Source organism: Monodelphis domestica, chromosome 3, assembly GCF_027887165.1.
Source record: "Monodelphis domestica isolate mMonDom1 chromosome 3, mMonDom1.pri, whole genome shotgun sequence".
Classification (NCBI taxonomy): Eukaryota; Metazoa; Chordata; class Mammalia; order Didelphimorphia; family Didelphidae; genus Monodelphis; species Monodelphis domestica.
In genome coordinates, this window is record NC_077229.1 from 324,403,660 (window position 1) to 324,547,838 (window position 144,179).

General features: G+C 37.8%; 3 protein-coding genes and 1 non-coding gene across 6 annotated transcripts; 1 reads left to right on the plus strand and 3 right to left on the minus strand.

Moving 5' to 3' along the window:
• Positions 1–5,631: 5,631 nt before the first annotated feature.
• On the minus strand, positions 5,632–67,576 carry C3H8orf89 (chromosome 3 C8orf89 homolog). 3 transcript variants are annotated; one of them, XM_007486970.2, is made up of 7 exons: positions 67,206–67,576; positions 64,878–64,929; positions 60,886–60,933; positions 43,185–43,345; positions 35,752–35,902; positions 29,539–29,594; positions 5,632–5,982 (listed from the first exon to the last, which is right to left on the minus strand). In XM_007486970.2, the coding sequence occupies exons 1-7, from the start codon at positions 67,369–67,371 to the stop codon at positions 5,840–5,842; spliced, it is 777 nt and encodes a 258-aa protein (XP_007487032.2). In that variant the 5' UTR covers positions 67,372–67,576; the 3' UTR covers positions 5,632–5,839. The 3 variants fall into 3 exon arrangements, with proteins under 3 accessions (XP_007487032.2, XP_007487033.2, XP_016286952.1); XM_007486971.2 differs by lacking the exon at positions 60,886–60,933 and having other exon boundaries at positions 67,206–67,561; XM_016431466.2 differs by lacking the exons at positions 29,539–29,594; positions 35,752–35,902.
• Positions 67,577–71,177: 3,601 nt separating this feature from the next.
• Positions 71,178–75,242, minus strand: RPL7 (ribosomal protein L7). Its single transcript, XM_001378326.5, has 7 exons — positions 75,089–75,242; positions 73,267–73,372; positions 72,734–72,900; positions 72,383–72,520; positions 72,174–72,283; positions 71,616–71,826; positions 71,178–71,236 (listed from the first exon to the last, which is right to left on the minus strand). Exons 1-6 carry the CDS (start codon positions 75,133–75,135, stop codon positions 71,618–71,620), a joined length of 777 nt encoding a protein of 258 aa, XP_001378363.3. The 5' UTR covers positions 75,136–75,242; the 3' UTR covers positions 71,178–71,236; positions 71,616–71,617.
• Positions 75,243–76,101: 859 nt separating this feature from the next.
• RDH10 (retinol dehydrogenase 10) lies at positions 76,102–115,590 on the plus strand. The gene is made up of 6 exons (XM_001367865.3): positions 76,102–77,313; positions 79,148–79,383; positions 109,932–110,030; positions 111,803–111,948; positions 113,920–114,051; positions 114,190–115,590. Exons 1-6 carry the CDS (start codon positions 77,025–77,027, stop codon positions 114,311–114,313), a joined length of 1,026 nt encoding a protein of 341 aa, XP_001367902.1. The 5' UTR covers positions 76,102–77,024; the 3' UTR covers positions 114,314–115,590.
• LOC130458635 (U6 spliceosomal RNA) lies at positions 97,979–98,082 on the minus strand. Its single transcript, XR_008918045.1, has one exon. It is a non-coding gene; the product is annotated as a U6 spliceosomal RNA (small nuclear RNA).
• Positions 115,591–144,179: the final 28,589 nt, after the last annotated feature.

Sequence of the window (144,179 nt, forward strand, 5' to 3'; positions counted from 1 at the left end):
GTTCTGCCTTTACAGTGAGAGCTGCTAAATCATTTATGATTCTGACTGTGACTTCTCAGTACTTGAATTCTTTCTTTCTGGTCATTTGCAGTATTTTTCTCTGATCTAGAAACTTGGATTTTGGCTATGATGCTCCCGGAAGTTTTCATTTGGGGGTTTCTTTCAGGAGGTGACTGGTGGATCCTTTCTGTTTCCACTTTACTCTCTGGTTTTATGAGATCTGGGTAGTTTTTATTAACAACTTCTTGAAATAGGATTGTCCAGACTCTTCTTTAATTCTCTTTGGTCACGATACTCAGATAATCCAATGGTTCTTAATTTTTTTCTTCTTGATCTGTTTTTAGGTCAGTTACTTTTGCTATGACATCATTTACTTTTCTTCAATTTTTTTTCTAGTATTTTGACTTTTATTATTTCTTGTCTCATGAAGTCATTTTTTTGGTTTCTATTTGGTTTCTATTTGGTCCATTCTAATTTTCAGGGAATTTGTTGCTTGAGCAAAGTTTTGTACCTCTTGTGCCAAACTGTTAGTTGCTTCTTTCTTCCATAGCTCAAATTTCTTCAATTGCTTTCATTTGTGAAAATATTTTGTAACTCTTTTTAAAATCTTGCTTCATCTCTTCCAGGAATTCTATTTGAATTTGTTCCCAGGCTGTGGCTGTGTTTTGGTTTGTTTTTGAGGCTTTACTTACAGATGTTTTGATGTCATTGCCATCTTTTGGTTTTATGTCTTAAGCTTCCCCACCACTATAATAGCTTTTAATGATGGGATTGTTATTATTATTATTATTATTTTGTTTGCACATTCTTCTGGCTATTCTTCACCACCTCATCCCCCTCATTGCAAGTTCCTAACTTGGATTTAGATGTGAACAAGAGTAGACTGCTGGCTGGAAAAATCTGTTAATTCAGAGTGGCAGAATTGTAGGCTCCCCTGGAATCTGGGGTTTCTGCTCTGATTATTGCTCTGCTGGTGCTAAATGCTGGAATTTAGAACTTCCTTTTTACCTGGAGTCTGAGTCACATTGTTGCTAATGGCGGCTTGTTTACCACTGGGCATGTGACCCAGAACTAGGTAGTGGGTGCCAGTTGGGGCCAGTTGGCATCTGCCCCTATCTCGGTACCCTGCTATGGGTCTACTCGAGCTTCCGTGTGGGTCTGACTTCCTCTTGTCCTGGTGTTTCCCCCGAGTGCTGGAGTGCTCATCACATATTCTTGGCCTGACCCCGTCCTCAGGGTCCAGTCAAGCTCTGGAAGATGAGGGTGATTTTCAATAGTCATTGTTTTCTTCACATGATGATGTAGTCATGCATATGTCCTACTGTTAAAGGTTGGCATTATTTACCATAACCAGATAACCAGAGTCTTGTAGTCTGATATTTGGCATATGTGATATCAAGATCATTAGTTCTGGCTGAAAAAATAACATTTTCACTTCCAGCATCATTTTTAGCGTTGTTAGCTTCTGCTCTTTTCTTTGTGTCCAGAGTTGCCTTCTCTGTCATCAAGAGTCCACTCTCTTCATATTCTTCCATCTCTGCTGCTTCTCCTTCATCCTCCTTTTCTTCCTTGTCACATAAACCTAAGCAGTCTTGAAGTTTGTTTTTTTTTTCCTTAACCTTACCTTCCATCCATACTGTGTATTGGTTCTAAGGCAGAAGAGTGGTAAAGGCCAGACAATGGGGGTTAAGTGACTTGCCCAGGGTCTCTCAGGGAGCTCACTCATACTACTCTTTCAAGGTAATCTCTTTACTTCTGTCACTCCTGTCATACTTTAGTTACATTCTTCTAAGGACCTTCTTGTCTCTACCTGCTGACCTGGATTGGAGAAATGATTCTGTATGACTTTTCCTGGATATCCCCCATCATGATTCGGTCTGGTACATTTTCTAGATCTGCTTATAGCGGTTTTGTGGAAGAAAATTTAGCCATCTTGGTTCCCATCTAAAGTCAAAATTATTCCCCGAGTTTTTTGTTTGTTTGTTTTATGGTGCCTTTCTTTCTGGTTGCTTTGTCCACCAACAATGTTATTACTGCATACAAAATGAGCACCGGATTGGGACTATGAAGCCCTGGGGCCGAATATAGTGCCACAAAATGACAAGATTTTTGGACAGTTCATTTAATCTTTCTAGGCAGTGGCTTCCTCATCTGTAAAATAAGGACCAATTCTAGCAGTCTATGACTTTGTGACCAAACACCAGAGAGTAGTTTGTGGAAATTGTCAGGAGGTAGATAAGGAATAAGCTATCATCATTGACAATTCCAGTATTTAAACACAAATACTAAAGTCAGAGACGTTGAAATGAAAAATAAACATTCTATCTTTAAGAAGGGCTTGAGGGTTGAATAGCTCAATTGTATAGGAAGAAGCCAATAAAGACAAAGACCTTCTCTTCCTCTCCCTCCCCCTCTCTCATTCTGTCTCTCTCCATCTCTGTCTCTTTCTTTCTCTCCTCGTATTCCTGCCTTTGTCCCTCAAATTGCTTATCATCTGTATAAGACCCCAGTGGTCTATGAACTGTAATTGATGCTACTGGGTCTGATCACCACAAATGAAGGTGTAGTATCTTTACTAAAGGAGCTTGTTTTGAACCTAATACAAGACAGGTTAGATCACTCCCACCTCCTCCTAGGGTAGTATATAATTTTGGTAAAATCCAAGACTTAAAATTTTTTGAGAAAAATTTCAGGTAAAGAAGCTCTCTAACTCCTCAAATCAAGAAAGTGAACTGTCTGAAGAAAGTGCCATAAGGAAACCTGCACTGCATCAGAAGATCCAGAACGAACTTTGGGATGCAATTGATTGAACTGAAGGGGGTTGAACACAGTTATTCTGAATGTAAACTCTTCTGCCAAAGGGGACTGCCCCCTAATTGGCTTTTTGTCAATCAGCCTAGCAAACTCTTTTATTTCCCTCTTATCTCCAACTATTGTATTTTCCTCTTAGAAAGTGCAATATTGTATGCACCTTTAGTTAGAAGATCTTTAGAGGTATAAGCTGGTTATGTTAAATGATTCATTGGGGAGACTAGTCTCCCAAAGAATCACAGGGGGATTGGGGATTGAGAAGAGTGAATCAAACTCTCTTTGTCTATCAATCAGCAACTTTTAAGTTAATCAATCAAAAACTTAAGTACCCCTACTTAGTACCTTACCAGTCACTAAGTATGAGAGTTCACAAGTCACTTGCTAGAGTGGGTGACAACTCCAGAGGCCACTGCCCCTCGCTCTGGGCAGTGCTAGGCAAATTGAAAGACTGTGATTGGTTCCTGTAAAGTGGGGAAGGGACAGAAGTGACAAGGAAAAAGGATTATAAAAAGTCCTGAAATTCCTGTACAAGAGACTTCTCTTGAGGCTTCTCCTTTGGACTTCTTTAGAGTCTCTGCTCCTTGAATCTTCTCCTTTGGATTTCTTCTTTGGAGGATGGCTCTTTGGGGCTTTGGGACTTCGGACTGGAGTTTTTGGCTTCAGAACTTCTGGAGCTTCTTGAAGTTGGGGACTTTCTTGTTGGGTTCACTGCTGCCTTGTTGAGCTTAGCTCGAGAGACTTTTTCTTCATTGGGATCTTGCTTGGATCCTGCCCACCTTGCTGGTGAATGACTAGGACTCCCACATGGAGATTGGAACTCTGTCAGGGGGTGAGCTTCATTTCACAAGATCAGCATTTAGGGTGGGCTAGGCAGTCTCCTTACCCCTTTCCCTTTCACACTTCCCTCTTTTTACTAATATTCCAATTAAATAAAATTGTTTAAAACTGCTAATAGTTTTCCTGACTTAAGGGATAATAATCAGTGACAACTTTTTATAACTCTCTTATTTTGCCAAAACCATTATAGTAGCTAGGTGGCACAGTGGATACAGCACCAGGCCTGGAGTAAGTCCTGAGCTCAAAAACAGCATCAGATGCTATGTGAACCTGGGCAAGTCACTTAATCTTATTTGTCTCAGTTTCCCCATCTGTCAAATGAACTACAGAAGGAAATGGTAAATCGCTCCAGTATCTTTACTAAGAAAACCTCAAATGGGGTCATGACGTCTGACAAGACTAATAACAAACCTCAACCATGGAGGTAATTAATCTTAGATTTAACACTTTCAGGGAATCAAAGAGGCAGAAGCAGATCCCATAACACTATGGCTAAACCAGAGCAATATAACATTCCTCCTGAGAGTGCAATCCTGACTGACTAAACCAGGGGCTGAAAATTGTAAAAGACTGAAGCTCTTCATCAAAGAGTGAGCCCAGGAATTTCAGAGGATCAAGTCATCCAGGAGAGAACTGAGCTGAGAAGAGCCTGATGATGGAGTGACTTGTCCACTCCTGTCTGGCAGCAGTTGTGCCCAGTAGCCAAGTAACCTGTCTAGTCCAACTGACCAATGATTGAGCCTTCTAAGGAGAATTTTGTTCAACACTCTTTGACCGAGCCCAGTAAGCAGATTGACCCATCCAGCCAAGACATCACACTGTCTTGAGTAAATTTAATAAAGGTAGACTGAGGTATAGACTCTTAACAGTGATGGGGATCAACAAAGTTGGTGAATAGCCACCTCTGTTAGGACTGAGTGTAGGCTGACGTGGTCTTTTAAACCTAAGTGTGTCTTTTCCTGCTTGTCCAGACCAGTACATCATTTGGACCTCCCCTGACAAGGTAAAACAATCTCATGAAAGACATTTTAATGAGGAAGTGGGATAAGAGTTACCTGAACCCCTCTCCAAAACTTCCTCTTGGGAGATGGAAGTAATCCTCAGGTGATAGGCTTAGTCTGGCAGACATGGGGGTAGTTTATACCCACTTTGATTAAATCAACTTGATCTTAAAATCAAATTGAATTTGAATAAGTGGGTGGTAGGTGAGGTTGCAGAGGTAGACACAACAGGGGTGGTGATTCAATTAGTCTTGAGAGGAGGTAATTTCAAGATAAAAGTTCTGTCTTTAAGTATATTTAAAAAAAATTAAAATCCACTTTTAATTTCTCCCTCTATGAGGAACAAACCCAGATGAATGGCTCATCCAAAAGAGGGAAAGGGGAGGAAATTGTGGAGTTGAATCCAAGGAATGTAGCTTGTGGGAAATGGTTGGGCTGGAGGCTTTGAGGGTTTTTTTTTGCTCTGCCATCCAAGCAGAGGGGAAGAAGTTCTGATGAGGCATGAATACCAAAGTTGATGCAATTACTGGGGTAACAAGTAATGTTTTTTTATGACACTGGAAAAAATGCTTTTCCAAAGAACTACATCTACTTCTAACCGATTAAGTGGAAGTACACACATTGGGGGTTCATGAGGTAGTGTTGGGAGGATAGCCACTCAAGGGTTACCTCTAGAACCCCAGCAGCCCCACTTCTGGGTATCCAATGTGCCAATGTCAGTGTGAGTTGGAGGAGTGAGCCTAGAGAGAGGTGGTATGTGTAGCCAAAGGATAATTTCCCTTATAAAACCATGCACTAAATATAATGCTTACAAATACATCCATACTAATAGTCCATATTTAAAGGCATTACTGATAGAAAGCACACAAAGTATAGTGAATGTTTATGTCATGAGATAGACAAATTTTCTGCTATGAATATTTTCCCAAGAGCTATAAATTTAAATGACTCCTTGTAATGTTCACAAATATTTCACATACTGTTCAGTATATAAACATATAAAATATTTATTTTCTATTTACACTTCCATTTTTAGGTAAATCATTGAACATCATATTATGCATGACTGCAAGAAAAAATAACCCACACCAAAACACACACGCACACGTGAGTGCGCGCACGCGCACACACACACACACACACACACACGACACAAGTGAAGAAAGCAGTATCACCCCAAACAATATATGTCAGCAGTCTGGCAGCTCTCGTTTCTTCTCTTTTTTAAACCTTCTGCTTGTTTCCTGACGAATAGTATCATATTCTAATATGGCCAGTTGAGAAAGTCTCTGCAAATATTGTGGTGGTGCTCCAGTGAGAGGACTTTTAAAACCTTAAAAAGAACACACAGAAACATGAGATTTAAATTAAACACACACACACACACACACACACACACACACACACACACACACACACACACGTATTTGACAAATCTAATTAATAAGTGAAATACTTGCTTCCCAACTGAGCTTCAACTAGGTCTTCAGAGAACATTTTCCCTGAAATAGCAATGCTACTTACTACCTAGCACCTATCCAGCAAGACCACAAGGTGGTAAATGTAAGACACTTTGAAAGAAATGATTAATATATCACGGAGATTTTGTCAAATGCCCTTGTTAAAGGTGGTGGGGAGGAAGGGAATGTGAGGTGAAGGAATGTGATTAATATTAATAAGCAGCAGAACCCCAGTAATACAAAGTTAAAAGGAACAATTGTCCTTAAGATGATCAGTAACTCGCTGATAGCCACTTTGTTATTTTCCCCCACTCATTCTCTTGACTCTTTCTACTCAACTTAGCCAGTCTCCCTAAAGGATGAAGTAAAGTGGTACATGCTAGGAAGCCTGATAATTGAGACTATATTAACCCTGCTCCTTCAGTAAAGTATAAATACAAATATGATACTTTTCTATACTACCATCTGCCAAAGTTTCAATAGCTCCAAAGTGTCAAGGGTCTTTTCCTCTAATTTTCCTAATATACATATTTGGTTCGGTTTAATAATGAGACATACTGCTATTTTGTATCTAGTAGCACAGTGGATAAAACCCTGGCCCTGGAGTCAGGAAGACATTCAAATCTGGCCTCAGACACTTGCTATGTGCCCCTGGTCAAGTCACTTAGCCTCTGTCTGCCTTAGTTTCCTTAGCTCTAATACAGAGATAATAGCACCTGCTTCTCATCTTTGTTGTGAAGATATCAGTGTTATTTATCATCATCATCTGATTCATGGAGGCACTGATAGCTGTAGTAGAAATGAAAAGAAGGCAGCACAGGATAGAGAAAGTTTACCTTACCTGAAAATTTTTGATAGAAATAGGCTGAAAAGCTGGACATGATCCAACATATCCTAGGTTTTAGGAGAACAGAAAACAAAGTAAAAGGATGAAGGGCAGTTGGGTAGTGTGGTGGATAGAGCACCAGGCCTGGAGCTGGGAGGTCCTGGGTTCAACTGAGGTCAGGAGGACATAAGACACTTCCCAATTGTGTGACCCTGACCAAGTCACTTAACCATGTCTGCCTAGCTCTTGCTGCTCTTCTGAATTACGATCATTACCAGGACTGAAGGTAAGAGTTCTAAAAATAAAGTAAAAGGACAAGACAATGATTTAAATTTCTACCAAGACAATTTAGCCCAAAGGGATAGGAAGGATTGTTGCAGGCAGGAAGGGGAGTGACAAGGCCTGCCACCATCATTGGTACTGGATCAGGGCATTCCTGTTATGGATGCAAGGAAGCACTTTCCATACAATTTATAGCACTGGCATATCAAACCAGGGTCATACGGCCAGTGTGGATCAGAGGCATAACTAGAATCGAGGTCCTTCTGATTCTAAGATCAGCACTCCATACTTTATCCTCAAGCTGTTTCCCACATTTGAGGACACTAACAGAAAGCTTTTCAGAGGAAGAAAAAGAAACAAAGCATATGGCAGAGTGAAGGAGAATATACATATACAGGGAACTCAAGAATTTAACTTTTTTTTTTGGGAAGAAATGTATGGAAGATAGAAGAAATAGCAAGTAACTGAGAAGGAAAAAAAAAGAACATCACAGTCTTATGAGAAGAGTGTCTGGAGACTCAGAGCCAAGAAGCTCCCAATCAATGCTAAGGAAAATGGACTTTTGTTGGCTATAAAGGAGTAGAAGTGGATAAGAGAAGGAACAGGCCAGTGAGAAGACTGAAAAACCCAACTTCTGACTTGCTTCTCTTTTCTCTGTCAATACTACTAAATAGTCATTTTTTATCTATTATCTCATTTGAGCCTGAAAACACCACTATTCAGAAGTTATAGCTTATTATTATCTCATCTTAAATGAGAAAAATGAAACTCACAGAGTAGAAGTGACTTGTCCCTAGTTCTAGAGCTAGTATGTTAACAAAGATACAAAAGTGAATTTTTTAACAGATGGTAAGAGAGCTTGAGTGGTCCTTGATGACACAAAATATATCCTAGACCAGAAGTATCAAACATGCAGCACATGGTATTCTTGAATGCAGTCTGAATAAGATTAAAATGTAATTGGAGATTATTTAAAGTAAATAAAATAGAATAAAACACAGATAATATTCCATTTCGAAATTAAATCAATAAGAATCTTCATGAGATGAAAAGTCTAAGGTTCAAAATCTAGATTTAGACACTTTCTAGCTGTGTGTAAGTCACTTAATCTCAATTTCTAAACATAAAAGCTCTTCTGACTTGGAACCCATCAATTCTAAGACAGAAGGAAAGGGTTTAAAAAAAAGTATTCTCAGGGTTCTTTAGTTGGCCTCTGTTTCTTTTTAAACTCGACACCATTGTCCTAGCATGCCAAGAAAAGACTAGTGAATGTTATTGCTAAGTCATTCTTTTTTCTTTTAAATTTTTAACTGATGACTTTTAAAAATCATCTTCATTTTGGAATATCATCCTCTCCCCCCTGTCAACCAGACATTCTAACAGAAAAAAGAAAAAAAAAGTTCAGTAAAATTAATCAAAACTTCAAATAAGTCTTCAAATAATTTTCCACATCCAAAATCCCATACTTCTGCAATGAAGGGAGGGAGGAAGATTTTCTCATCTATTCTGATGAACTACTCTTGGAGATCTTGGAAAAAATTTTTGGAGAATGGTAGAGATGCCATAGGACAGAGAAGGATAAATGTTCTGTTCAGAAAAATCACATATTTGAGAGCATTTTTATCTTTATATGCTTAGCACCTCACAGTACAATACTTGGCATATAGTTGGCACATGTAAATGTTTATGGTATTGAATTGAATTGTAACTTCAATTTTCAAAAAAGGAAGAGGATATTGTCTAGAAAATAAGGGTTTCATTTTGATTCCTGATAAAATTCTAACACATTGTTAAGAGAAAAGTTTACAATCATTTGGAAATGGAAATGATGATCACTTAAAGTTAGAAAAATTTTATCCCCTTTTTTGAGAGCTTAACTAAGTTGGTATATGATAGACACATAAATGTAAACAAAAGATTTAACAAAGTTTCTCATGTTATATTTGTGAACAAACTGAGAATTGTAGTATAGTTACATTGATTTGGAATTGGATGAATAAGACCAAGAAAATTAGTAGGTTTGTGAATTTGGAGAGTGGTCTCTAGGACAGTGCCCAATAATCAATGATTTGGACAAAGATATCATGCTTTTCAAATTTTCAGACATGGAATAGGGGGGATAAGGAGGCTATCCAAGACAGGTTACAAAAACATTTCAACAGTATGGAAGAAAGAGCTGAATCAAGTAGGATAAAATTTCATTGGAATGAATGTCCTACACTGCTGTTTAAATATCAACTTAAATACAAGACTGAAGAATTAAAAATAGATCTGGGTGTTTTGGTAGACTAAAGCACAATACATGAGAATAGTATGACATGGCAACCAGAAGTTAATGAAATCTAAGGTTTCATTGGGAGACATGGTGCCCAGAATGAGGAAGGCCATGGTCAAAACACATGTGATGTGTTAAGTATACCACAATTTAGGAAGAATGTTGACACATTGGAGTATATACAAAAACATACCATATGGTTTTACATGTGTCTTTGTTCAAGACCTATTACCATATTATTGATATTTGCACTGGGGTGATCATTTAGGGTTTATAACCCCAATCATATCCCCATTGATACATGTGATCAAGCAGTTGTTTTTCTTCTTCATTTCTACTCCCACAGATTTTCCTCTGAATGTGGATAGTGTTCTTTCTCATAAGTCCTTCAGAAATTTCCTGGATCATTGTATTGCTGCTAGTAGAGAAGTCCATTACATTTGATTGTACCAAGATGTAACAGTCTCTGTGTACAATGTTCTCCTGATTCTGCTCCTTTCACTCTGCATCAATTCTTGGAGGTCATTCCAATTCACACGGAATTCCTCCACTTCATTGTTTCTTTGAGCAACAATAGTATTCCATCACCAACAGATACCACAATTTGTTCAGTCATTCCCCAATTGACGGGCATCCCCTCATTTTCTAATTTTTTTTGCCACCACAAAGGACAACTATGAATATTCTTATACAAGTCTTTTTTCCTTATTATCTCTTTGGGGTACAAACCCAGCAGTGGTATGGATGGATCAAAGGGTAGTTGGTCTTTTAGTGCCCTTTTGGAATAGTTCCAAATTACCTTCCAGAACGTTTGGATCAATTCACAACTCCACCAGCAATGCATTCATAAATGTCCCAATTTTGCTAAATCCCCTCCAACATTTATTACTTTCCTTTGCTGTAATATTAGTCAATCTTCTAGGTGTGAGGTGGTACCTCAGAGTTGTTTTGATTTGCATTTCTCTGATTACAAGAGATTTAGAACATTTTTTCATTTGTTTATTGATACTTTGGATTTCTTTATCTGAAAATTGTCAATTCATGTCCCTTGCCCATTTATCAACTGGGGAATGGCTTGATTTTTTGAACAATTAAGCTCCTTATAAATTTGAGTAATTAGACTTTTGTCAGAATTTTTTGTTTACAAATATTTTCCCCAATTTGTTGCTTTCCTTCTAATTTTAGTTGCATTGGTTTTGTTTGTACAAAACCTTTTTAATTTAATGTAATCGAAATTATTTATTTTACATTTTGTAATTTTTTCTAACTCTTCCTTGGTCTTAAAAATCTTTCCTTTCCCAAAGATCTGGCAGATAAGCTATTCTGTGTTCATCTAATTTACTTATAGTTTCATTCTTTATATTTGTCATTCGGGGTGTATGGGGTGCTCAGGGAGGGGTAGTATCTCTGGTATGGAGGGCTTGTCGTGCCCTCCTAGGGCAGCTCTCCAGCCTCTGACCCTCACCTGACACCCAGCTCTCACTTGTGGCTCCCAGTAGCTGCTAGCACACGGCAGCGGCCACACCCCGGGCAACAGCTTCAACAGGCTGGCTAAACCTTGTGAGGGTAGCCATTGGGTCATGGTGGACCCCTGGTGAACCAGGGTTTTGCTCACCCAGCATGTGAAGACTGCTTCGGCCGAACAGATGGAAGAAACCAATAAGAAGGTTCAATGGCTGAGATGGCGACGCAGCAAAGCACTGTGGAGTGCTTAGGGCGTGTTGGAGCACAAAGGACAACACGGCCATCCAATGCAGCTGAGGAAGTCTCCAGGTGTAATGATTTTTCGTGCCACTGGACACAGGCTTCCAACGCCGAGAGAGTGGGACTGTCTCTGTGCATTGACTTTTCCACTTAAATCTCCTTCACTCACAAGTGTCTTTGTGCACACTCATCTATACACCAAAGATGAAAACGCACAAAGACAATCGTCATCCTCTGTTTCCGAGAGACTACTACTATTTGTCATTCACTCATTCTCAGTTTATCTTGGTGTAGGGTATTAGATGCTGATCGAAGCTTAATCTCTCCCATGCTATCTTCCAATTTTCCCAGCAGTTTTTGTCAAACAGTGAATTTTTGTCCCCAAAGTTGGGATCTCTGGGCTTATCATAGACTGTCTTGCTAAGGTCACTTACCCCAAGTCTATTCCACTGATCCTCTCTTCTGTCTCTTAGCCAGTACCATATTGTTTTGATGACCACTACTTTATAGTATAGTTTGAGGTACGGTACTGCTAGGTCACCTTCTTCCACATTTTTTTTCAACATTTCCCTTGATATTCTTGATTTTTTGTTCTTCCAAATGAACTTGGCTATAGTTTTTTTCTAATTCAGTAAAAAAGATTCTTGGTAGTTTAATGGGTATGGCACTAAATAAGTAAATTAGTTTGGTTAGGATTGTCATTTTTATAATGTTAGTTCATCCTACCCATGAGTAATTAATGTTTTTCCAATTATTTAGATCTAGTTTTAATTGTGTGGATTGTGTTTTGTAGTTGTGTTCAAATAGTTCCTGTGTTTGTCTTGGCAGATAGATTCCTAAGTATTTTATATTGTCTAGGGTGATTTTAAATGGAATTGCTCTTTCCAATTCTTGTTGCTGAGATGTATTGGAAATATATAGAAATACTGATGACTTATTTTGTATCTTGCAACTTTCTAAAGTTGTTGATTATTTCCACTAGCTTTTTGATGGATTCTCTAGGATTCTTTAAGTAGACCATCAAATCATTTGCAAAGAGTGATAGCTTGGTCTCCTCATTACCTATTTTAATACCTTCAATTTCTTTTTCTTCACTAATTCCTATGGCTAGTGTTTCTAGTACAATGTTAAATAATAGAGGTGATAATGGGCATCCTTGTTTCACTCCTGATCTTATTGGGAAGGCTTCTAATTTATCCCCATGGCAGATGATACTTGCTGATGGTTTTAGATATATACTATTTATTATACTTAGGAAAGGCCCTTCTATTCCTATACTTTCTAGTGTTTTCAATAGGAATGAGTGTTGTATTTTCTCAAAGGCTTTTTCTGCATCTATTGAGATAATCATGTGATTTTTGTCAGTTTGCTTGTTGATATGGTCAATTATGTGGATGGTTTTCCTAATATTAAACAATCCTTGCATTCCTGGTATAAATCTCACCTGATCATAATGAATGACTCTCATGATCACTTGCTGTAGTCTTTTTCCAATAATCTATTTTAAATGCTTGCATCTATGTTCATTAAGGAGATTGATCTATAGTTTTCTTTCTCTGTGTCTGACCTGCCTGGTTTTGGAATCAGTATCATATTTGTGTCATAAAAGGAATTTGGTAGAACTCCTTTGCAAATTATGTCAAATAGTTTGTATAGTATTGGGATTAGTTGTTCTTTGAATATTTGATAGAATTCACTTGTGAATCCATCAGGCCCTGGGGATTTTTTCTTAGGGAGTTCTTTTTTTTTTTTTTAAACCCTTACCTTCCATCTTGGAGTCAATACTGTGTATTGGCTCCAAGGCAGAAGAGTGGTAAGGGCTAGGCAATGGGGGTCAAGTGACTTGCCCAGGGTCACACAACTGGGAAGTGTCTGAGGTCAGATTTGAACCTAGGACCTCCCGTCTCTAGGCCTAGCTCTCAACACACTGTGCTACCCAGCTGCCCCCCTTAGGGAGTTCTTTAATGGCATGTTCAATTTCTTTTTTCTGATATGGGGTTATTTAAGTATTCTATTTCTTCTTCTGTTATTCTAGGCAATTTACATTTTTGTAAATATTCATCCATATCACCTAGACTGCCATATAATTGGGCAAAATAGTTTTTAATGATTGCCTTAATTTCCTCATCATTAGAAGTAAGGTCTCCCTTTTCATCTTGGATACTGTTAATTTGGTTTTCTTCTTTTCTTTTTTTATTAGATTGATCAGTACTTTATCTATTTTATTTGTTTTTTCAAAGTACCAGCTTCTAGCCTTATTTGTTAATTCAATAGTTCTTTCACTTTCAATTTTATTAATTTCTCCTTTAGTTTTTAGGATCTCTAATTTAGTTTTTATCTAGGAATTTTTAATTTGTTCCCTTTCAAGTTTTGATTTGCATGCCCAGTTCTTTGACCTCTGCCCTCCCTAATTTGTTCATATATGAACTCAAGGATATAAATTTTCCCCTGAGTACTGCTTTGGCTGCATCCTGTAGATTTTGAAAGGATGTCTCAAAATTGTCATTTTCTTCAATGAAATTATTACTTGTTTCTTGTATCTAGATCTGATAGAGGAAGGTTCAGGTCTCCAACTAGTATAGTTTTACTATCTATTTCCTCCTTCAACTCCACTAGTTTCTCCTGTAGAAATTTAGATACTATACTATTTCATGCATACATTTTGAGTACTGATATTTCCTCATTGTCCATACTGCCTTTTATCAGGATGTAATTACCTTCTGTGATAAGAGACATGAAAAGAGAGGTTTTGCAGGACTTGTGGGCCAAGATACAAGGACCAAGGCTGGAAAACTAGCTGTCAATTGAAAGAAGGTTCCAAACGAATGTTCCCAGGAGTGGCAGTTGGGGTTTTGCTGGCCACACTGAGAAGAGAAACTTGGCTTTTGGACTTTGTCTCACTCAGTCTCTCTGACTCTGGGTAGTTGAAGCTGACAAGAAAAAGAAACTTGGCTTTTGGGTTGGTGCTCTATTTGAGAGTTGAACTGGCCAGGAGAAACTGAGAGACTTTGAACTTTGTTTTTCTTTCTGGGGTTGAGCTGAGAGACCTTGATGATTTTGTGAGAAAGAAGAAAGAAGATTTAAAAGGCTGTTGTCCTCCATCTCCCTAACTGTCTAAGAGTCACAGTTTGTGACTGGACTACTTTCTCAATCCTTCATTTAGATTAGGGAAATCCTCATCCCTCTTACCTCAGTTTCCCATCCTGTTATCCCAATAAACCCCTTGACTGAGAAAGCAACTAGAGTATCTTTATAGTTCACTCAGGAGGGAGGGAAGAAGCAAAGGGCTTCAAGAAGATTGGGAGATGAGGGTGGCAGGAGGAAGAGGGTTGGTTAAGGGAGGGAGTGAGGTAGGAAGGAGGTTAGGAAATAGATTGATCCATCAGCCATCAGTAGGGATCAATAGGCAGAACCCCAGAGCAACCCCCAAAGCATCCCCCAGAGTAGCACCCTCTGTGTACCAGTATCTCTGTGTATCAGCATCCCTTAGCATCTCTCATTCCTACCTCCATTATGAATAAGCAGCCTCAGGTTCTTGTAGCAGCCCTCTCTAGTCAAAGCTGGAGAACAGCAGTCATTGCAAGAATAAACAGGGTTTCCCTCAGTTTACCTCTCTATTTCTAGAAGTAATGAGTTTCCCTCAGTTTCCTTACTCTATTTCAAGTAAAGAAAGTTTACCATCCATTTTATTATTCTGTTTCAATCAGTAATAGTTTTCTTTCAATTTACTTCTTCTATTTCAACTTCCCTCCTGAGTGAACTATAAAGATTCTCTAGTTGCTTTCTCAGTCAAGGGATTTATTGAGATAACAGGATGGGAAACTGAGGTAAGAGGGATGAGGATTTCCCTAATCTAAATGAAGGATTGAGAAAGTAGTCCAGTCACAAACTGTGACTCTTAGACAGTTAGGGAGATGGAGGATAACAGCCTTTTAAATCTTCTTTCTTCTTTCTCACAAAATCATCAAGGTCTCTCAGCTCAACCCCAGAAAGAAAAACAAAGTTCAAAGTCTCTCAGTTTCTCCTGGCCAGTTCAACTCTCAAATAGAGCACCAACCCAAAAGCCAAGTTTCTTTTTCTTGTCAGCTTCAACTACCCAGAGTCAGAGAGACTGAGACAAAGTCCAAAAGCCAAGTTTCTCTTCTCAGTGTGGCCAGCAAAACCCCAACTGCCACTCCTGGGAACATTCGTTTGGAACCTTCTTTCAATTGACAGCTAGTTTTCCAGCCTTGGTCCTTGCATCTTGGCCCACAAGTCCTACAAAACCTCTCTCTCTTCATGTCTCTATCACACTTCCCTGTCTCTTTTGATCAGATTTATTTTTTACTTTGGCTTTGTCTGATATGACTGTGACTCCTGCCTTCTTTTTCTCAGTTGATGCCCTATAGATCTTGCTCTAGCCTTTTATCTTTATTCTGTGAGTGTCTATATATAATATATTATATATATATAATAAAGGAATATATTGTGGAAGAGAGAAATTGGGAAGCATGCAAAAAGGCAGAAGCAGTAGCTGAGTGATGACCTGCAGTCAAACGAGAGAGTTTTATTTGGAATGTTACCGGGCAACCCAACTGCTTGGTAGACCCTATGTGGCTTGTCTGAGGGAAGAAGGCTAGTTTTTCCTCTCTTGGTCTTTGGAGACTTAAGCTGAAGGAAGTCTTGTGACTTTGAAGGCAGAAGAAAGAAGGACAAAAGTCCAGATATCTCTCTGACTTTCTCTGTTGATGATAGTGACTGAACTTCCAGACCTATCACCTATTTCTCTCAATTGAACTATATTCCAACATCCTCCAATCTAAGGCTCATCCTAGTGATAGTGAAATCCCCAACCCTCTTACCTCCATTCTTTATCCTTTCCTATCTTCCCCAAATAAACCCCTTACATAAGATAAAGAATAGAAAGAGTATTTCATTTGAAACATCATAAACTCACCCCTGAGTTGATTTAGAAGAAGAGAGAAGAAGAAGAAGGAAGAAGGGAGGGGAGGAAAAGGGAGGCTGAAAGAAGGAGGAAGGAGGAAGAGGGAGGAGGGAAAGATAGAAGAAATAGGATAACTGGATGATCTGTTAGTTATCAATTACCAATCAATATAGTCCCTTATTATTATTTATTATACTATCGGCCTCATATGTGTTTCTTGTAGACAACATATAGTAGGATTTTGGTTTCTAATCCACTCTGCTATTTGCTTTTGTTTTATGGTGAGTTCATTCCATTCACATTCAGAGTTATGATAACTACCTCTGTATTCCCCAACATTTTGATAACCTCTCCTAGTTCTTCCCTTTCTTCTTTCACTATATCTTTTTAAACCAATGGTTTGCTTTTAATCAGTCCCCCTAATCCCCATCCTTATTATACTTCCCTTTCTGCCCCTCCCTTTTTGTTGCCTTATTTTTTTAGTGTTTATTAAGTTTCCTCCCCCCCTCCCCTTTTCCCTCCTTTATTGTACTCCTGCCCCAAACCCCCCCCCCTTAGTTTTTCCCTTTTCACTTTCCCTGTATGGTAAGATAGAATTCTATGCCCCAATGGATCTAGATGCTCTTCTCTCTCAGAATTGATTTCACTGAGAGTAAGGTTTACATATTTCCTAGTAGCACTCTCTTCCTCTCCTTCTTATAATAGTATTCTTCCCCTTCCCTTACTATGTGCCTCTTTGTGTGATATAGCTTATCCTATTTATCTTATTCCTTCAAGTTTCTGTTAGTGCCATCTTCTATTCCCTACTCCCTTTCTCTTTTTTATTTTGCATATCATCTTAGACCACTTATTATCCCAATCTTTACCTATGAATAATTCTTCTAATTACTATAATAGTGAATATTTTTGAGTTACAAACATCATTTTTCCAAATAGTAATATAAACAATTTAATCTTACTGAAGCCCTTAAAGAAGAAAATTTGGATAAAGAAAAACATTTTCCCCCTTTCCTCTCTCTTTTTTTATTTACCTTTTCATGTTTCTCTTGATCTTTCTGTTTCAATATCAAACTTTCCACTTAGTTCTGGTCTTTTCTTTACAAATACTTGTTAATCTTCTATTTTGTTGAATGCCCACACTTTCCAATGGAAGTATATAGTCAGTTTTGTTGGGTAGGTGATCCTTAGTTGAAGACCCAATTCTCTTGACTTCCTGAATATCATATTCCAAGCCTTGCAGGCCTTTACTGTAGAAGCTGCCAGATCTTGTGTGATCCTGATTGGTGCTCCTTGATATCTGAATTGTCTCTTTTTGGCTTCTTGTAAAATTTTCCTTAGCTTAGAAGCTCTTAAATTTGGCAATTACATTCCGGGGAGTTGTCTTTTGAGGATTTAGTGTACAGGATGTTCTATGAACTCTTTCAATGTCTATTTTGCCCTCTTGTTCAAGAACATCAGAGCAGTTTTCTTGGATAACTTTTTTGTAATATGATGTCAAGGTTTCGGTTTATTTCTGGGTTTTCGGGTAGACCAGTGATTCTCAAATTGTCTCTTTTTGGTTTTCTTGGTCAGTCATCTTCTCAGTGAGATATTTCATGTTTCCTTCTATTTTGTCAATCTTTTGATTTTGATTTATTAATTCTTGCTGTTTTGTGAGATCATTGGCTTCTAATTGCCCAATTCTGTTCTTTAAAGACAGGTTTTCCACCATAATCTTTTGATTTTTGGCTAAAAGCTTTTGATTTTCCTTTTGGTTTGGTCTATCCTACTTTTCATGGCTTCTACTGTTTAATTTTGGTCTCTAATTAATTTATCATTTCATTTGATTTCTGGGCTGCTTTCTCCAGTTGAGAGTTCCTGTCTTTTAAACTATTTTCTTTTTGAATTATTTCCCAGTTTTCTTGCCAATATTCTTCCATATTTTTGATAAGCTCCAATTTCAATTCTTGAAGAGCTTGTGGACAATTTCCATTGTTTTTGGAAGGTTTGGATGCATTTATTGGAAGGTACTTTTCTGCTATTTCCTCTGTAGTCCCTTCATACATAAGAATTCAATTTTTTTGTCCTTTTGAGGTAGTCTATAATTGTAGGCATTGAGGAGAGGTAGATTCCTGCATCTAAGCTGCAACCATGTTTACCTGGAATTCCTCTAGATGCAAAAATCTTAAATAGAATACTGGCAAAAAGATTTCAGCAAGTGATCTCAAGGATTATTCACTATGATCAGGTGGGATTTATACTAGGAATGCAAGGATGGTTTAATACTAAAACCATACTTGACCATATCAACAACCAAAGCAACAGAAATCACGTTAATAGATGCCCAAAAAGCCTTTGAGAAAATACAACACTCATTCCTATGGAAAAACACTAGAAAGTATAGGAATAGAAGGTCTTTTCCTAAGAATAATAAAGAGTATATATATCTAAAACCATCAGCAAGAATAATCTACAATGGGGATAAATTAGAAACCTTCCCAATAAGATCAGAAGTGAAACAAGGATGTGTGGAAGAGAGAAAATGGGAAAGCATGCAACAAGAGTTTGGAGCAGCTGAGACTGATGACCTGTCATTCAAACGAGAGTGTTCTATTTGGAATGTGACCGGGAAAGGCAGTTGGAAGCCAGACCAACTGAAGGCTGAATTTTTGTGGCTTGAAAGAGGGAAGAAGGAGTTGTTCTCTCTTGATTTTGGAGACTGAAGAAGGAAGGACAAAAGTCCAGATATCTCTCTCTCTGACTTGCTCTGTTGTGATAGTGACTGAACTTCCAGACCTATCAGCCATTTCTCCCAATTGAACTATATTCCACCATCCTCCAATCTAAGACTCATCCTAGTGATAGAGAAACCCCCCAAATCCTCTTTCCTTCCATTTCCTTATCCTTCCCTCTCTTCCCCAATAAACCATTTTATTTAAGATAGAGAAGAAAAAAAAATATTTGAAACATCATAAATTCACCCCGAGTTGATTTAGAAGAAGAGAGAAGAAGAAGGAAGGGGGAGGGGATAGAAAGGGAGGCTGAAGGGAGGGAGGAAAAGGGAGGAAGGGAGGAAGAAAATAGGTAACAGCCTGATCTGTTAGTTATCAATTACCAATCAATATAGTCCCTTATTACTACTTATTACAGATGCCCATTATCACCTCTATTATTTAACATTGTACTAGAAACACTAACAGTAGCAATCAAAGAAGAAAAAGAAATTGAAGGTATTAAAATTGGCAATAAGGAGACCAAGTTATCACTCTTAGCAGATGATTTGATGGTCTACTTAAAAAATCCTAAAGAATCAACTAAAAAAGTAGTAGAAATAATCAACAACTTTAGCAAAGTTGCAGGATACAAAATAAACCCACATAAATCATCAGCATTACTATATATTTCCAACACATCTCAGCAGCAAGAGTTAGAAAGAGAAATCTCATTTAAGATCACCCTAGATAAAATAAAATATTTAGGAAACTATTTGCCAAGACAAACACAGGAACTATATGAACACAACTACAAAACATTTCCACACAATTAAAACTAGATCTAAATAATTGGAAAAAGCATTAATTGCTCATGGGTAGGATGAGCTAACATTAGAAAAATGACATGCCATACCTATTAAATTACAAAGAAACTTTTTTACTGAATTAGAAAAAATCATAACAAAAGGTCAAGAATATCAAGGGAAATGATGAAAAAAATGTGAAGGATGGGGGCCTACCGGTACCAGATATTAAACTTTACTATAAAGCAGTGACCATCAAAACAATCTTGTACTAGCTAAGAAAAAGAAGGGAGGATCAGTGGAATAAACTTGGGGTAAATTACCTCAGCAAGATAGTGTATGATTGTGAACTTTAGATTACTCCACCCTACTTAGTCTAACAAAATCAGGAATGTCTACACCCATACTTAAGGATTAAGTATTTAGGATGATGGCCTATGACAGACATGTGCTAGCAAATGACAAATCAGAAACATATGACAGACCCCTGGGCTGTCCTAAGTCAAGCTAAGCTACCATTGGTACAAGTGAGACGCAGGAAAGTAATGTAAAACTGTCTATATATTTCGCTTCACTTCTCTTTGGCCTCTTTGATGGCAGAGAGGTGGCTGGTGGCAGCTTGCTGAGCGTGTCGGCATCTTGGCATGGCGTCTACTATTGTCTGGGTTTAGTGGTGAGTTTTCCTTGATACCCTACTGGAGGAAGCCTAGTAACCTAGTTCAGGTGAGGCTCTTCTCTGAGCTCTCTCTCGGGGTTTAGGCTGATTTCCCTCCTTTACCTTCCAAACACTATCCTCTTAGAGAAAGTCTCTAATCTTCAAGGATCTTGTGGCGGAGGACTTTGAACTCGCCTCGCACAGGGCAGGAGGGAGAAATCCTATACCTTTCCATCTCTTTTCTCCTTGATTTCTTCCCTATATATTGATTAAACCAACATAGATTTCCAAACTGACTTGGATATTTTATTTGCAATATCCCCTGGCGACCAGAAATCAAACTTAGATTAGGTAACAACCCTAAATTATCCTTGCATAATAATCCCAAAGATCTCAGCTTTGGGGACAAAAACCCACTATTTGACAAAAACTGCTGGGAAAATTAGAAGACAGTATGGGAGAGATTAGATTTAGATCAACATCTCACACTCTACACCAAGATAAACTGAGAATGGGTGAATGACTTGAATATAAAGAAGGAAACCATAAATAAAATAGGTGAACACAGAATAGTGTACCTGTCAAATCTATGGGAAAGGAAAGATTTTAAGACCAAGCAAGAGAAAGAGAATATTATAAAATGTAAAATGACTAATTTTATTTACCTTAAATTATAAAGTTTTTGTATAAACAAAACCAATATAACCAAAATTAGAAGAGAAGCAACAGATCAGGAAAAATTCTTTATAACAAAAACCTGACGACAAAGATCTAATTACTTAAATTTATAAGGAGCTTAATCAATTGTACAAAAAATCAAGCCATTACCAATTGATAAATGGGCAAGGGACATGGATAGGCAATTTTCAGATAAAGAAATCAAAACTATCAATAAGTACATGAAAAAATGTTCTTAATCACCTATAATCAGAGAAATGCAAATCAAAACCACTCCGAGATGCCACCTCACACCTAACAGACTGGCTAATATAACAGCAAAGGAAAATAATAAATGTTGGAGAGAATTGGGACATCATTAATGCATTGCTGGTGGAGTTCTGAATTGATCCAACCATTTTGGAAGGCAATTTGTAACTATGCCCAAAGGGTGTTAAAAGACTGCCTGCCCTTTGATCCAGCCATACCACTGCTGGGTTTGTACCCCAAAGAGATAATAAGGAAAAAGACTTGTACAAAAATAATTATAGCTGTGCTCTTTGTGGTGGCAAAAAATTGGAAAATGAGAGGATGTCCTTTAATTGGGGAATGGCTGAACAAATTGTGGTATCTGTTGGTGATGGCATACTATTGTGCTCAATGAAACAATGAAGTGGAGGAATTCCATGTGAACTGGAACGACCTCCAGGGATTGATGCAGAGTGAAAGGAGGAGAACCAGGAGAATCTTATACACAGAGAATACATTGTGCCACAATCAAACATAATGGACTTCTCTACTAACAGCAATGCAATGATCCAGGACAATTCTGAGAGACTTATGAGAAAGAACGCTATCCACATCCAGAGGAAGAACTGTGGGAGTAGAAATGCAGAAGAAAAACAACTGCTTGATAACATGGTGCGGTGGGGATATGACTGGGGATGTAGATGCTAAATGATCACCCTAGCGTAATTAATAATATGGAAATAGGTTTTGATCAATAACACATATAAAACTCAGTGGAAGTGCTTATTGGCTATGAAAGGGGAATGGAAGAAGGGGGATGGAAAGAACATGATTCATGTAATCATGGAAAAATCTTCTAAATAAATTAAACTTTTTTAAAAAGCATAAGGAAATTTTTAAAAAGAATAGCACAGAGGCATTGAAAACCAATAAGCCAAAATGAATATAGAAACTTCAGAGAATCTTCAAAGATTTTAAATTGCTCCTCCCCAAGAGGGATAAAAAATGAAAAATTGATATTGGTTAAACTAAGTGAAAGCCCAGAAATAAGAGAAATAGAAATAACAGAGAAAATGAAATTATTTCTCAAAATTGTTTTCCAGGTAGAAAGCAGAAAGCTTCAATAATTTTTGAAAAATAGTAAATAGCTTTTTAAAAGTTTAAGTGAAAGTGTAAGTAAAATAGAAGTAATGATTCTGCAGGATACCTGGAGATCAATGGGCCACTAAAATGTACAAGTGGCAAACATGGACTGAAATGATAAATTTAGAGTTGCTCCTGACTTTAAAGATAGGAACAGAGAAATAGGCATGTGTGCTATGCTCAAATGATATAAACAGAAATTAAACAGTTTCTGCTCTCAAGGAGTATATAAGATTACTAGGGGAAGATAATATTAAACAAAGGGATATGCAAAATAAATTCTATACAAAGCAAAAAATAAAAATAGGGCAGAAAGAGCCACAGCATGAGCAGTTAGTGGGGGTAGATAGGGAACCAGAAAAGTATTCAGGGATAAGGCGGCCCCTAAATAAAGTTTTGAAAGAAACGAGAGATTCTACAAGGAGAAGGAAGAGAGGAAAGATGGGATTTATTAAGTGTTTACTATATGCCAGACCAAGTGCTTTACTAATATAATCTCATTTGATGCTGTAAATCTTGAAATCTCTCAGACTTGTGAATGTTAAAAATTTCCCCATCGGGGAATTCTTAATTGGAACAAATTCCCTGCTGAGAAACATTCCCCATTTTGATGTGAGAACTCGCTAGGATCAGAAATGGGAGGACCTCTACTCCACCCGTACTTAAGACTGCTTTAGGGGAGAAAACTCCTTGCTAAACAAAGAAAGTACTTGGATCCATGCTTATGGTGGGGAAAGGAGTTCTTTGAGCTAGGCCTGTTTTTAGAATTGATACAATGGGATGCTAGGTACCTAAAAGGGTCGGGCAAGCTTTGTCTTAATGAGATTAGTTGACTCAGCTGTGTTTTCACTGGTTCAGACTTACTGAGGAGATTTGTCGACTTAGCAGGAATTCAGATGGGCAGTCCTTTGGAAAGCGTCTACAGTGATTGGTAGATGTAGGGACTTAGGGGAGGTGACATGAGAGAAAAACCCCTATATAAGAAAAAGCAGAATCTCTTGAAGAGATATCCTTTTGGAGGATCTCTGATGAGGACTGCTTGGCAAGAATCTCTTGAGAGAGGCTCTGGAGAAGGGAAGCTCTTGGAGGACAATCTCTAAGGAGGTCTCCCTGGAGCTCCTCTAAGGGGACTCTATCCCTCTGGAGGCTCTGGAGAGAGGCCTTTTGGAACAGTCTCTGGCTGGAAGGCTCTCTGGTGAAGTCAGCTGAGATGGAGCTGGCCTGGTGTCACTAGAATCCTTGTTTAGTCAGACCTTGTGGTGAGTGTTAAAAAACTGACTGATTTCTCTCTTAAGACTCAGGTCTAGGCCATATTGGCTTGAGGCCCTTCATACTTATTCCTTTCTTACTCTCCCTATCTTTCTTTGATTACTCATTGTATAGTTAATTAAAATCTCTATAAAACCCAATTGACTTGGGTATTTGAATAATTGGGAATATTTCCCTGGCGATCACCTTATATTTGATTTTAAAACCAAGACACTGTAGTGAAACATATTTCTGCGGTCAAATTTACTCACCCTCTCTTATATCTATCACAATTTATATCTTCCACCATTTTAACTCACTACAGTTTAAGACCTCAACCATTTTAAATATCACAATGCTCACATCAACCCTAGGAGGTAGGTATTATTATTATTACTCCCACTTCACAGCTGGAGAAACTGAGGCAAAGGTTAAGTGACTTACCCAGAGTCACATCACTAGTAAGTGTCTAAGGCCAGATCTTTCTGACTCCAGGCTCAGTGCTCCATCCACTGTACCTGACTCCCCCTAAAGGTGAGGAGGGAGTATATTTCAGGGATGAGAGATAACCAGTGTGAAGGAAACAAGTCTATCAGGACAAGGATTTCTAAGGCCAGTCTGACTAGACCAGAGAGTGCTGGAAAGACAGGTTGGGCAGTGAGGTTGCGATAGGCTTCAAAAGCTGGGTATATACTCCAGTACCTTCTTGCCTTTGACTTCCTAGTGCTTAACAAAGTAGCTGGCACGTGGTAGCAGAGGTGCTAAATAACTATGAGGTATTTGATCAGTGAATCATATTTAACCCAAGAGGAAGCAGAGATGACTGAGTTTACTGAGTTGGGGAATGAGGTCAGGACTTCACTTTAGGAATATCTTTGATGCTTATGCATGCTAAATCTGGGATGGATGAAATGAGGAGAGATTTGAGATAGAGAGACCAATTATAAGGCTACTGCATCAGTCCTGGAGAGAGGTGATGATGGCCTAAACTAAGATAGTGATCATGTAACAAAAATGGAAGGAATCTGTGAGATATTGTGGAGGAATGATAAGTGTGTTGACTGGAGCTATTAGGTGAGAGTGGGGAAGCAGGATTGTGTGCCTGAGTGCCTAGAAGGATAGTGGCACCCTGCATAGAAGTAGGAAAGTCTGGGAAGTTAGTGGGAATGGTTTTCTTGTGTGCATGTGCATTCTGTGTGTGTGTGGGGAGGGGGTATAAGTTCAGTTTTGGATGTTTTCAGTCTTAGATGCCTACATAAAATCTATCCTGAAATATTCCACAACCAGTAGGAATGCATGCCTTGAGTTCAGGAGAAAGACTGGGGCTAGGTATATTGATTTGGGAGCCATCTAATTTAAAAATGATAATTACAATTATTGATGCTGCTAGGGAAACAGAGAGAATAGAAGAGGGCTGTGTTCTGGGGAATACCCACAATTAGGGGATAGGATGTGTTTGAGGAGCTAACAAACGAGACTGGGAAGTGATCAGACAGGTAGGAGCCAAAAGTATACAGGAGGAAAGAGTGGTTAGCAGTGTTAAATGGTGCAGGAAAGTTTAGAAGAATGATAAAGAAAACAACTATTAGATGTCTTTCCCAGATGGCTGCCTAGGAGGTGTACTACCATATTCCCCCATAAAAACTCCAGTAAAGCCCTGAAATTCACACCATGCTGAATAATTATCAAGAGATCCAATGTGACAATACATGACTTCTTCCATCCTTGAACTACATAAAAGGTCAATCAAAAACCCAAGAGCAAAAGGGAGCAACAAAGGCAGTGCTAGTGTAAGACAGCCTCCTAGTAGAACCAGAGAGGGCCAGAGCAATGCAAGGCACTATGTCCTAAAGCAACAGTAACTGAGAAACACCTGAGAAAGGGTGAGGATCCTGGAAGTGCTGGTGGCTATGATATCTAGCATGTGCCAACAAGTGTGACTAGCAGCACTTAGACCTAGGGCTCTGAAGTCTTCATGCTGTCCTGGGAAACCAAAGAGGAGCTCAAATGTTTAGCACTCTTAAATCTCAGAGAACTGGGGATGCTTAACCCTTGAGGTAAGATGTAAGCTCAGGAAACAAGAACATGACCAAACTGGGCCATTCATTCCACCTAAAAGTGCAGTGAGGGGGTATAACCTGGCCATAACATAAGAACCTAAATTAGCAACTACAATTGAGGAAATGAGTATATCAAAGAAAACACTGACTACTATTTTTTTAAAAAATGATTGTAGAAATAGAGATTGCCCCAAAAGGAGAGCAGAATTCCATAAAAAAATTGGTAAGCAGAAACTCAAAGGAAAAATGAATTTTCTACAAGGCCTATAAATATACCTAGAAGAAATTTTGTGAAAGCTTAAAGAATGAAATAGAAGCTCCTGATGAAGGAACTGGAAGGGGAATAAATACATTAAGACAGAAAATAGTCAACCTTTTTCAAGAAATAGACTTCTTGACAATTAAAATAAACAAAAAAGAAACCAACAAAGCCATGAGACAGCAAGAAATAGTAGAGTAAAATCAAAAGATAGAATAAGCAGGAAATATAAATTATGTGATATGAAAATAATTGATACAAAAAGTCAAGAAAAGTTAATTTAAAATTCCATACTCTCTGAAAACCATGTTTTGGTATGTTTTTTAAAAATTCAGGCATTATACTTTTTTTTTGAGACTATCTCTTCCTATCTCTCTCCCAGGTTGAAAGTAATGGCTACTCATAGTCTGAATTCCACTACTGACAGGCACACAGCTTTTATCTGTTCTATTTCTGCCCTGGGCTATTTTCCCCACCTTAAGCAAAGAGGAGGCCTACCATTCCCAGGAATTCACTGTTTAGAGGTGTCAGGCTTAATGCAGATATCTATTCAGCTTAGCCTACAGCTTAGAATTTCCTATCTCAAGTGATGCACCAGGCTCAGCCTCCCCAGTAGCCAGAATTAGAGGTGATTGTCAACCTCTCTACACATAAGAGGATCACTTTCTCATCTCATACTGAAATAGATATGAGGTCTTATCAATGTAGATGGTTCCACTAAGGATGCAGATTAAACCTATTCATGTATGCCCATCCCTATGCAAGCCCTCCCAGAAATTGCCAGAAGGAATCTACTCAACATGCTGGGAGTCTTTCATACTTTTTTCTGACATCACCAGGAAATCCATGGAGCAAATAGCTCTCCATTGTTTCTTCTTCACTTTTATTGTATGACCACTTTCAGCGTCTTTTTCTATTCATTTGTTGGTCTTTGAAACATTTTACCAAAAATCTTCTCAAGCTTTCTACAGGGATGACCCTTGTAACCCAATGGAGTTATAGCTGAGATAACTCAGGCTTATGGTAAAAATATTAGAACTTTCAGAGAAAAGCTACAGAAAGTAATAGAGAATTGTTGGAAGATATTTTAATTTCTCTAGAAACTATTAAAAAAGCTAAGTAGAAACTAATACAAAACATAAAAAGTGTGACTATAAAGTGATATGACTCTTCACAACCAAACCAGAACATCTAAATAACTATTCACCTCTTTTGGAATTGCCTTCATAGTCCATGAGTGGCTGTTCACTGACTACTTTTAATGATCTTCATCCTTTGAGGGTAGGTTTGATTTCTGAAAAGAGTCAAAAGTCATTCTGACTCAAATCAGGTGAATAATGTTCAAACTGACTAAGACCATGTTTTGGTCAAAAGACAAGTTGTGAGTACAAAGCAATGAGATTAATTTTCTAAGAGTGTCTCTAAAGACAATTCAAAAAGGCATTCCAAAAATGTGTTGAATAAGGACAGCGTTATTAGAATAATTTATTGGCTTTCAGAGTAACTACTTTGAAGGGATGAATACTTATTTAGATATACCAACCATATTGAGGGCAATAAAGGCCACACTATCTTCCCTCTCCCTACCAAATCTATCTACTCATGAGCAGCATATAATCATAATCTCAGTATCTATAAATGGTAAAGCTATAATGGGAAGTTCAGAATAATTGTAAAAGTTAAGATAAAGTAGATGATGATAAAAATAAAGTATCCTTATTTGAAAATGTATTTTCAAAGAAAAGTTATATAATAAATGTCTTATTATGATAGTTCTAAATAATTATTTTTTCAGTATGTACCTATATTTTTTACTTTCTAAACTATTTTTTTAGGGGTGTTGCAGACAAAAGGGTGGTTGTCATAAACTGTGACTGTGAAAATGTATAAATGGCCAAACTGTAAGGTTTTGGCCACACTGGTAAAGATAAATTTTAGTGTCTTGATTTTATATTAAAAATAAAGTGGTTGCCATGGGAAAAATTCCCCAAATATGAAATACCCAAGTTAGCTGGGTTTTATGGAGATTTTAATTAATACAAATGAAGGAATTAAAGAAAAAGGAGAGAGAATAAGAGAAATATAGTATGAAGGGCCTAGGCCAAAATGGCCTAGGCCTGTTTGGCCTAGGCCTGAGCCTTAAGAGAGACTAGTCAGTCTTTTATCACTCACCACAAGATCTTGTTCCAAGCAAGCTCTAGTGTTCAGAGAGACCCTCCAGTTTCCCTCAGGAAGCTCAACTAAGTTCAGCCACCAAGAGACCTTACCGAGAGATCCCAGCCCTTAGTTCCTGACCTCCTTTTAAAGAGAATTTTCTCCTATGTCACCTCCCCTAAATTTTCACATCTACCAATCACAATACATGTTTTCCAGAAGACTGATGATTCTTAATTCACATCTTCTTTTGTTAATCACCTTCTCTGGGTAGACTAAAACTTCACACTTCTTTTGTTAAGCTTGCCTTTTCTTTGCTTGACCTTTTAGTGATTAATTTGACCTTCATGGGTACTTAACACCCTTTTGTATTAGATCTAAAGCTAGACCTAGCTTAAGGGCTTTTGCCTCACTATAAGTATGGGTTAAGTACCTTCATTGTTCACTAAGGAGTTTACAACTTCATCTTCCCCTAAGGTGTGCCTAAGTATGGGTGGAGTAAGGTAAAGTTCCCAATACATTCCTGATCAAGTACCTCCATTGTTTAAATGGGAATAGCCTTAACCATAACCTTAAGATAATGTTCCAAGGTAGAGTTGAGAAATTTTAAGATTCACAGGCCTATGGTCAATATTTGAATAAACATAGTTCTGGTTTGTTCATTAACAATTAACAAACACAATTAGTCTCTTTATAGTCACACTTAGTCATTAAAATATTAATAATTAGACCTTATAACTTCTTTAAATATTTTCAGCCATTTGTGATTGGGGTTGCTGAAACATGGAATCCAGATATTCTCTACATTCTGGTTATCATGTTGGTCTACTGAAAAAAAGGCAAGCCAGATTTTGAATGGAGATTTACAGCAATTTTTAAATTACCTTTCTCATTTTTGTTTGTTGCAGCTTACTTACCTATAAAAGTATTTATACTTTCATATACTTCTTGACATCTACATTGTTCCTCCTAACTTTTGTAAAATTTAAATTAATATCCAATAACTCCAAGTATTATATTTTATAAGTTTTATTAATAATCACTTGAAGTAGAAGAAAATAAAGAACAAGGTACAAAATTTAAGTATGACCACGTGTAAAAAATTTTCCTGCCTGGCACTCACTCAACCTCCCCCAACCACATTTGGGGGAAAAGAGAGGGCGGAGCTTCATAAAACTTTTATCTTCCCTACATTAGCACATAAGGTGAGAAGTAACATGGGAAGTTGGGAAAGAGAGCTCTGGGGAGCAAAATTTAATTATATGCTTTCCTGATGTCATCTAATCCAATCCCTTTCATTGTAGAAATGAGAAAATCGAAATTTAGAAAGTTTAGGTGACTAGGAAATGGTACAGTCACATCTCAAATCAGAGTTCCTGACTACTGAGAGGTACCATGTTCTTTCCAGTATACAAGCCTGTCTCAGATAAAGGAAGTAAAACCATTCTAGAGATCATAATAGAAATATTTGAGAGAGAAAATAAACATTCTGCTCACATTCTGTTTTCTCCGGATTTGATAACGTGTCTCCTGTTTGGTTACTCTTCACTGACCTAAATAATGACATGTAATAATCATTTTTATATAAAATTACTTTTGTACACTATTAAATTAAATCCATTAGAATTGAACAGTATACTTAAAATGAAATTCATTTAACCGTTTTGTAATGTTGCACTGAAATGATAGCCTGAAAGCCTAGTTTAAAAAAATACAAGTGAGACTACAACTGGCATCTGCCATCAAATATCAGCAAACTGCATGCTCCTCTGAAGAAAATATAAGCTTCTTGAGGGTAGAGATTGTTGGAGTTTTTTCCATTTTTGTTTTATATTCACCACACCTTACACACACTGCATCTTAAAAATGTTTGTTGCATTAAATTGAATCATGATTGTCATTGGCCATGAGATGAATCCTAGAGAAATGGATATTGGGCCTCTTCTAGTGGATCCTTATCATATATCATTTAATTGGATAGAATTTAATTAATAGTCAATTTAACCAGTCTGAGTCTTTGTGTTTTTGTTTGTTTGTTTGTTTTGACACTGCAATATCCCTTAAGCAATGAATCTACCCTTTTAATATGGGCACTACCATGGGAAAATGCAGCTGCTCTCATTTGGCATAAATAGTTCTGAGCCTCAGATTGGAGAGATCCAGGTACAAATCCCACCTCTAAAATTTTAACTAGTTTTCACTATAGGAATTAATCATTTTGATCCTCAGTTTCCTTATCTGTAAACTAAGAATAATGTGGCCTGCAATATTTTGTGAGGATTGAGTAAGAAAACTTCTACAAAAGATATTCTCTCAGTTTCAAAAAACTATTTTAAAAAGTATTCCTATGGGAGGTCTAGGGGTCAAAAATGAACATAAAATAGACACTTTCATGTTTTAAAAATTCTATTCTTTTTCAGAATGCTCCTAGGGTGCAAGAAAATGATGGAAGGTAAGTGGGTTTATCTTCACTCAAAACTAAAATAATATTAGGAAACACCTTTAAAGATGCTGAAAACATTCCTAAAATATAATTATTCTTTGCATTTCACAAAGTTGAATGAGAGTATATTAGCCAACATAGAATTCTAGGGTATAACTTCACAGAATAGAACAGATCCAAAATAAAGAAAATGAAAACAGTAGAAGATTTACTGTAGTTAATGAAATGGACAAAATGCTTAATAAATGTTTGCTCAATGAACAATTAATAAATGGGCAAATGGGGAGAACTTCTTTAAAATTAAAACTCCATTACCTTTAGAATAATATGACCCCCAAATAACTGTAACAGAGTTAGCAGGAAGCCTACTAAGTAAGATACTGCTATGCCTCCCAGGTATACCTAACCTTTGATTCCTTCTGGAGCTTAAAAAAAGTTAAAAACTAAGTAAGCACAAACACAATGTCAGAGACTGAAGAATAGCTTGATTTTAAATCACCTTCCTTAAAGAACTGTGATTTCTTTATTAAACTGGACCTCTCTTCTTTGTACCCTCCCTCTTTCATTGTTACTGGGATCTATACTCCCAATATTTTATCTACATCTTCATTATTCCCATCTTTTCATTGCTCTATATCCTTCTCGTTATTTTCTAAGTTTTCATAAAGTATCTTAAAATAATACGTAACCGGAAATGAAATTATTATTTAAGATAAAGAGACTTGTGTCTACTCTCCTCCTCAACTCTCACAACTGACCCTAGAGATTCATAGCATTAACTATTCCTTGCAGTGGGTGACTATTGGTATAATTTGGATATAAAATAATAGATAGATCTATAGGAATAATTTCAAGGATAGTTGAACATTTAGCTATTTAAAATACTGTACATTGTAATTTTTTTGTAAGGCTGCTTGGCAGTATCTATATTAGTGTAATATAAAGTTTTATCAATTAGTTAAAATTATAATTAAAGATAGAATATATTCTGTATTTAACTTTTAAATGGTGTTCTGAATAACACTAAATTATTCACAATATTCATTTTACTAAGATGAAATTTTGCCTATCCATTAAAAAATTAATCAAGGGGGCAGCTGGGTAGCTCAGTGGATTGAGAGCTAGGCCTAGAGATGGGAGGTCCTAGGTTCAAATCTAGCCTCAGACACTTCCCAGTTGTGTGACCCTGGGCAAGTCACTTGACCCCCATTGTCTAGCCCTTACCACTCTTCTGCCTTGAAGCCAATACACAGTATTGGCTCCAAGACAGAAGGTAAGGGTTTAAAAAAAAAAAATTAATCAAATGGTATTTTCACACATCTATCTACAACATGGAAGCATTGTGTTGCCTCTGAGGCACTAGGGAGACAGACAAAAATGAAAGTCTCTGACCTTTTAGAATGATGACCACAATGATATTATTTTTAAAAAAAGAGAGAGAGGAGAGGAATGAGGAATGAATGAGGATCTAAAAGAAATGTGGTTTTTGCTTATTTTTTTAATCGATTTGTTGTTATATCAAAATACTTAGTCTTGTTTTATGATGTTATTCCTTATTTTTATAGTTTACTTGATGATTTGTTTTCTTTTTGTTTATTAAGCTTATAATTTAAAATAAGTTTTAAAATTACTATGGATCTGGATTTGGGGAGGAATATGTAACATTCCATTGCTTGAAGCAATTAGTATTTTCACCTGTGAATCAAAGCATTTAGAAAACATCAACATAGGACATCCTCTGATTTGGATGTTGTTCAGGACATAACAATAAAAATGGAAAACATCATAAATAAATAAGTATATGTCTCTTCCATGTTGATATATAGCAGATTATTGAATAAAAGTTTATCTCCATGGTTATACCCAGGATATCATGAGGCTCAAATGAGATAATGGATTTAAGGCACTTTGCAAAATTTAAAGCACTCTCTAAACACCAGCTATAATAATTATTATTATTAGCTTGTAGTCACCAGGCCTTAGTCTAGTGATGACTTCATTCCCTGAACTTTCTGCTACATTCCTGCTGTGCTCAAACAGTGTTTACAGAGCATTAGAGGGGTGTACTGGTAAATTTCTAACATACATGCATACACTTTGAAATTTACCCAACCTTATTAACACTTTCTTAAATCTAGACAATCCACAAAACAATAAATCAAACTCTGATTTGTAATTGCCAATTTCTTAGGTACATATGTTCACACAGAAAATATAAGCACATGAGAGCTGGTTCCAGGACATCCTTGGTCATATCTGTCTGCAATTTTAAAGTTATAATTATAAGCTTTTTGTTTTTCCCTATTTCTTATACTCTTTCCCCCCCTAGTACTTTGTTCCTATGCTTAGTTTTGCATATATTAATTTGATTCTAATCTCTTCCCAAAGACTTTTCCATCTCCCTCGGCAAATTCCTGTTTGGTTGCTTTATTCAAAATTTATTTAAAATTTTAATTTCTCTTTCATTTTTCTTTATTACATTTCCCTTTTCCTCATATCCTCTTAAGTAATAATCTTTGGTGGTAATCCTTTTCAAGAAGTGTTCATTTACTTCTTTATTTTTATCTTTTGATATATTATTCTGAATTTTGTTTTCCCAGGCAAAAATATTTATATACCTTTTTCTTTATTTTATATCCCTCAAGTAAGTTATTGCTTCTGGTGATCAAATGTTGTGCTACCTCCTTTGTCCCATTCCTCTGTCAAAGAACTTACAGATCTCAGTACATTCTTACTTTCCTTTCCTTTATTTAATTTATTTGGATTGAGATTTCTGCTGGGCCACATTCTCTAGGAATATCAACTTATGAAAGAGGAAACAAGGTTTGGTGGGAATCACATATAACATAAAGAGACCCAGTCAATTCAGTTCCCCTAATCATCACTACTTAGCCCTAATAAGTCCAATATATCTTATATCTCTAGATCACAGTTTCTTAAATAGATTTCTTTGGCAAAGTAAAGAAATCTATGGGTTTTTAAATACAAAAATAAAACATAAATTTGCAAAGAAAATTAATTATGTTAAAATGTAATCATCAAAAAAAATTTATTTTAAGTTCACAGATCTCAAGAAAAGAACTGCTACTCTAGCACTATCCACTAATCCTTACAAACTTGGATGCTGGTCACCCCTCACAATGCATACACCCCATCTCCTAAGGCAGGCTATGGTCCCGGGAAGTACAATTCTGCTTTACCCATAGTAATCTCCTAAAATTCCCATTCCCCCATATATAAGTCTATTATAAGTCTCTTTCCACTCCTTAATCTATTTCCTCTTTATTCCTTCTACTTCAAGTGATTATTAATAAACTTAATAAAAATATAATTCTTGGAGTGTTGTTAATTCATTTAAATCCTACACTGCCATGAGATCATGCTACAATGATACACTTCATCGCCCCTTCCCTTACCCTCCTCTCTCACAGAGCTCAAACCTTATTGAGAGACTGAAAAAAATATCATCCCTTTGGCTGATCACATTCAGGTCAGCTGGGATTACATCTGCAGCTTTCCTTTGCCTCTTGCCTCCACCTTCTTCACTCAAATGATTTTCATTATGTTATTTCCCCAATCAAGAAAGGTACTTGTCCACTTAATATAGAAAGATGAGATTTAAACCAGGGAATATTAATTCAGTTCTTCTTCCTTCTCTGACTCTTTAAATTCCCCTTTAATTTTTAGCCCCTTAAATCCTGTTGTTCCTCAATGATCTCTCTTTTAACTTTTAATCAGTTTTTTATTGCATATATATATATATATATATGAGAATTGATTGAATAACATAGTTGTTTCTAAACAATTGTACTTTTTTGTTTTTCTTGTGTCTCTCTTCCTTGGAGTCTTTGCAAATAGAATCCTCTGCTGACCTCTGGCATTTTTGTTTTTATTTTTGGTTTTGTTTTTTTTTTCCCAGGAATGACTCAAGATACTTCTGTACTGGGGGTATCTGGGTGGCTCAGTGGTTTGAGAGCCAAGCCCAGAGAGGGGAGGTCCTGGGTTCAAATCTGGCCTCAGACACTCCCCAGCTGTGTGACCCTGGGCAAGTCACCTAACCCCAATTGCCTAGCCCTTACCACTCTTCTTCTGCCTTGGAGCCAATATTTTGTACTTTAGTCCAAGACAGAAGGTAAGGGTTTAAAAAAATACTTCTGTCCTGAAAGCCTTTCTTTTTTTTTCATTGAAGATTAGGTTCAACTCTTTACAGGGTATATTTTTAGGAATATATTCCTTTCTTCTTTGAAATATTATATTCCAACTCTTCTTATGAATGCAGAGTAATTCTGTGCTATGGGAACAGATATTTCTTCAAAGCAGAAGTCCTTTTCCTGACTACTTTCTAAATTTATTCTTTAGCATAAAAATTCTGAAATTTAACCATTGCATACTACAGAATTTCATTCTTACCCCTCCCCAATCTATACCCCTGCCAAAGATAAGAGAACAGAGACATCTCTATGGTTTTAATGAGGTTTATATCTTTTTTTTTAAGGAACTTTTCTTCTCATCCCACTTTATTCAATTACCCAAGAGAGTTTTAATGTTTGTCCACTGAATGCAGGGTTCTATACCCAGCACAGTGGAAAGTTACAAGAGAAATAGTAGAAACTATCCTTGGTTACTTCTTATAAATGAGTCATCAAGAGAAATAATTTTCAAACTCTATTGCAAAGGTTCTTAACCTGTATTCAACAAAGTGTCCAGGGATGTATTGTAGGGAGACTGTGACTTTGGCTAGGAAAAAATTATAGCTTTATTTTTTATTAACCAATAACAGAAATAATATTAAAAATATTCTGAGGGAGAATCCATAGGCTTCACCAGAATACCAAAAGGGTTTATGACTCAAAAAAAGTTAAGAACTCCTACTCTCAAGTCACTACAAGTAAGAAAATTTCCCAATAGGCACATTTAAGTATTTTTTGTTATTTGGATTTTGTGAAGTTTTTATATTAAAAACTTCCAATTCTCTCATGAAGAAGTTTTTTTTTTTTGTATATAAAGTTTTGCCAGTCTAATCATAAAACCACTGGTTTCCAAAGAAAACTATATAACTCCTTTCTGTCCTTTCATATTTAGCAAAGTAGGAAAAACAGCTAACATGTAGAAATTGTCAATTGAAGCAGAAAATTTAAATTCTTTTTAAAGATATTTCTAAAAGGTAAAAAAATAATCAAAATCACTTCCATAAAGAAATTCCTATATCATTAGTATTATATAAAGAAGCATTCTATAAAATACATTTAAATTTCTATAAAGTCTACCTGATTTTAGGTGTCTTCAGAGTAGCACATGAATTTTTTTTAAGTACATCTATGGGAGATGTTGTACTGGTTCTGTATCTTTCCACTTCTGGTAAAGACGGAATTGTAACCACTTCCTTCAAATCTTCCAGACTAAATATTGAGGAGTACTCTAATTGAAAATATTTTCAAAGATATGCATGTTATCACTTGATTATATATTCTTATATTTAAAATAATATATACTAAAATTTTAAAATCATTCTTTTAAAAGTCAACAGTATTTTGAATTCATATGGTATCTTTTGCTTGAAAGATTTTTATTTCCACATATAATTTCATTGAAGTAATTTTGATTTTACTATTTTAACGTTCTTAACCCATTTCAGCCATAGACAAATATATATAAAGCTTCAGAATCCTCAAGGATAGGTGAGAGTTAGGTATAATGACAATTCAATAGAAACTTAGGAATCTTCTATTTCTTTTCTTTTTTTTAACCCTTACTTTCTCTCTTAGACACAGCTCTAAGACAGAAGGGCAAGGGCTAGGCAAATAGGGTTAAGTGTCTTGCTTAGAGCCACACAGCTACCCAGGTCCTCCCAACTCCAAGCCTGGCTTTCTATCCACTTATGCCACCTGACTGCTCCCAAATCTTCAATTTCAATTACTCTGAAGGCTAACTCTGATCCATCAAAAAAGATATAAGGAAATTAAATGAAAGATATAATGAAACTCCAAAGGAGTCTCTTTATCTTTCCATGCTATGACTAAGAGTCTGCTTCTATGGCTGCAAAGTGTTAACATTGCTCATTCTTCATCAAATTCCATTAAAGGCACGGATAATAAGAGTAGTGAATAATTCCAAAACTGAAAGTGGGAGAAAATTAAAAAACATCCCTGAAACTCACATAACACACCAGCAATTCTATGGATATTTAAAATTTGAAATAAAATCATATGAACAGAAATATAATAGCTATAATCTGATAAAGCTATGTTCAATGAGTACTAATATTCAGTAAGTAGGGTACCGTTGAAAGCTGTCAGCTCTTTTGGTCCAATTTGGTCCGATGGTGCTGATTTTCAATGCACTAAATAGTTCTCCTCTAATTATAGGTGAGCCACCTCAACTAGAATATATTGTCTTTATCATTGGTATTTGTCTTTTCATGTATTATGTCCTTTCTCTAACTAATCTGGAAATTCTATGAGGGCAAGAATTATGTAATTGTATCTCTAAATCTAGTTTGATTATCTTTATATATGAGGTATTCAATAAAGATTTGTTGATAGTAATCATAGATTTAGAACTAGAAGGGGACCTTGAAGCCCCTCTAATCCAGGGACTCTTAAGTTAGGGTCCATGAACTTTTTTTTTAATTTTTGATAACTATAGTTCAATATTATTTGTTTCTTTTGTAATCATATGTATTTAATTTTAAGTATGTACACACTTTATTCTAAGAAGGAGTCCACTGACTTCTTCAGACTGACAAAGGGAAACACAAAAGTGTTCACCTAAAAGTGAAGAACCCCTGCTCTAGTTGAACCTCTTCCTTTTACATAAAAGGAAAATGAGGCCCAGGGATCTTAAGAGATTTGACTAAGAATTAAATAGTTAGCAAGCATTAGGGCTAGGGTTTGAGGCAGGTCCCGAGTCCATATCTTTTTCTATCACTCCTTGCTTATTAGGGATCATGATGCTAGTGATGATAAGTGCCATCTAGTGGCCTGAAGTTCATATAACTTCTGAAGGTTATTCTGAATGACAAGTCAGTCTAGGAAAATCTAACTCATACGTTCATGAAAACTGTTTCCCTCAGTTAAATATGAAATTGTATTTAGATGAAAATTAGAGGAATATTCAAAACAAGTTTTGTTCTGATGAAGTGAATTTCTTATACTCCAGCTTCTAGCAGTGAAACAGTCACCTATGGCTCCTCTCCCTCCACAGAGGTATGTATAATCCTTACAATTCCTTTGGCTACCCCATGAGTTCAGGCCCTCATTACCTCTTGGCATAGATTAGTGTAATAGCTGTGAATGTGAAATCCCCTACTCCCCTTAATTCTGTAATACTTCTTTAATCTCTTTTCTGTTTTAAGCTTTTGACCTATTCACATTAGGCACATTAGGATGACTAACAGTACATTCTTCTCCTATTTGGGGTCTGGGCTTCTTTACTCACACTAAGTGAAAATACACATTCTATATCTACAGGACTAAGTACAATTCATTCTGTGTAATGCACTGGGCCAACCTTGGGAGGAGCTGCATGCTGGGTTCAATAAAACCTGAGGGTACCACAAAACCCTCTGCAGACTCATCACTGTATGAGGAATATACATGCAGAATACTCTAGGTGTTTTATTTTTGGTGTCCTGGCTAATAAATTTCTGCCACACAGCCTATTTCTAGGACTCCTAGACTCCAGGCTCTCCTTACTTCACCCTACATAGGTCTGATCAGGTCAATACACTAGTCTAAAACCTTCTACGGTTTCTTACCTTCATCTGTATTAAGTATAGACTTCTTTATCTAGTGTCCAAATTCACTATAATCTGGCTTCAGTCTTCTTTCAGACATCTTATATTACTTCCACTTGATGTTTTCTATGATGCAACTAAATTTAACTGTCCCCTGAGAACACACTATGCTGTCTTACCTCTGCTCCTTTGTTTTTACAATTCTCTCTATGACTATCCCTCTGCACTGGTGCTTTTTTAGCTACCTCTGTCTGTGAGTCCAAGGGGAAAATCCCATATTTCCTCCTCCTACTCTAATTTATGCTCTTTGTGACATCCCTTTCCTGAGCCCCTCTGATTGGGATGATCCCAATCTCAGTCCGGACAAGAGGCGGGTCTTCTGGATGCCAGGAGTCACCATGTGGTCTTTGGAATGGCTGCACAGTTCCAGTACAGTTCTCCCAGTATGGTAGACAAGACGAGGGAGAACTTCACCCATAGCCTCAGAGAGATAAGTTTCAGTGATTCAAACATGAGATTTTTTTTTTTGTTGCTTCAAAATAAAAAAACTGATTTTGGAATGTCAAAAAGGGGTTCAGATTAATATTAGGGAGAGATATTAGTCTCCCCACTGAATCATTCCATATATGATATCCATACTTTTCAGGATTATCTCACCAGGATACATGAGAGCCCAAAGGTATTATACATTCCATGGAGAGTTTAACTATAATTGAGCATTTCTTAACATAGTAAAAATGACTAATAGATCTACTAACAAGGAGCCAGTAGAAGGTATTTTCCTTTTTTTAGCACAAAGGGTTTTAAAATCAAAATAAAATATCAGCAGGGGACTGGGGGGGGGCATCCTGAAGGGGATGGGTGGCCCAACCTCCACAGTTCAGTTCATTATATCCAAAAACTCACACAGAGTCTCATGATGTAGTGTCTGATTTCTGGGGGCATCTTCTATTGCTGTTAATTTTTTAGGCCATCTGGAACCATGATAGTCCTCATGGCATTTTCTCTGGCAGATCTGCTTTCCTGGTCCAGGTTAATGGTACCCTCTTTTCCTAAAGTTGGTTTTTTTTTTTAAACCTTAATACAAAGAATCTATAGGATAGCTTCACATTGCTTCCCTTAAGAGGATGAGATACTGCCAAGGATCTAATCCTATAAATAAGTACATACATAACATCATGGTAACAAAAAAGAATGTTCCTTAACAGTATATGTTCTTTTACAACAACAATAGGCTTGGTATGGAATGTACATATGGCTAGGTAAAATATTTAAGAATGCATTAAATAAGTCATCCAAATGAAATACAAATAATCCTTCCCAAAAGTAAGGAAAAAAGACATTTGTGTGTGTGTGTTCGTAATTAAAATTATAACAAGTCCCTGATACCTACTTTCTAGTAGAGATAGCTTATATCCTATAAGCATGTAGACTAGGTGAAACAATATTGTAATTATCTATCATCTACCATGACTAAAGAAAGTTACCATAACAAAAGAGAGAGACAGAAGTATGACAAAGGGGAATAATAAATGTGATTCCTTAGAGTTGATCCACCATATAAGCAAAGTACAATATGATAAAAGCTTTGAGAATGGAAAGCTAACTTTCAACAGTTGCAATTTTATGGAAGGCTACACAGAAAAGATGTTCAGCTATAGAATTTATATGCAGGATCAATAATGTGAAGAGAGGCTGTTCATAATTTGACCAAAATTATGAGGGATCTGATCATTGTCTAACACTCATATACCTATACATAGTTATTTCAATACTTCATTTCATCTGTGGTCTTCACCAATGTGGCTAGTTCCTTCACTGGCACAGCTTGTAACCCACCCATGCATACTCTGTTCAAATCTTATCCATGTCTTTCTATAAATCCTTCACAGAAAATGTACTCAATAGGTTGAGATTCTGCCTCTATAAACCTTAACATAATGTTCTCCCCATTCCTAACCAAACTGGTCCCTTTCCGATCATTCAAATACTTAAAGATTAATTTTTCTTTTTGCTATCTCACAAACAAGTTTTTTTTTGGTAACATGCTTCAACATAGGTCTTACTGTATTTAGGTTACATGAAACTCTGATTCTTTTGAAACTGTCATGATCCAGAACCTGTATCCTTATATATATATATATATATATATATATATATATATATATATATATATATATATATATATATATATATATATATATATAAAACTGGGAGCATATTAGAATTTTTAAAAAAATGTATTTCTGTGGCAAGGAATGGCATTGAAAGTATTACATGATTTCCCATGTTGAATCCAGTTCATTCTCCTCCTCTTCAATCAATACTGGGCCTGGTTTACTAACTATAGTGTTTGGATTAATTCAAATGACTGTATGTCATAATCTGGGTAATATACATTCATTCATTTGGTTTTACCTGTGTAGAGGCTAAGCTAATCTTTTCTGAGTGGCTGTGGATCTCAGAGGAGAGGCATTTTAGCTTTCTGGGCTTCAATGTAATCAGCAAAATGATTTTCCACAAATGCAAGATCTAGAAAGCCTCATCACCAATAAAAAATTTCTTCCTTTTGAACCTCCATCCACTGTGTAACATGCTTGGTAGGGGAACTTTAGTGTAAAGTCTCACATCTGATGTATATCATATCTGACCTTGGACAAGACACAGCCTCCCTGAACTTCGTGCCCCTCATTTGTAAAAGAAGAGGGTTGAAACAGATTATCCCTTCCAGTTCCAGCCAATGATATTTGGCAAGCATGTTTTCCTGTTTTATGCCTTTGAGAAGCAACATGGTTACAATAGATAGAAATTGGTCCTGTAGTCAGGAAGGCCCGGTCACTTATGACTTTTGGCTGTCACTTCACCATTCACTTCACCAAGAAAAGCCCAAGTTTGTTATCCTTCAACAACTTATTTAAATTAATATATAGGCTTGTGGGGTATATGATATGTTTTGACTCTTGATTTATAAGACCTTGGGGAGACCTGAGAGATGACCAACCTGAGAGCCATCCATCTCCACTGTTATCTAATAATCTCTTTCCCCTTTCCAGGCTTACCTACTTGAAGAAGTTATCTACAGCTGGTACCTCCCACTTTCTTTTTTCTCATTCTCTTAACTTTCAATCTGACTTCTGACTTCATCATTCAAGGGAAATTACTTTTTCCTAAGTTATTAAGTGAGCTCTTAACTGCCAAATGTATTTTCCCCAATCCTTGTCATTCTTGAGTAATCTTTTTCACCATAGATCACACTCTCAACACTATCTTTTCTAGGTTTCGGTGGCATTGTTCTCTTCTGGTTCTCCTTCCACAAGACCATTTTGATCATTTGTTCTCAGTCAGCTTTGTTGGATCTTTATGCAGGTCAGGCTGGATAACCATGGGGATTCTTCAAAGCTCTTTCTTGGGTCCTCTTCTAGATTTCATTAGCCACCATGGTTTCTTTATATGACTCTAATATCTATGTAGCCCTAACTTCTCTCATGATTTCAAGTCTTGAACCTCCATTGTCTATCGGACCTCTAGAACTGTCTGTTTCATAGATAGCTTAAACTCAAATTATTCAAAAATGAGCTCATTATCTTTCCCCACAAACCTCCCTTCTTCTTAATTTCCCTATTATTGTCAAGGGCTCTACTATCCTCCCAAGCTTGCAACCAAGGTCTCATCCTTAACTACTAGTTCTTTTATTCCATCACCCCATCTTATCAGTTGCCAAATCTGACTGATCCTTCTTTCAAAACATCTCTCATATACACCCCCTTCTCTCATGTAACTCCCCCTAGTGCATGAGCTCATCATATCCTGTTGTCTACCTGACTTAAGCTTTCCCCTATTCTACAGAGTCCCTCTTTCACTCAGCTATGCCACTGATCTTCCTAAAGCACAAATGTGGCCATGTTACTTCGCTGCTCAAAAAAACACTAGTAGTTCCCTATTTCCTCTAGGATCAAATATAAAATCCTTTTAAAATTATTATTATTTTTAAAGCTTTTAAAGCTCTTCACAATCTTGGCCACTTTGTACCTCTCCAGACTTCTCATACTTGACTACCCTCCACATATTCTCATCTAGAGAAAGGGGTTTTCCTGCTCCTCTTCATACACAATACTTCATTTCCTGACTCTATGCCATTTAACTGGCTGCCCTCAACACCTGAAATATTCTCACTCCTCATCTCTATCTCCAACACCATTTCCTTTAGTAATTCCTGTTCTTCCTCAGTTGCACCCTCCTATCTCAACCTCCCAGGTATTATTCAAGGATTTTTCTTCAGTCAGGTCTTCTTTTCTTCTTTATCTAAAATGTAGATTACAAATAGTACTATACACTAGAGAAAAGAAGTTTCTATTTTGGTTCTTCCACAGACTCTGTGAGCACTTACATAACCTCTATTTACCTCATTTTTTTCCTGTAAATGATAGCCTTACTAGAATACCATAGCATTAATTAGAAAATGTTTGATTCAATGGATTGAGAGCCAGGTGTAGAGACAGGAGGTCCTGGATTCAAATCTGACCTCAGGAACTTCCTAGCTATGTGACTCTGGACAAGTCACTTAACCTTCATTGCCTAGCCCAGTGATGATAAACCTTTTAGAGATAGAGTGCTGAGTCCTGCCCTTCCCTTACCCCACAGGGGAGGGAGGAAGCCTTAACATTGGGCTGCTGGGTGGAGGGGCAGGGAAAGTAAGGTAAGTCCTCAGCAAGTGTAGAGAGGGAGAAGGGAATGGCCTGAGTATTCTGCTCCCCTCCAGCTCTGCCACTTGTGAGCCACACATCTTTGGTACCTGTACCATAGGAACACCATCACTGGCTTAGCCCTTATGGCTCTACTGCCTTGGAACCAATATGTAGTGTCAATTTTAAACAGAAGGTAAGGGTTTTAAAAAAATGTCTGATATATTTTTAAAATTCACTTTGTAAATTCAAGAAGCAAAAAAAAAAAATGAAGAAGCATTACCTTTTTTCAACTTTTGTGTTTCACGAACTGCTTTTTTCCAGCTTTTTTCAAAGATAAAACAACCATCAAGTGAACTTCTGGTGACTCTTGAAGTTAAATATCTGTTTTCATGAGTGAGTGCTGGCATTTTATTTTGTTCTTTTGAAAATGAGGATAAGTTCCTAATGTGAAACACAAAATAAAGGGAAAATGCAAGAGTTTTATGATTTTTTTCTAATTTCTGCTTCAAATGGAAGAATAAAAATCAATCTAAGTTTGAAATAAAAATTTGCTTACATATGGATTTTTTTAAATTTTAAAGCAAAAGAACTTTAAGAATATACCTAAAATGTATAGTGATTTTTTTCAATCCTTTTCACCTTTGTCCTGCCCAGGAGCAATCAGGAATTGCTATCGTTTGTGGTTTGGCTGGACAAAGAGCTATAGCCCTGGGGTAGTCAATTAACATTTATTGAATGGCTAGTATGTGTCAGGCATAGTGTTAAGATAAGGTGATACAAAGATAAGCAAAAGAAAGTCTCTATTTTTAAGTTCAGTCTAATAGAGTGTGTTACCTGGCAAATGGGCCAAAGAAGGGTCAGGTTTTATGGGTATCAAAGCAATCAATAGGAAAATGTCAATAATAAGTTCATCATGTGAAAGGGAAAAAAGAGTAGGTCCATACAATGAAGAGATAAACAGTAAATTTTCAACAGAGTCTAAGCAAGACAACACAAAAGGCCTGTCTGAATACTTAAGCAAAAGTTAGAAATGAAGCAATAGGGCATAAGGTTGGAGTCTGGTGACAACATTTAGAAGGTCATGGAGCTTAGCATGTAGAAGAACGGTATGGATCCTTTGGCTAAATTTAACAGCTTTGCTGAATATATCTTTGAGCAAAAATCATATGTGGTCTTCCATATTTAAAGATTCTCCAAAGGTCTATGGCAGTTGGAACTCCCTTGATGGTATGGGTTCTTCCAGGCACAAAAGTGTGAAGGGTTAATTCAGGTGATAAAATGGGACTGGACTGTCTCTCTCTGCCTTTATTTCACTCTGACCCTATAAATATTATCCTTGTGGTCTACAACCATGCTCAGGTACCCTTCTCCCTAAATCACTACCCTGTTCTGTTCTTCATTTTACTGACAGACAACTAGAAAGAATAGTTTCAACTTTCTTCATCAACACCTATTTATTCCTTAAGGTCTTGCAATTCAGTTTCTGAGGAAATTAATGTTAGATAGTATTATTTATTACCACTATTTCTATGAATTTACTCATTCCCTGAGTCTCCAACCTTCTAGGATAGTGATGACTAACCTATGGCATGCAGAGTGCTCTCTGTGGACATGGGCCACCCTCCTCCCCACAGAGGTTGTAACTAGACTCAGGCAGAGCTGCTCCCCTCTCCCTCTCCACCATGCCTGATGACATTTTTTCCACATCATCCACCCCTCTACCCAGAAGCCAAAGAGAGAACATAGAGGGTAAGGTGGGCAGTTCACAGGCAGCACAGCTGGAGGAGGGCAGAATGCTTGGACCATTCCCCTCCCCCTCTCTACACTTGCTGAGGATATTCCTCACTTCCCCCCTCCTCCCAGCAGTCCAATGGGAGCACTTTCTCCCTCCCCTCTGTGGGGTAAAGGGGGGTGATAGGGCATACCCAGGATGGGGGGCGCAGGCAGGGCACTGGATCTGGGGTTGGAGTAAAGTAGTCATCTCCAGGGCATTTAGCTACTCTCCCTTCTATTGTTTGCCATTTCTTAAGTGCCAAAGAAGGGTGAATCAGTCTCACTACAGTGAAGCTACAGAAGAAGCAACAGGGAAGGGAATGAGATGTAAGCCCTTCTCCTCATCAAAATATCAGCCCATTAGCTGCCAGGGGAGTTCCAAATGAGGTACTGCTGGGTCAATCAGAAGGAAGACACCTCTCTTTAAAAGACTTGAGTCAGACCTCACTGAGGATCTTCCTTTTCCCATCCCCCCTGCAAAGGCATGAGTTACTGATCATCTATTATTAATATATCACATGCTCCTATTAATGAAATATGTTATATGTAGGAAATGATGTACCTATTGGTTAAAATTCTAGATGCCATGTTTCTGACATCATCTTTACCCTGAGATAACTCCCAACTTCGGTGACTTTGCTGAAGCATTAACCCTTCCACCCTTCCTTTCCCCACTTACTCCTAGCACTGTCTTTCCTTGGGCCCTCTTTTCTCCCTTGATAATACTTCACTTGGTGACCTCACCAGCTCCCAGGGATTTCATGACCATTTCTATGCTGATGATTCTCAAATGGACTCTTCCTGCCTCAAGCACTACTGACTTTCACTCTCATCTCTCTGGCTGCCTTTCAGACATATTGAACTAGATGTCCAGTGTAAATTTTAAACTCAACATGTCCAAAATTTATTACTTTCCCCTCTAAACCTTTCCACCCCTAACCAACCCCCACCTTCCCTATTACTGTATTACTGCAACACCTCTTAGTCCCTCAGGCTCAAAACCTGGGATTCATTCTGGATTCCTCGATTTCTTTCACCCCCTTCCCCATGTATAAATTACCTTTGCCTCATCTCTTCTACATGCCTCCTTCTTTCTTCTGATATTGCTATCACTCTAGTGCAAGCCCTCATGACTGTATATGCCTGGGTTACTGCAATAACCTGCTACTGGGTCTGCTTCCTTCAAGTATCTCCCCATTCTAATTCATCCTCTCTTTAGCCAATAAAGTGATTTCCCTAAAGTACAAACTCCAATAGCTTCCTGTTACCTCCAGGATCAAAAACTAAATGACTTTCCAATCTCCTTACACCATACCCCCTTCAACAAGCACTCTTTGATCCAGGAACACTGGACCTTTTGGTTGTTCCATAGACAAAATATGCCATCTCTTGGCTCCAGGCATTTTATCTGGCATTCCCCATGCTTAGAATATTTTCTGTCCTTCACTCCAACTACTAATATTCCTGACTTTCTTTAAGTCCCAATTTAAATTCCACCTTCTATAGTAAGTCTTTCCCAACCCCTCCTAATTCCAGTGCCTTCCCTCTGTTAATTATTTCCTATTTATACTGCATATAGCTTGCTTTATATATACTTATTTGCATGTTGTTTCCTCTCCCCTTTAGACCTCAAAATCCTTGATGGCAGGGTCTTTAGTCTCTTTATGTATCCCCAGCACTTAGCACAGTCAGTGCCTGGCATATAATAAATATTTATCAATTTATCCTTGAAACTGCTCCCTATTGGTTTGAATTATTTGAATTATCTTGGCTTTATTCTTGGCTTAACATCTTTCTCCCATCCTCCAAATTTAGATACCCCACCCTTCACCCCAAGGCTCTTCCCTGGACTATTATTCCCTTTCAGCACTTGTTGATCTCAACCAATTTCATGGTTTCAAATATTAGAAATAAGTCTCAAATCAACAGATACAGCACTAGTCTTTAACAAATGGTAGTCACACATCTTCAACTGCGTGTGTACCTAAATGTTCTACTAGCATTTTAAACACAATAGATTAAAATGAAACTCATTATTTCCTTTCAACTTGCCTTCCCCTCTTAACTTACGGTATTTATATTAAGGGAAATGGCATGCTTCCAGTCACCAAAGATCAACACCTTGAGTTATCTTTGACTTTTCCTTCTCTCTCACTTCTAACATTCAATTGGTTTTCAAGATTTTACATCCACAACATCTCTTCCATTTTTCTATGCTCACCCTGCTATCACCCTATTTCTACTAAATATGGAATTCAATCTTTCTTCTTTCAATCATCTGCCTGGGTGATTCCCCCAATTCTAATCAATATACAGCTGAAAGTTTTCTATCTCATTCCAAATTCTTATGGATAGTATTTTCCTTTGCCCTCCCATAACTTCCTGTCTTAAAATGTATTGATTTGTGTAGCCTACAGGAAAGAAGACATGCCTCCCTATAAAAGAGAAGGTCAGGGCTTACTGATTGTCTTTCATTTAAGAGGCAGACATGAAGGACCCATCTTTTGTTAAATATATTGCATGCTCCCCATTAATAAACCATGTTAATCTTGAGGAAGTGGTCTCATTTACTGGTTAAAATAACACATAGTACTTCATAAGAAATATGTGGTGATTTTCTTTAAAACTACCATAAAAGAACTTGAAATGTGCTCATCAGGTGGAATATGATCATGTTTAGTGAAGGTGCCCACAATACCACAAAGAAAAGGAAAGATGTTTTATTAACTTAGTTTGAAAGTACAAAGTTCTTAAGATAACTCTAAATTCTGAAAATATTGGATTTCATTGGCCCTGTGGCAAACAATAATATTAATGTGACCTTTTCTTTGTAGATCATTGTCACATTAAAATACACAAATCCATAAACAAAAAGAGTTGTGAACATTAGATGTGGTCTTGTGGTCAGTTGGCATAGAAAAGCTAAGTGATTTTCCCCTGGATCACACAGCAAGGTCTAAGTCCAATGTTTCTCCCAGGGTAGCAATTTGCTGCTTTTTGGAAGGGGTTGTGTACAATAGGTGTTACACTAGTTCCGTCTGGCTACAGAGGAGAGAACTAAAAGCAACTGGTAGAAGTTTGTGTAGAAGAAAATTTGAGGAAGCAAGGTGGTTGCTAATGTTCTGTTATTTTAGTCATATCCAATTTCTTGTGACCCCATTTGTGAAAGTTACTTGGCAAAGTTACTGGGGTAGGTTGCCATTTCCTTCTCCAGCTCATTTTACAGATGAGGAAACTAAAGCAAAAGGTTAAGTGACTTGCCCAGGGTCACACCACTTATAAGTGTCAGAGACTAGATTTGAACTCAAGAAAAATGAGTCTTCCTGACTAGTCCCTAGTTCTAGCACTCTATATACTGTGCCACCTGGCATTCAAGCTAAGTGATATAGTAAATAAAGGACGTGGAGTCAGGATGATCTGGGTTTGAATCTTGCCTCTTATCGTTTAGCTACTGTATAAACCTGGATAAATTATTTAACTTGTCTACCTCAGTTTCCTTAACTGTAAAATAGGTATAATAGTAGTACCTCCTTCATGGGTTATTGTGAGGATCAAATAAAATAATATTATACATTATCTAAATATTGTAAAAATTTCCCAAGGCCACAGTTTTCTCCAGATTCTGAAGGATTTGATTTGTTACAAGTCTGTTGTCACTGTTTCTCAGGATCTCACATGAAGTAGAAAACAATCTGGTGGTAGACAAAATATCATTTGAGGGACACAGCTATTACAAACCTTCAAAAAACATTATTGTCGGGCATTTTTTGTGAATATGCTCTGTAAATTTAGAGCCTCCCTTAAGGAGAAACTGTCATGGTGATATCCAGCCAACCAGGCCTAATCTTTTTTTTTTTTTTTAAGCCTTTACTTTCTGTCTTAGAATCAAAACTCAGCATTTGTCCCAAGGCAGAAGAGTGGTAAGGGCTAGGCAATTTAGGGTAAAGTGACTTGCCCAGGGTCATATAGATAGAAAATAATATGAGACCAGATTTGAACCTAGGACCTCCTGTCTGCTGGCCTGGCTCTCCATCCATTAAGCCACCTACCTGCTCCCACCAGTCCTAATCTTATAATGAAGGTACAGAATCAGGGTTGTAAGTGAGAAAACTCTGCCAATGAGAGTTGTCTGCACAGTGTTTCTTAGGAATCAACCTCACTGTTCTCCCACCCCAGCCTTGAATCCTTTCTTGATCTGTTCTTGTCAGTATAATTTTTACAACCTCTGCTCAGTCATGACAAGTTCAAGGAACCATTAACAACTTATTGGCCTTGTGATCAGATAATTCTCCACAGTACTTGTGAACCAATTTCTAGCTTCTTTGCTCTCTCAGGGAATTTTGGAGATAATTCAATGATCTTAGAATAGGATTACTATCTACAAATATGTTCTTTTCCCTAAATTATCTGTTTTTTAACAAGTTACTTAAATTTTCTAGCACTCAGTTTCCTTAACTATAAAATGAGGCAGTTGGATTAGACAACTACTAAAGTCTTTCTAGCTGTCAGTCTATGATCTTCAAACTTCTGTGAACATGATATCCCTTATCCCACCTCATGATTATATCAGTATCAGCAGGTTTTCCTAATTTAGTTAGTGATCATAGATCTTAAATTTTTCTAAAAATAATCATGATATAATTCTATCTGAAGTACTTCATGTATATTAAACATGGAAGAATTTTTTTTAGTTCAGTCATATAGAAACTAAATATTTGATTGTAAGTATTAAATATTTCTAAAAAATAGGAATCAATTCTGAAAGAATCATTTCTAAGAAGAATCACACAGCAGGCATAAAGTTTTCTGTCACTTCTCTTCTCTTTGCTCTATTCTGTAAAATTGTGGTACAAACATACCCATGCTATCTGATTTTACTGTATTCCTGAGGAACTATAGAAATATCTAGATTCTTGGAGAACTATAATCATATCTGAAAAATTCATTATATTTTTAGTATAAGTTTTTTAGCATATAAGGAGGCCATTCACAAGGGTTAGGGTCTTCAGTTGCTAACTAGAGTCCAGCTTTATTGTGAGACTGGCCCTCTCTCAATAAACCTATTTCTTTTTGGCTTGGAGACTTTGTTTTGTTTTGTGGTATCTCAGCTAATAAATTTTTGCCACACTTCTAGGAATGCCCCTAAGTCAGCAAGTCTTTATTAAGCACCTACTATGTGCCAGGCAGATAGCTAGGTGGCACAACAGACAGAGTACCTGGTCTAAAGTCTGAAAGTCTTGACTACCTGAATTTCAATATGGCCTTGGGCACTCATTAGCTATGTTACCCTGGGCAAGTTACCTAACCCTATCTGCTTCAGTTTGCTCATCTATAAAATGAGTTGGAGAAGGAAATGGCAAAGCACTCCAGTATCTTTGCCAAGAAAACCCCAAATGGAGTCACAGTTGGGGGTATATGACAAACAACTGAACAACAACAAATATGTGTGTGTATAAACTATAATTAATATATTATACATAAACTATGATTAATATTATGCCTGTTGGTAAGAACTTGCTAGCAATTAATATTATCCAAAAGTGGACTTGACAGACTCAAGAAATAATAGGTTGTCATTCCTTAGAGGTATTTAAGCAGAGACATGGGGGACTACTTGCCATGTATGTTTGACTAGGAATTTCTTTTCAGATATGGGTCAGGCTAGATGGATGCTGAGGTCTCTTTCAATTCTGTGATTCTTTAGTTTAAACCTCCCCTCTTCCTGGGAGATCCCTTCTCATGATACAAGTAGATGGGCTTGTATGTATAAAACACAGACTTGGTGCTGACATATCAGGTTTCTAAAGTTGAACTGAGGCATAAATTCTTAAATATTCTCAATTTTTGTCATCTATTTAGGCAGATTGGAGGTAGAAAAAAGGTTACATATTTCAGACTCTAGGCTAAAGATCATTGTAGCATTGTAGAATACCACTGAACAAATAAAAGGAACTAAAGGAAATGGCCCACAAAATTTTCTGCAGATTTTTTTAAAGCTTTACTTTCTATCTTAGAGTCAAAACTAGTTATTAGTTTCAAGGCAAAAGAGAGGGGTTATTTGGGGTTAAGTGATTTGCCCAGAGTCACACAGCTAGGTAGTGTTTGAGGCCAGAACTAAACATAGAACCTCCCATCTCCAGGCCTCACTTTCTTTCACTATTCCACTTAACTGTCCCCAGATTTATTTTTCAGGTAAACTGAAGAGACTCCAAATTCTTTGGGCAGTCAATAGATAACAAAATGAAACTATCCAACACATCTTGAATGTGGCTTTAATGGCAAGTCCTCCTTACAAATGGTAGAATTCCATTCAGGAGCTGGAGATCTAGGGAGAAGAGGTCAGAAGTTTATAACGCTTTGGAAGAAGTCTCTCTGTATTTTAAGTTCATGACCTGACAGAAGTTGGCATGTTTCAACCTTCCTTCTTTTGAGATTCTAATTTATCATATCATTGTCACAATTCTAGAGTCTTTCAAAGTTGTTATGAAAATCTAAATGGGGAGAAGGGTGGGAACAAGATGGTACACAGACCCACCTAATCTCTACCAATTTACCCTCTAAACAATTATGATATAACACATCAAAATGAATTCTAGAACAGCATGAGCCACAAAAAGACAGGTGAAATAATTATTCAGCCCAACTTAGAAGGCTGGCACAAGGGATCTAGTGCACCACAGTGGAAGTGGAGCCCAAAGTAGCATACTAATCCAGGCCCCACCATGGCAGCAGGCCTTGGGAGCAGCTGAAGCAGTAGCCAAGGCTTTTGGAGCTCTCAGCCAAAGATAGGGAAGGGGAATGGTCAGACACAACTGCTCAGAAGGAGATCACAGGGGTCCCTCTGCTGGCTCTGGGTGCAAAACTTGTGTTTCCCATAACCACATGTAGATCACAGCCCTGGTCACAGGGAGAGAAGAAGCACTAGCACTTGTGGTCACAGGAGAGCAGAGAATCCTGGTCACAGTTTCAAAGTGGAAAAGAATGACTGTGGTTGCTCACAGATGTAAAAATGGAGATTTGAACCCCGGACTTCAATTCCCAGGAGTCCTTGACCACTTCTCAAAATGCCTTGTAACCTCATCTGAATTCCCACCTGGGCTGAGAACAGAAATTGTATTTAGGCTGACTCTCCGCCTAGTCTCTCTCTCTCTCTCTCTCTCTCTCTCTTCCTGCTTCTGCTTCCAAAGACATGCGTCTCTCAAGATGTAGTGTAAGTGAAATTGAATGGGCCTTTCGGCCCTCATAGCCACGTGCTTTCTTATTTTGTATTTTCTTTATTTCTTAATCTTTAATAAACTTCATAAAAATATAATACTTTTATCAGAGAAACTAATTTTAACTGTTACACAGACCAGAGCATCAGCTAAGAAACACCTCTCCTTAGATCATACCACTTTGGAAGAACTAAAAACCTAGAGATCCCCAGAGCTACCTCTGAAGGCAGCTGCACAAAAAAACTAATGCTTTGTCAGTGCTCCCTTCACCACAGGTAAAGAGCAGGCTTAAACAGTTTTTAAAGTCAAGAAAAAAGAAAAAAGCTGGGAAATGAGCAAATAAGCAAAAAAACTCCCCACAAAATTCAACATAGATTATTTTGGTGACACAGAAGACCAGAATAAAATTCAGAAGAAGACAACAAAGTCAATACTGCTATACCCAAAACCTCCAAGAAAAGTGTGAATTGGTCTTGAGTCCCCCAAAATTAATGGAGGAGCTCAAACAGGATTTAAAAAATCAAATAAAAGAAGTAAAAGAAAAATTGGGAAAAGAAATGAGAATATATATGAAAATTGTGAAGAATCACTAGTTTGGTAAAGAAGGCAAAAAAAAATTGAAGAAAATAATACCTTAAAAATAAAATAAGACAATTGGTAAAAGAGGCAAAAAATTCACTGAAAAAGAGGAACTCCTGAAAAAGTAGACTTGACCAAATGGAAAAAAGATATTCAAAAATTCACTGAAGAGAAGAATTCCTTAAAAGGCAGAATTGGCCATATGGAAAAAGAAGTACACAGATTCCCTGAGAAAAAGAACTCTTTAAAAGTAGAATTGACCAAATGGAAAAGAATGTACAAAAGTTCACTCAAGAAAATAATGTCTTAAAATAGAACTGGGCAAGTAGAAGCTAATGACTTCATGAGACATCAAGAAATAATTGAAGTCAAAAGAATGAAAAATAGAATGTGAAATATCTCACTGAAAAAAATGTGAAATATCTCACTAGAAAAACAAATGACCTGGAAAAATAAATCCAAGAGAGAAAAATCTAAAAATTATTGGACTACCTAAAAGCCATGACCAAACAAAGGACCTTAAACGTCATCTTTTGTGAAATTATTAAAGAAAACTGCCCTGAGCTTCTAAAATAAAAGATTAAAATAGAAATTGAAAGAATCCACTCATCACTTCCTGAAAGAGATCTCAAAAGGATGGCTCCCAGGGATACAATGGCCAAATTCAGAACTCCCGGGTCAAAGAGAAAGTATTGCAAGCCACAAAGAAACAATTAAAATATTATGGAGTCATAGTCAGAATAATTCAAGATTTACCAACTTCTATATTAAAGGCTTAGAGGGCCTGGAATATGATATTCCAGAGGGCAAAGGACTTCAGCTAAGAATTATTTACTCAGTAAAACTGTGTATAATCCTTCAGGGTAATGAGTATTCAATGAATTAGAAGACTCTCACACATTCCCAATGAAAAGCCCATAGCTGAATGGACGATTTGAGAAAGAAGAGAATATCAAAAAGCATGACAGTGTCAAAGATTGCAAAGATGTCAAGGATGATAAAGATTAAGTAAAAAGTCATCATATTTGTCAGATAAAAAGATCATTGGTAATTTTGGAGAGACCAATTGAGAACAAGGTCAAACACTAAAATGTAGAACACTAGGAAGAGGTTGAAAGGAAAGATATGTATATGGTGTGAATCTTAAAATTTCTCAGACTCTACCTTGGAACATTATCTTAAGGTTATGGTTAAGATTATTCCCCATTTAAACAATGGAGGTACTTGATCAGGAATGTATTGAGAACTTTAAAATTATTCCACCCATACTTGGACATACTTTAGGGGAAAATAAAGTTATAAAACTCCTTAGTGAGCAATGAAGGTACTTAACTCATACTTATAGTGAGGCCAAAACCTTAAGCTAGGTCTATTTTTAGATCTAATACAAAAGGGTGTTAAGTACCCATGAAGGTCAAATTAATCACTAAAAGGTCAGGCAATTTGCAAGGGGCAAGCTTAGCAAAGAGGTGTGAAGTACTCAGAAGATATAATCTACACAGAGAAGGTGAGAACTAAAAACTAAGAATGGGCTGTCCTTGGAAAAGCGTCTACTGTGATTGATAGATGTGAAAATTTAGGGGAGGTGACACAAGAGAAATTTCTCTTTAAAAGGAGCTGTCTGAACCAGTTCAAAGTAGTTTGATTTAGTTCAGCTTTGGTAGCTGAATTGGAGGGCAGGAGTCAGAGGAAGCTGCTGGGTCCCTGAACACTAGAGTTTTGCTTGGAAAGATCTTGTGGTGAGTGATTAAAGACTGACTTAGTTTCTCTCTTTAAGAGAAATGGCCTAGGCCAATGGCCAATGGCCTAGGCCCTAGCCTTTTCCTACTATTTCCTCTTACTCTCTCTCTTCCCTTAATTCCTTTATTTGTATTAATTAAAATCTCCATAAAACCCAGCTGACTTGGGTATTTCATATTTGGGAATTTTTCCCATGGCGACCACTTATTTTTTATTTAATTCAAGACACTAAAATTATCTTTACAGTTTTGGCAATTCAAAGTCTTGAACCCATATTTTCGTGGTCACAATGGTCTTCTCAAGGAAGTCAGCTATAAAATATATATTTATGAACATGCTTTCTATAATTTATGTGAAATATACATACCTTTGAATATAAAGGTCCTTTATTGGGGTAAAGACCTAGGTCAAAAGATATGCATAATTTGATAACATTGGATATAGTTCCAAATTGCTTTCCAGAATGACTAGACCGATTTGCAGCAATTTGACCAGTGTTCTACTGTAACTATTTTCCCTCCAACATTTGTCACTTTCCTATTTTATCATCTTTGTTAGAGAGCCAGATGTGAAGTGGATCCTAAAAGTTCCCTTAATTTTAATAATTATCAGTTATGGAAAGCATCTTTCTGGATCATTGATAGCTTGGATTTCTTTCCCAGAAAACTGGCTATTCTCAGCTTTGACTATGCATTAGAGAACTACTTGTATCATAAATGTAAGTTAGTTTCTTTTGGTAATGCAACTTTCATCAGAGAGACATGTTTAAAAGTTTTTTTTTCCTCAGTTAACTGTTTCCTTTCTGGTTTCAACTACATTAAATTTGTTTGTGCAAAAATTTTAAATTTAATTTCATCGAAACTGGAGTATTGTTACATACAGTATTGGAATTAATTGTTCTTGGAAAATTTGATAGAATTCACTTGTGAATCCAATTGGTCCTGGAGTTTGATTGTTTTTGAAAGTTCATTTATGTCTTGTTTTATTTCTTTTTCTGATATTGGGTTACTTAAATACCTTATATTTTCTTTTGTCAATCTGAGTATTTTATATTTTTGTAAGTATTCATTTCTTTTTTTAATTTATCTGTTTTAACAATATAATTGAGCAAAATTAATCTTTTATTTTAAAACAAATTTATTGATGTCATTTGTTTTTATATTACCTTAATTTCCCAGTAAATCTCTGCCTCCTAGCCTAAGCCAATTTTCATAAGAATTTTTTTAAAAGAAGGAAAAAAAAGTTCTGTAAAACTACTCAAAACATCAACTGAGTCAAATAGTATATGTACTGTTTCGTATCCATAGTCTATCATCTTCTTTAAAGATGAGAGATATAATCTCATTTCTTTTATTTAGAGCCAAATAATTTATAGGAACAAATGAATTTAGCTACAATTAAGAAAGTAGGAGGAGAAAAATAGCTCAACAAATATTACTAAAGATCCATACTTTAAATATCACTTTATACCTAATATGTGTTTTAATGTAATACTTGAATGATGACTTCTAGGAACAGCATCCACCCTTGGGGTAATTTGAACTACTTAAACTTTTTCTAACCAAGAATCAAGACTTCAAACAAGGAACTTCATCGATTGACTTCACTGAATCCTGCTTCAGAGGCTGGAGCTGTTTCGTTCATTGTGAAAGTTCAAAATAGAGGATAAGAATGATCATATCAGACTCAATATCCTAGCCTCCTGGGGGGAAGGGGGAAGCACATATGCCACCTTAGAAGTCAAGCTAAAATGAATATATTGACACCTTTATCTTTACTAATAAATTAACTCCTACAAAAGTAGGTGATTCAACAGTGATTTGAACAAGACTACTCACTCTGAGGCAGAATTTTTAAGGAAATAAAATCTTAATAAATCATTAAAACATTTCAACCATAAGGCTTTAAAATAGAGTAAGTCTAAATTTGCTTTTCTGATAGTACCAAGAAAATTGAAAACTATTAGTTCATGTCCAGAGAGGAAACACTAAAATACACTGGCATGTTAATGGAAAATTGTTTAGGTTAATGTGAGAACTGACATTAAAAAAACACAGGATCAAAAAAGCATTTAATATCTTACTGAGGAGAAACAGAATCATTAAATGGAATGCAAGTAAAATAAAAATATATTTGTTTTTTAGAGTAATCTCCATCAAATCACTATGAAAATTCTTGCTCATGGAAAGACCTTGAATCAAAAGTGCTAAGATTCTTTCCATCTCAATTCCCAAATTTAAAGGGAGGGAAAGATTAAAGTCATCTTAGGAGAGAGAAGAAGCCTATCTTTCAAAACCAGGACAAAAATTAATCTGATTTTTTTTCCACCTAAATTTTAAGGGGAAAACCATCCAATGCTGCTGTCTGCTCTGCTCTGTGATACTTGCTTATAACTCTGAATCAAGACCACAGGTTCAAAGAGCTTTCAACCTGGGGGGGAGGGGTGGAATCCTATAATACAATGTCTTCCAATTCTCCAATTTTGCACATTGGGAAATTGAACATTAAGTGACATTCTAGGTAACAAACAAATTAGTACTATATAAACTATATTAAAAATATAAAATCATTAGTACTATATAAACATTGACAGAGACTTTTCAAATACTTTTGTGGGAACGGACAAACTAAAATGAATATTACTCAAATAAAGGTCTATGACAAAAAACTAAAAATAAGTAGTGGAAAATAGGTGAACAGGAAAGTTAGGAAAGTGTAAACCTCAAAATTTCTCAGACTTATGAATGTTGGAAATTTCCCCCATTGGGGAATCTTCTACTTAAAAAATTCCCTAGCAGATAGTGAGAATTCTACTTGAATGTGAGGGCTCCTTGCCTTGGGAATATCCCTACTCCACCCTACTTAGGACTGCTTTAGGACAGAGAGCTCCTTGAGAACAATGAAAAGTGCTTTGACCCATGCTAATGGAAAGGACAGGAAGTTCTTTGAGTCATTACTATTTTAGAATTGATACAATGGGATACTAAGTACCTATAAAGGTGGGGCAACTTGTAAACTACTTAAACCTAAAAGGGTGATAACTTATTCAGAGGTTTTTTCTTAATGAAATTTGTCGACACAGCAGCATTTTTTTCTGACTTACTAAAGAGATTAAAACTACTCAGCTGTGAATTCAAAATGGGCGGTCCTTTAGAAACATCTACAGTGATTGGTAGATGTAAGGACTTAGGGGAGGTGACATAGGAGATTTTGCCCTTAAAAATAAGAGCTCAGAGAAGAGCTGGATCTGATTCTGAGGGAGCTCATTTTGAGAAGACTCATTCTGAGGATCATGATTTCTGACTCTCATTCTGAAGGAGAGCTCCTTGAGGAGCTCCTCTGAGGGGCTCTGTCCCTCTGGGGTAGGAGCTCTAGAGGCTCTTGAGAGAGGCCCTTTGAAACAATCTCTGGCTGGAAGACTCTTTGAGGAAGGACACTGGCCTGGTGTCACTAAAATCCTTGTTTAGTCAGACCTTGTGGTGAGTGTTAAAAAACTGACTGATTCCTCTCTTAAGGCTCAGGTCTAGGCCATATTGGCTTGAGGCCCTTCATACTTATTCCTTTCTTACTCTCTCTCTTTCTTTGATTACTCATTGTATTGTTAATTAAAATCTCTATAAAACCCAATTGACTTGGGTATTTGAATAATTGGGAATATTTCCCTGGCGACCACCTTATATTTGATTTTAAAACCCAAGACACTGTAGTGAAACATATTTCTGCAGTCAAAATTTACTCACCATCTCTTATATCTATCACAATTTATATCTTCCACTATTTTAATCACTACAGTTTAAGACCTCAACCATTTTAAATCTCACAAAAGTGATCAAAGAGAACAAAGCTTTTGAGTTAGGCCTTGAAGAATGGGATTTCAAAAGCAATGAGGACAGTATGGAATTCATTTTAGGTACAAAAAGTAATATGAGCAAGAGGGGAGGGCAGCTCAGTGACTCAAGTGGATAGAAAGTCAGGCCTAGAGACAAGAGGGCCTTGGTTCAAAAGTGACCTCAGGTACTTCCTATAGCTATAGGACCATAAGCAAGTCACCTAACCCTCAATTGCCTAGCCTTTACCATTCTTCTGCCTTAGAACCATGACATTATCAATTTTAAAATGGAAGGTAAGGGTTTTAAAAAAAGAAAAGTGAAAGAAGGCAAAACAAAGACCAAAAGTTATGCTGTTTGGCTAGAAGATAAGAAAGCATGGTATAATGGAAAGATCTGATGCCAGAGGTCTAAGAATATCCCTGCTCTGACATTTACTACTTTTGAGAGTCATTCAGCAGCTTAGCTAACCTCTCCAGGAATCAGTTTTAGACAAGTGGTTTGATCATGTCAGCTATTCAGCCTTAAGGGGGAGGAGTAGGAAGTAGATTGGATAGGGAGGTTGACAACAGACTGTGGAGGTTCTAGGCCAACAGTGACACCTGGTGCCTGGGGAATTACTTGGCCCAAAGCCCTTTCCCAACAACCTTCTAGAGGATTTTGTAAATAATCAGTTTTCCTTTTTTCTTACAGCACTCTTAGCCAATTTAATACTAAGGAAGGTAATTTCTCTCTCCATAAGCACTCTAAAAATCGTGCTTCCTTTTTTTTTTCCTTTTACTACCAGTAATCAAAGTAATCCCTCTCCTTCTTAGCCTTTTTGTGGATCCCAAAACAACCTTAAATGTGACTCCCATTAAAGTCATATTCTAATGTTTCACTACTATATGAAGATGATCCAGGCTCATCAAGGACTATCTTAGGTAAACCCAAACTGAGAGGTCCTTCCCTACCAGGTTGGAGAAAGCCTTAATAAATACTGTGGGAAAACTAGCATTAACTGAGGCCAGAAAGGCTCATCATCAGACTGGCCACATGTTGATAGCTTTTGGGGGCTATAAAAACTCAAAGATTATATAAGAAAGTTGAGATTTGTCTGCGGAGGAAATATCTGCACAGACAAAAATCATGGCTTTTAAAGCTCTTAAGCAATCATGTAATATATAGCATGTGCTTATCTTTTTAAAAGTACATATTTTTAAGTGAAATTAGATCCACCAAAGAGCAAATATCATAAATGCCTAAAGTCTTTGGAACGTAAACCTCCACAAATATCCCTATATATCTCTTACCTTCCCCTTCTAATAAAACCTTCTTTACTTCAAGCACCAATAACCAAAATGAAGAAAATCAAAATTTTCAATTTTTTTTGTTTAATTAACAGTACTGAAACTATATTGTTTTCTTTTTTCCTTTGCAATGTTCTGCTTTTGCATTTCTAGAAACTAGAAACTACTACTTTTGCAGTTCAAGGAACCTACATTTGGCAATTTCTACTTCCAACCATATAATGTATAGATAATATAACCTGTTTGCAAAAAGATCATCTGTATAAATAATTATCTTTGCTATAACGTATGAGTAAATCTTTAGAAGTAGTATATATAAAATCTGTGGAAGTTTGAATACTTTTTTCTTATGTTAGTGCCTGATTTAAATTTGTGCTTAATTTGATGAGTTTTTATTTGTTTTTGCTTTGATGTTGGTAGACATAAATGCTAGTCAAACTGGCTTAAATCAAAAGCACTGTGATTTACTTCCAAAGGTCAAAGAATCAACTACTAAATATGCTGATTGTCTTTGTGATATATATAATACTATAGCATGTATTTGTATGTATATATACATATATCTTTAATGAGTCATCTGTCTTTGTTTAACTTTCATTATAAAATGTTTTTCTAAACTTTTGGTTTATTACCACTTGTTAAGAATGTCAAAATATGGGAAATAAGTTAAAAAACATGACTTAGAAAGGGGGCGTGCTATAATGTAGTGTTAGGAAAATCTAAGTTCAAATTCTAATCCAGTAGCAAATACATAAAAATTGAGAATATATACATTTGTTGTTATTGTTCAATTGTTCCAGTTGTGTCCAATTCTTTGTAACCCTATTTGGGATTTTCTTGGCAAAGATAGCAGAGTGGCTTTATGTTTACTTCTCAGCTCATTTTACACTAAGTAAATGGAACAGGGGTTATAATAAAACAGGGTTAAATGACTTGCCCAAGATCACAGAGCTAGTAAGTATCAGAGATCAAATTTGAACACAGGTCTTCCTGATTCCAGGTCTGGCACTCTATCCACTGAGCCACCTAGCTGTAGAGCTCTCAAATTCCATTTTAGATGTTGATTGATATACACAAGCCTATGGATATATAAATTGTGAGACCTGCACAAATCACTTAACTTCACTTTCCTCTTCAATAAAATGGGGACAGTAATAGCATCTACTTCACAAAGTTATGAGTGCTTTGCAAATCTTCCAGAGATATATAATGTCAATTTTGTGTGGTGAGCACTCACCAGACTGTGAGCTCCCTGAGGGTGAGAACTGTGAGGATGCTTAATGAAGGTTTACTAGCTCCATTTGAGGGTGCACTTTAAAAAGTGAGTTAAGTTCTAATGAGGAGGCGGGGTCTATAGAAACAAGTGAAGTGCTAAGGTAACCATCCTCAGCTGTAGAAATACTTGACTGCTAGATGTTTCAGATAAGAGTATTTCCAATATGAATCATCTAACTAAGTGGAATACCATTTTGTATACTAGAGAAATAACGTTCTAGATAGTGTCCCAATTGACTGGAAAATTTAATTACAAATGACAGGTCAATAAATAGTTTACTCACCTTTGAGAATCTGTAACATTATATTGCTGTAAATTCCATCTGTCTTTCCTGTATAGATAAATCAATCAATTAATACATACCTTCTGACCACCTACTTACTAGAAGCAAAGCATCCTTGGCAGCTAGGTAGAGCTATGAGTGGAACACAGGACTTCAAATCAAGAAGTACTGAGTTCAATCCTTGTATGACCCTAGTCAAGTTATTTAATCTCTCTATGCCTCAGTTTCCCTATCTGTAAAAGGGGATAATGATAGTTATAGGGTCATTGTGAAAATGACTCAATATATGTAAAATACTTTAAATTTTTAACCAATAATATTTATTGCTGTTGTGATTACTATTTTTATAATACTCAGCTCTACAGAACAAAGAAGTATAGGACTAGACCTTGAAATTTAAGAGAGTTGAGATATCTGTCTATGAATGAAAATACTACAAAATAGTATCACAATGCCAAATGAGTGGTAGACTATGCACACCATGGAACACAATACTAATTGGCCCAAGCCAACAGGTCTATAAAGTGATATCTTGTCATTTCTCTAACAATCCTGTCTCCCAAATAATGTGAAAATGTATTTAAACATTTAAATTGTGACTCTAGAATTATGAGAAGCATATTTAAATAAGCCAATGGGTATCATGCTGAAAGAAAAGGTCAAATCTAGGGAAAAGAAAGACTTTTGTCTACTCAACACTAAATAATAAAATATCAACTCTGCATGTTAAATGGTATTCAAAATAATCAAATTAGACAACACTAAATGAATATACTGTTCTGATAGGGTTGCCTGATTTACTGAGAAAGCAAATTTTCATTTTTTAAAAGATTAAAATTCCAAGGGAATCATTTGCTTACTAAAAGTGGATCCACTCCAACTGATAGTCTTTTTCTTGGAATATTCATTACTAGACTTTCCCATGGAGAAGTCCAGATTTTACAGTTTACTATCTAAATCATTTTGTGGACTATATACTTTGCTATTCATCTAATGTGACCCACTGATGCATTAAATAATGGATACATATTTTGACAACTTTTCAAAGTTCTCTTTACTATATACCAAGGGAAAGTACCCATAGAGAAGGTAAAAGTGTGATAAAACCACCTTCTCTGTTCCCTTGTAATGTGTATGCATACTATATATATAGATATGAGCACTCTTCTATGTGTTAAAATGCCTATTAAAACTACTTTGGAATGAGGCAGAAGGTCACAGAAATCAGAGTCAAAATGGAATGGAAAAAAATGAAAGATGGAAGAATGGTGAACAAAGGAAAAAATGACTGGCAACAGAAGAAACCTAAAGGAGGTAGTATCCAAAAGGAAAGAATATTATTGGTGCAGATGCTGAAATTCCATTTGATCCAATTCCATAAATATTTATTAAGCATATACTTTATGCAAGGTGCCAAGATACAAAAGCAAGAAAAGATATAGTTGTGGCCTTCAATGAGTTTACATAATTGTACTAGACATAGAGATGTATCTTTTTGAATATACATAGATTGAGTTAGTACATGCAAAATATATCCAAAGTAAATACAAGGTGGCAGAGGGAAAGTACTAATAATAACTGGGATCATCAAGAAAGGCCTAATATAGTAAGTGGTACTTGAGCTATGCCTTGTAGGAAGCTAGGGAGTCCAAGAGTCCGATAAGAAGTGAAAGTATTATGATCACAGCAACCATCCTGTGAAAAGTTACAGAGGCAAGAGAAGAAATATTACATAAAATGTAAGAGGGTTACTTTGGCTGGAAAGGAGAATCTATAAGGGAAAAAAATGTGTTGTGAACAGCCTGGAAAGTCTGCTTGAATTCAAATTGTGAAGAGGAATTTTATCCTAGAAGCTAAGTAGATAATCCCTGAGTTTTCTTAAGCAGAGGGTTGAGATGTCAGATATGTGTTTTAAGATCAACCTGGCAGCTATTTAAAAAAAGAGTTTGCCCAACTGTGTAACCCTGGGCAAGTCACTTGACCCTCAATGCCTAGCCCTTACCACTCCTCTGCCTTGGAACCAATACATAGTATCGATTCTTAGACAGAAGGTAAGGGTTTAAAAACAAATAAATTAATTAAATTAAATTAAAAATTTTAAAAAAAGAGTTTGAGGGGCAGCTGGGTAGCATAGGGGAAGAGTGCCAGTCTGGGAGTCAGGAAAACCTGGATTCAAATCTGGCCTCTGGCACTTCCTAGTTGTATGACCCTGAACAAGTCACATAACCCTTATTGCCTAGCCCTTACTGCTCTTTGGCCTTTACAGTATTGATTCGAAGATGGAATGTAAGGGTTTAAAAAAATAACGAGGGGGCAAAGAAGGGTAGCTCAGTGGATTGAGAGTCAGACCTAGAGATGGGAGGTCCTAGGTTCAAATCTGGCTCAGATACTTCCCAGCTGTGTGACCCTGGGCAAGTCACTTGACTCCCATTGCTTAGCCCTTACCACTCTTCTGCCTTGAAGCCAATACACAGTATTGACTCCAAGACAGAAGGTAAGGGCTTTTTAAAATAATAATAATTAAGAGACCTAAGATAATCTTGATCTTCTTAAACAAGAAGTTAGGCCATCTGTTTTGTGACAAGGAAATCACTATCAGTCTTTTAAAGTGATTTCCTTGTCACAGTTTCAAATCTGGGAGTAAGCTTAAAAAAAGAAAAAGGTTTATGATATTGTTATAGGGGATAAGAGTTTGGGAAAGACAAAAGTAAAGGATTCATATTAATAGAAGCTAATTAAAGTGGCTCTAGAGACACAATTGTCAGAATGAGAAGGCAAACTTCAGTGGGAACAGGATAGTAGTGAGTCAAGAAACCAGAGATCATTCTGCAAGTGACAAAAGTCTTGGTAGGGGAAAATGCAAGAATAGGAGGTTGCAGGCAGAAAAGTAGAAATTTCTAAGATCCTATTTTGGAGGTCATATAATTGATAAGATGATGAGGTCACTTAATTTTAAGTGTGTGACTGCTATCAGTGAGATCACTCAAGATGGGAATAAGAAGTCCGTGGAGTTAAGAGCTTTGAGGAAGGGTGTTAGAAAAGTCACTAATTTGCTTCTGAGGAAGGCAGTATGGACCTAGAGTACTGAGGATGATTATGAGCTATAGTTGCTCATGTCAATGAGAAAGTTAGAAGAGTGACCTGGGGATCAGTAGATATGAGCAACAAAGATGGGGATAAGGTGGTATAATTGAGTTGTTTGAACTTCAAAGAAGAAAAGCATATTATGAGATGGCCACAGTATGTTCAAGAGGTTACAGTGGGAGTGGGGAATGAACGATAAGTATTTTAATCCTTTTTAGCCCAGTAAGTCACAGAATCATTGAATTGTAGAGGGAAGGGACCTCCTAAAATGGTCTAATGTCCTTATTTTACAGATGAGAAAACTAAAAACCAGAGAAGGCCAAGTGGCTGGCCCAAGATTGCATAAGTATGTGAACCATGTCTTCTGACTCCAAATCCAGTAGTTTTTTTCTCCTCCCAATCTCCATTAGCAAAAATAAATGATAGGATTTATTATAACATTTGAAAGTTTTAAAAAAACTGATGACTGGATATGTTGAATGATTTGTGGTGGCTTTTATATCCACTTATTTGCAGAGCCAGGGCCAGAAGCCAAATATCCATATTCTTGTCCTTTGCACTGTAGGACTATATAGGACACAGTTAAAATGCTGGCAGCATGATAACATATCTATCACTATTTGAAACTCTGGCTAACAACCTCAGTTTAGAATCTGGACAGTTTGAACCTAGAATTAAGATTTTTCTCTTCATTTGAGGAGAAAAAGGAATCCTGGTCATATATACTATAATTATGTAATTAAATGAAAAGGACAAACCCTCTGACTTTAAGTTCCTCCTGATATGTGAAAAACATTGAGAATATAAACAGAGTATAAGTATTTGTTCAAAGTATAAGGTAGAAAGAAATAATTTTATAAAAATAAAGTTATTCAACAATGCAATAAAATCCAATATACCATGCTCACCTTTTTAGACTGCATGTGGACAGCAAGTAATTTAATTCTGATGTATATGATTCTGGAATGTAAAAATATAATTAAAATTTCCCAAAGGCATAAAATTATAATTTTTCTATTTACAGGGGCCAAGACAAAAATCTGTGTTCAGCATTTAGCTTCATTAATCATTGGCTGGATATTCTTGTTCGTGTTTGATCATTTCATTCCAGCTCAGTTAACAATCATGGCTAGACAGGTCCTCTGAGTTCATCTAGTCTAACCTGTATTTGAAAAGGAATCCTAAGTATCTCAAACAAGAGCTCCCTTCCAGTGAGGGGGGGAACCCATTATCCCTTGAAGCAACCTATTCTTCTGAACATGTCTAAAGTTTTTCCTCAAATCAAGCTTAAATCTATCCCTCTGCAACTTCTACCCCTTACTCCTAGCCCTGGCCTCTGGAACCAATCCAGACAAATTACTGAGATTACATAACTTCAAACCTTCGGACAGAATTTGGTGACTATCCAGTCCAATGCATATTTGAAGAAAGAATTCCCTGCATCCCTAATGAGGGGAGATCCTACCTAGTCACAGAAACACATTCCACTCTAAAATAATTGTAATTGTTAATTTTTCTTTACACAAAGCCCAAATCTGACTCCTTGCCTAATTTTCCACCTGCTGTCCCCATTCTGCTCTCTGGGGACAAAGAAAATAAGCTTAATTCCCCTTTCACCTGATGGTCCTTCAAATACTTGAATCTGCATTATGTGAACCTAAACAAGTCATTTCACATCTTTCTGAGCCTCTCAGTTTCCTCTTCATTCAAATAAAATGGTTGGACAAAATAATCTAAGATTCCTTCTAGTTCAAATAGTCTAAGATGTCTATGTTTAAATTTCCCCAATTGCTTTAGCTTCTTGACAACAGGCAATACTTGGCTTTTACAAAGCAGGATTTGCCATCTTGTTAAAGTTGCAAAGGAAGGGATACATTTTTTAATCTGCTCCTCTACAAAAACAGCAAACCCAACATTATACAATTGATTCAATGGGAAGGGTGACCCCTATTGAAGGAAAAAATATCCAATCCTTTGGCTCCCAAGTCTTTATAAATCAGACATGAATTTAATAACAATATAAATTAGCAACTTAAAATGAGATAAAAACAAGAGCAAGGTAAGGAAAACAGGAAACTGCCTAAATAAAATTGTTCATTACCTTCCCAGAAATTCTGACTTTCTTAAGTCAGTTTATCCAAAATTTTCCTCAGTTCTCCATCAGAAACATTTTAACTTTATTTGGCCCTGAGATGGATTTGCCTATTTCCCCACTATGTTTGTAGATCTGCTAATTCACCTGGCTTTGCTAGCCTGCTTCCTCCCCCTTTCTAACTTCTACTCCAAGCCCACTAAATTGTCAATATTAAACTCTAATCAGTGTTTCCCTAGGCCTTCCAACAGTTCATCCATCTTATCGAAGCAGCAGGACTTGAGTTTCCTTTCCTTTGTGGATACTTTTTTCTAAAAGATAGTGCGATAAGAACAACATGCTCAACTTAACACTCAGGAGACTCTGTTGGAACTGCACTTCTAATACATAGTGGCTACTCCATTGTACTACCCATCTCACAGGGTTGTCATGAAGACAATCCTTTGTGATCCTTAAAGTATAATATAAGGTAGTATTGTAGAATCTCTAGCAAACCATTTGAGGGTCTCCACTTCAAATTCTAGTTATTCTCGTTTCCAATTTAATATATTCATCTGTCCACTCTTTACCAAACACAGGTCATTAAGATGTCAATAAAGCATCTAAAAGCTGCATGAGCCTTAAAGGCTTCCCCTTTTCCAGGATCTCCTTCCCCGGCCCTGAAGATGAGGGTACAAATTAGCGAAAGGGTTAAATTGCTGGCTGGATCACAAGTGTTCACACTTCACATAAGGGGGTGAGCTCTCCTCTACGAACTTCAACCGGTAGGGAAGCAGTGGGGACAAACCACGTGGGGTATACGTCCTGAGAAACTACCTGAGAGGGCTACCTCTGCAAAAATCGAGGCGAGTGGGAAAAGAGAAAGTAAACGTATGTGATACACCCTGGCCTTTCTTTTTACTCCAGCTCCTCCATCACTGAATTTGGAACGAGGAGATCCACCCTCCAATCCTTACAGCGGAGCACAGCCCTCCTCGGCATCCTCTTCGGTAAATAAACCAGGGTTAATGGGGAAAGGTAGCTGATAGAAAGACCAGCGCCAAGGAAGCCCCTGTCCCGCGGGGCTCGGTCTCGAGCTCTCCCTTCACCCTCCCTAGCCCCGCCCTCTCTCGCTCCTCCCTCTCCACCCTGGCCCCGCCCTCACCGTCCCCGTCCCCTTCCCCGTCCCCGCCGATCCACTGGGAGGGGTCGCTCCTTCTTAACCCGGCGCTGTCGCCCGCTGGCCCAGGGTGGGTGGCTCTGCTGGGCAACCTTGTCCCCGTCACCAGCGCTGCGCACACGGTCATGTTCGCCTCCCCCAAGGCGGGCATGCCCCCAGTCCGGCGGCCCGGGGCCCCATGGGGAGGGCCGAGAGGCCTCCCGGGGCCCGGAGTGTCTTCTCTCACCCCCAGCTGCGCAAGAGCCGACCCCGGCCCCCGCGCCTCCCCACCCCCACACAGCCCGCGTTGCTAGGTGCCCGGCGCGCCCTTTCGGCGCGCCCACCTGGCCTACTGCGCGGGCGGGGGCGGGAAGGTGGGGCTGGAGGGCCACCAAAGCAGTTTTAGGCCTTGGAACCAATGAAAAGCGACTTCTGGGGGAGGCTCCAAAAAGCTGACTCGAGCCAACCAATTCCCCGCGACTTCTTTCCGGGGTTTACGAATGTTCACGTGTGCTGGACTGATGGCTCCTACGGCTAGAACAGGTCCCGAGTCATATTGTATTAAGTTTGGCGTTCGACTTCAAGGTGAGAAACGCTCCCCAAAATGGGTCAAGGCGGCTCTCTCCTTCCCTCTGTTCTTCCATAAGAATACCCAAAGTGAACTGAAAATTTTTTATTGCCCCATTTTAGGAATCCTGGAGATAGGTCAGGTTCTCATATATATGGATGCTGACTTTGAATGTTTTTGTACTCTTAATGAGTGTTCTCCAAGGTCTTTGGCCTGATTTTTGAGCCCTCAACCGTTCTCATTAACTGGTTAAAAGAGAATATAAAGCCAATAATCTTTCCCCTTCATGTTAGACTCCTCAGCATTATCCCTGTAAACAATACAATCCCCGACACTTCTCCTTTAAGTCTATGACTGAATGGGACACTGGTTCTTGGACGTCTTTACTCCAGTCCCCAAAATGTGATCTCTTCCCATGGTTCTGCTCCCCTCGGTTCTTTATAAACTTCTAAGCACTTACTCATCTCGGCAGATAACAGAATCATCTCATGTTTCACTGCCATTAAGATAGTTCCACTAAAACGACTTATTGTGCATCAGTTTACCAAGCACCTACTATGTGCCATATCTCCATATCTCCTAAAGGAGATAGACAAAACCAACTGTCCAAATATACATTTTACAATCAGAAATAGCACTTCTGAAGCAAATACAAAATGGTTAATTCTCACTGCAGCCATCAACAGTTGGGAGGGATGGCAGCTTTGTAGAACTTTTAATAAGAGGGATTCTGAGATGAGCAGTAATATCTGAATTTCATTGGTCGTTATAAAATCTGCTCTCCTTTTTGTTCATGATTTAGAATTTTAAGACTTTATTGGCCAGTACCTTCTACCAGAGAAGGTTCCGACTTAAGGACAGAAACTTAGCCAATACTTATTTCCCACCCTTCCCCTGCCTTGTTTAGAGGAAAGGGATTGCACTTTGCCCTTCTTTGTTCTCTAACATTTACTACAGCACCTAGCCTGTGCAGGTGGTACTTAATAGATGTTTAATGACAAGTACTTTTCCAAATTACCATCTCCCACTTCAGATGAAAACCTGGCCTCAGAATTCCCATACCCCCAAGATGATCAGCCAGCACTTGTCCCTTAATCAATTAACATCCAGCTACCAAAGTTAGGTTCATTCTTTTAAAATGTCCCACAGCTACCAACCTATTTAGAACCCCTGTGCCCTATGGCTCCTCCATCCCCTTCAATCCATTTTTTCCTATCAGTCTTCTCAAAGCTGAAACATTATCTTCCTAAAGAATTAGTTCTAGATCAACATCTCACACCCTACACACCAACATAAACTGAGAATGGGTGAATGACTTGAACATAAAGGAAACTATAATTAAATTAGGTGAACACAGAAAGATCTTGGTCATATCTTTGGGAAAGATTTTAAGACCAAGCAAGAGTTAGAAAAAATTGCAAAATAAACAACTTTGATTACATTAAGATAAAAAGGGTTTCTACAAACAAAATCAATGCAATCAAAATTAGAAGGGAAGCAAAAAAATTGGGAAACAATCTTTATAACAAAAACCTGACAAAGGCCTAATCAAATTTATAAGGAGCTAAATCAATTGTACAAAAAATTCAAGCCATTCCCCAATTATAAGTGGGTAAGGGATATGAATAGGCAGTTAAGATAAATTAAAACTATTAATAAGTACATGAGAAAATGTTCTAATCAGAGAAATGCAAATTAAAATTCTGAGGCATCACTTCACACCTAGCAGATTGGCTGACAGCAAAGGAAAGTAAATGTTGGTGGGGATGGATGTGGCAAAATTAGGACATTAATGGAGCTATGAATTGATCAAACCATTCTGGAAAGCAATTTGGGAACTATGCTAAAAGACTACCTGCCCTTTAATCCAACCATAGTACTGCTGGGTTTATACCCCAGAGTTAAAATCCAATGTAATGGACTTCTCTACTAGTAGCAATGATTCAGAACTATTGGGAGGGACATATAAGAAAGCTTTCCACATCCAGAGGAAGAACTGTGGGTAAAGAAACACAGAAGAAAAACAACTGCTTGATCACATGGGTCGATGGGGATGACTGGAGAAGTAGACTCTTTAAAAAAGATCACCCTAATGCAAATGTTAAAATGGAAATAGGTCTTGATCAATGACACATGTTAAACCCAGTGGAATTGCACATCAGATACAGAAAGGGGGTGGGGAGGGAAAGAACTTGAGTCTTATATCCATGGAACAATATTCTAAATCATCTAATTAAATAAAATTTCCAAAAAAGAGAGGAATTCGAAAATCTGGCCATGAGCCTTGATTCTTCCACTGGGTCTTGGGATATTTCCTGTCAGTTTCCCTTCTAAAATGAGGGTGGGCTCAATTAGCATGTTAAAATAAGTAAAAACATTTTGCAAACAAGCCCTCAGCTTAATAGATATTGCTTACTGGGTAATAAATCCTTAAATTGCTTCCCATTAACTGAGCATAGATCCTACCAGGCTATTTAGTGTCTACCATCCTACTTAACTTGCCTTTCCTTCAGCAACATATTTTGATAATCATCACTCCATTCTGGCTTCTACATTTTTGAATACCTATTGTACTAAGAAAAATGTGCATATAAGTATGTGAATTCTGCAGTGAGATCATAAATCCAGCTGAGATACACCATTTTAGTCCAATGATAGCCAATCCCCCCCAAAACTATTTTAGAATTGCTACATAAAAGCAGAGGATCAAATTGTTTACATGATTTCCCCTTATTTTCAAGTCTTTTGGCCTTTACAAAACTACCTTGTATAGTGTTTGTTAAATGAAAAGTTAAGTGCCTACAAATATGACTAAGCTAGAGAAACAATATGTTGTATGTTCAGGAAGGGTACAACGTTTGCTGGCAAGGACAGGCAGTCTCAGGGAGTTTCTAGCATATCATTTGGGCCAAGTGTTCTCTTAATATTAACAGGAGGAGGGGAGGAATGGTAGTGATGGTCTATTAATTTAAAAATAATTATTGCCATATAGTTGGTTTCCTTGGTAATCTGACCTGTTTAACTTGATAAAACATCCATATCTCAAGTTAGACATACAGCAGAAGTTTCACTTTAATCAAAGTTTCTAAATAAAGATGCTTATGTCAAAATTACTTTTAAAAACATCATCTACAAATGAAGTTGTCTTCTCCAGTAACAGCTCCATGTGTTGCAGGTATAGCCATTTCTAACTCAATAAATAAGCTAATATTTTCTTCTAGGGGACAGTTCCCAAGAAGTGTCTGACAACAACATCCTGATGTAGACCAAATGGCTTAGAGTCATTTATCAATATTCCTCTACTCTATTCTCTAGGGTTTCTCTTTAATCTCCAGCCCTGAATTTCACATTGTAGTATAAGGTCACATATATAACCCGATCAATCAGAAATGTGTCCAATAAAACAAGCATCAGTTTATCATAGGCATTTTTATTAACAGACCATTAGAAAAACAATCATGGTAGATACCTAAAATGGGGAAAACAAAAAGAAAATTAAAACTCATTCAAATACATTAATTCAAATCAGCATCACAGACCAAAAAAATAAATGATAACACAAGAGACTTTTAAGGAAAAGTAAGTTTTAAAAGAACACCCATGTTTTTTGTCTCAAAGTCTTTCCTCTAAGCATGGGACACTAACATTACAATTAAAAACTAATGCAGCAATTAAATCCACCTCTTTAAGTAAGACCATCTGACCCAATGATCTTTGCCCAACTAAACAACTCACAGAAACTGAACTAAGAATATTCCTAACTGGTTTCTACCCCCAAAGTCTAAAAAGAAAATTTATGAAAACTGAAATATCCATCAAAAAATTTTCTCAGAATGCCTGAAACTCACCTTTAGTTCATTCTTCTAATAAGCCTGTTGATCTGGTCTTCCCTGTTACCAGCATCTCCACCTTCCACAAAATGTGTAGTCTTTTTCTTCATTCCACCCCGTGGAGATGATAATTTGAAGGGCCACAGGAAATTGTTGGCAGCTTTGAAGTGCTTGCCAACAGTGTAGATCTCATGGATCAAGTCCTCCATGCAGATAATTCCATATTTACCTGAAAATTACTTAAGCTATTACTTTTATAATCCATTTCCCAAACATGTTCATTCATTTTAAAAATTCAAAACAAAAGAACATATTAAATTTACATGCTTGAAAAATACTTAGAAAATGGTGAAAACTAGCTCAAAACATCATTTTACTGAATTGTATAGATAGTGCTCAAATCAGTCTACTGGATTCATCAGAGTAGTTAGAATTCTGGTTTCATCATCTCCCGGGTACAATTGGAGGTAAGTGACTTCTGACATACTTAATTTTGTCTTAGCTTTGTCAAATGAACCAATGTCAACCATTCCTGCTCTAATTCTACAATAATTCCCCTAAATAGTTCAGACTTACCAAGAGATTTTGCAATAAGGGCATTATCAGTCAGGGCAATTCTCTGTTTCTTGATCTTGCCATAACCCCGTTTATAAATCAAGTCATTCACAGACTTCAGGTTTGGGTAACTGAAATAAACAAAAAAGTTAGGGGTGGGTGTGTACACACACTTATAAGTAAAAGAATTGTTTCATTACCAGGAAAATGAAATAAGAATAATTCTTTACCCCCATGCAATATATGGTTCCACGATCCTCAGCATGTTAATCGAAGCCTTGTTAAGCTTAACGAAGGTACCATTGAAGATCTGGCGAAGACGAAGAAGCTGCAATACTTTGCGGACCTTTGGGCTAACACCATTGATACTGGGGTAGGGGAGGAGAGAAAAGATTTTTTAAAATTGATCAGGCTTTTCACTTCCTTTAGTATCCTGGAATCATAGCAAAACAGTTTTAATTTTAATTAAGAGGTAAGGTTTGTTTTATCTAAATGTTTCTTGAGCCAGAGAATCAAGTCACCTGGGATAAAAAGTATGTGTATCATACAGATTTTAAGCCCCAAGCCAGAACTCAACTTACCCTCTGATTCTGATCACAAAAGCCAACTTGGGTTCAGCAGGTACATAGTAGTTGCCAGCTTTGCGTGCCATTCTAGCCAGCCGGATTTCACTTCTGTACATCTGTCTGTACTCCTTATGATAGGCTTTAGCTTTTTCATAGATAACTTTTCTCCGTATCTTTCGAAGCTGAAAGAGAAACGTGCAGATGTCACGAAAAATCAATTTAGTTCAAATACCATTTCATCTGTTGATAGATAATATTAATTATTATCCCAGTAATCAAGTGCTCAAAAAAGATCACTTTAGACCACGGTGTTCCTAAAGTCAATCTCAAGAATTAAAAAATTTAACAGTCCCAATCTATAACTGGTGCTCAGGAAATGTGTTCTGTAGTTCTATTTTCCAGGTAGTGAAGCAAAGAAACGCTTTCCTTAAAAGCTAATACTAAGTCAGAAAACAATATGCCCATTTTAACTATCCTTAACATTCAGAGTTAAAGTTTAGAGGGTTTCGGGGATTGAATAATTAAAAAGTGAAGTACCATCCTATTACCTTCTTTATAGCCATCTTCTTCTTCAAGCGTTTGGCCTTCAGTATTGCAAAGGCCTTTCGCTTTTTCAGAAGGGATTCTGGAACAGATGGAAGCTTCTTCTTTTCTCTGGATTTTTAAAAACAACAATTCTAATTAGCTTGCTTCCTTCAAATAAAGTAAATCTAATTCCAACTCTTACATTTTAAAACAATTAGATACTTGGGGCACACACATAGATGGACATTACAGTTAATAGAGTACAGGAGTTCAAAACCAGCCTCAAGATACTTACTAGCTTGAATGATCCTGGCCAAATCACACTTGCCTTTATTTGTCTCAGTTTCCTCATGTGTAAAATGAGGGTAATAATATCACTCATCTCCCAGGGTTGTTGTGAGGATCAAATAAGATATTTGGGAAGAACTGGACAAATCGTAGGTACTAAGTGAACATTAATTATTGTTACTATTCTACAATATTAAAGTCTGTTTTGTTTTAGTATCACAAAATTTTCAAAGTTGAGATGTTAGAAGCCCTGCATTGAACCCCTACCTGAAAAGGAAACCCCCCTACAATAAAGCTAATTTTTCCACACTGCCTTAAGATATCCAAAACATTTTACAGATCTCATTTTATCTTCACAAAATGTTAGGTGCTGTTATTATTCCTATTCGCTACAGTTTGCCTGAGGTTAGTGGGTCACACCTGAGCTATTTGAATCAAGCTCTCCTTAAATCCAACCCTACCATTTCTGCAACTCTACCTAAAGGGGAAAGCCTTGAAGCCACGAACCAAGCTCAACCAACATCTACTAGCTGTGCCAACCTGGGCTAGTCTCACTGCTCTAAACATTCTTAAATCAAAGGACCAGTTGCTGAAACGAGTATGTTTTTACCCTAGATACAGAACCTCATAACAAAGACATACTACTCTTTCAATTAACCAGTATCCAATAACCACTTATTATACAAAGTGCTATGTCGCAGGCATTGGGAAAAGATGAAATTTAATCATTGCCTTCAATTAGCATTCATTTCATCGGGTAAATATATATACATGAATATAAGTATACAAGATGAAGGTATAGCAATGGGGAGGGGGTGTAAGAAGAGGAAAGAATGCTAAGAAATTACTGTAAATATAGTCAAAAGACCTAAATTTACTAACACTAGTAAACGAAGAACCCAGAATGGATTCATATCCCTTTCAAACAAAAACAGTAATTTGTTCTTAAACTTCTATTTCTCACCGACACGTATTTTAAGTAGGTTTAACATGAGTCTGGTTCCGAACTCGACAAGATTAAGAGCCTACATGTGCAAGGTACTGAACACTACTCTTTCGTGGGAATGTTTTGCAGGAATTTGAGGGACTTAATTACCATCATGGGTTGACTGAGGGTGATCCCTTCTCTGTCCCTTAGGAATGGGCCTGGGGAAAGAGGTTTCTCCGTCCCAGCTGGGTACGGCCTTTGAACCACAAGACATGAGCATGGGCAAGACACCGGCAACCCGAAGAGGCAGCAGTGAAGAGTGAGGCCATGCCATGCCCTCCCATCCGCCCCCCGCTACCCTTAAAGGGCTGCAGGAGTTTCAGACTTCTCCTCAGGCCCGGCCCTTATCCCCGGCTTGTTCCAATTCCTCCCGACACTTTGCCTCCTCCACCCCAAGGCAGCCCGCATCCCAGCCCGGTTTTGAAGAACTCGGTATCCAAAGAAAACTCAAAACTATACGGTTAGGAAACATGAAATCCAAGCTACCGCCAGACTGAGGAGATAAGGGCAGGTAAGTCTCCATTTTCAAGGATGGAGAAGGATTCTCAAAGGGAACAGCATTTACTTACTCTGCGCCCGCCATGATTCCAGCCGGGAAAAGAGGAAGTAGGCGCATGCGTACTGAACACTTAAAGACTGGGCGAGAGCTGGGGTCCTAAAAGGTATAGGTGACTGATATATTGCCTGAGTACAGGCGAGACAGAATGCTTTCGACAGCGGAAACCGAAATTCAAGTAATTTCTGGTTGGAGTCCTTTCCGACCAAACTTCAGGAGGAAACAGGTACGGGGGGGGGGGGGTCTGGGGGGACGAGCGGAATACACCGACCGAACTTTTCAATCAAAATGCTAATATTTTGGTGTTATCCAGCTTGACTACGTGAGGGCCTAAAATCCCTATTTAATATTCATTAACCGTATTTGGGTTGGAAGTCCTCAAATTACGATAAAAAAAAAAAACCAAACCCTCCTCTTCTTTTGCGCTACCTAGATTCGCTGGAACTACATGTCCCAGTATGCCTTTCTCGAGTTCTTGCCCGCTGGACAGGAAGCACAGCATGCTGGGGACTGTAGGCAGACACCGCTATTAAAATGAAGGCCGCTACCCAGGTTCCATTTTAGGGATGGTGACGATCTGGCATTGCTGCCGCAGAATTGCCCGTTACCGCCTCCTTGGCTCTGCCAGTACTAGTAATGGGCTCGGAAAGCTCCAGTGGAGCTCTGCCGAGGCCCTTCCTTCCCGGCTGGCACGGGTGTCCCCACTTTTAAGAGCCTGACTTGGGGCGGGGAGCAGGGTCGAGCCTGGGCCAGGCCTCAGGAAGCCGAGGTTACTGGAAGGGATTGGGGCAGAGAGGCCATGAATGGGAATGGCAGGGGTAACTTCCACTTCGGGGGCTGTTGGACTGGACCAGCAAGGGCTGGGCCACCCCCTACCAGGGGAAGGGAAGTGCGAGCTGGCTCGGAGACCGCGGTCCCAGCTAACGAAGAGGGCTGTGCTGGCGCTGCTGCCGCTACTGCGGAGCAGGAGGGCGGACTCGGGGCTGGGCCAGGGTGGGGGGCGGGGTACGCCGTGGGGGGAGGGGAGGGGAGAGGGGCGGGGGGGAGGGAACGAGGGCTGCTGCTTCTGCTGCTGCTGCCGCCGGCTTTTCCCCGTCCCGGTTTATATAGCGCAGAGCGTGGAGCCCGCTCAGTGCGCGCGGGCAAGCCTGTGAGTTGCAAGCTGCGCTTTGCTCTGGACTCCCTGTGCCCGAGTGACAGCCGCGGCGCTGAGAGAGGAGCGAGGGGGTGGGCGACACGAGACCTCTGGGGGGCCTGGCAGGTACTGGGGGTGCTTCAAGCCGTTGGGCTGCTCCTGCCTCCAGGGAAGGACTGGCCACTTTTTCCAGTCCCTCTTCCACACCCCGCTTTTTAAACTTGAGTTAAGTTGACAACTCCTCCTCCGGACGGCCTGCGGGTCCCGGCTCTGCACGGCTCTTCTGGGACCAGGGCTGTGCGGCCGCCGTCGTCACAGCAGCAGCAGCGGCCACAGCAGCAGCTGGAAGCATGAGGACAGCTTAACGTGTGGCTGTCACCACAGCTGGACTCGGCGCCCAGGCAGTGACCGGAGCCGGACCGAGCGCTCCCTGGAGGAGCGGCTAGCCAGCAGAAGGCGGCCCAGGGACGACTGTACCGCCCTGGGGGGCAACAGCGCCTAAGTGGGCAAAGGGGGTGGCACAGCCAAGGGTGTGCGGCAGCCTTTGGAGCAGCAGCCGCACTCTAGTCCCCCCGAAAGTAAAGGAGGCAACTTGGGGGGAGGGGGGAATTAGGTGTGAAGTCTTTCCTCCGGTCCTTCCTTCCCTCCTCCCCCGGGAACTCCTCCGGCTTTGAGGAGGGCGGCACTCGGGGCAAGGAGCCAGGAGGGTCCCGCAGCCTCTCAGCTGCTAAGAAGCAAAAAGACCAGGGTACGTCCGTGCTGGTACTGCTGCTGCTGCTGCTGTCGCGGTCACTGAGCTGGCCTGGACATCGCGATGAATATCGTGGTGGAGTTCTTCGTGGTCACTTTCAAAGTGCTTTGGGCTTTCGTGCTGGCCGCGGCCAAATGGCTAGTGCGGCCCAAAGAGAAAAGTGTGGCGGGACAGGTGTGCTTGATCACTGGGGCTGGCAGCGGCCTGGGCCGCCTCTTCGCCCTCGAGTTCGCCCGGCGCCGGGCTCTGCTAGTTCTGTGGGACATTAACACCCAGAGCAACGAAGAGACGGCGGGCATGGTGCGCCACATCTACCAGGACCTGGAGGCAGCTGATGCAGCTGCCCTGCAAGGTAACCCGAACCGGCACCCCCTCCCTCCCATCACCCCAATTCTTCCTGGAGGTTGTGACAGCCCTGAATGGTTCATGCCTCCCTCTCGGGAGAGAAAATGGATCTGAACTCCAGTCCTTCCCAATAGCCCTTTCTTGAGAAGTGGACACAATTTGACTCGAGGATAAAAAAAACTACATAATTGGTCATCCCTCAGTATTGAGGAGTAAATGTGCTTCACCTTGGGAACAAAACTAATGTGTTAATAGGAACTCATTTAGTTCCTAAGAAAAGAATAGGGTTAGCAGAGCTCTCAGAAGACTTACACACGTTCTCTCGTTCTCTCTCTCTCTCTCTCTCTCTCTCTCTCTCTCTCTCTCTCTCTCTCTCTCTCTCTCTCTTCTCTCTCCCCCCTCTTTCTCTCTCTCTCTCTCTCTCTCTCTCTCTCACTCTCTCACTCTCTCACACACACACACACACACACACACACACCCAGAAACAAAGTGCTTAAGATCTAAAGAGAATTTCTCACACCCCTATGCCCTGAGAAGAGTAAATCGTGTTGGGAAGTTGTTCTGATTGCAGGTATCTAGTTTGCTACAGTGTGGCATCATGCCTTATTATTGTAGTCCTAAAAGCTTGGTCTAGGGGCAGAGTTAATTTCATTGTAACTTTACACTTAGAAAAATATTCAAATTGTTTCACTAAAGATAATATGTATATGTGTATATGCATGTATATACACAATATATTACAAATGATTGAAATCACTTTAGACTTGAGCCTCATTTTCGGAATCTATTTCCCACTATTGGTAACCCCAGGGAGACCATAATTACATACAATAGCTTTTCTTAAATTTGACTATTTTTTTATTGAACTAAGCCCACCTTAAAATTCATTTCTTGGTTTAGAAAACTTGGTATTGAATTTCAGCTTTTTTAAATAGTTCATTTCAAAGAAAGGCATGGTCAGTGACTTCCCCCTCCCCTTTAAGGAAATGTACATTTTGCCATTAAAATCAGGTACTGCATTTTTCATGCATAGTAAAATTGGACTGCTTTTGGTGCCAGGAAAACTAGAGTACAAAATGTAACTCTCAACATTAAATTGCTAATATTTGGTGGGCATAAAATCTAGATCATATTCTTGTTGGAGAATGCATAATGAACAGATGAAAATTTTCTAGCAGAAACATTTTGTTTAAATATCCAGCATGTAGTATATGAGAGTTTCATATTCACCTGAGATATTGACATGTGCAGAGGTATCTCTTTGAGAAGCTGGTTTCTCTAATTAAGATTAATGAATCTCTCTTATACTAAATTTCTTTGGCACATGTGAGACTTAGATTACTAAATAGTATTCCCAAATCTTGAAATGAGTTTCTATTATGAAGAACTTTGGATTGGATTTGAGAGAGAAGAAAAGGAGAAAGTAAGAGATTATGTTCCGAACTAGCACAAATTCCCAGAAAAGGGGAGAGGGAGAAACTTTCTAGGATGAAGTCAGTTGTTTCCAGGTGTTTTTAGATCCCGTAAGCTGTTTTCATATAGTTCAGGGTATTGAACCTTATTGCAGATGGTGTGGGGTTTATTCTGGCTTGTATTGTACTTGTCACAATTATGTTGCTTTCCATTATGTTGAGTATCCAGTAAATTGCAGTAATTCTTCAAGACTGTGGGGGGAGAAAAGCAGCTGTAACTTTAATAATTGGCAAACTTTTTGTTTATAGAAGTTGTAGCTTGCTGTAGTATTTTTGCTTTGTGTGATCATTTGTCAGATTACCATGCAAGTCACTTTTCCCCCCTCCTTGTTCCATTCTTCTCCCTCATATCTGTATTCCTGAGAACAGCTGGAAATGGTGAGGAGGAAGTTCTCCCTCCCTGCAACTTACAAGTTTTTACCTACACCTGTGATGTGGGAAAGAGAGAAAATGTCTACCTGACAGCTGAAAGAGTCCGAAAGGAAGTTGGAGAAGTCTCAGTCCTGGTTAATAACGCTGGTGTGGTCTCTGGGCATCATCTCTTGGAATGCCCTGATGAGCTTATTGAGAGAACCATGATGGTCAATTGCCATGCGCATTTTTGGGTAAATATGAACATGCTCAATTTATGTCTTTTTCCTTTTATGGGATAATTGGGGAAGAGGGAAGCCTTAAGCACATGGTTAGCAACTATTATACCACTTTGTCACCATAAAATGGCCTTACAAATAATTACTTGCTTGTAATAATTCTGCATTAGTGTCAACATTGAGTATTTGTACAAGAATATTGACTTATTTTGTTTTACAAATAGGGTACTTAATGAGAAAGGGGTGGGCTTGGGGGGAGCCTTCATTAACACTATACATCTTGGCAAGGTGGCCATAAAAGCAACCAGGTATTTAAAAAATGCTGATACTGTATTTCTCTTCATGCTGAATTTGTGTAACTAAATTTTTTTCTTTTTCTTCCACATTTTTAAGTTCAAGTTCAGCCATATTCATTTGCTACTTGATCAAATATATCTATAAATTGCCTGAGATTCTGAAATCTGCATTTGTGACTTGATGAGGAACCATTCTGTCAGAGCCATCCTTGTCAGTTAGCTAACACTGATTGAGCACAAGGTACAGAGCACTGTATATCACCAGGGGGTAGCCCATCTACTTCTTTTCCCACCCCTGATGATCTGAGGTCACAGCAAATTTGAAAATGCTCCCTGTGTGTGAGCATAGAGGTCATCTACATTCTGGCAGTTAGTCACTACTGCAAGATAGGGGGGATGGGGCAAGCCAAGGATTTTTAAAGGAGTCATTGCTCCTAACCAACATGGGGCTGCTATAGCATCCAAGGAAGTAGTAGAAGGAGTTCTGGTTCCTCAACCTGTTAGACTTCCCCAAAATATCTTAGTGGTCCTTATTTTCCAAGTGTACCATGGGTAGGATTGGGGAGATTAACCTGGGGCCATATTAAGGTTACTAAGACTTTACTTGTCTTTGCTTTTCCTTTCATCCTTTTCAAATAGTTAAAATTTAGGGAAGAAAGGTAAGGGGATATAGGACTTTGTACCTCTTTTCTTGGCGAATAAGACTCATAGTAAAATACAATAAAGACTTTTCTTTCCTCGTAGGGCACATTAAAAATCATTAACTTCTTAGAGTAACAACTTGAAAAGTTATATCTTTGGAAATGCTTGCACAAGTTTCATTTCATACTACCTTTGCTGTAGTAAAAGGGTATGGGTTTGTGTCTGTGAAAATGTGTATACAGATACATACCTACACGCACACACATATTTTTAGATGAATAATTTCTGTTTCATAGAAGTGAACATATAAGTGACTTTTATTCTGATGTTGCAAAAAATTAATAATGAGATTCTTCTTTTGTATATTTCTTTAATGGAGCAAGATAAAATGATTCTGAATTAAACTATATCTCCATAGTATAGCTGATAAAAGAAAAATTATTATAGGCGAAGCTATATACTTTGAAGGAAAGTAAGAGGGAGGAGAATGTGGAGGGGCAAAAGAATAATTTGAGGAGGTGGTATGCAACTTGCCAAAAGCCCTGTTAACAGTACTGTATACACATAGTACTCTCAAGAATACATTTTGTAATCCACTCTTAAGTAAACCAAAGTACTACCATTTGCAATAAGAGGTCTTCACAGACTATGGGAGAATGGCATAATCTCTAAAGAGTAATACATGAAGCTGCTATGATTTCCACTTAAATGTAGTTGTGCTTTTGTGCCTTAGAGAAACATACAATGAATAAATAAATTAAAATAGGACAAGATAGTCAATAGATTAGTAACAAGCCATGGTTAAAATTAGAATTGTTCTTTAACCTTTGAGGTGATGCAAGAATGTTTCATAACCATAGACTTGTATGACGACTGATGACTGAAATTCAGTTTGTCTTTCTGCTCTTTTAGCATTTCATTATATTGTAAAGTTTTAAAATTTTCAAATACAGTGTTAAAATATATACCCTAAAGGAACTCCATAAAACCTCCTTAACAGTAGGCAGTCTTCTCTAAACTATGGGCTTTCATAGCCTTAGCTATAAAAATGCACCTAAGTTGAAACTCTTCTAATTCTATGTTTCTCTCTACCGTGTGGAAAAATTGAATCAAATATTTAATTGTAAAAACCACACTTAACACTGAATGTGAACATTAAGCAGGGGAATAATGGCTTTCTAGAGCTCTGGATGTTGCTTAACTACCAAATTTAGGGAGTTCTTGGAAGCTTTGACAATTATGACATCACTTCATATTAAAATATGGGAGGCTCCTGGATTCTCCAGCTGTTTTTGCCTTAGGCATCTAAGCTAAATAAATTCTTTTCAATATTGAGTCAGCTTATTATAAAGATACCCTTTCCAAATTCTTGTAGTCTTTTAATCTTTCAAGTGAAAGCTGAGTTCTATCAACTTAAAATTCTATAACAGAACTTTGCAAGGTATTTGCTTTTAAATGATGAGTCACTAGAATTGAACTTAAAGCAAGTCATGATTCTCTCTTATAGCACCAAGACATGGGTAGCCTTAGAATAAAGGTATATCCAAAAGTGCTGGCTTTACTCCAGAATATGTGGTGTGTCTCTTTTTTCTGCTATATTTGAGCATGGGAAATGAGTAGATATATAATTGAAGTGGGGGAAAAGGTTGTTTCAGAAGGTGAGCCAGCTAGATAAAAGCTGCACATGCCATTTGACCAGGTGATCTTGAGCCCTACTTCTGAGTGCAAGTCTTTGCCTTTACAGGGATAACTAATAGTCTGGATCCTGACTCAGAAATCATATACATACACAGTCATACACAGTAAAATGAAGTCATTATGGAGACTTGTCTATTCAGTTCACTGAGCATAACCATGAATTCCTGGCCTCTGCACCATAGCTTACACTATTTCTTCTGGCTGGAAATGCTGTAAACTGGCCCTTTACAGGAATGATATGACCTGGATTAAAAAAGAAAGGAAAAGGAAGGAGTCGGTATTTTTTGTCTAGCATCTATAGAAATACTTCTTGTTAGCATTTCTATTTATCTTTTTATGTATCTGTCCTGCCTTCCCAATTAGATTACCAAAGACTTGAAATGGAAACTAAAACCTGTCCTTTGTATTCTTTATACCTTGCCACACAGAGTTGAGTTTCAATAAATTTATGTTGATATGGTCTTAACCATTGTTCAGATCTTTAAAGGAAAATAAATTTCTTTTAGGAGAAAATTTCATTCCTGTGTTCTTAAATCTGAAAAGGTAAGCATTTCTATATATTAATAGTGAGCAAACACTAATTAAGCTCCTACTATATGCCAGGCTATATAAATTTCATAGTGTTTCAAAACTAGAGTTCAATGAAAGTGCCATTGATTGTTGTAATGTATGGAGCCAGTGTGGAAAAAAAACTTAATTTTGGTTTTGTTTCCTTTTTACTATTATATCATTTTACCATTTTCTTACCTCATTGCTCCCACCAGTAATAATACTATTATTATTATTGGTTCTGAATATGCTGTGGTTACTGTGATAATTGGTATTTAATTTCAAAGTTTAAGTAGCCCAAGTGGTACTGCCAAATTGTGACTTGACTCGATCGCCTAATATCAAGTAGAGGAATTGGTCCTGCAGTTTCTCCCTTATTGGGTCATTTACAATTTATCTGATGTTGGAAATGTTAAAGATAGATGGTATTAGTCTTTGAGATTCTTACAAGTCTGTTATATGACTTTACATCTGCCAGTGTTATATTACCATTGGCAGCTTTCCCAGTAACCTTCTTTTGGTCAGCATTCAAAAAGTGATGGATTTGGGGTAGATCCTAGCCAACATAATCTGTTGGGAAACAATTTAAGGTTATCATGAGACCCTGGGCACTGTATATTAGCTAATACTCTTTAACTTTAGTACAAGTATTACTGGAATGTATCACTTTGAGTTTTTCTTTGCTTCATTGGGACACAAATGCTTGAAATAAACTCAATATTTTTAATATGGAGATGTTTCTGAGTATAGGATCTGCAAATCTGTTTTCTTGTTCTCCAAATTATTATTAGTATCTTTGTGAGAGGTGGGAAAATCTGCTCTTCCTAGAAGCCTGTGAGCCAGTGTTTTTCTGAAGATTCTTTTTGACCAAAGAACAACATCTGGCCTTTATACAAGAGCAAATTGATCCTTGAATAACCAAAAGGGGGAAGCAAAAGCATTTAACTCTAGTCCTTTTATGTTCTGAAGGAATTTTTTGTGGTAGAAGACTAAATCTGTCAAAAAGCTAGTCAGTAATTTACTTCTATTGATATGGTAGGCAGACAAGATAATTGGTAGTTAATTAATAGTCCACTTAACTTAAAAGGTTTCACAGTTTTAAAATAGTAATTACTGAATTAGGCATTTATATCCAAATGTCTAAAGCCTATTTAGGTAAAATCCATTCAGAAAAGTAAAAGCAAGGTCTGAGTAATGAAGCACTTAAGGACATTAGTGCTATAGTTATACCTAGTATTAAATGAATGGTCCCTGATCATTAATGTTTTCCAGGTTCTTCTGTGATTTACATGATTTTAATTATAAATATACTGTTCTTTGGATATACAGAACCCAGTTTTCTTTTAAGAGAAAAATCACATTCCTGCAAGTAATCAAATGGATTATCATTTTAGATAGAGCTATTTAGATGCTTTGTTGGATATGTTTTATGCTAATATTAAGGATTTCAAGACTTGGCATGTTAAACAGTTTTGCCATTGAGAAAATCCTTAGCTCAGTCCCTCCTCATTTTACAGATTGGAAAACTGAGACCTAGGAAGGTTGAATAATTTTACTGAGGTCATGGTACATTGCACAGTATCATTTATCTCCAAGCATGGCTGCTAAGAGCCTTTGAATTTATGACTTCTTCAAAAGGTGCATCCATGAAATTTGAGACTTAATTAGGTAATGATAATTCATTCTGCCATTTTCAGACTTTCATTTTTAAATGCATATTTAAACAAAGTTATAAGAATATGCATAATTTAGGCTGAGTTGAGCTAAGGAAAAGGACTTTGGTGATTTACCAATAAATATTAGTGACTTGCCATGTGCAATACAACATTATATTTACAAAGTAACTGAGCAGGGAATCATTCTTCTTTCCATACACATTTCTGTTCATTAATAGTTTTGTCCTATTGTGGGATATGTTACATTTCTAACTTTCTAGGAGGAAGTTTTCATTATCTCTCATTTTTCTTTATGATTAGAGTTGGATGTGTGCATTGCAGGCATTCTGTTCCCAAGAAGAAGCTTATCTGGAGAAAAAGTCAAAGAAGGAAGCATTCTTGAACTCATACTAAAGATAACATTGGCCGAATAGCTTTTTCAAAGGGCTGGCCATGTAGAGATGATTACCCTGGGTATAGTGCTCAACAGCTCATTAAGCCGGATCTAGTGATAAAGTCTAGTAGACCACTAAACCCTGTGGTCAGATACTCAGGAATTCAGTATTCTCTCCATTTTTTTCTTCTATCTTAAATTTGCTTTCTAACTCACTCAGGACCTAATGTTTATGTGCTTTCCTGAATTAATATTTGATCATATGAATCTTTGTATTCATATCCTGTTAGGCATTTTGTCCAACTAACCATTTGTAATTTTACTTACTTATTTTAGTGCAGAACTTCCTTTTTTCTTTAAGATATGTTGTTGGGATTGTTTGGGGGAAATATTACTTAAATTTCTCATTTTATATTCCAAATTAAAATATAGGTCAGCAACTTGCATATTTGAGAATAATTCAGATAGAGATGCAAGCAAAAATAAGTTAATTTGAATGGTTAATGCACATAGTCTATTATGTAAAAGAAGTCAGATATGAAAAATATATATTTAACTTTTACTAATGATAATGTACCCCAAATGGGTTTTTTTGTTTTGTTTTTTAACAAGAAAGGAAGGATAATGCCCATAATGCTAGGTGACTTACAGTTAAGTTTAGGCTCCAAACTTGCATCTTACTAAAATTCCACTAGGGGGAGTGTAGTCAGGGTGAATTTGTATTTGCATACATTTCTTTCCATACACTTGCTTTCTTCCTATTAAACTGTCATTCATTCACTTTATCTTTTTGGTTACAAGTAGTTAAATATTCTAGTAGTATTTAAAAGAAAAAGTGAAGTTCCTTTCAGAAATAACCTAATTTCAGTGTTTTGCATCTAAAATTCAACACTATGTGTCTTGATTTTATTCAGCCTATGTTTAATTAATAATTTTTTATAAAAGATAGTAATGGCTACCAGTGAAATATTCAGTCCTGTTCAGAGGAAGTTCTCTTTCCCGATCCTTTTTACAATTTTCCATCTTTTAACTCATAGAGTTCCTTCTGGGATTATATTATGATATTAGAATAATTTGTTTATCATTTTAATGTTTGCATATATTTTTAATGTTTACATATATAATTTAATTGGATCCTCACAACAGCTTGGTGCAGCTAAGATCCCTAATTTTTAGATGAGGAAACTGAGCCTTAGAAAGCTAAAATGACTTTCCCATAGGCCTGTAGCTAGCCAGTAAGCATCTGAGGTGAGATTCAGCTGACCTGAATATGTCTTATACCCTGTCCATAATGCAAGACTGCTTCTTAACATGAATTGCCACAAAGAAATAGGCCACGAAGAAACAAAACTATCACTCTTTGCAAATGATATACTTAGAGAATAAACTAAAAAACTAATTGAAATAATTAGCAACTTTAGCAAAGTTACAAAACATAAAATAAGCTCACATAAATCATCAGCATTTCAACAGATTAATAACAAAGTTCAGCAGCAAGAGCTAGAAAGAGAAATTCCATCAAAAATAACTTTAGGCATAATAAATAAAATGCCTGGTGGTCTACCTGCCAAGACAAACCCAGGAACTATATGAACACAGTTACAAGCCACTTTGCCACAAAGTCAGATCTAAACGATTGGAAAAATGTTAATTGCTCATGGGTAGGCTGAGCCAATATAATAAAAATGACAATTCTACTGAACTAATTTACCTATTCAGTAGCCTCTGCATATTGGAATTTAGCAAATCAAGGAAGTAGAAAGTTAGGGTAGCTGAGGGGTCACTAATATATGTTGAAGTCCCCTACTTTGAGGACAAAAGTAGGATGAAGAAATTGCAGTCAAGGTATTGACCTCATTGAGGAAGGAAAGATACTTCAAATGGATAGATAATGGTTATGAGTACTTGGATTATGGATAAATTTAAATGGCAAGAACCTCAAAAGCAAAGTTGCTGATTGATTATGATAGAAGGAGATCCAGGAGGTGGCAATGGGGGTTAACAAAGATTATTCTGACTTCTTCACTATGTCTAATGGAGAAAAAGGATATGAGAGAAGGTATGCTCATTAACATTTATCAGCAACCTCTGCCTCTTTCTCTGAACAAAAGTTAGGTTGAAGGGATGGGGAGGCATTCATTTTGGGTTCATGTTTAAATGCTGGTGGCCTTTATCTCTTTGCCTTTTGGCAATTTCCCCTAATTACCCTCTTTTTTCCCTCAATATATAGAATGTAGCTAAATCTACCACAAAAAAAAAGGATCAAAAGAGGAAACAAAAGAACAACTTTCCCATTTTCCTTAGTATCAAACTTGGTGTCCTTAGTCTTGCCTGGACCTTAATCATGCTAGACTTTTGTGAGTTGAACCTCTTAACCCCCATAACAAGGAAAAAAAAAGAAGGAAGCGGAAAAGGAAAGGGAAAAGGGGGATACTTTAGAGGTCATCTAATATGACCCATGTCTGAGGGGAAATCCCTTCTACAACTCTTCCCCCTAAAGGGGTCTCAGGACTGTTTTCAATTCAGCTGTTGAAAGCCTATGTAAGTGCAGATAGGAATTAGATATATACCTTACCCATAATCAAGTAGCCTTGGAAAGTTACTTTTTGTCATCAATTTATTTAACACTTTTGTGATGTTCTCCTACAGGGTATAGAGTGGAGATTGTCAGATTTACTATGATATACTTTGCCAGCCCATTTAAAACCCCATAAAATTTTTTACCTTTTTGAAACAAGATCCTTCAGAGGCTTATATAACTTTAGTTCAATCTTTATAGGTTAGTTTTTCTAATGTCCTTTTAGAGAAACATGTTGTATAACTCTTTTTCCTTTTGTTTGTCTATAGTTCCAAAATATCTAGTTCATAACTTTTGAGAACTGCCTTCATGCGTGGCTTGAAAGCTTAAAACAGCACACTATTGGGGGTGGGGGAAAATTGAATATCCTCTCCTACCTAACATAAAACTTTCAACACTTTGCACCAAATGCTGCTAGAATGTTAAGAAGTGAAGAAAATTACTTGAGAAGCTTGCAGTTATGTTACAGAATGTGACACATCCTGTTAGCCCAATTGACAAGTCACTTATAATGAATTCACATTTGGAAACAAAACATTATTAAATTGTTGAGACTACTAAGAGAATAGAATGTAAAAACGTTGTAACTTTTACAGAACCATTTGAGGTATGTTATCAGAATTGCAGTGTCGGCAATGTTGTTTCTCTTCCATTTGTCACAAAGATTAAACCTTCAAATAATTTAGGATCCAAATAGTGAACTACCAACTTCTGAATATTAACATTATATAACTTAGTATCAGCTTTTCTTCAAATAAATGCTTGCATTACCATTTACATAAGCATATAGGTATTTTAAGATATTCAGTTTAAAACAAATGTCTCAGATTTTGCTACCTTGATTTGGTAATTAACATACTTCCCTGATTGAAAATTTTGAATGGGATCTTTCTGGTAGGTTGATTTTATATAGAAGAACTAAAGAAGCATGAGCTACTGGGCTATATTTTCAATTTTTCTTTACTAATTTTTAGATTCCTCAGTACTTAATGAACAGCATAACTTTTGTTCCAGAAGTTTTTAATTGATACTCTTTGGGTTTTCAGTCACCTTCATTTCCAAATATATGTCCCCAGAAAACCAATTTGTTTAAATAATAAAAGACAAAGTGGATGCATCATGAACAATTAAGAAAAAAAGCATTGCTATTAAAGAAATGTCTCTTCTCCCATGATCATTGGAATTGTTGCCAGAAAGGGTTAGGTGATTCTATTATAGCAGCTTCTAGGAATCTTTTTCTAAGGCCCCTCATAGCTACCAGTATTTTAAGCCAGGATAACAAAATGTGCCTATTCCCAAGGAAGGCCCTCCCATTTCCAAATGTCTAATATATTGCTACATAAAAGAAAAGAAAATTAGTAAAATAATTATTTTTCATTATAGTGTTTATTTCCGTTCCTATAGTTTCTCCATTGTTTTGTTTTGGGTTTGTTTGTTTTGTTTTGTTTTTGAGGGGAACCAGACCTGTGATTTGATAATAGGGATCTCCAGGAGAGAAGCTTGCTCTTAAGCAAGTCTACCCCTACATCAACAAGCATTTGTTTTAAGTCCTACTATGTGCTAGGGGCTATGCTAAGAGTATGACAGAACTGCCTCAGGCACTCAGAGGCTAAGTAATTTATGAGTCATATAACCAAGATATGTTAAAAACACAGGAACACTTCCCAGCTGTGTGACCCTGGGCAAGTCGCTTGACCCTCATTGCCTAGCCCTTACCACTCTTCTGCCTTGGAGCCAATACACAGTATTGACTCTAAGACGGAAGGTAAGGGTTTAAAAAAAAAAAACAGGATCTGGAAGTTGGAAATAGAAATTAGGCAGTCTGCAGGGGTAAATATTGAGCCACTGTCAGGAATTAATCAATAATCCTACATCAATCACTTATTTTGTGTCAGTTGTTGCAAAAAAAAATCTATGATAATGAGAGACTGAGGCACAAAGGTTCAAGTTTTATTTATTGGTAAGGCTCACAGTTATCAATAACAGAGGTCAGGAACCAAAGACCTCTGATGTAGTTAGAATAGCTCTTTTATATAGTTTAGTAGTTATACAAGGCCTAGAACTGCTTCCCCTTTGCCCTCAATAAGATTATGATTGGTTCTTAATTACACTATCTAGCCATTTGAGCATGAGTCTTCACCTATTATACTGACCAGAAAAAACAAATTAGACCAACATCCTTTTGTAAGAACCAACCCCACAGTGCCCTCCCAGACCAGAGACTTTCCAAGGCTCATGCTGTTATGAAGGTGACATAGACTCAGCCAATCTTTTCTAACATTCTCGAGAAGGTTCCTTATCTACCATTCTGTCTACAGATAAAGCCTACCTGGTATTAGACCTGAAGTCAAGTCAACTCATCCTCCATCTGTCTTTCTTCCTCAATTGGAATTTGGTTTCGTTCACTAAACAAGGGTTGGGCATTGGACCTGCATAGTAATATTCTAAGCCGTACAGCCTTAAAACTTGGTTATTACAATGATTACTATACATTTGGTTATTGTGATTGCTATTATGATTAACAAAACTCTTAACTATATCATTTTCATATAGTTGCTGTAATGCTAACAGAATGAAACAGTACCTGCCCTTCATGAAATTACAGTCCAGCAAGGGGAGATAAAGTTATATATAAAAGGATGTGTTTTACATATAAAAGGATTTTATACAAGAGATATTGTGAAACTAGGAAGGAGATAGAAATTGACATTATGAGTGATATGTGGAGGACCCACAAGTAAGGATCAAGGATGACACTGAGGTTGTAAGCCTAATAGAGTGCCAAGGGGTAAAGTGTTTTAAATGCCAAAAAGCAGCCTGTATATGATCCTCAGGTAATAGAAAACTACTGGAGTTTCTTCAAAAGGGAAGTGAAATTGGCAAACCTATACTTCAGAGAAATCCCTTTGTCATTTGTATGGAGAATGCATTGGAGTCCTAGAGGAGGTTTCTGAAGTGAAGCCAGTTAAAGTCCAGGAAAGAGGTGATAAGGGTCTATCCTGGGGTGTGGCTGTGAAGACAAACAGATATAAAAGATAATGTGGAGGTAAAAGCAAGATTTGGAAACTAGTTGGAAATGGGGAAAGTGAGGAACCAAGGATGACCCCAAAGTTGGAAATCTGGATGACTGGAAGAATGGTGTTGCCCTCTACAGAAGCAATAATGTTTGAACCAGGAATTTGAGAAATGCATACATCATGTAGTCTAATAGACATAATAGTCTGAATAGACATAAAGTCTAAAAGATGGTTGATGATACAAGACTAGAACTCAGGGGAGAGTTTAGGGTTCAATTCACGGATCCTAAAGTTATCAATACAGAGATCATTACAGCTATGTGAGCTAACAAGAATACTTAGAGAAGGGCCAGAAAAGAGATTTGGGATACTCTCCCAGATATAAGCAGGAGGCAAATGATGACATTAAAAAAAAGACTAAAAAATAAGTGAGTCAAGATGTAGGAGGAAGATGAGAGCGGTTATACAGAAACCCAGGGATGGTATACAGGAGGAGATGATGGTCAATACAGGAGAGGTAAAAGAAGATGAAGATTGATAGATCATTGGATTTGTCTTCTAAGAGATAATTGGTAATTTTGGAAAGAGCGGTTATAGTTGTGATAAAGTCAGAAGGAAGATTGCAAAGAGTTGAGAAGAAAATGAATGGAGGGGGTGGGGATAAACAGCTTTTCCTAGGAGATTCTAAAAGGCAAGAGAGATAAAGGATGAGACCTTGATGGAAAGAAAGGGCTAGAAAAGGTTTAGGGTTTTCATTTTATTTTTTAAGATAGAACTGATTTACAGGTGTTTGTAGTCAACAAGAGGAGGAACTAATAGCAGATACAAAAAAATGAAAGAAAGGGAGTGATTCTAGGGGCAATTTGCTAGAAAAGACTTGTGGGGACAGGTCAAGATTACATATTGAGGGATTGATCTGGTAAAGAAGGGCTGCTGGCCTTGTTATTAGAGGCTAGAGAAAAGGAGAGAATGGGGCAATATGCAAGGGGTTATGAGATGTAAAAAATGGAGAACTCTCAACAAATGGTCTCTTTTCTCAGGAAAGTACTTGAAAATATCCAGTTAATCCCCATCTAACATACATACTGCTATGTGATCCTGAGTAAATTACTTAACCTCCAAGTACCTGAGGCAGTTCTGTTAGACCCTTAACACCGTGCCTGGCACACAGTAGGACTTAAACCAAATTCTTATTTGAAGAACAATTTGTGTTCTGTCCACCTCCAGAGAAAGAACTGATAAATGGAAATAAGCAAGGCAGTTTTATATATATATATATACACATATACATATCTTTTTGTCAAAAGATACCTTGTCTAGTTAGTATGGGGAGGGGAAAGAGGGGGAGAGAAAAGAGAGGTGGAGATACCTGGGAATTTTAATGTAACCAACAAACAAATTAATTTAAATATATATATGTGTATATATGTATATATATATATATATATATTTAAATGAACAAAATCCAAATGATTGCCAAGGAAGATATGCAGGTCTGCTTGAGTAGAGTAAGTTTCTCTCATGGAGACCTTTGTATCAAATCACAGGTCTGCTCTCCAAAAAAGAAGAAAAAAGGTAATGGAAATTTCATGAACTGAAATGAACACTTTAATGAAAAAGAATTTTTTAGCTAATGTTTAGAAGGGCCTTCCTCAGAAATAGGCAAACGTTACACTGGCATAAATTAACTTTTAACTTACTAGTTGATTTCAATGTCACTTATTCTTTTGACTTTGAGTATAAAATTGAGTGCCTTCGAATACATTTTGATTTTGATTAGCATGGTTAATTTAGCAATGACTAAATGACAACTTTTAACATCACCAGAAAGTTTTCCTCATAAATTAGGCAATTATGTAATACTATAACCCTAAAAATCCAGTATCATACTGGAACTTATCACAGTCTAATTTTTTTTTAATTTTTATCTCCCATTTTATCTTCTTTCATTTTCTAGTTCTAATAGCAAGACATAGGTTCTGCCTTAGAGATAGTGGGTTCCATCTCTACTAGTCACCTAATTTTTCCTGCTTAAAGCCCTGGAATTTCTCTCCTCCTTTTCTTCCCAATGAAGGAGCTCTTATTGCCTCCCTCTACCTCTCAAGTCCCTGTAAGCCTCTACTGTAAGCAACTGAGTCGGTAATAGCTGAGATTTTCTATAAGAAAATGTCAAATGGGTCACTCTTGTTATCTCACTTTGCTAAGAATGAACTCTGGTTTTACAAAAATACAGTATGTATATTGCAGTATGATAAATTAGATAGGAAAAAGCAGTGACTCCTGTTGATAGGGAAGGGAAATTTTTAATTAAGCAATGAGTCCTAGGTTAGAAGAACCAGGTTATATAAATGCCCAGCACCAAAGTTGTTGGGTTTTTTAAGGGTTTATTTACTGTAGTAGGGCAGTATGATTTTCAGTTTATCCACTTGAAAAAAAGCTAAGCTTTTAATCTGTTACATAATGAAGTCATGAGGTATACTGATGATAATGCAGTACTAATTCCCAATAACTACTTATACTTTGTCTTATGAAATCAGCTTTATTTTCTTTTGCAAAAACCAAGTGTCACAGACCCACAGATTTCTAAAATATAGCAGTTGTGTCAGTAATCAGGCATATCCTAGAATATGTTTTAAGAGGATTATTCCCCCTAAAATGGAAATCATTTTGAGAATTTAAGTGTACCTTTTCTGTGTGGTAGAGAAGTGAAATCTTCTAATGCTGAAATAGATATTTTCAAGGACCTATCCCAAGAGTAAAATGAATTGGGCAGCACTCCAGGAGACTAAGCCTACAAAGAACTTGTAGGCTGGTGACTTAAAAACAAAACCTTTTACCTTCTGTCTTAGAATCAATATTGAGTTGGCATGAGCTAGGGAAGAAGAGACAATAAGGAAGAGTTAGGTCTACTAGTTAAAAAGAAACTGAAGCATAGAGGTACAAATAGCCCACAAACTTCCCCATCATTTCCAAAGTCTGTTCTTTCATTCTTTACTCCCAGGGTTGCCTACTGTGCCTTGCAATTCTTTCCCCCTTCAAAGTTATTGATGGTTGATTTTTATCTGATTTATCCCATGTATGTCTAGTACATGCTTTCCTATATATATTATTACAAGGGGAGGGGACAAGTTTTCCCAGTGTGTTCATTACTTGTTTATTCTCTTGATGTTTGGATAAGAATCAAGCATGTGGACTATTCCTTGGGTATCTCACAATCTTACCATGTGGCTGGCTAATCTTTTCTGATCCCTCAATCTTTTATACCACCTTTCTGGATGAATTCCTTATTTTTAGTGTGCTGCAGCCTGCTCAAGCCCTCCATGTATCATATTTCCCTTTGAATCATCTTCACTTTAATTTATAAGATGCTTAGTATTCTAGGACTTGTAACTATATAATATGACTAGAAGAATACTGTTAAAAAGGCACCCTTAGGAATTGTTAAGGACAGCATAATGTTTCTTCCGTGTGTGTGTGTGTGTGTGTGTGTGTGTGTGTGTGTGTGTGTGTGTGTGTGTGTGTGTGTGTGTATGAGAGAGAGAGAGAGAGAGAGAGAGAGAGAGAGAGAGAGAGATTGTGTTCCAATTAGGTATGGACTTTGGATCTTGCAGGACCCTAAGATGATGTATTGGCTTGGGGATATTTTTGAAATTTTTTAAAGTAACTTGAAAACTATAATAACCGTGTCCTCTCTTCTCCTTCTACCTTATCCTAAACCAGCCCATTTTTATGTGGTCTTCCAGATCAGCAATATTCCAGACTAAGCCTCTGGGCTCACTTGGATCCTCCTAAAAGGTACATGATGGGGCGCCCTTCAGATTAGTGTTCATTTGACTGCTTTTACTTGGTTGTAGTTTCCTTGGATAAACATAGAGCATCTTAGCCAAAAAGTAAGGCCTCCTTTTTAGAAACAAAGTAGCTAAGGAAAGAAGATCTTGATGAGAAAATTATCTGCAATTGAGATGAGATGAGATACTTGCTGTGGTTGAGGAACTCTCTTCTTTGTATCCATCATTCACACCATAGTAATATTTTAGAAGTTTAAGGTGGCCTTAAATGCTGCAATATTGCCACATTTCTGATTGGTAACTGATTAATATTGATCTTATTTCTTTTTACTGTGCTTTTTCTGTTTGGTTTTTTAAAAACTTATGAAAGTAATAGAGCATTGTGAACATAAGAAAGCAATACCATTATTTTACCAGACAGATTGGATTCATAATTTGCTACTGATTTGGAGACAAAGAAGAATAGGGAGCAACTTCTGTGGCTTGAATGAAGTAAGCATACATCCTATCTAAGATAAATGGTCTTTAAAGGAGCTTCAGTGTTTCTGCTTTTTGAAAACTTGATTAAAGTTCTCAAGAGTTCTGTCAAGTCCAGCCTTTAAAGTAAATAAAAAGTTAAAAGATCTGGTATTCTATTCTTGAGATATATGAAATGATTGAAAGGGAAGAGGAAATAAGATTTTGGAAATAGTGTTGAACATTAATAACTTTGACTGATAATAATTACTATGGACCTTGAAAAGAAAATTGATGAATAATTCTCAAATAATTCGTGGTTTTTTAAGTCTGTGGATTGAATCAACTATCTGATATGCCCTATCTCCTGATTATAAATAGATTGGGGACTCTTTTAGAAAAGTAACTTATCCTTCAATTTTAGTTGAGCTTGATGTACCATACTTAAACTTTTAGCATAAGAGAAAAACTAGCTACTAAACTAAAGAGTAGTAAGAACAACCATATAATCCATGAGCTTCTCGCCTGCAGGAAGGGACTATTTTTCCCCCTTATATAGCCAGAGAAATTTGAATTCTAATTAACATTATGATGAAAAGATAGAACTTACTTTTTAAGCCATTAAATAATCAATTACTGATTGCCAAATGCTGAAATTATCTTAATGGAATTGATACCTTATTAGGTCATTTAAAAAAATTTTCAAGTGCTGCCCTAAACTCTATTTGGTGTTAAATTTTCTCTATAACTCACTACTCTTATGTTTGAAGGTGAGAAGAGTCTCTGAATGTTTTTTGGGCATCATGCTGAAACCTATGGGACTCCTTTTCAAAATGTTGTAAAATGCATAAAATAAAATGCATAGGATTTCAAAGGAAACTAATTATATTGTCAATTCACAGCACCATTTACAGTGTATTAGTGTCCCTATATCCCTGTAGCCCCTTCAGCATTGACTATTACTATCTTTTCCCACCTTTGCCAGCTTGCTGGTTGTGAGGTTAAACTTAATAATTATCTGAATTTGTATTTCTTACTGCTACTTTTGAACAGTCCTTTGTATGAGATTATTGATAATCTTTTGAATTTTTTGTTATATTATTTTGTCTCATATTGGGAAGAGATTGAGCTTTAAATGTGAGGCTTGAATTGGAGCAATAGATGCACTAGTAGTATTGTGAAATTTTTGTAGTTCTGAGTCACCATTTGAGGTAATAACATCCCATCTTTGCTAGCAGCAGTCACTGTTTAATGAGCACTTATTTTTGCTGGATTATTAGTATTGCCATCATTCTAATTGTATTCTTTTAAAAGTCTAGATTCTTTTATTAGCTTTTTGGCTACAAGGTAACTATAGAAATGTTTTTGCATATATATATTAGATATTATCTACTTATGCAATTCAATTTTGAATCTCTAGCCACAGAGGAGGAAAAACTTGATGAAATTTGACTGTTGGACTTTCTCCCTACTTAAATAATAAAATATAAATAAATAAAAATAAGATAATAAAAAATAATAAATAATATAATGTGGCTTATATTATTTAAGGAAAAGATATCTTATACTGATCAAAGCATACTATCTTCCACGTTAGTTTATTTATGGTTTTATTTTGAGGTTTGGGTTTTATATGAATATTCTCTTACAACAATGACCAATATAGAAGTATATTTTGCATGATAATGCTTATAAAATCCAGATCAAATTGCATACCATCTCCAACATGGAGATGGGAAGGAGAGTTTGGATCTTATAATTTCAGAAAACGTATATTGAAAATTGTTATTACATGTAATTGGGAAAATAAAATATCTCTGAATAAAAAAGAAAAAAGGCATTTTGCCTCAATTCAGCTATAAGGTAAGATGACCTATCTCTAGATGCCTCAGTGGATGCCTAACCTTTTTTGTGTCTTAGATTCCTTTGGCAGACTGGTGAAACCTACCTAACTTTCTCAGAGTAATGTTTTTAAATGCACAAAATACAAAACATAGGATTACAAGGGAGACCAATTATATTGATCTGAAATAAAATGTTCACAGACCCCGGGTTAAGAATCCCTTCCTTAGAGAGCCACTTTCACTGTTGTTCATCTCAAAGGTCTTAGGAACATTTTTCACACTTGGGTTAGGCATTCTTTCTGTTGCTCTCTCTGGGTCCATTTAAATAATTCTTGATTGCTGTAATTCAGGGACACATCTCAAAATAGGTATTTGTTAAAATAAAAATATAATTGTATACAGTTGTAAAGATAAGGTTTGTATTTAGTTAACATTTAAAGATAACTTCATAGTTGAGAAAATAATTTTTCTGAATACTTCTATGAGTACAGTAAAATTTCAAGGTTTTGATAGCAAACTAAAATGTTAACATTTAATAATTATGGTCCTTTTTAAGTCATATTCTTTTTCTAGGTTTTCAATTCTGATTTCCCTTCCTCTTTGTTAAGCAATTCATTAATTTTTCACCTATTTCTAACATTTTCAACTTCGTTTATGGATGTATTTTATTTTGGCATATAATATACTTCTCAGAAAACTCCCCAATAAAATATATTCCTCCAAAACAGATAAACAAAATCTTCTAATTACCCAATTGTGATTAATAGCACATTTTACTTTCTACTTTTATAGTTTACCATAGTTAATAGAAAACCATAATGTATTCTTTTAACTTTGGTAGCAACCATCATATTGTATTTCTTTATGTTGTTTTGGCTAAGCATTTCCTTCTTTTGTCTCTACTTTCCTCATTCTTGTGTTTCTCTGAATTCTTCAAATTTACCATTTTTTATGATGCAATAATATTCCATTATATTCATATACTGTAGTTTGTTCAATTATTAGGCACATTTTCCACTTAATGATGCTGCTACAGATATTTTTTGTTCAAATGGTTCTTTTGTCATTCATCTCTGTAAACTGTTCTCTGTGTCAAAGGGAAATAATGAGTGGTGGGGAAGGAATGCTTGATTTGGAGATTTTGAGAACCTGGATTCACTTTCTGTTTTTCCACCTCCTTATGTTTGTCACAATGGGCACATCATTTAAACTCTGGGTTCCTTAGCATCCTCATTTGTAAAATGAAGAAATTGGACTAGATAACTTTTCAGGATCCTTTTATCTCTAAATCTATGCTCCATGAACAGTTTATTACTACTATGTGCAAATTTTTCATATGCTTTCTTTTTTTAAAAGTTATTTTTTGAATAGTGAACTTAATCATCAGCAAGCATCCAGTTTGTTTTCTAAAACATGAGCAGTCAATTAGTATGCTTTATAGATTGTTAAATATTTAATCTACCATGTTTTATTCCCTTTGTCAATTTGGGTCTGAAATGAAATCTCAAGGTTTTTAATTGATTTTCCCCCCTGATTATTAGTGACTTTAAATAATTTTGTATACATCTTTGCATTCTTCTTTTGAAAACTATGTCCTTTGACCATGGAAAATATTTTTTGGTCTTATATAAATGTCAGTTCTCTCTACTCTAGATTTTAGACTTTTATCAAAGATATTTAATGTGAAGTTCCTCAGTCCACAGAAAGCTCCATGTATGTTCATGTCATCCTTGCATAGGAATTTCACTAATCTTCTCTGTATGGTTCCAGTTTTATCCCATGTGCCACCAAAAACATTACCACAGTTCCGATATCTATCCTTACTGTCAAGACAACAAAATTATTCTATTTCAGAGTTAGGAAGCCAGCTAGAGGTTCAGCATAAAAAGTATCACTCCAATGTATTATCAGAATTAATCCTTAGAACTTGGTGCAGTAGAGTCATAAGGAAATAAAATTTATAATTAACTGATATTTTATTCATTTCAGCAATCATTAATCAATTTAAATGTGCATGTATTATGTACTTCCTATGTGATAAGCCTTGGGATTACAAAGAAATGAAAAAGACCCAGCTCTCAAAAGACCTTAACATTTTACTAGGCAGATAGGCCAACAAACACAATATCTTTGCATTTACATTTTCAAAATAACAAAATAATTTGAGAAGAGGGAGAGGACTAATAACTAAGGGGATGAGGAAAAGCTTCCCATAGGAAATAACACATGAGCTGAGCTTTAAGGGGGAAGCAAAGGGATTCTAAGAGATGGTTCAGAGGAAAAGCATTCCAGAAAAAAGACATATAGAAGAGACAGAATGTCAAGATGAGGAAATTGCAGGTCACTTTGTCAAGAATGTTGAGTGTGTTATAGAGAGTAATATGGAAATCTAGAAAAGTGGGCTAGACACTCCTCAATTAGGAAAAGGTAAAAGAAGAACAGGCAGTTTTCACAAGAAATCAAAGCTATCTAGAGTCATATATAAGAATGATCTAAATCATGAATGATTAGATTAGAGAAATACTAATTAAAACAACTCTGAGGGTACCACTTTATAACTACTTGACTGATTAAGATGACAGAGAAGGAAAATGACAAACACTAGAGGGGATATGAAAATATAGGGATACTAATACACTGTTGGTAGAGTTGTGAACCAGTCCAACCATTCTAGAATTATGCATACCCTTTGACCCAGCAATACCACTACTACTAGGTCTATATTTCAGAAAGATCAAAGACAAAGGAAAAGGACCTATAGATACAAAAATATTTATAGCAATTCTTTTTATGATGGCAAAGAATTGGAAATTGAAGGGATGCCCCTCAGTTGAGAAATGGCTAAATACTTTGTGATATATATATATATATATATGATTATAATGTAATACTATTGTACTGTAAGAAATAATGAGGGGGATAATTTTATTTCTTATTTGAATTTTTTTATTTAATTAATTAATTTAGAATATTTTTCCATGGTTACAAGAGTCATGTTCTTTCCCTCCTCTACCCTCTCCCTCCCCATCCCCCCATAGCCAATGAGCAATTCCACTGGGTTTTACATGTGTCATTGATCAAGACCTATTTTCATACTATTAATACTAGGGTGATCATTTAGAGTCTACACCCCAGTCATATCTCCATCAACCCATGTGATCAGGCAGTTTCTTCTGTTTCTACTTCCACAGTTCTTCCTCTGGATGTGGATAGTGTTTTTATAAGTCTCTCAGAATTGTCCTGGATCATTGCATTGCTGCTAGTAGAGAAGTCCATTACATTTGATTGTACCACAGTGTATCAGTCTCTGTGTATAATATTCTCCTGGTTCTGCTACCTTCACTCTGCATCAATTCCTGGAGGTTTGTTCCAGTTCACATGGAATTCCTCCAGTTCCGTATTCTATCACCAACATACCACAATTTGTTCAGCCATTCCCCATTTGAAAGGCATCCTGAGGTGTAAAGAGGAAAGAAAGAAAGAGGCAGACTAGAATCAGATTATTAAGGATGTGGGGATTTTCTTTTATTTATCCTGTAGACAATTGGTAGCCACTGGAGATTCTTGAACACAGGAGTGATATTATCATACCTGTGCTTAGAAAGTAGAAGGGATTATAAAATGGATTGTAAAGGGAAGAGACACAAAGTTCAACCAGAAAGCTATTATCCAGAGGATAGATGATCAGACTCTGAACTAGGGTGATCACTTGGTGAGGAAAGAAAAGGAAATGGATACATGAGGTATGGGTGAGGTAGCAGTAATAGTAATATGATTTGGCAACTTGTTAGGTCTGCGTGGGTGAGGAAGGGAGAAAAGTGGGAGATAACCTCAGTGAACATGGAGCCAATTAACAATCTCAGACAGAGGAGACCAAACTTTGGTGGAAGGAATGTTGGTTTAGTCAGGACATCTTTGAACACTGAAACCACATCTTAGAGGGATGAGGAAACTGGGCAATGGTCATAGAACTAGTAAGAGTCTTTTCTCATCTCTCAAACAGAGGCAATGTTTGTTACAGGGTTCTAATGAGAAGAAAGAGCTTTTCTAAAATTAAAAGTACTAAATATGTGAACTAATAACAATCATATTCCTGTGCTAGATTACCTTATCATTCATCACATTTATGATTAATAATCTATCTGCTTCTAAAATGAATTTGAGGCATCAGGATATTTTTTCCTATTCTTACCATAACCTCAATTATTTTTAGAATATCATGGGATTAAATTTGGATTCTTTCTCTAATTAGTAGATATCTGAATAATACGGAGTTAGAGCCCCCCCCCCCCCATGATGCCTTTTTAAATTTCTTTTTGTTTTTTAACTCAAAATTTTACAAAACCAAAAAAAAAATCTCTTATATGTTTTCTTTACTTTTCTTCCTATCTGAATAATAAATTCCGTCCACAAATGTTCTAGCTCCTCCCCATTCTCCCTACATCATGGAAAATATCATCCAGGAAACCAACATATTCATATAAATTAAGTCTTTCGTGTTTTCACTTTTCGGTTCACTTTCTGGAGGCAGCATTCACAGTTTATTCTTCTAGCATTAATTCTGTGGTTGTGTATAATGTTCTTTTAATTCTATTCATTTCACTGTTCATTATCTTGTGTGTTTTTTTCCCAAAGTTTTTTTAAAAATTAACCTGTTCATCATTTCTTATAGCACAATAGTATTCTAGAAATGATGCTTTTTAGAAGTGTTTTCTTGAATTAATCAAATGATTACAATGCAAATGCATTAAGAATGTTTCTCTTGTGAGAATTTGAATTTCTTCATTAATCTCCATTAATCTGATTATTAGAAATAAAAATGTGTATATGCTTCTGCCTCCATCGATAAATGTCATCAGTCTCAAATTTTCAAAAACCACATTTTGCAGATAACAGCATTTCTTTGCATTTTCATTTGTTTAGCTTTCAACTAATTTGTCCTGACACTGCAGCTGCAGTCCTCTTTGTGCTACAAAATCTTTCATTAAGATCACCAAGAATGAACTGGAGGATTTTGGGGAAGGGGAGGGAAGGAGCGCTAGACTGTTAAGAGTTAATTTGCCGTAAACCTGTAAGAACAGATTACTGGAGATGTGACATAGCTTATAATTGTTCATTTAGTTTCACTCATGTGTTTAAGAAGTCATTAACACTGTGCAAACATAGGTTACAACTACTATTGAAAGTTACTTATTGGGAAAGACAAGTTGCTTATGTTTTTTTTCTTTTTAAGAGGAAATGTTGATATTATGGCAAGTGCTCAGCATATTTCACAAAATGTGGGGGCATCTGGTAGAATTCTAGTGTCCATTTGCCCTCCTATTTATACATAACTTTGAGACTGAAAGACTGATTTAGAATTTGGCATTGTAGGCTCTTGATAAAAACTCTTCATTTCAGAATTCAACTTCTACAATTTGTACAATTTGGCTAAGGTTGAAATACACAATGCAATGACATGTATATCTCAATAGCCAAAATGATGTATTATAGACTATGTAGAAAGTATAAATGACCTTTAAGGGTCTGTCCAACTTTAAAGCCTTCCCTTTTATAAGTCCTTCTAGTTAGAATGTGACAAAGCTTTGTGCAATTCTCTAAAATTTGAAATCCCTGTGATCAGGGACTCCAGCCTTTTTCCTGATGTTCAGACCTACTTTGTATTTCCCTGAAGTCCTGTGATGGTTGCTGAGAGAGCGTACAAGTCTCTGCCAACTGAGCTCCCTGCTGGTAACCCCTGCCAGCTATGGAGGGGCTGGCCTAATGCCAGCAACCAGCTTAGAAGTCTGCCCAGGTAAGTCTGAGAGTCAGTAATAGACTACTGTCTTCTGTTTGGGCATCCACTGACTTAAATAGTCAATTCTTATCATCTGTGAATCAAAGCAAAACTTCTTTCAGGTGAACTATGTGGACTGGCAGAAATTCATCTGATTATTGTGTAACCTTTTTGTTTTCCACTTTGGCATCACAGCCCTAGATTTGTACATGAGCTTTTGGATTATGCATTTCAAATATTTGCCCTTATATTTTTCTCATGACTATTCTGGAACAAGTGAAAAGCTCTTAGAACCTTGGTTTGAACTGACTGGTGTCATAGCAACTGACACTTCACCCTTTGCTGATCCCTACCTCATTCTTGGTGTAATATTTGTGTGCATTAATAATGCATTATGAAGTGTCAGATTTCATTCTGCTGTCAAACTATGTCAACTGGTGAATACCTTGTACTAGTCTCAGAAGTCGTCTACCAAACAGCTGGGCACAAGAATAATTAGGAAGGTAAACTAGTATGTAAAGTCAAGCTACTTTTGAAAATCACTGAATGCAGTGCTTGCCATATAAAGACATGTAAAAATAAAAAGCACGTAACATCCTTTTTCTTATTTATGCTAAGGTTGATATTGACAAAAAAAATTATTTTAAAAATTTGCTCTTGTTCTTATGAATTTTAAGCCTTAGTTTATTTGTGAAAGCATGTACAACATAATTGATTCCTTCCATATAAACTGCTGAGGAAATGTTTAATGGGAACTCAGCACTCAGTCACATATTATATTATGCTACAATCTGAAACTTAAGCTAAGGTTTAAAAAGGAGACTTAAGTGGCAAGGATTTAAATGCTCTCATACTAGTCCTTGCTATTGGGTGTTCATTCATAGTGTAGTTTTGTGATGCCTACAAAATGACATTCTTTCTCAAGAAAAGCCTTCAACTGATTCGCCAAAGTATGTTTATCTTGGAGCTATAGAGAAAGCTATGGCAAATCTAGTCTTTTATTCACAGAAAGCCAAATTTATCCTTGATGGAGAACAGGAAAGGGAAATGCTAACCAAAAACAAGGTTTCCTTTTGAAAATGCTATTCGGTACAGTTTTTTTTGTTAGCTGTTAAAAGTAGGGCAGCTCACCAAGTAGGTATTCTGGTTTTATCCTCTAATTATACTATGTCCACAAGATGCCAGTACAACTAGTTGAAAGGCAAAAATCTCTATCAAACCAGGTTTTCCATGGATTTCTTGAAGTCAATTATTGTTAAGTTGGGGTTGGGGGGAAGGTATTTTTTCTTTCTTAATCAAATTGACCTAAAATTTTTGGCTCTTGTGACAAATGGTACATTTCCCAGAATGTCTGGCCCAGTTGCCACACTACACAGAAAGATACATAAACCAAATGCTAATCTCAGACAAATATAAAATCTACTTAAAGATGCCAACAGAAATGGGGAAGAAGTAACTTTTTTTTTTAAACCCTTACCTTCATCTTAGAACCAATGCAGTGTATTGGTTCCAAGGCAGAAGAGCAGTAAGCACTGGGCAATGGGGGTGAATTGATGCCCAGGGTCACAGCAAGGAAGTGTCTGAGGTCAGATTTGAACCCAAGACTTACTGCCTTTAGGTCTGACTCTCAAACCACTAAGCCCACCTAGCCGCCCCCTGGAAGAAGTTACCTTTATCACTATCAGAATCTGATAGCCAATGAAGCAAAAATACAGTTTAGTTAACCTTCTCCGTCAGATGTACAGGGGCAGAAATGGGGCCTAGGGATATGGAAGGTGATTTAATACCTATAGGCAAAAATATCTTCTAGGAGTATATGAAGCTTGTTAGAACAAAACCCACTTTGCATTTTTCTGAACAGAAAAGATTGGACACCTAGAATTGGGATATTAAATAGCAGTTTGAATTTTTGTTTGTAGCAGACATGATTCGGAATGTCAATTAACCGAGTAGCAAATGTTGAATTTTATATCATGTGAATTTCTCAGGAGTTAATGTTGATATGTGGATAATTTTCTCTTTAAATTACTACCAACATTTTGATGGATGCTCTTCTTTTCAAACTAGTCTTATAAAGAGAATAGGAACTGATAAAGGATTTGTTGTTAGTGACCTACTAGTTCTTTTGCAGTACTTTTAGAGAATATAAACAATTAGTCAAAACATGATTCCCATCTGAAGACCTGGAATCACACTAATACTTTTCCCAGTCAATTTTGAGAATGTATGCACTTTGTAACAATACAACCTTATTTTATTTATGCAACTGAGCATTCATTCTGAAGTTTAGTACTAAAGCTAGAAGACAGGTTTTAATGTCCTAAAATTTTAATGTCAAAATTTAGGGTTCATAAACCATTTCAGCAGAACAAAATAAAAATAATGATATGAATTACTTATCTCAGACACTCCTTGCCAGCACCCCACAAAAGGTCATCATTTCTGCAAACTATGTGTCTATGGGCCCACTATGGGCTTAACACTTCTAGTTGTGCTAGAAATACTAGGAAAATATATGGCACAGTTCATGCCCTTAAGTGAAAATATGATTGGGGAAGCAACTAATACTGGAACAAACCACACTACAACACTATAAGGAAGTCTGTGTATAATAAGTGCTAAACTGTATAGCAGAGTATCATATAGGAATTCAGAAAGAGGAGAATCAGTTATTCAGAGAAGACTTTATAGACAAGGTTGGGATTAAGAGTTTATAACAAGGGATTATTGTTGGGATTAAGTGAGAGAATATATCTATGAAATTTCTTTGAAAAGTTAAAACTATATAAATATAATACTAATTCCACTAATTTGTTTAGTTCTTTATAATTCATAAAGCAGTTTCACATAGTTATTTCATTTGGATCCTCATAGCAACCCTGTGAAGTAGGTAGGACAGGTGACATTCTTATTTTATAGATCAGGACACTGAGAGATGTGACTTGCCTGTGATCACATGCTAATAAGTTGATAAGCCCTCTCTAACAGGGGACTCCAGCTTGGGCTCCCACAGATCCTAGATTCCTCTGTGGGGGAAGGGAGGGGTGTCAGGTTTCTTATCTCAGCATAAGTATTCTCCCACCCTAAAGTAACTGGGGAAGTCTCTGAAACAAAGCTTCAGTACGGCTCATATCTAGGGTATCCCCAAAATGTGAGGAACAGGATCCCCTTTTGAAAACATTCAGTTTTAAAACATATTAGAAGGTGGAGATTTATTTCTTCTACTCTAGAAAATGCTTAACTTGTAAAGACTCACAGGGCTGCATTAACAAATACAGAAACCTATAACCTCTTGTGCTCAGCGTACTCTCCTGGCAGACAAAGACTGTGGCACATATTTCAGTTTCACATTCACCTTGGACCTGTATTGCCTCAGCAATTCACAAGAGCATGATTGGGGATTTCCTTCTGGCAGTGGTCATCTTCTCTGAGAACCATGATGATGTTCTGGAAATGGGCTCCTGCTAGGCAGCCAGCACTCAAGACTCAAACATGGGTTTTTGAGTCCTGTAGTCTTTCCACACCATTCAACCTTTTCTTAGTATGTAAAGGATTATGATTAAGCAAGGTCTTTGAAGGAGATAATTAAAAAGGAGGGCATCCCAGGCAGAGGCAACTGCATGAGTCAAATGAACAACAACCTGATGAGACAGATAAATAGAAGCAAAAGCTGTGAGTTGATTAGTACTGGAAGTTGTTGGGTTTGTTGGTTGGTTGGTTTATCATTATGGGCAGTGGACTAGAGTAGGCAGAGTACTAGGCTTGCAGCCAACAAGACAAACCAAAATATGACTTCTGACAGTTACTAGTTGTGTGACCAAGGGTAAGTCACCAAAACTATCTGAGCTTCCATTTGTTTATCCATAAAATGGGGCTAGTGCTGATAATAGTACATGAAGGTCTTTGTAAATTTGAAAGCATTACATGTGTCAGTTACTAACATAATTTTTATAGGTAGTCTGGGGGTTGGATTATCCAGGAAATTGAATGCCAAGCATAATATAGACTGTAGAATATTCAGTAAAAAGAAGGTTATTGAGTAAGGTGATGACATGATGGAAATGGTTTTCTAGTAAAATTAATCCAGCAACTTATGAAGGATTTACTAGGGGATATAGGGAAATTTTTCACCAGAATTAATAGGGGGAAATGGCACTGCTTTTGATGTGATTCCAGCAAGGATATGGTAGAACAAGTGCTGGATTTGGAAGCAAAGGACTTAGGTTCAAAACCCAATTGGAAGGTTCAAATCTCATGTGTGACCTTGGGCAAATTGCATCTTGTCTCTAGGCCTCATTTTTTTAAATGAAGGGGTTGGTTTAGATTTTTAAAGCATTTATTTTGCATCTACAGTATGCTAGGCACTCTGCTATATACTACAGATAAAAAGTGAAAAATGAAACCATCCTTGATCTCAGATATATTTTAACTGGGTAGACGTGCACATAAACTCAGGCATCTATACACAAAAACAGAAAGTATAGGTAATAAATAGGGTAAGCTAAAGAGCCTAATGTGAGGAAACAAGTTTGATTTTCTAGGCATCATTGGAACTTGGACATGCTTGGAATATGGCTCTGGAAAGATAAGCATTTTGTAAAAAAGAATAGTTAAACAGGCTGGTGGTAAAGGGCTGTTTATAGCAGTAAGATCCATTTGTGAGGAAATTGAAGAATCATGCCTAAGAAGTAGATGTAATGAAGAGCATTTGGTTGATGCTCAAGACAATGTATTGAAGAAACATATAAAATGTAAATAAAAATTTAACTCCTTGAGACCAGGAAGGACTATTTTGATTTTATATCCCTGACATACAGGATGGTACCTGGAACATTAGAGATGCTTAAAAAGTACATATTAAATGATTAAGTTATCACAATATGTGAATCTTAAAAACTACTCAGACTGTACTTTAGAAGATTTGATTTAGCTATTTCCTTATTGTAATAATGGAGATATTTGGTCTAACAAGAATCAGGAATGTCTTGGGAACTTTACATTACTCCACCCATACTTAGACATACTTTAGGGGAAGATAAAGTTGTAAACTCCTGATTGAACAATGAAGGTACTTAACTCATACCTTATAGTGATATTTTTAGATCTAATACAAAAGGTTGTTAAGTACCTATAACGGTTAAATTAATCACAAAAAGGTCAAGTAACTCACAAAAGGCAAGCTTAACAAAGAAGTGTGAAGTACTCAAAAGATATAATTTAACCAGAGAAGGTGAGAACTAAAGAGTGATGAGAACTAAAGAATGGGCAGTCCTGGAAAAAAAGCGTCTACTGTGATTGGTAGACGTAAAAATTTAGGGGAGGTGACATAAAATTCTCTTTAAAAGGAGGCTAAAAATCAGTTCAGGCAATTCAGTTCAAAGTGGAATTGGATTCTGAACTCAGTTCAGGAGATTGAGTTCAGTGGAGGACTGGATCCCAGCTTGGAGATGGTCTTGTGGTGAGTGATAAGACTGGCTCCCTTTCCCTTAGGCTCAGGGAGGCCACTTTGGCCAAGGCCTTTAATCTCTCTCTCTCTCTATCTATCTATCTCTCTCCCCCCCCCCTCCTCTCTCCTCTCTTCTCCTCTCTCTCCTCTCTTCCCTCCTCTCTCTCTCTCTCTCTCTCTCTCTCTCTCTCTCTCTCTCTCTCTATCTCTCTCTCTCTCTATCCCTCTCTCTCTCCCTCTCCCTCTCCCTCTCCCTCTTCCTCTCCCTCTCTCCCTGTCTCTCTCTCTCCCTCCCTCCTTTCCTTAATTCCTCTCTATATTAATTTAAATCTCCATAATTCCCAACTGACTTGGGTATTTTCTTATTTAGGAATCATCCCTGGTGACCAATTATTTATATTTAAATCAAAACACTAAAATTATCCTTTACAAATAGGAGAAAGAGAAGTAATTTGTCACCAATGTATACTATAGGCTGAAGTATACCATAGAACTGAAGAAGTCAATAGATGAGACATTTGGGGAAATCCAGCATGGATGCATGATTTTGTGATGATGGGGAGATTTTGACACTGGCCATCTACTGGGGTTCTCTTTCTGCTAAAAGCAGAATAGTTAAGATTGTGGTTTGCCTTAATGGTAATTTAATTCTTCCAAAAGGATGACATTAATTTTTAAAGTGGAAAGGATAAGAATCTTAGGGTTCATACAGCTTGTGATCAAGGAGAGGAAAGATATCACCTTAGATTTGGACAGAGTAGATTTCAAAGAGTTTATAATGAGGATAAGTGGGATCCAATGGCCTAATATAAGGGGGGTTGGCCCAAGAGAGAGAGAGCAAGCTCTCAAGAGTAAAACCCTGAAGATAAAGAGAAGTTAGTCCAAAGAGGAGCTACATAAAAAGAACCTACTGACCATTTCCAGATTTTTAAAAGACAAAAGATGGAAGATGGAATAGGTGATCAAGGATGAATACAAAAGACTGGTATATTCCCATAAGCATCTTTTTTAGAAGCACTGACACCCAGAATAGATGAGACTGATTAAGAATACTAAGGACAGAAAAAGAGTTTTTCATTTTTTTTTTAAGTTGTGTTGAAGGAAAAGAAAATATCAAAAAAAGGATAGGACTGCTACTGATTAGAATATTTATGACAGTGAGATGGCCAAACTACTCAACTCTTATTTTGCTTATTGTTTTATGTGCCAAGAAGAATTGTTCTTTGGAATGGAAATGATAGAATTTAGAAAAAAAAAGTTAACAGGGAGTTAAAACTAAAGATGGGTAAGATTATAATACTATAATAATTGGCACAATGAGTCAAATTGCCAAAACTAGATGGACTGTGTTTTCTGGTATTGAAAGAAGTAGACAATTAAAATGGAAAATGTAATGGAGTAATTGTCAGTGACTAGAAAGATGTAGCTACACTACATTAAAAGTTAGCTTTCAGGGGGCAGTTGGGTAGCTCAGTAGATTGAGAGCCAGATCTAGAGACAGGAGTTCAAATTTGGCTTTAGATACTTCACAGCTGTGTGACCCTGGACAAATCCTTAACCCCCATTGCCAAGTCCTTACCACTCTTCTGCCTTGGAATCACTACACAGTATTGATTCCAAGGTGGAAGGTAAGGGTTTAAAAAAAAAAGTTAGCTTTCAAAAGGAGAGAGATAATTGTTTTTCTGATCAAACCATACCTAGAAGTCTGGGAGCAACATTTTAGGAATGACATAGGCAAGATAAAGCTTATCCCAGTGGTAATCGGGTTTTGGAAACTATGTAATTTGAGAATGGGTCAGGTTTGGGTATGGTGGAGCAGAGGAAAAGGAGGATTTCCCAAATGGGCATCAGGCCAATGGTGAGTTTATAACTTCTATGAGCTGCAGAAGTTAGGTTATAGAGGGACTGAGTCCTGGTACAAAAGTGAGGAGTTGGGAACTGAACGGTAAAGGTAATAGGGAGGAATATTGCAGTATCAGGGTAGATGTGGTTGTATTGACAATAAATCTGTTATTGATCATCTTGAAGAGGTGAGATTCAATCATCTTCCTACCTTCTGATCGGTTGATCACATGCCCCTTGTTAGGCCACGGCTTGGCCAATTTAGATGGATACCTAAAAGAGCTGCTTTTAGCTGTTCCTACCTTTCCTTTAACATTAAAGCATGCATCATGATAGGTGATCATGCATTAAAATTCCATTAGTTTCAATTAATCCCAAGTCTTTGCCAATACAGTATTGCCAGTACAATGGGCACATTTATAGTGCCCACTGTCCATCTGATAAATACAGACATTTTTGATTTTCAGAATTGGAAAAAGAAAATATTTTTAAGCTCAAATTGAATTTCTGTTAGGGTTTTTGCTCTAAATGATTTTCAAATAACATTTGGAATAATTATTGACATTCAACTTTCTTTTTCAGACCACTAAAGCTTTTCTTCCTACAATGCTGGAGATAAATCATGGTCACATTGTGACAGTTGCAAGTTCCCTAGGATTGTTTAGTACTGCTGGAGTTGAGGTTTGTAAAATCATGCATCATTTTCTTCTGTTAAATCTGCATCTATGAAGTGGCAGGCCCACTTGTAGCAATAGGGCTAATGCTATTTACATATACATGTCATAGCCCATCAAGGACTCTAGCCACACAGGGGCTATGTCTCAGGATTTCTAATGTCACTAGTTACAGTGCACCATTTCCCTTCAAAATCTAGACTTTTATCACCACTGGCAGTGGTTAGCAGGTCCTCAAACCTCTTATTTGTTGGAACATTGTCTGTACCAGTCCTGAAGCAGACTGAAGGAGCAGGACTGATTGTTCCTGGGTGTCAAGGAGGTCAATGGCCCTGATTTGTAGCTGCTAATACTAGTGGCAACCAGGGAATCTTGGCCAGAGTTTGCCCCCCGAGGCAGGACACCCGCTGTCCCATTCCAACAGCACTTGTAAAGCGGCTGTAATGGGCCAGTCATCATATAGTACATGGGTGACACGAAAGAACAAAATGGGAGCAGCCTTTCCCTGACCAGGGGCTTAAACTCTGCTGGGGTGGAGAGGAGGGGGTATAACATGTATAAAGATGAATATATATACAGGATGATTTAAGGAGGTGAAGGCTAGCAGCAACCATCAAGGGACCCCAGAAAACTCCCATCAGAGACAGCAGTAGCACATGATACTTGGGCAAGCTTGCTCACGGTGATTTGTCCCTGTTTCAGTGCATCAGATGGTAGATGGGAGAGGCAGCTCATAAACCTCCAGACGTAGACTACCTTTTCCTTTAAAGTGACTTTCCTAATTAACATGCTAATTTTGTTTTTTTAAATACTTTATTTTCCAATTACGTGTAAAAACCATTTTGGCCATTTTTTTTTTAATTTTGAGTTCTAGATTCTCTCCTCTCCCTCTCTTCCTCCCTCATTGAGAAAGCAATCAACTTGATATAGGTTATCCATCGTGTCTTTGTTCATATGTGTGTGTGTATATATATATATATATATATTTATGTAATAAGGTTATACATCACATACTAATTTTACAGGTGAGCATGGTACAGTGTTAGTTGTTATTAAGTGTGTGAAAGAACCATTGTGCTTTCCCTGTAGAATTCTGTAAGATTAAGAAGAAAACATAAATGCAGAAGAACATGTAAGAGCCCAGACTGAATAAGACAGCTCTAAATCCAGTTTTATGAAGAAATAAATCTTTTCTACCATGGTCAGGGAGGTAAAAGCCCCTGTTCTTCCAGGCTTCAGGTACAGTTAATGTGGAAAGACAATGTGAGTTTCCTAAATTAGTGTTAATTTGAAGCCAAGCTACTTAATATTTTTTTATTTGAACTTTAGCTCTAAAAAAGCCAGACTCAAACAAGCTATACTCTGAGCTAGACTAGTCTTCTTTGTTCTAGCCTTAATTTAAACAAACTGGTTTTTCAGTCTCATTTACTGAACAAGAGACCATTTGTAAACTTTCCAGACACTTCAAAGGGAAGCTCCCTCCATCTTTAACTTTAGCTTGTTAGCTTTCATACAGTCTTTGTGGTAACTTCCCCAAAGTAATGTGATACTTAGTTGCTTTAGCCAAAAAAAAAAAGTGTTCATCTATTTCTGCTGTCATTGAAAATATTTTTTCTGCACTGACCCAAATCAAATATCTACCTTGAAAGTAGTTTCCTTTTCTTTGCTCATTCACCTGTAACATATCAGACATCTAACTAACGATAATAGAACCAGTGAATCTGCTCTGCTTTGATTCATGGAGATTACTTAATATTTCTTTTCTTGTCTCTAACGCAGGATTACTGTGCCAGCAAATTTGGAGTTGTGGGTTTTCATGAATCCCTGAGCCATGAACTAAAGGCTGCTGAAAAGGATGGAATTAAAACAACATTAGTTTGTCCTTACCTTGTAGATACTGGCATGTTCAGGGGCTGCAGAATCAGGTAAGAAAAGCCCATCTTTCTCCTTTTCTATAAAAGAGAACAGGAGGTGAGGGTGAGAGTAATTATTAGACAGTAACTGCTATTTTACACCTAAAAACTCATTAATACATATTAAAATTAAAGTACAGGACTAAAGCATCAATTGATAGTAGCTCACAGAAGTTTAATATGAAATTATCAAATGGGAAAATTGTTAGAAATGCACTCCTAAAGAGTCAATATAAGCATTATAGATTTCCCTTAAGCATTATTTTTTATTAATTTATTCATCTACTTGTTTTTGTTCTATTAAAGTATCCACATAACTCCCTCCTTGAGGTTTTTTTAAGGCCTCCCCTGTATTTTATTCAAAATGTCATTGGCTTGAGAAGGCTCACTCTCTGTTACAGATTCCCTTTGCTTCCAAAGGATAAAAAGCATACCTACCATGTCAGGACAGAATTTATCAAAATGCTTCAGTATTTCTGCCTAAGACAAACAAATGGAAGATTCTTAGAGGTTGTTTCTTGAGAAATAATTTAGTTTCTATTTTAGCATATGTAAGGGCAACAGTGGGCAGCAGTCTTCATGTTGAAGGGTTTTTTGTTGTTGTTGTTTTTTAATGCTTGCCTTCTGTCTCAGTAACACTCTTCTAAGCTAGGAGGATGAGGGATAGGCAAAAACAGGGTTAAGTGGTCTGCCCAGAGTCACACAGCTAGGAAGTATCTGCAGCTAGATTTGCACTGGATTGCCTAGCTGCCCCTTCATGTAAAGTTTTGATCACATAGAAAATGAGTGATGACAGCAGGGCAAGAGCACGCCCTTCTTACTAGCCTCTGATGCAGACTGCCTGCTTTTTAAAGAAAGGTGAGATGCCCTTCCTGACAGAGCAGCTCCGTGTCCCGGGGATCGCTGCGGCCATCTCTAACCCGAGTTAAGAACTGAGCTCCACAACCTATGACAAGCTAGATCGGAGGCTTTGAGAAGTTTGTTTAAACGACTTCAAGAAAGCCAACTGAACTTGTACTGCGCAATCAGGGCTTGTTCTTACCGATGTTGTTTTGTGACTCCAACCTTCCCTCAAACTGGGGGAGCAAGACTGTTACCACCTTCACCTGGGGGGTACAGTTAAATGCTCTGGCCTGTTCCTAGAAATGAGACAGAACCATGGCAAGAATACAGACATTCTGAACCCATCCCATTTTCTTTTTCACCTTTTAAAATTGTGTTTTTGTTTCACTGTAAATGCTTGGCTGATGCTCTGGGTCTTGAGTCACTCTCTTCAGCACTGAACACAGTGACAAGCGTGCGAGTGTGGGAGTGTAGTCGGCTTTCAGTCAGAAAGAAGAAACAGTGAGTTCAGAGTCCTGCTTTCTGCAAAGGTGATACCCATTCGGATGTGGCATGGACTCAAACATCGGGGGCACACGCCAGCCCAGGCTCCACCTCCCTTCCTCAGCCAGGGACAGAGTGGGTATTAGTGGAGGACAATGGAGAGGTGCCTTTATTGGGGGATGAGCACAGGGAGAAAATGGTAGTAGTGCCCGAGCACTAAGAAGAGGAGCTGGGGAGCCTGAGCTCTGGCCAGTCACGTCCCCTCACTCTGGACTTCACTCCTTTCATCTGTCAAATGAGAGGAATGGACTAAATGGCATCAACAGAATAAATGTGCTTGGACATCTTGCGAAAATAGCTTAGCATTTGTCCTTCAGTCATTTGAAGAAAGGCTCACCTTGCAATATCTCAAGCTATGCTGTTGCTCCAATAAATATTCGCAGTTTGTTCCATTCTGATGACAAACATCACCTGCAGATTTGGCATTCATACTTCACCGAAGGACAGCCTTACCTTTTGCCTTCTCTGGCTGGGCTATGAAAATAATTAGAAGGAATGTTTTTACGGTTTTTATAAAATTTGACTGTGTAGTAGAAAGCAGATACACTTACTTGGTTTTTGTTCTCACTGTAATTTTTTAAAATATACCATTTCTAGGAAAGAAATTGAGCCTTTTCTGCCACCTTTAAAACCAGATTATTGTGTGAAACAGGCCATGAAGGCCATCCTCACAGACCAGCCCATGATCTGCACCCCTCGCCTCATGTACATTGTCACTTTCATGAAGAGGTAACTTTTCTTGACTCCTTGCCTGCCTATGTCTTTGCATGCCTGCCTTGTCAGCTCAGATGTGTTCCACTCCAGATGTTTTCTGAAGTTTAGGTCCTATTTTTAAAATGATCTAAGAACTCTTAACTTCCTTTTCAGTATCCTACCTTTTGAAGCAGTCGTCTGTATGTATCGATTCCTAGGGGCAGACAAGTGTATGTACCCCTTCATTGCGCAAAGAAAACAAGCTACAAACAATAATGAAGCTAAAAATGGAATTTAAGAATCTTTTATCCAGATTGTCATCTGGAGCTGAAGAAGATTAAAATGTTTTAAGGTGATGCACGTCAGCATTTGCCATGACATTTTCTGGATTCTAAGCCTGTGCGAACTTTTACAAATCAAACATGGTTTTTGGTTGTTTTTTTTGTTTGTTTGTTTTTTTAATATAGACTGTAAATTAACTGACTAGAGTACTTGGAAAATGTGATAGGCAAAAGTGAACTTAAGTAGCTGCCAACAGTGTCCTTTAGCTAGGACATTAAAACAGTCTAATTTTTTTTAATAGAAATGCATTGTGTGCTATCTTCAGACTACCATTGTTGTTGAAAATGAAGAAAAAGTCTAGAGATAGTAACTTTGGTGTATTTCGGGTGTGTTTTTTTTTTCCTTCAAAATTTCTCCAGGATTTACAAATTCATACATTTGAGAACTCCTTCCAGCCAACTTTTTGCAATTTAAAAGAATGATGGCAGTACTATTCTCCTTACTTGTAGTCACTAGCCCCAATTTGCAAAGGTGATGGTTGGGCTGTTTTCATGTATGCATGTATCTTCAGCTGTTTGCAAAAACAATTTTTAAATCTCCATCTAGTCAAAGCTAAAATAATGTTCTTGAGTATTATGGTAGAAAGATGAACAGGTCTCTTCTTTTAAAAGTGTCAATAAATTTTCTAAGCCTAATTCCCAATTTTATATTTGAAACACTTTATTAGGTATATATCTATCCATCACTCTGGAGACCTAGCTTTAAGGAAACTTTACATTTTTCTACCTTTGAATTTTGCTGCATAAAGTGTCCTTCCCCCAGGAAGTTGCTGTATTTATATTTCTTTACCTGGCTTCATGCCTAAAGTATGTAGCAGCTCATCAAAGCAACAGTTTATATAAAATTCCCATTTTTGTGCCAACTACGATTAGTAAGGAAAAAAAAAATTTACTCCATGGAGTGTGAAAGGGTGTAAAGATTCTTCAGAAGTTTTATTCAAATAGTAGAACAGCAGATGACATTTTTACAGTATTTTTTTGTAAAGCAAACTATTTTGTGCCTTGAATTTGGTATCTGTGTATTAGTGAAACATTGTAAAAGTGAACTTCTACCTCTGTATCTAAATGTGTACCATTCACTTGTAAATTACTATAAACTATTCTGTGATTACTTTTTTAGAATGTCTCGTTTAAATAGTGACCAATGTCTATGGCTATAAAGAGAGCCATCTTTTATTAAATGATTGGGAAGTTTTGTAAAATACTGATTAAATCAAAAGAACTAACTTCCAGATTATGGACTGTATGCCTGCCAGTGATTAGCAATGCTGTTGGGAAACACTGTCTTTTTGCACACCAACTTCCACCTTAGTCTTTTTTTTTAAGTGTCCGGCAAAGATAATTCTGCTCAGTATATTTAACATCTTGAATGTTACTGTCTACTCAGGTTATTTTAAGTATTTCATACTGAATGTAGAAAAACAAGAGTTAGAAAAAGAGTAAAACTGCACCCCCACTCCCCCAAGCCACTCACATTCCATGAATTCAGTCATGCTTCAGATCAGCTCACCAAGACACTTGCAATGGGCTGGGGCAGAGCCTTCCCCAGTACCTGTATCAGAAGGCTTCTAGTACCTCATTGGTGAAGCTGTGGCACGCAGGCAGAGCCAACACTGGGGGAGCTTCGCCCGTTCCCCTCTTCCCAGCCCCCAAGGGTATTTTTTGGATGTCCTGCCCCATCTGTCCTGCCACCCAAAGTGAGCACTTTCTCCCTCACTCTCTAGTAATCTGGGGGGGAGGAGGCGGTGACAGACAGCTTGAATTTGCTCTCTGGGCACTCAAACTGGGAAATGGTTCACCAATCCTGCTCTAGAGAATTACCTCTAGATGTGGATCTTTAAGATATATGGTAGCTGCAAATGGCCAGCTATAAGATACATCATATATGTACATCTTTATCCTTAGTTAAATAATTATACATAAGCTGTGTCACCAAAAACATTGGCATCCTCTCTAGAACTTCAATAGAGTTAAATAAGCAATGGAAAAGTGGGATCATAGAGTTAAGCGGTGTACCTTAAAAGGTCATTTGGTTATCATTTGAAAGTCGTCCAAAACAGATTTAAATCTCTTTTAAAAAAGAAATATCCTCAAAAAAAGAAAAAAACCCAAATCACTCTACAGCCAACTCCAAGATGTACAAACTTAAAAATAAGGACATTTTTTCATATTCATCACAATTCTTTCCCTGTAATCTAAACATATTTCTACAGCTTTCCTTTATTTCTTTGTTGGTCACCATCCTTAATGTTCATGTTATCTCAGCCTTACCCTCTCTAAGTGTGAATAATCCCAGTTTGTTTACTGTTTCCTGATAGGCTTTGTTTTCTTATATGCCATACCATTTCATCCTTTTTTTGGTTCATTCAATATCTCTCCCTTCTTCCCCCACTCCAAAGTTCTCTTTATCCTTTCAGTTGCCAGTGGCAGTTAAGAGACAGCAAGGTAGCACAGGGATAGAGCGCTGGACCTGGAGTAAGGAAGATTTGAATTCAAATCCAGCCTCAGGCACTTATGAGTCCAGACAAGTCAACTACTCTCTGCATTAGTTTTCTCACACAGAGCAAGCACTTGCTTATTCCCTTCCCCTTCACCCCATTATAGAATTTTGAACTAAATAACCAATAGGAAGTCTGATAGAAAGTCAAGGACAAGGAGACTTGGAAGTTACCCCACAGCCTCTCTCCTGGAATGCTTCCACATTCTGTGCTAGGCACTTCCGGACAACGTCAGACTAGAGAATGCTACCTTATGGGTGATTCGTCTTTTGGAGGGCCGCCTTTCCGACCTCCTTCCTCCTCATCACATCCTCACATTGCTAAGGTTATTTCTGATTCAGATTCTTCATTCACTGACTTCGTATTTTCTTTTCCATCATCTTAGTAGATTGGGTCACTTCTCTTCTAATATTTTAAATTAAACTTAGATGCTTAGGGGCAGCTGGGTAGCTCAGTGGATTGAGAGCCAGACCTAGAAATGGGAGGTCCTAGGGTCAAATCTGGCCTCAGTCATTTCCTAGCTGTGTGACCCTGGACAAGTCACTTAACCCTCATTGTCTAGCCCTTACCACTCTTCTGCCTTGAAGCCAATACAAAGTATTGACTCCAAGACGGAAGATATGGGTTTAAATAAAAAACAAAACTTAGATGCTTCCTTTCCTAAGTCACTTTTTTCCTAGTTTTTAAATATATGCACTCCATTAATTGTTTTCCCAGCCCTACACAAATGAGGTTACAGTAGAGTAAAGCATATGTCATGAACCAATTTGGAATAATAAAGAATTATAGAGCTACTAAATGAAATGAATCAGTTAACTGGCATGGTCTTTTTTATTTTAATTAAAAAATATATTTTTCCATAGTTACGATTCATTTTCTTTCCCTCCCCCATCCCAGAGCTGACAAGCAATTTCACCAGGTTATACATGTGTTATCACTCGATTCCTATTTTCATATTATTCATTTTTTAATAGAGATCTTTTTTAAACCAAAACTCCCAATCCTTTATCCTTACAAACAATTGATAAATCAAATGTTTTCTTTTGGATTTCTACTCCCACAGTTCTTTCTTTAGATGTGGATAGCGTTCTTTCTCATAAGTCCCTCAGGGTTGCCCTGCATCACTGCATTGCTAATAGTAGCAAAGTCTGTTGCATTGGATCGTCCCACAATGTATCAGTCTCTGTATACAATGTTCTGGTTCTGCTCATTTCATTCTGAATCAGTTCATGGAGGTCTTTCCAGTTCTTTAGGAAATTAAGCAGTTCCTCATTCCTTAGAGCACAATAGTATTCCATCACCAACATAGACCACAGCTTGTTCAACCATTCCCCACCCGAGGGCAGCCCCTCATTTTGCAGTTTGGGGCATGGTCCTTTTTACCAGGTGAAATGATGAAAGTCAAAACTCCCAAATAATAGGGAACATCCAAAAGCACTAACACTGTCCTGGGTTCAGTAAGACCAAGCCTACTCCAAACTAGAAAACCTCAAGCGTCAGATTCGGTTCTCCTTGACCCAAGAGCGAAGCCACTCAGAACTGGCCCCTCGTCCTGCTTCCACACCCCAAAGTGAGCTGATTTTGGAGATGGGTTACTTCTGCCTTTGCTCACACCAACTGCTGGCCCCATTTCCCAACTGGCTCCTCGCCCAAGGGATGGGGATTGATGGCAACTAGAGTTTGATAATGTTAATAGAGGACACATAGAAGCCACAGCGCTGTTGTGAGTTTCCATGGAACAGAATCTATTCAATTGTTTTTAAAAAAAAAAGCAACACAAAGGAAATTTCTTAATGAGTGGAACCTGAGTATCTTTGTTGGGTGGGGTTTTTCCCCCTTGTTTTGGGCCAGTTCTTTGAGGCATATCTTGTTTAAAAGTGAAAATAGTGTTTTGTGAGAACCCTCGGGATTAGGAAAACGCATTTCAAATGTCATCAAATGAATATATGTTCAGTTTAATGGACCGTTTTTGTAGTCTAAATGATGTGGCAGTGGACCTGTCACTATCAGTCTTCTAAAATGCAATTTCCTATCTGGTTACTGGTTAAATCACTAAAAACAGCTTGCCGGGAGCTGCCCAGGGACAGATTTCCTGTGACAAGATTTACGTCTATTTTACTCCCCTTCTCTCACCAAACAGCTTGCAGCTTTGAGGCGGAAGGAGATGTAAACTGTCGTGAAGCTCAGCCTTGAATTTCACACAGTCTGTAGGATATCTCCTGTAGGTTTCATTTAATTGGCTTAAAACACTGAAAATGGGCGAGACTCCTTAGATGAAAAAGACAAAGCGCCGCCAGAGTTTTCGGTACTAAACTCTCCTTCAGTCATGGTTTCCAACGGGAATTCTGGAGTCCGGGATAACCCTCCAGGAGCTCCTGACCAGAGTTGCGAGGCTGTGACAGCGATGAGCCCAGTGAAAACTTCCTCTGCTCGGCTCCAAGCAGCTGGTTGAGGATTGAGGCAGACATGAAGGAAACGGACTAGCGAGACTTTTAGCAAAGCCTCTTTAACCCAGGCTCATGGGTAATTAAAAACATATTGATGCGCTTGCGTAGCAATCGGGCACATTCCGCAGGGCCGGCCGCTCTGAGCCGGGTTCCTACTGTCTGTCCACTTTGGGATACGGTGGGCAAGAGAGCCTGGAGCCCTGCCCACTCCCCCACCATTCCCAAGGCCCTTCGGAGTAATTGGGGGGAGGGGAGGGGAGGGGAGGCGTGGCTAGCTAGGCAAATAGGGTCTTTGGTTCTGAATATGCAAATACGCACTATCTGGCCGCTCTTATCCGGATAGTGATGTTCCCCCTCCCCCCCTTTTTTAAAAACAAACCCTTGATTTAATCAATACAGGGATCTCCAGTTAGCATTTATCTTCTCAGGGACTTGCTTAGAGCAGTATGTTTATATAACTTTCTCAAAGTCAAACAGGCGGGATGTCTAAGAAGAGCGAACCCCCAGTCTTCTTGACTTGAAAGCCAGCTCTTCCTACTACACCACACTGCCTTTTTATCTATCACTTGATAAAATGTGGATGTTCATTCATCGCTGTGGTGGACAATCCTTCATGACCCCATTGGGGGTCTTCTTGGCAAGGATATTGGAGTGGTTTGTCATTTCCTCCTCCAGGTCATTTTACCGATGAGGAAATTTAAAGTGATTTGCTCAGGGTCACACAGCTAGTAAATGTCTGAAGTCACATTTGAACTCGGGTTTTCCTGATTTGAGACCTAGCACTAAATGCACTGCAGCTCCTAGCCTTATAAATAAAGAAAATTAGGGCAGTTAGGTGGCTCAGTGAATAAAGAGCCAGATCTGGAGTCTGGAGGACTTGTGTTCAAATTTGGCCTTAGATACTTTCTAGCTGTATGTCCCTGGACAAGTCACTTCACCCTAATTGCCTAGCCCTTATTGCTCTTCTAAGATAGAAGAAAGGGAGGGAGGGAGAAGGGAGAGAAGGAAGGAAGGAAGGAAGGAAGGAAGGAAGGAAGGAAGGAAGGAAGGAAGGAAGGAAGGAAGGAAGGAAGGAAGGAAGGAAGGAAGGAAGGAAGGAAGGAAGGAAGGAAGGAAGGAAGGAAGGAAGGAAGGAAGGAAGGAAGGAAGGAAGGAAGGAAGGAAGGAAGGGAGAGAAGAAAAAGAGGAAGGAAGAAAAAGAAAGAGAGAGAGAGAGAGAGAGAGAGAGAGAGAGAGAGAGAGAGAGAGAGAGAGAGAGAGAGAGAGAGAGAGAGAGAAAAGAAAGAGAGAGAGAGAAAGTAAGTTTGCTAAGTCTCCAGTTAGGTATCTTTTGGACTAGGTAATATAGTGGATAGTGTTGGACTGGAGTCAAGAAGTTCAAATCCAACTTCAGACACTAAGCTATGTGATCCTGGGTAAGTCATTTAACCTCTGCCTGCTTCAGCTTCCTTATATGTAAAATAGGGATATTAATGGTACCTACACACTATAGAATATGTGTAAAGTACTACATAAGTACTAGGTGATATCCCCAGTATTCTAAAATAATTTGGGGCTTGAGGTTCCTCTTGTGTTTCTTCAAGGTGGTTTCATTGCAGGCCTTTTAATATTTTTCCCTCTAGGTTTGTTTTTTTTTTTATTTATTCCCGTATTAAGTGGAGCAAATTTAGAATACAGAAATCACTGTCCCTTTTTACTTTGAAGTAAAGCATTTCCCACAAGGCTGCTCCAGAAAATACATAAATAGGAAGTTTCCTCTCAGTACTTCAGAACATCTAATCAGTGAGTCTATCAGGTTTTGGAAAGATGTCAACAAAACCAAATTTATCCACACCACCCGTACAAGTTCAGGAAACAAGTAACAAGATTATTTTAAACGAAAAATAACCCACCCAAATCCTCTACCCTGACTTGCCTCTAATTTGGAGAGCATGTGGCAGATTTGGAGTATCTGAGAACATGGTTTGATCAGAAAATCTTATCCTTTTAGGAGGAAAATCTTTGTTTCCCTGGCTCTCTTTCTTATAAAATGAGGCTCTCTTTTCCAGATGCTACATTTTTTTTTTTGGTAGAACTTTTTTCCCCAACTTCAACAATAGGGAGGTGTTGTCAGTTTTCCTGGGACCTACCTCAAGAAGCTGAACTGTCTGTGAAATTTTTGGAACTGGACCCAAAATGATTCTCTCACGAGGGACCCCCTAACACAATCTGCTGCCCTCAGCATTCCTAAAGTACGGGGCTTGGAGGATTGAGGCAGTCGGGAAGCAAAGAAACTGGCCGGAAAGTGAAGAAATGAATAGGGCTGTCATTGAAGGAACAAGATGGAGCAAAAAGCTAAGCCCCATGGGGAGATTCCCTAACCACAGTTCCTCCAGCTGCTGCAACTTCCTGCTCAGGAATGGCCTGGAGTTTGTCCCTAAAGATCATTCTCACAGCAGTCTAAAAGGCTAAAGAACCATTTCCTCTTCTTACCTGCTAAAGATGCAGTGTTGAATTTGAATGTACATTAAAGAAGAGCTGAATAAATTGGCTTACACTCTCTGTAGTCTCAGGATCGTAGATTTAGAGCTGCAAGGAACCTTGGAGGCAATCTCAGTCCACCCTCTCCTTTTTACAGAGAAGCAAACTGAAGTCCATAGAGGTGAAATGACTTGCCCAAGGTCACATAGGTAGCAAGAGTCCTGTGAGACTCAGTTTCCTTCTTTGGAGTTTAGCTTTTAGAAAATCTGCCTGCCTCTAGGTTTGCGTTAAATGGCTTAGGAAGCTTGTTATACTATCACTAACGCCATTACTTTCATAGTTGGCAGTTAAGTGTCCACTGAGTCACAGAGTTGGAGAGTTGGAAGAGATCTCAACGGCAATCTAATGAAAGGAATCCCAGCTATCCCTTACATGGCAAATGGCCGTCCAGCCTCTTCTTGAAGAGCTCCAAAGACATGGACCCTAAGAGCCTCTGAGGCGGTACATTGCAGTTTTTTGGTCAGCTCAAATTGTTAGGACACTTTCCCTGAAGTCATGCTTAAGTAAACCCTGCAGCTTCTACCCATGACTCCTACTACTTCCCTATGGTGTCAAGTAGAACAAGTCTGATTTCTCCTCCAGGACAGCTAGGTAGTTCAATGAATAGAATGCTGGTCCTAGAGTCAGGAAGACCTGAGTTCAAATGCCAATTCAGACACTGACTAGCTGTCCCTGGGCAAATTGCTTAACCCTGCTTGCCTCAGTTTCCTCATCTGTAGAGTGAGCTGAAAGAGGAGATGGCAAACGACTTCAGAATCTTGTCCAAGAGACCCCCCCAATGGGGTCACAGAGTCAGCACGACAGAACAACAGTTTCTCCTTGACATGACAACCTTTCAAATATTAGAAGACAGCTATCATGTTCCCACTAAACACGACTGCGCCCTTCCACCCGTCCTCACTCCCGTGGCTTTGGGCTTTCTCACTCTCCTGGTTTCCCTTGTCTGGACTGCGATGCTCCAGGAGATCCGAGTACAGTTAGCCCGATCCCCTACCTATTCCTACAAGCGATGCCTTTCTGGCGGAGCCCAGGAGCAGCTCCCCAGAGCTTTTTCAGAACAACCGCTGTATAACCGTGCCTCCTTCACCGTATATTTGGGAAGCTGCTTTATTTTTTGTTCCCCAATGAAAAGTGTGCTTATCCCTCCTGAATTTCTCCCTGTTGAATCCATATATTAGATCAATCCCGTGCCCTAGCACATCAAGGTCCTTTGGGAGGTTGGATGTCAGCCAGGGCGTTAGCTGGGTGTCCCGGGGCCTGCCCTCCCCGCGTGGGGCCATCTGCAATCTGAGGAGCATAGCAGCTGTGTCTCTGTCCAAGTCACTGATAACAGTGGAACCCGGGACCAAGCTGGAGCCCTGCCACGCTGACCCTGGGCCATTAGTAGCTGCTCCCCGAGCCCAGCCACCAGCCTGTCCCGAATGCGCCTCATTGTATTTTAAGGTTTCCAAAAGCTCTTCCCAGGCATTGCCTCATGTGATCCTCATAACAACCCTATAAAGTGGGTACTATCATTATTCCCATTTTATAGACTAGGAACTCAGGTTAATTGACTTGTCTGGTATCTCCCGGCTCAGGAGGTGTCTGAGGCGAAATCTAAACCCAATTCTTCCCGCCTCCAAATGCAGGACTCCTTCCACAGCAGCAGACTGCCAGCGGCAAGGAGACTGTCGGGCCAGCCACACTGGGAACTGTCTGGAGTTATGGTAGGAGCTTAAACTGCCCACTGGCTCCCATGTCACACGGCTGGCACGTGTCCCCAAGGAGAGCAAGGCCAGCCCAGAGACTGAGACCAATGGCGGCCCTTTGAATGGTAACAGAAAGAACTGGAAAATAGGGGATACTGCTGGATTGAGGAATGACTAAACAAACTGGGGTCTGTGAACGTAAACATGGATGTCACTGGGCCTTAAGAACCCGAGGAATATGAAGAATCCAAAGAGGAATGCTGAGATGGGGGGGGATCGTTACAAAGTAAGGAGAACCGAAAATGAACCGTGGTGCCCACTGACTAGCAATGAAACAAACAAGTGTCTATGCATGCACGCGTGCACACACACACACACACATGTACACACACGCACACGCACACACACGTACACACATGTACATGCACACATGCACACGCACACACAGACGCACACACGCACACACATACGCACACACATACACACACGCACATGCACACACATGCACACGTACACACACACGTGCACACACACACACGCAACGCCCCCCAAATGCTGTGTAATTATAATGACAAAACTGGGTCCCAAAAAAAGAAGCGCAACTGCTTCTCTTCTTTTGAGAGGTGGAAGGCTATGGATGTGGAACTTTGATACACAATCCAACTCTGCTGATGTATTCATTTTGCTGAGCTGCTTTCCCCACTTTCTTACTCTTTTAAAAACAAGACAGATCTTTACTTTCTGTCTTGGGATCAATACTGTGTACTGGTTCCAAGGCAGAAGAGTGGTAAAGGCTAGGCAATGGGGGTTAAATGACTTGCCCAGGGTCACACAGCTAGGAAGTGTCTGTCAGAGGCCATATTTGAACCCAGGACCTCCCGTCTCTAGACCTGGCTCTCAATCCACTGACACACACACACACACACACTCTCCCCCTTTCTTATTCTTCATTAAAGAAAATAGCTCTCTGGATAGGTGAAAGGAGAAGGGATATATTTAGAAATAAAAGTGATCCTTAATATACAATAAAAATTTAAAAATAAAATGATAGGAACTGGGTTGCTAATTGTTTAGGAAGAAGAAAAGCTTCTAAGAAGGCAGGGCAAAAATCATATAACTTTTTTTAGTAATGCCTATGAGAAAATGGTCAACTAAGTAGAAAAGGGAAAGACTTAAGACTTGGCTGGGAAAAAACCCACAAAGCTGTATTATTTGGGGCAGTGGCCCTTAGCTCTGGCCACTTCGCTCCCCCTTGTCCTTCAAGGGCCCAAACTGATGACCAGGTTGACTGCCCAAAGTGTGAAAGCCAGCAGGAAATCTGCTTAGTTGTTTATGTATACGTGTTTCTCCCAGGTTTGGGGGTAGGGGGTGAGGAGCAGTTAGGAAGTTCCATGCCTGGCTATTTTGATTATTTTGGAGCAGAGTTCTTCTCTTAGTTGGTCAGTACCCCTTTCTTAATCCCATATCTTATCAAACCTGTCCCAGGAGGATCTGGTGAAGAGGAAAAGAGAAAGGAGATTTAAAAATTAGAAGAAAAAAAAAGATGAAAGAATATCTTTCCATATGCTGGTGAAACTTATCTAGAAGAAACACTTGGAAGGAAGGATGTCTTTCTATAAGGGGCTGGATCCATTATAAATTTATGTTATCTAATCTCCCTGTTGCACAGAAATTCTTCAGTTCATCTCTAATTGATTCGCAATCACATTCTTAACAGTAGATTTTCCAAACCTATTTTCTCATTCAACTACAACTACAAGCATCCTCCCCCCACCAAGAAATTCCTTAAAACTGGATTCTTATTTTACTGAGATTGAGGGCATTTTGATCTCTTATATTCTTTCCAAACCTCAAAGCCTCTCTATACTTCTACCCATCCTCCAATCTCAGAGGACAAAGTGATTCTTCACTTGGCCAGGGTAGACTCCTCTTGTCCTGGATCCTATCTCCTCCCGTCTCTTTTTAAGAATTTGTCCCGTCAGTCATTCTCCTTATAATCCATCCTTACCCACTTGTTTGTATCCAGTTGCTTCTAAACATGCTCAGCTCTCTTCCATCCTTAACACCTCCCTAATTCTCTTCCTACAAAAATTATCTCTAACCCCCTTCCCTTGATCATGCTTTCCTCTCAAGCTATTACAGTCTATATTTCTCTTCTTTTCACTGCTAAACTGCAGAAAAAAGTAATCTACATGTATTGTTTCTCCATCCTACATCGCTTGCAACCTCACCTCCAAAGCCACCACCAGCCTGAAACTCCCTTCTCAAAGGCTACCAACTGCCTCTCAACTGCTAGATCCAATCATCTTTTTTGAGCTGTCATCTCCATGACTTCATCTTTTTGTAGCATTCAGCACTCTTCTTGGATATCTTTCTTTCCTTGGTCTCTGTGACACACCGGCTTCTCCTCCTGCAGGTCTGGCATTTTGGTATCCTTCACTCACTTCCTTTCAACCCATTCCATAAGTGCTGATTTCAGTCAAGTCAACAAGTGTTTATTAAGCACCTAGGATGTGCCAGGCACTGTGCTTATTGTAGAAATACAAAGAAAGCTAAAAACACGACTCTGCTCTCCAAAAGGGTCTAGGACTTCCAGGCTAACATGGCTGCAGTGTAGAAGGAACTTGACGACTCTTCCTACTTCCGATCACAACAAAGCGTCTCAAGAGGACAGAAATAAAAATCAAAAGCAGTCTCTTTGGGTAGACAACATGCAAACAACTCTGCACAGACTACACACAGGATAAATTGGAGGTGATCTATAGAGAAATGGCATTAAGATTAAGGAGGATTGAGACAAGCTGCTTACAGAAGATGGGATTTTAACCAAGACGTGAAGGGATCCAGGGAAGTCAGGGACTAGAACAAGACAGTGAAAATGCCCAGAACTGGGAGATGGAGTATCTTCTTCAAGGATTTATTTATTCTTTTTTCCCTGGAGGTAACAGGATAGTCAGCTCGTCAGAAAAGAAATGGGGCATACATGAGTTGTCAGGAAGGTAGAGTTGGCAGGATTTGGCAACTAATTGGGATGTGCAGAGGGCAGTGGCAAAAGAGTGAGGGGTTGAGGACACCTGAGTTGCTAGGAAGAGGGAAGAATTTGAGAGGAAAGGGGAGTTCCGTTTTTGATACATTGAGCTTAAGACGGTTATGAGACTTTCCGTTGCAGATACTCAATAGGAGGTTGGAGATACAAGACTGGAGGTATCCCCAAAGCCTCTGTCCTAGACTCTCCAGTGCTCTCCTCACTGCCTGTCTCATCCATTCCCATGAGCTCAATGTGCACTTCTATACAAATGATTCCCAAATCTGTGCTCAACACTACTCTTCTTGGATGAGAGGTCTGTGTCAACTGCTCCTTTATCACCCATGCAATATGCATGCCCCTAAACCGAATTTGCCATCCTCCACATACTGCCCTATCTCCCTATTTCTTCTGAGGCCCCCACCATTATTCCTGGGGTCTGGGCTCAAAACTTCAATTAGCTTTAACTCTCCCCCCTTCTCCTGCTCCCCGTGCCCTTCCCCCAGTCCACTTAGTTTCCAGGCACCTATTTTATCTCAACAATATTCCGGTGAGAGTGCGGTGGATAATGAAGGGGCCTCGGAGTTGGGAAGACTTCACCGCTGCCACATACTAGTGGTGTGACTGGGAGCAAGTCACTTAACCTTTCAGTGCCCCTGACAACTCTAAAAATATGCATTACAGAGCAGCTACCACTCCCCATTGGCAGAAAGAGAGATGCTGCTCAAAGTTCCTTAGAGTGCTGAAATCACAGATCTGGATTAAAAAGAAAAGAAACCTCTCACACCCATGTCTTTCTCTCACTTTCACGCTCCCTCTCATCGCTTCTTACCCAGACTAGTAGATTAATCTCTTAAATAACCCCTATCCCTTCCTCTTTCCCCTAAGTCATCCTTCTTGGCACAGCTGCCAGAATAAGTCTCCTAATGCACCCATAGGTCTATGTTATTCTCCTGTTAAGACTCACCATCAGTGACTCCTTATCCCACCTCTAGAATAAATACACATTTTTTAAATGGGTATTTTTTAAAGGATCCCTAGACTAGATCTCTAGATCCCTGGTCATTGGACTGCTGTCAATATCATTCACCTAGGTTTGCACAAAGCACCTGACCAAGTTTCTTGTGCTATTTTTGTCACTAAGAGAGAAATGAAGGCTATATGATAGTACATAAATGGGTTCAGGATTGGCTAAATGGCTGGTCCAAAAGAGCAATCATTAGTTTTAGGTCACCTGGAAAGATATCATCATTCAGGGGCCCCAGGGATCTGTGTTTGATGCTTTGATCATTTGTTGGGGGTTTTTTAAACCCTTACCTTCTGTCTTAGAATCAAGTATCAGTTCCGAAGCAGAAGAGCAGTAAGGGCAAGGCGACTGGGATTAAGTGACTTGACTAGGGTCACACAGCATCCAGGGATCCCCTCAATTCAGTATCTACATCAAGAGCCAAGAATACATTAGACTTGTGCTTCTTTGATGAAGTTAGTAAAGAGAATAATAAACTGTGCTTAAAGAGGAACTTCTTGGGCACCCAAAGGGAGTAAAGGACTTCCAGAAACCATAAACTGTGATTTGCCCCTTAGATTCATGTGCTTTCTCAGCTTGAGCCCATTTCCCCCTGGTCTCTGTCTGTACATGATAGAAAGTGTCTCACAAATATTGGGGGGCAGGGAAAGATGTTTTACCAATTGTTCTTATTCTATGGCCTTCATAAATATTCCTTTCTAAAAGTTCCTTAAGGCTTGAAAACTAAATAGATTCTTGACTGGTAATCTTGAAAGGAAGCACACCAATGGGAACTTGAACCAATGGCATTAGATAATCATCCATGACCTCTCAGGAGTACACATAAAACCTTGCTTAGACCAGAATATCCAACTTCTCTTTAAATATGGAAGTTGGGATGAACACAACTCAGAATTTACCCTCAAACTATATAGATTAAAATTAATATCCAAAATACTTCAAGTATTATATTTAATAAGATTTATTAATAATAACTTGAAACAAAAGGAAAAATAAAAGGCTAGAGAAAAAGAGAATACACATGTAGTCCATGTGAGGCCTTCATCTTGGGGGAAAAAATTGGGTTTGTTTTTGTGAGGAACCTCCTGGAGAGATTCTTCATCTAGGTTTTTTTTAATTTTGGAAACCATAGTTTTCGGGATCTGGGAAAAAAAAAGATTGACATTTTCCCCTCTTTTATCTTTTTTTTTAAATTAACTTTTTAAAACACAAAAATCCTCCCCTCACTTCTACTATCTTAAATTAAGAAAGCAAGAAAAGCAAAATTCCTATCATAAACACGTATAGTCAAGCACCAAATTTCCACATTGGTCACATCCAAATAAAACATGTTTCAGTCTGCATTGTGAATCTATTATCTCTCAGTCAAGAAGTGGGAAGTATGTTTCATCGTGAGTCCTCTAGAATTATGTTTGGTCATTGGTTATTGGTCACTGGTCATGACTGAATTCTTTTTTTAACAAAATAATTTTTGTTGATAAGATAAAAAACAACTATAACTTCTGCTCCATAGACTTCCTCAAACCTATCAAAGGATATGAGATTAAGAATCCTTACTCCAATGACTGGAATTCAAAATTTCAAAATTGTTTATCTTTGATATATTATTATTGCATAAATTGTTCCAAATGAATGAATGAAAAAACATTTATATAAAAAGCCTACTATGTTCCAGGCACTATGCTATACACTGATACAAATGGAAAAACAAAGTGTATGTAAGTTGTCAGTAAGTTCAAGTTTCAATGGGAGAGACAGCACATTGAGGAGGAGGCAGGGGGTAAAAATTTTAAATGTTTAGCAAAAGACTGTCTACTTGATCCTATAGTTAACAGGGAGTCTCTGGATTTTAAAGACGGTGAATTGATCCACAGGTGCTTTGTTGTTATGTAAAGGACAGATTGAATTGGGCCAAGACTAATTAAAAAAGGCACTTCCCTGCCCTTCCTCCCTGTGACACTGTCCCAGCTCCTCTCTATGTGTTGTCTTCTCCCATTACAATATAACTTCCTAGAAGGTACGAACTGTCTTGGTTGGAGTGGCATGGAGGTGGGAGAGTGCACACACACACACACACACACACACACACACACACACACTTTTTAAGCTTCATTTGTGTATCCCCCATTCGATTGTGAGCTTCTTAAGATCAAGGGCTGTCTTGCTTTTTCTGATTTGTATCCCGTGTTTAGCACAATGGATGTGATCAATACATATTTGTTGTACCCATATTGTATTTCTCTTATCAGGATACAGTGTGGTTCATTTTCTAGATGTAATTGGAGTTCTTGCTTGCATTTGTATCCCCAGAACTTAGCACAATGTCTGCAGAATAATAAGTGCTTCATAAATGCCATCTGGAGCCCAGGGGAGAGAAATGAGACATGTGCTTAAATCTAGGAGTCATTCACATAGAGAAAAAATTGGGGAAAAAAGAGTGAATTTAGCTTGATGAAAGGAAAAACTTCCTCACTACCTGAGCTGTAAAGAAATGTGACCTCAAAAATTAGAGACACTCACTCCCCATCACTGAAGGTCTGGGTGAACACTCAGCATTTCTTTGTTCAAGTGAAGACTGAACTAGACCGCCTCTGAGGTCAGCCATTCTTTGAGATCTTTCACTGAAAATGATCTCTACCAGTTTGAATTTTTCTAGAGCACTTTGTGTGAATGTCTCTTTTGCCCCAATATCTGCCTTATGTCATATTTCTCTACCTAAGCTAGTACAATGGTTCCAAACTAATTTATATTACAAATCCTTATTGTTAGGAAAAAAATTTAAACATGTACACTATTGTACACATTTATTTATTTATAAATTATATATGTACTACTACATTAATAATAATGTAAATTATAAAATAGAAATTTTTTAATGATTATGTAAGGATGAAATAATATTTGATACCAAAATCAATAGGGAGCCACTAAAGTTTATTGAGTTGTCGCGGAGAGACATGGTCAAATCAAGACTGTAGGAAAATCACTTTGGCAGATGTATCAAGGATGGTTTGGAGTTGGAAGAGACTTACAGCGGGGAGACCAATCAGGAGGCCATTGCAATACTCCAGAGTATAGATATGGACTAGTGCCTTAACTAAGATGGCGGATGTGTGAGTAAAGAGAAGGGGTCTGATGCCTGGAATGTTTTTGAGATAGAAACAAGATTTGTCAACTGATTAGATATGTGGAATAAAAAAGAGGGAAAAGTCAAAGACAATAAATAACAAGACTGCAAATAGCAGCTGGGAAGATTGGCAGGACCCTCAACAGGAAGAGGTATGCATTTGGGGGAGGGGAGATAAAGATAAAGAAATGAGATATGAGATATCCATGTCTGCTCATCTTGTCTGATTCACTCTCTCTCATCAAGTAGGACACTACTCTCAAGAAGCTGCATTCAGTAGTTATTGATCAGCAAAAGCCACATTTTCCATGGCCAGTCGATTCTTGCTTCATAGAGGGTATATTCTTGCCCTTGATAAAGGACAAGGGAAATTCATTGGTTTGCTGATATCTCTTTAAGTAAAGCAATAAATGATTCAATTAATTTCACTAGATAGAGCACTGGGACTAGAATCTGAAAAACCTGAGTTCAAATCTAGCCTCGGACACTTACTAGTTATGTGACCCTGGGTAAGTCATTTAACCTTTGTCTGCCTCATTTTCCTCAACTGTAAAAATGAGGATAATAATAGCACCTCTCCCAGGGTTGTTGTGAGTATTAAATGAGATAATATTTGTAAAGTACTTAGCATAGCTTCTGGCTTTATAAATACTACCTTCTTTCTTTCCTTCCTTCCTTCCTTCCTTCCTTCCTTCCTTCCTTCCTTCCTTCCTTCCTTCCTTCCTTCCTTCCTTCCTCCCTCCCTTCCTTCCTTCCTTCCTCCCTTCCTTCCTCCCTTCCTTCCTCCCTTCCTTCTTCCTTTCCTTCCTTCCTTCCTTCCTTCCTTCCTTCCTTCCTTCCTTCCTTCCTTCCTCCCTTCCTTCCTTCCTTCCTTCCTTCCTCCCTTCCTTCCTCCCTTCCTTCCTTCCTTTTTTTCCCTTTTTCTTCTACCATACTTAGATACCCAACCTGGAAATATTTGCCTAAATAAGCTATCCACAGACTAATATTTGAAGCATATTTAAGAAAAATAACAGATTATCCCTTTTGACTTAGTGATGCCATTATTAGTTCTATATCACAAAAGGAACAAAAAAAAAAGACACAAGAAAAAGACCTACATATACTAAAATATCCATAGCAGTGCTTCTTATATATATATATATATATAAAATGTATATATGTAAATATATATTTACATATATAAATAAATATATATAAATATATAAAATGTATATATGTAAATATATGTAAATACATATATTTACATATATACATTTTTATTACATTTATATATACATATGAGAGAGAGAGAGAGAGAGAATAAAACCCCTACCATCCATCCTTATCCCATGATTATACCAATCAATACTGTGTACTAGTCCCAAGGCAGAAGAGTGGTAAGGGCTACGCAATGGTGGTTAAGTGACTTACCCAGGGTCACCCAACTGGGAAGTGTCTGAGGCCAGATTTGAACCCAGGACCTCCCATATCCATGCCTGGCTCTCAATCCACTGAGCTACCAAGCTGCCCCTCCCCTACCATAGCAGTTCTTTTTGTGGTGACAAAGACTTGGAAACGGAGAGAGTATTCATCAGTTAGGAAATGGCTACATGAATTATAGTATATAAATGTGATGGAAAACAATTATACTTAAAAAATTGCAGATGATGATGATGGTTTCAGAGAAACCCAAGAAGACTTGCAAGAAGTGATGTGAATTGAAGTGAGAAGAACCAGGAGAACAATTTATATTCTAACAACAATATTGTAAAGACAAATAAATTTGAAAGCCTTAAAAACTCAAAACAAGGACCAAACCCAGTCCCAGAGGACTCTCAGTGAAACATGTTATCCCCTTCAAGAGAGAGATGTGGTGGACTCAGTGCAGATTGAGGCATTTATATGTACACATCTCTAGCTAGCTAGTGATCTGGACATGGTCAATGTGGGAATTTGTTTTGCTTAACTAAACATGTTTATAAAAGAGTTTTTGTTTTCCTTCCTTTCTCAGTTGGGGGCAGGGAGAAGAGATGGGAAGAAGAGAATACGAACTGAAAATAAAATGAAATTGGATTTGGAAAAAAATAGCAGATTTTAGCCGAATAGCTTTCTTTCTAAAAAACAAAAAACAAATATCTCTGATATTACTGTAACGTGCTTTCTATTTCTGCCAACACTGAATGCTAAAGGACTTCAGACATCATTTAGTCCAAAGCCTTCATTTTACAGATAAGGTGATTTGACACAAGCAGAAATCTCAAGCCTGGATTCTCACCCAAGCTCTGTTTCCAAATTCAATGCCTCTTCCATGTGCTGTAGCTCTGAAAAATACTCTTCTCTGAATCCCAATCAACGAATGGATTAATCAAGGTGGAGAAGAAGCTCTCTACTTATTGCCCAGCTGCAGGCATCGTGTCCTCCTCCTCTGCCCCCTTCTGTGGGCCTTTTGGTCATTCCCCTGCTTATTAGCACCTCCTGGAGAATTGAACAGAAAAGAGGTGAAAAAGCAATCCATCATCCCTTCAGCTAGACATCAGCAGGTAAAGGATGATTATGGAAAATTCAAGGTAAAACAAACAAATTTAAAAACCCATAGAAGCAACAAACAGACTCGCTACAAAGGAAATCATAATTGAATACCATGTAAGCTAACTGGAAATAAAAGTTTAATTATCCAAACAACTGGAAAACACCCAGACCCAAGTGATAAACTGAGAAAACGGATCAAGATGATGTCTTGTACTGATGTCACCAAAAACTTGAAAGAACAAGAGAATCTTGACACTTTATTTTAAGAAATCAAGTCAAATTTCCTGTAATTGGCAAAATAAAGAACAAATAGAGTAGAAACAAAATATAAACAAAACATGACAAAATAGAAATGGAAACCTGAAACTCACAAGGAAAATTTCCTGATTAAAGAAACCTAGACCTAGCATAGTTAAACTTTAAAACTACCAAAAACAAAACAAAACAAAACAAAACAAAAAAAAACATGATAAGCATTGGGAAGTGAAGTCATTTACAAAAAAACTACAATTAGGATCTGGCCAAGCTCTAGGTGCTCCATAGGGCCTATTTTAGCTGCTTTCATGACCACTGAAACAAATGGTTCTCATTCACCTATTCTACCAGGGGAAATCTTCACATGTTTGGGGTAGACATCCCCCTAACTCGCTGATGGGTTTGAGAATTTGAGAACTGTCAGTCACTCACAACTTTGTTTAGCCCATCTACAGCGATGGTTTTTATCAGAGTGTGGCCACTGCGCAGGCTACAGCTTCTTGGAACCACAGATAAGAGTTGAGTGAAAGGTGGACGCTAAAGAGTGTCCCTGAAAAGGGCTCTGCAAGTCCTGACACCAGAGGTGCTAGTCCTTTCTGAATGCTCATATACCCTGCAAAGACATCAAGGTCACAACTGCATCCCAAACCACAGCCAGATGTCCTGACTTTTGTCTTGCCACTGAACTTCAATGGCTCTGTAAGAGAGAGGGAGCCTAAAGACTGTGTAATTCATCTTCACTTGAATCTAATTCATGTGCAAGTCAAGTCATCATCTCATGAATAATTAATCTTCTTAAAAAGGAAGGATGAACAACAATAATTAGGATCACAGCAAATTTTCTAAAAAAAGACAAGGAAAGATCTTAGGGAAAACCTGGGCAGGGTTCTTTTTGAAGCTGAGAGATAGATTTTTGAAGTCAACAAGCATTTAATGAGTGTATACTATATGCCAGGAATTAAGCTAAGCCTCTATAAAGTTTATAGAGAACCTAGACACTTCAAGGAAGTCTTTGAAAAATAAACAAGTCTCTCAGACAAAAAGATAAGTATTTTTCAATGAAGACAATACAATCACTACCAGAGTACTGGGTAAAGTCACTAAGGGTTTCATAAGTGTGTTTCAGAGAAACAGAAGGGAAAAGCCCCACTGGCAAAAAGGAAGGAAAGAGGGAGATCTTTTTGGTAAAAGGGGAAGTCCAAATTGAAGTAACCTACACAGTAGCAATAATGACCAAGTTTGGCCACTTAGGGATAGAAAATGCACCTCCCTCTCTTCCATTGTAGGATGACTATAGGTACAGAAGAGCATTGTATATACTGTCAGAATCCTTTAATGTGGTGAATAACTTTGCTAGACTTTTTTCTTCCTCTATTCCAAGGGATATCTCTCTAGGTAGGGTAAAGGGCAGGATATATTTGGAAGTGAAGATATGAAAACTAAAGATATGCAATTTTAAAATGTTTAAGCCATCTACATGGTTATTAATACAAGAGAAAAAAATTGTATGAGTAATTCTTTTAAATTTGAATTATTACTACTAATAATATTAAATGTATATTCTCTTCTAAGACAGCAACCAAAGAAAAGTAAAAATATATATATATATATATATATGTAATGTTAAATTTATAAAAGCTAACCTCTCCAGAAAAACAAAAATTACAAATGGCTTAAAAAATGGAATTGGGGGCAGCTGGGTAGCTCAGTGGATTGAGAGCCAGGCCTAGAGACAGGGGGAGGTCCTAGGTTCAAATGTGGCCTCAGACACTTCCCAGCTGTGTGACCCTGGGCAAGTCACTTGACCCCCATTGCCTAGCCCTTACCACTCTTCTGCCTTGGAGCCAATACACAGTATTGACTCCAAGACTGAAGGTAAGGGTTTAAAAAAAATGGAATTTAAAAATGTGCTGCTTTTAGGGAAAAGACAACACAACAAATAAATGGGAGTAGAAAGGGGCAAATGGAACAGGGAAGTACCTAGGAATATATAGTGGTGACGTCTAGAGAATCAGAAGCAAAGCCAAGAGAGAGATGAAAATGGCTGCCTAGGATGGAAGGGTATGCTGGCTCCAAGTAGTACTGACTCTTGAGATCAGACTGTTAAAATTACATGTGATTATTTATACTTCAGAAATCAGCAAATGCTATAAATTACCCATTTATAGTTTTCTTGCTATTCTAGACTTAAAAAAGTAATGGAAGATTGCTGGTGGAGTTGTGAATTAATCCAGCCACTCTGTAAGGCAATTTGGAATTATTCACAATGGGCTTTTAAAGAATGTTTACCCTTTGATCCAGCCATAGCACTGCTGGGTTTGCACCCCAAAGTGATAATAAGGAAAAAGACTTATACAAGAATATTCATAGCTGCACTCTTTGTGGTGGCAAAAAATTGGAAAATGAGGGGATGCTCTTCAGTTGGGGAATGGCTGAACAAATTGTGGTATGGAATACTATTGTGCTCAAAGGGATAATAAAGTGGAGGAATTCCATGGAGACTGGAACAACCTCCAGGAAGTGATGCAGAGTGAAATGAGCAGAACCAAGAGATATTGTACACAGAAAGTGAAACATTGTGGCACAATCCAATGTAATGGACTTTGCTACTAGTAGCAATGCAACAAGCCAGGACACTCCTGAAGGACTTATGGGAAAGAATGCTATCCACATTGAGAGAAAGAACGGTGGGAGTAGAAACACAGAAGAAAAACATGACATCACTTATCACAAGTCTATATGGGGGTATAGGCTTTAAAAGATCCCTCTATAGCAAAAATGAATCATATGGAAATGGGTATCAAGCAACAACATTTGTACAACCCAGTGGAATTGCTTGTCAGCTTGGGGAGGGGGAAGGAAAAAGAGGAGGAAAAAAATGAATCATATGTAAACATGGAAAAATATTTTAAAATAAAAAAATGTTTAAGTAATAGAAGAAATGTCAATAATACAGATTAAATTTTAATGTGTTATGTGTACTTTTTTTCTGGAGCATTTGATCATTAGATATATACCAGCATATCCCTGCTTGGATCCCTTCCCTAAAATGGAGATTCTGGAAAGCATTTACCAATGAGGCAGGAGGCTTCAGGGACAGTTGGAGAGCAAGAAGGCCACTGGGCTTAATAGAAGGAACTCAGAAAAAGGCCTTTGCTCCAATATTAAAAGTAAGCTCTTTATCACTATACCACATTGCCTTTTTTTAACCCTCACTTTGTCTTAATTACAACTCTAAGACAGAAGGGCAAGGGCTAGCTAAAAGGGATGGTGACTTGCCCAGGGGCATACAGTGAGGAAGTGTCTCAGGCCCAACTTGAAACTAGGTCCTCCTGACTGTAGGCCTGATTTTCTATCCACTGTGTCACCTAACTACCTCACCACATTTCCTTTAAAAATAGACTATGCCACTTGCAAATTACAGAAACCAGGACTAGCACTAACTAGAGAGGGCAAAGTTCAGTTTAAACCATAAAATAAATAATGAAATAAACAAGGAAAATATATAATGATAAGGGGGTATGTATCAAATGAGAGCAAGTCAACCTTAAAATCATATGCATTCCTCATAGAATTGCAGGAAAAATAGCTTTGAAAAAACAGTTGTGAGAGATCTTATAACTATTATCAGTGCATAACAAAACCAATAAAAAGTTAAACAAGGCAGAAATCATTGAGCTAAATAAAACATTAAATACACTAGGCCTTATTCATAAAAATGTAAGTAACTTAATGAAGCAAAGAATATACTAGACCACAAAGACAGGCAAATATAGAGACTCAAGGACCCTATGTGCTTTATGACAACAGGACAATAATAAACAATATGTTTACTATTCAAATTAAATGTTGGTCAATTGCAATAAATAATGATGCAACAAATAAAAGATTAAGAACCTCATGGAAATGTTCCTATTAAATAATTGCTGAGCAAAAGAGGAAATTATAAAAAACAAATTACATCAAAAATAATAGCAACATGGATGTTATATGTCAGAATCTATGGTATTAGACTTAAATCCAGAGAAAGGAAATCTGAAACACTAGAACTAGAATAAAAAAAGGTCTCATAATAAATATACCACCAGAGATTATGACACATGGAGACAGCTCCATGACACTGAATTTGAGAACCTGAAAGAAATTAATGGATGAATGAATGAAAAGATGTTTGTTAAATGCTTACTAGCATTATATTCATTGTTCTAAATGCTGGAAATATGAATATAAAAATAAAGAGAGCTCCTGTCCTCAAGGAGCTTACATTCTAATGGAGGAAGGAAGGAGAATCCAGATCCAGAACATTACCAAGATGATGGTGAGCGGGGGCATGACAAACAATAGATAGATACACTCCATCCAGGAAAAATGCCAGAGTTGATTTGATCATGTCTGATAGTTTTAGAACTGGAGGGTAACATAGTTAAAGCAGGAGGTAGGAGAAATGGTAATATTAATAATGTAGAAATAAATAATAATAAAATTAGTAATTCATAAAATAGTACTAATTAATATCATTTATACAATTTATACATTTTATACAATTTATACAAATTATTCATTTATACAATGCTTTAAGGTTTGCAGAGTATGCTATCTCACATTATCCCATTTGCTTCTCACTGGAAGGCAGCTGCTATTATTATCCCTATTTTTATAGATGAGGCTGAGGAAGGTTAAGTAATTTGCCTAAAGTCCCACAATTAGTAAATATGTGGAAGTTTGGAGAAGGAAGAGAAGGTGGCATAAGAGAAGGAAGTGCAGTGACTCATAGCTGGGGCTTTCCGGAAAGTGATGACCATCTTTACCAAAATTAACAAAACAGGGGACAAATCATATCTTGGAAAGAAAAGTCAGACATGAAAAGCTGTCCTTCCAAAAGATGCTGGACCTTAACATATTCACAAGAGAATTCTACCAAGATTTTAAATGTAAGAGGCCTTTGGAGCATGACCAGAGACACCTCCTCATACTATATGGACATGTTCCAAAGGCCTCTTTCATAAGAACAAATCATTCCAATTGTACACAAACTGCTTACAAAATCAGGTAAAGTGATGTGGCCAGACCACGTCTGAGAGCTTACTGCTTTAATGACCCTGAGCTGCTCCCTGCTGCCATCTTTTTTGATCCTGGTGTTTTTCTGATAGGGGGTCATAGCCACAAACCATGGAATATTGTGGTCTCAGAAAAATCAAAACTTTAGGAAACTCGGAGGATTAATGAAAGAAACTTGAGGCTTGTAAGAAGGTTGCAGCATATTGCTAACAATGACTTCTCCATGATAAGTGCCATATATAATTGGAAGAGGAGGCAGATTGGTCATGCAGCAAGATCAAGGAATACCACTGGTGTGCTGCCTTGGTAAATATAAAATATTGAGAGAACCAGAGCAGGATCTTCGGAGTGCTAGGTGGACCCTTGAGGGGAGAGAAAAGGTCCTTATGAAAAGTTGGCCAAGAATAACTCAATATAAGAAAGTGACAGTGGGTTGAGACTTGTATCTATACCACTGAGATCACAGAATTATTAAAATATAAGAAGATATAGTTTGCCTTTGAGGAGCTCATCTATCTTTATTAATTATCAGCTATGTGCACAGTGCTAGGAGTATAAAGAAATATTTCTTTTTTTTTTAAGGTTAATATTCAACTAGCTTTAACATAATCTTTATCTGGTTCCATTGGAGTTTTCTTTTCTTTTAAAAAAATTTCATTGGCAAACAAAACACACGTCCATATTGGTCATTATTATAAGAGCACACTTACACATAACCAAAGCCCCAAAATAAAACCATAAATAAATACACTGATTTGAAAGATGAGTCTAATAGTATTTTCTCTGGAGTTGGATAGCATTCCTTGTCATAAGTCTTTCAAGACTGCCCCAGTAAAGAAATATTTCTTTTTACTTATCTTGCTAGGTTTTTCCATTAAGGTGCTTTTGCTTTGAAATAATGGGTCTTCTAGTTGTCAGGCAACAGAAATACATCAGTGGGGGCTCGTGAGCTCTGGTTCTGAGTGGATGCTGACCCACACAAACAATGTCCCTCATACCTGAGCCAGTATTCAAGGGGATTCACAAGCTAGTCAAGCCACTTTGATTGAAAGGTTAACCAATTTACTAATCCCTGTTCTTAAATCTTGGGATTTAGTAGAAGACATTGATTTGAAGCTTTGGGATATTCAGGTGTCAAGTTTTCTGCAAAATCCAAAGCCTGATTTACCAAAGCAAAGATTAGTAAGAACCTTTGAGCAATACCGAGCAAAAAGCTGGTGAACATCTCCTTGAAGATTATCAAGGAGACTAAGACAACATCTGGGACCTCATCTTGCCTAGACAGGCTTCCATAAGCTCACAGCTCTAAGCTAGAGCACTGACTGATTTCTCCCTCCAATTAGTCTTTGGAGGAAGGATCATTTAATGAATCTGCTTAAAGTTCTTATGGAGACTGCAGACTTCCCTTGAGTACAGAAAGTCCTGGGGCTTCTGTGACAACTCCTAGTGACTGGCACTAAGCCACCCAGCTTTGGATCAGATTTGGCTTGTCACTTTCAGACAGGGAACTGTCAATAAGAAGTGCTTTCCCTGGGTTTTTCCTGAGCCCAACATTCCTCTCCTGAATAAGAGAGCATTTAATCGCTTAAAACCATAGTTTCTATTCTACATGGTTGAAAATCAGTCTTAAAGGGGCAAGTGAGTTTCAGGCTTGGGGTTTTTTCAACTCCTCATGCCACCCCTTACCTCCTGCAATATAGTGAAACTCATACCAAAAAAAGCATTGGCCCTTGTGGCAGAGATTTGAAGACTCTGAAGCTATGAGAGATGGAGAGAGCAGGAATAGGAGAGGATGGAAGAATACAATGGAAGAAAAGATCAGATCCCAAGGGCAGGCACAATTTGTGCTTTTCTACTGATTTCTTTAACAGTATTCTGGAATCTTCCATTTGGGTTGGCAAACCACATGCCAATCAAAATGAACAAAGCTACATTTAAATTTTATTTAATTGATTAATTTAGAATATTTTCCATGGTTACATGATTTGTGTTCTTTCCTTCCCCTCCTTTCTCCCTCCTCCCTTAACCAATGAGCAATTCCACTGGGTTTTACACACATCATTGATCAAGACCTATTTTCATATTATTGATATTTGCACTAGTGACCATTTAGAGTCTACATCCCCAATCATATCCCCATTGACCTGTGTGGTCAAGCAGTTATTTTTCTTCGGTGTTTCTACTCCCACAGTTCTTTCTCTGGATGTGATAGCGATCTTTCTCATAAGTCCCTCAGTATTGTCCTGGATCATTGTATTGCTGCTAGTAGAGAAGTCCATTACATTCAATTGTACCACAGTGTATCAGTCTCTGTGTATAATGTTTTCCTGGTTCTGCTCCTTTCACTCTGCATCACTTCCTGGAGGTTGTTCCAGTCTCCATGGAATTCCTCCACTTTATTATTCCTTTGAGCACAATAGTATTCTATCACCAACATATACCACAATTTGTTCAGCCATTCCCCAATTGAAGGGCATCCCCTCATTTTCCAATTTCTTGCCACCACAAAGAGTGCAGCTATGAATATTCTTGTACAAGTCTTTTTCCTTATTATCTCTTCGGGATACAAACCCAGCAGTGCTATGGCTGGATCAAAGGGCAGACAGTCTTTTAGTACCCTTTGGGCATAGTTCCAAATTGCCCTCCAGAATGGTTGGATCAATTCACAACTCCCCCAGCAATGAATTAATGTTCCTACTTTGCCACATCCCCTCCAGCATTCATTACTTTCCTTTGCTGTCATATTAGCCAACCAAAGCTACATTTTTAAACTAGCCAATGTGGGACCTGGGACTGGGCCAAGAGACAGATGAAGTCTAGTAGTTCTGCCTTCTCAACAGCTTCCAGATGACTAGAAAGGATGGAATGAACCAGGTGTATATTTTTCCCTCTGTTACCGCTGGTCCCATGACTGATGACCAAATGAGACACAGAACTGTTTTCAATCTAACTGGGGACCAGAGTGGGGGAATTGTAGTGTGTACTTGAATAACTAGAAAAAGGGGAGAATATGTTTAGGGAGAAGCTTGAACAAAGGGCTATCAGAAATTTGAGGAAGAAGAGATCACTATGAGCTGAGAGAAGGATTATCAAGGAGGGAGAATCTGAGTTAGCCCATGAAGAAAAGTTAAGGATGGGAAGAGGATGAGGTGATTTATTCTAGGCATGGGGGATAACATGATCAAAGTTACAGATTTAGGGAAGGGTGAGTAGTCTGGGCCCATTTGTCTATAGGACCAATGATTAGAAGTACACATTTTTCAAAAGGTGTCCCCAAAGTTGTTTTTTTTTTAACTTGGCCACCTAAGGAACTAATAAATTAGACCCCATGCCCTCTTCCTTTAGGCAAGAAAAAGATGAAAAAATCCATTGTAGTTCAAATAGAGAGCTTTCTCACAAAACATTCCCTAAGAGGGTGGTGAGCAGAATAGAGCAAGTGAACAAGCATAGGTCTGAAATGACAAAGCTTCCAATGTCCAGCTAAAGTTGAAATACAAACACCCTGGGTGATAGAGCCCAAACTGAACACACAGAGGCAACTCTGGGCTACTAAATGAAATGAAAATGATGAGGAGAAAAGAACAATTCTCCAGCTGTCTCTTCTAATGTGCAAGACCACCTCAGGCTTTAGCATCCCACATAGGACATGTTATGGTGAGCTTTACATTTAGGTTGAGAAAAGTATTTATATAAGTACAAGATGAAGGAGATGTAACTTAATAGAAATACACATGGAAAGGACCTGTGGGTTGTATTCAGCCAAAAATTTTCTATGAGCCAAAATTATGATGAGACTATTTTTGATGATGATGATGTTTATTTTCTAAGTAAACATGATATATGGCTGCATGTAATAGAAGTACATCATATGCATTAAGAGAAATCACAGTTCCTATATGCTCTGCACTGTCCAAAAGTGTATAGGGAGTATGGTGTTCAATTACTGGGCACCGCATTTTAAATCTCGACAATTTAGAGTATATTTAGGAGGATGGCCAGAATTATAAAGGATGTGGGAAACAGACATAGTTAAAGGAACTAGGAACATCTAGCCAGGATAAGAGAAAACTAAAAGGAGGTGTGAGTCTGTCATGTTGGCATTATGTATCAACAAAGTTGGGTGGTCAAGGGGACCCAGGACCTAGAATGGAGCTGGACAGATGATTGGCAGGCACTACTGTGTGTCAGGGAAGCTAGAGGTTAAGGCCCAAGAGGGCAGGAAAGAAAAGGCAGGAGCTATGGATCTAAGCAGACAAGGGACCTAGAAGATAAAGAATTAGCCTGGAGAGAGAGGAAAACACAAGCCTAGGAAGGCATGAGCTCTAGAGCCTGAAGAGTCCTACTAAGGCAGTAGAAAAACCACAGATCTAGGCAGAAGGGAGTTCCAGAGTCTCTAGGACTCAGGAACCTAAAAGTAAAGCATTAGGGAACAAAGGCAATGTGGTACAGAAGGAAGAGTATTAGATTTGGAATGAGAGCATGGGTTCAAACCTTGACTTTATTTCTTACTACTTATATAACCTGGACGAGCTACTTTTCTATTTCCTCATGTTTAAAGAAAAAAAAAAATTATTTTAAATGCCAGCTTCCCAACATCTCTGATGTGTGTTAGAAATCCTCCCAGACTTCCAATGGCTCCAGGGTAGACTGTGGGGAGGCCAGGAGTTCCCTGTTTTCTCTCCCTCTACATCTATGCTTTGGAATTTTTCAGTTGAAGAAGATGAGATGTTTAGGAGTAGAATATTTTTCTCTGCTACTCCTCCCACACAATCTACTCAACTAACAAAGGAAATGTAAGGGATTCTTAATCCCAGGTGCCATTGGGCCCCTTGTGTCCAGATGAATACTCATTAATAAAGCTATAATTGGTGAGACAGGGGAGGACCGACTTGCCTGATTTTAGGAGTGAAAGCAAAAGAAAACAAGAAGCAATTAAAACTAGATGGGTATATAAGATAATTACTGTTTCCCAGGGAAATATGTCTCTAAATTGTCTCTTTCTAGGAGAGTGACCTTGGATTGCTCTTTCAAATAAGGATCAAAGGTACTTAATGGAGTGGCTTAGAGAGTTTTCTCTTTGGATTCTACATTTGAATACTAACTCTAATTCTATAAAAGGGGAGGGAAAAGCTTCCAATATATAAAGATGGTAGGGGTGGTAATGAGAGAGGTGGAGGAAAAGTCTCAACTTGTTGTAGAAAAAGTATTGGATATGGATTCAAATTTTACCTGGGACACTTACTAGAGCAAGGTAACATCTCTGCAGGCTTCAGTTTTCTCATCTATAAAATAAGATGGGGTGGATTAAATCACTTCTAAGATTATTTATCAGTTTAAGTCTTTGATCCTATGAGCTGCCTTATTTACATGTCCACCAGCATGTTCCAAAGGCATCTCAAACTCAACATGTCCCCAAAAGAACTCACTATATTTCTCCTCCAAATCTCTCTTCTCTAAACTTCTTTATTTCCATGACTCCATTTGGTTTGCCATTTCCTTCTCCAGTTCATTTTATAGTTGAGGAAAATGAGGCAAACAGGGTTAAGTGACTTGCCTGAGGACACATAGCTAGAAAATGTCTGAGGCCAAATTTGAACTCTGGAAAGATTAGTCCTCCTGACTTTATTCACTTCACCCCTAGCTGACCTGCATCTATTTCTGTTGGCA

Coding starts and splice junctions, on each gene's coding strand:
- RDH10 (XM_001367865.3), top strand. CDS start 77,025: ATGAATATCGTGGTGGAGTTCTTCGTGGTCACTTTCAAAGTGCTTTGG. Junction 77,314..79,147: donor TGATGCAGCTGCCCTGCAAG/GTAACCCGAACC, acceptor TCCTGAGAACAG/CTGGAAATGGTGAGGAGGAA. Junction 110,031..111,802: donor TTAGTACTGCTGGAGTTGAG/GTTTGTAAAATC, acceptor TCTCTAACGCAG/GATTACTGTGCCAGCAAATT.
- RPL7 (XM_001378326.5), bottom strand. CDS start 75,135: ATGCGCCTACTTCCTCTTTTCCCGGCTGGAATCATGGCGGGCGCAGA. Junction 73,373..75,088: donor GGAATCATGGCGGGCGCAGA/GTAAGTAAATGC, acceptor TTAAAAATCCAG/AGAAAAGAAGAAGCTTCCAT. Junction 72,901..73,266: donor AGAAGATGGCTATAAAGAAG/GTAATAGGATGG, acceptor TTTCTCTTTCAG/CTTCGAAAGATACGGAGAAA.
- C3H8orf89 (XM_007486970.2), bottom strand. CDS start 67,371: ATGCCCGCCTTGGGGGAGGCGAACATGACCGTGTGCGCAGCGCTGGTG. Junction 60,934..64,877: donor TCCACATGCAGTCTAAAAAG/GTGAGCATGGTA, acceptor TTATCTATACAG/GAAAGACAGATGGAATTTAC. Junction 43,346..60,885: donor AATGTTACAGATTCTCAAAG/GTGAGTAAACTA, acceptor GTTTCACATTAG/GAACTTATCCTCATTTTCAA.